Source organism: Enhydra lutris, unplaced genomic scaffold, assembly GCF_002288905.1.
Source record: "Enhydra lutris kenyoni isolate GAN:26980312 unplaced genomic scaffold, ASM228890v2 scaffoldscaffold18, whole genome shotgun sequence".
Taxonomy (NCBI): domain Eukaryota; kingdom Metazoa; phylum Chordata; class Mammalia; order Carnivora; family Mustelidae; genus Enhydra; species Enhydra lutris.
Genome location: NW_019154102.1, coordinates 23842648 through 23986074, shown reverse-complemented (window position 1 = coordinate 23986074; position 143427 = coordinate 23842648). Strand labels below are relative to the sequence as shown.

At 48.9% G+C, this 143427-nt stretch overlaps 2 protein-coding genes across 3 annotated transcripts in view; one reads left to right on the top strand and one right to left on the bottom strand.

Annotated features, from left to right (window-relative positions):
- Positions 1-1558, top strand: part of LOC111148160 (bolA family member 3) — a 10823-nt gene extending 9265 nt beyond the window's left edge. The window contains exon 4 of the mRNA XM_022504602.1: positions 1115-1558. Coding sequence (XP_022360310.1) covers positions 1115-1180 — 66 coding nt within the window. The 3' untranslated portion in view covers positions 1181-1558. The remainder of the gene's footprint in view (positions 1-1114) is intronic.
- A 26048-nt stretch (positions 1559-27606) lies between these two features.
- LOC111148027 (tet methylcytosine dioxygenase 3) lies at positions 27607-126053 on the bottom strand. 2 transcript variants are annotated; one of them, XM_022504380.1, is made up of 12 exons: positions 125990-126053; positions 124414-125135; positions 109961-110017; positions 73387-75520; positions 56377-56467; positions 50055-50148; positions 43011-43219; positions 41594-41744; positions 38659-38748; positions 38047-38184; positions 33353-33689; positions 27607-32758 (listed from the first exon to the last, which is right to left on the bottom strand). In XM_022504380.1, the coding sequence occupies exons 2-12, from the start codon at positions 124714-124716 to the stop codon at positions 30981-30983; spliced, it is 5382 nt and encodes a 1793-aa protein (XP_022360088.1). In that variant the 5' UTR covers positions 124717-125135; positions 125990-126053; the 3' UTR covers positions 27607-30980. The 2 variants fall into 2 exon arrangements, with proteins under 2 accessions (XP_022360088.1, XP_022360089.1); XM_022504381.1 differs by lacking the exon at positions 125990-126053 and having other exon boundaries at positions 124414-125340.
- Between the last annotated feature and the right edge of the window lie 17374 nt (positions 126054-143427).

Below are 143427 nucleotides of genomic sequence, written 5' to 3'. Positions count from 1 at the left end.
GTCTCTAAGGATCCTTCACCCTATAAACCTATCTACATGTGTTAGGAATTTTTTTTGTTGTTGTAAGGTAGCAAAAGTAAACAAAGGGAATTAGCTGGCCCATGTAATTAAATTACCTAGTTCTGTGGCATATCTAGATTCAGGGTCTTAAGCAAGTTCTTTTGCTTGTTCTTTTTCATGTTCTCTCTCTCCCCCTCTCTGAGCTTTTGGCTTCTGAGTGTTGGCCTCATTTTCTCCTACTGGAGATGGGCTTTCTCTGTTTGCTGGAGAACAGGGCCCCCAGCATTGTTCAAGGATAGTGACCCAACAGACAAGGCTCCACACGGAAAAATCCCAGCAGAGGTTCTCATTGGCCCAGTTTGGGTCATGTGTTACCCCTGGACCAATCAGGTCGGGCCAGAGGCACATGGCTACCCGTATCCCTGGCAAATTGTTAGGCCCACCAGCAGTACACAGTTAAGACCTCCGGTGGCTAGTGAAGAAGGGGAAGTGTAGACCAACGTGTCTGACATGCTACCATGTATGTTATTAAAAGGTAGCGGGGTGGATATGTATTCATATTAGCTTAAACATGCATTTTGCAATCATTGCAAAGACACACAAGAAACTGACACCATTTCTCTCATTTGGGGACAGAGGTGGGAATGGAAGGTGGTGGAGGGCAGGTGTCAGGGGAAACCTCACTGCATGTCTTTCTTTTTTCTTTTTTTTTTTTTTTTAAGATTTTATTTATTTATTTGACAGAGAGAGAGATCACAAGCAGGCAGAGAGGCAGGCAGAGAGAAACGGGGAAGCAGGCTCCCCGCCGAGCAGAGAGCCTGATGCAGGGCTCGATCCCAGGACCCTGAGATCATGACCTGAGCCGAAGGCAGCGGCTTAATCCACTGAGCCACCCAGGCGCTCCCTTACCTCATGCCTTTCTATAACTTTAGATTTTTGAGCCTCCTTAGACATTAATTTAAAAAAATAAACTATTTTCTAAAAAAAAAAAAAAAAGGCAAAACTGCCTAGACAAAGCACGGGCAGGGCCTCCCACGGAGACAGCTGTTTACAGATACTCATAGAGACTGCTCAGTGTCAAGTGCAAAACAGTGACGCTCTCCTCCTTGCTTAGGCGCTGAAAGAAGAAATCAAAGGGATGCACGGATTGCGGATATTTACCTCCGTCCCCAAACACTGACCGTGCCCTGGCCGCGTAGATGCTGCTGCTCAATGCCTTGGAGGAACTTGGCTGACACCATCCTTTCCTAGGCATTTGCCAAAAAGTTATCTATTTTGTTCATAGACATTTCCGTTTTATAATCATAGAAGAATATGTTCTCTATTTAGAGTTTAATTAAAGGCAACAGACAACTGAAACCTTTGAAGAGTCATTGGTGATGCGTCTTGCTCGTCTGTTTCAGAGGCATTGTCCTTTGTCCAGAGGCTTCTCGTCCTCGGACAGTCGTGTCCTGCTGCCATACCCGTGGACAGGAGTGCCAGCTCCTTTTGTCGTGTCAAGGCATTTTCTTGGTTCTTCTCCTCTAGGAAACTGCTATTAAGGTCCCTTAATCTTGCCCAAAAGAAAAGAAAAAAAGAAGAGCAAAAAAAATATCCTTGGGTTTTGCTGTTCCCTTGGTTGAATGCCTGTCTTTTCCTCCCCCTCCAAACTTCTTACAAGAATGATCTTAGACCTTCAATTTCCACTCCCTGAAGTGGACCCTGAAGAGTCTGGTATGTCAGGATCAAGGTCTTTCTCCTGTTTGAAGATCCCCCACCCTCCGCATCTCGGAGGGAGGTGCAGCCTATCTCCCACAGCAGAAGCAAGAGAGGTCTGCTTTCCCAGCTCCCTTGCCTATGGGCGCAGGTTGGTGGTCTAGACTCACCCATCAGACGGATCTGGACTTTGAATGTGGAGCGAGCGAGCCACGAGGGAGCCTCCATGGCTTGCGGGTCCAGCGTTCTGGCTACTGACAATGACGGAGTCAGCGTCACAGGCTGCGGTCTCTGCAGTCCATGGTGGCGGTCATGGTGTGTGGGTCTGCGGCATGATCTGGGGGCTCTGGTGACAGAGCCTTCCTGTTCCTGCCCAATTTCAGAAGCTGGTTCACCAATCTTCCCAGAAATTTTGTGATTGTTCCATGTGCTTTCACTAAATTCTTTATTGTTCACGTCAGTCTGGTCAGTGTCTGTTGCTTGCAACCGAGGAGCCCTGAGGGGTTCACCTGCCCCTCACAGTGGGGCTCTTGCCCCCCAACATCCACTTCCCTCTTGGACTGCTTTCTGAGGCCGTGTCCACAGCCACTCTCAGTCCTCAGTACCCCAGTCACCGTGGTGATGACAGGTTGACCATCTGCTCCTTCCTCAGATGTCTCCTTTGTCTTTCATGGAGCTGCTCTCCAAGGAAACCAGTGGTCACCATCATTTCTGGAGATCCCTAGTACCTCCCTAAGTCATGAAAGTATGTGGTTAAAACAACCTTGGGCTTGAGTTTCAGAGCAGCACAAATTTTAAATGTGCTGTTCATACACCATGCCCCCATTTTGGGGTTTAAAAATACTCTCCATCTCCATAGCATGGGGGTGGGTTTGGTGGCCTGCCAAGGCGGAGCTGCCTTTCACATGGAACAGATTCACCGAGTTGTGTAAGAGCAGAGAAGCCAGGATAAAACAGAACAGAGGATCAGAGACACCACCGAGAGAGTGCCCCAAAGGACAGCTTTTAGGTGGTGTAGTGAGGAAACACTGAAGAATGGAGTCCCAGGGGCCAGAAGAAGGTAGCAGTCAGCAAGGACAGAGAGATCACAGAATTAGACACATGTTGGTTATTCTTGTAGAGCCTACTTGTCCCGACTGTGGGCTGGACATAGTCATCTGCTTCTAAAGAACAGAATCCAGTAGAAAGGACAAAGGGCCGCTTCAGAGACCACATCATAAAAGGCACTGAGGCCTCCTCCTTGCTCTGTCTCAGGTTGCTCACTCTGGGGGGACGGTAGCTGCCATGTTGTGAGGGCACTCAAGCAGCCCGTGGAGAGGTCCATGTGGGGAACCGAGGCCTCATACCAACAGCCAACAGCACGGGCCTGCCAATAGCCAGCGGGGAACCAAACGTGCCCAAACAAGAGCAGTTTGGGTAAGCCATCTTGGAAGCGGGTCCTCCCGAGTCACAGTCACTGTGAAGCCTTCAGACAACTGTCGCCCCAGCTGACATCTTGACTGCAGCTTGCCAGAACCAGTCTGCTAAGCTACTCCCGATTCTTGCCCAAAAGAGACGGGGAGGTAATAAATATTTGTTGTTTAAAGTCACTGAGTTTCACGGTATGTTCCAGAGCAGTAGATAGCTGTGTACACTGGTCCACATGTGTAGTAAGGGCAGGACACTGGGGCATCTCACATACTGAAGGGGAGGTGGAAGGGCCAAACTGCAGAAAAGACGGGAGACGGCTAACCATCAGGAGCCCACGACACCCCTGGGTCTCTGCAGCTCCTGTCTGCTTCTCTCTGCAGATCAGCTTTATTATAGATCTATTTGTTGTGGATTGGCCTTCACCATCTACTCCCAGGGTAGGACTCACTGTCCTGCCCAGAGCTCTTTATTTTTACACTTAATGTCCAAGCCACGAGAAGGGCAGACTTTCCTTCCAAGTTTCAGTCCAAAGAATGCCAGGGAAGGCCTCAGACGGGCCCACCTGGAATCAGGAGCCACCCAGGAATCACGTGACCTGGCAGCCTCTCTTCTGACTCACTGTCAGAGAGGAGGGAAGAGCAACTGCCTCAAAAAGTGGGCGGTTCTGTTCCACAAAGAGGCTGGGGACAAACAATAGGTATTCTTGACCGGAGGGAAAGGTGATGAGGCCTTGCAGGCCTGCTGGGGGTCCAGGGACACCAGGGACACTCTGACTCCTCCTTGGCTTGACCCCAACTCCCCACCCCAGGCGACCCTTCAGGCTCAGAGAAACACGGCCACATGTCTGTTCCCAAATCTGGCAACAAGAACTTTTTCAAGTGACTCCCCTCCCCCCTCTGCAGCTGATCTCCCTCCAAGATTAAAAGGAAAGTTGGAGGAATCAGAGTTTCTTTTTAGTTGATTAAATAAGAAGAAATTGTTTAATCTGTGTGGCCAGAGTATAACACTGCAATCTACACAGCCAACTCTTAGCCTTCTGATTAAGTGCTACTTGTGGAAATTGCGGAGTGGAGATGGTGCAACTTCTGAGTCAAGTGTCTTTTTGAAAACAGTTTTCCAGTGGAAAATCCAAAGCACCTTGAGGTAAGCGCTCACTGCCTAGAGAAATCAATCTAAGGGACACTGGCCTGTGCATCCCCCACCCCCCAGGCCCGTTTGGTCCCAGGGTTTCACGTAGTGACCCTCTCTTCCCTGAGTAGACCACCCAACGAGCAGCCAGGGAACCAGCCTGCAAGGGGACCCGTGGCCACAAAACCCTACGGCCACGAAGCCCCATGCATATCCTGGCAGTGGCAAAGAGCGAAAAAAATTCTCTTTCTTGGGAATTCAAACTGTAAAGAGTGAATGACCCAAGGACCAAGGACAGCGCATGGCTGGTGGAAAGCTGGAGGCAAACAAGGGCACTCAAATCGGGAAATACGGAGAGAATCCATCCAGGAGAAATCGAAGTTAGAAAGATGGCTTGGGAGAGGCCAGGCGGGGCACTGGCAAATCTGAGCTGAGCGGAAGCCCACTCTGGGGAATAAAGGCAGTGATTCTCAATCCTGCTGCAAATGAGAACCACCTGGGGTGTCTAAAAATACACCTGGGGCGTTCCGAGGTCCACCAGGCAGAGACCAGGCAGTTAAAGGCAGACGCGAACCGCCCCGCACGCCGAGTCAGGACGGACCCCTACCTCTGCCCCCGCTTTGCTCCCCGGAAGCTGCTGCGCCTGCGTCAGTTCGCCCTGGTGGGGGGCGGGGGTGGGGTGGGGGGGCGGGGGGAAGGCCCCCACCCCCTAACTCCACGGGGTTAACTGTGGGAGAGCACCTATACCACCTGAGCTGGGGGCGGGCCCTGGGCCCCCACCTGCCCCGGGCGGAATCCGGCCGGTGGAGTTAAAAGGAGCGGCTGCCAGCTGGGAATTTCCTGAGTTTTCCGGAGCAGCACCGCGCGCGGGCGTCGCTACCCTGAGCTCCCTCCAGGCCACAAGGTAGGACGTCCCCACATGCGCCCCCGTGCGTGTCAGAAACCCTAGGCTTGAGTCAGCAGAGTTGTTTCTTACTTGCCACCTAGAGAGCCTTGGGTCGCGCGCTCGGCGTCTTACAGTTCTCCCCTTGGCGAGCGAGCCCGACTCCTGACATCGCTCCTCGCGTTTGCTCCGCTAGCGCCGGGGACGGGGGAGGCCGTCGTTAGACGCCGCCTCTCCGGAAACTGCTCCTTTCTTAGGTCGTGGTTAAGATACCTTGACACTGTGCATTTCAAAGAACACTTGAATTTTGTTTTGTTTGAGAAAAATACAATGCTGATTAAGGAGGCAGATAAAAGATGCCAGTTTCTTCAGTCACGTTGACCTTCATTCAAACACGTTGGTTCAGAACCCCGGCGTCGGTGCGGGTCTCCGGCCGCGGCCAGCCGCCGCCTCCCCGGCCGTCGTGAAAACACAGAGGTCCTCCGAGAGCCGAACAGCCGGCTGAACAATTGGATGAAAGAATAAAAAGTGAGAACAACTCAAGTTCAAGTAATAATGTTAGCTTTTTTTAAGTAAACGGTTTTTAGGACAGTTACATAACCGCGTTTAGAACTATTTTAGATTTACAGAAAAATGGGGAAGACAGTACAGAGAGCCTGTGCATCCCGTAGCGTTTCCCCTCCTCTTAACAGCCCAGATTAGTGTGGCACATTCGTTACCATTAATGAACCGATACTGATACAGTATTACAAATTAAAGCCCATAGTTTATTCGGATTTCCGTAGCTTTTCCTTAATGTCTTGGACCCGGTGTCCCCTCCGCAACTCCACATTTCATGTCGTTGTCGCGTCGCCTTTGTCTCTTCTTGGCCCCGACAGTTTCTCAGAATTTCCTTGCATTCAACGACCTTTAAGTTTTTAAATAGCAGTGCATACCAATATATTCTGTGGGGGAAACAATGGGTGTGTTTGAACAGAAAGCAATTTATTTTTTTTTAGAGATTTTATTAATTTATTTGACGGATCACAAGTAGGCAGAGAAGCAGTCAGAGAGGGGGAGGAGGAAGCAGGGTCCCTGCTGAGCAGACAGCCCGATGCGGGGCTCGATCCCAGGACTCTGGGATCATGACCCGAGCCGAAGGCAGAGGCTTTAACCCACTGAGCCACCCAGGCGCCCCAAGAAAGCAATTTATTTATTATTATTTTTATTTTTTTGTCATTAAAGACAAGCTCCTGCTTGGGGAACCTGGCTGGTTCAGTTGGAGGAACATATGACTCTTGATCCCTGGGTCGTGAGTTCAAGCCCCATGTTGGGTGTAGAGTTACTTAAATAAAATTTAAAAAGAAAAAAAAGTCTGAGCTTATTTTATATTCAAGAACTGTGCCTTAGGGGCTCCTGGGTGGCTCAGTGGGTTAAGCCTCTGCCTTCGGCTCAGGTCATAATCTCTGGGTCCTGGGATCCAGACGCACATCGGGCTCTCTGCTCAGCAGGGGGCCTGCCCCCCCTTTCTCTCTGCCTGCCTCTCTGCCTGCTTGTGATCTCTCTCTCTCTCTCTGTTAAATAAATAAATAAAATCTTAAAAAAAAAACAACCAAAAACCTGTGCCTTAGATGCCAACAACATATTCCTCAACCACATCTGGTCACAGGAAACATTTTCTTTGAGGACACCCTGGAGCTACAGCCATATTAGTAAACACCTGGGTGTTTAGGGATTTCAGATTTGCAGTGTGTTTCCTCTTCTAGGGAAAATGTTTGGAGTTGAGCCTAGTTTTTTAAGCTTAAAGCACTTTTTGCATAATATTCTCACATCCCTGATTTCATTTGATCATTAAAAAAAAATTCCAGTATAAATAACTTAGTGTTATATTGGTTCAGATGTATAATGTAGTGATTCAGTAATTCTCTACATTACTCAGTGCTCATCATAAGTGTACTCTTTAATACCTGTCACCCATTTTGTGATCTTCCCTCCCCATCCCACCCCTTGTAACCATTAGTTCTCTATAGTTAAGGGTCTGTTTTTTGATTTGTCTTTTTCCTGCTTTGTTCATGAGTTTTATTTCTTAAATTTCACATAGGAATGAAATAATATAGTATTTGTCTTTCCCTAACTTATTTCACTTAGGAATATATTCCCTAGAGTCATCAACATTGTTCCAAATGGCAAGATTTCATTCTGTTTCGTGGTTGAGTAATATTCCTCTGTGTGTGTGTGTGTGTGTGTGTGTGTGTGTGTGTGTGTATGCACGTGTGCATGTATACACACCTTCTTTAGCCATTCATCTATCCGTGAACACCTGGATTGCTTCCGTAATTTGGCTACTGTAAATAATGTTGCAATAAACATAGGGGTGCTTATTCTTTTCAAATTAGTATTTACCTCTTCTTTGGGTAAATACCCAGTAAGTGGAATTATTGCATCATATGGTAATTCTATTTTTTAATTTAGTGTGTCTTGTTTTTGTGCCAGTACCGTATTGTTTTGATCTTTATACCTTTGTAGCATATCTTAAAATCTGGATTGCGAGTCCTCCAGTTGTGCTCTTTTTCAGACTTGCTTTGGCTACTTGGGGTCTTTTGTGCTTCCATACAAATTCTAGTTCTGTGGAAGATGCTGTTGGTATTTTGATAGGGATTGCATTAAATCTATAGATTGCTTTGGCTAGTATTTTCATTTTAACAATATTTATTCTCCCAATTGATGAACATGGAATGTCTTTCCATTTCTTTGCATCCTCTTCAATTTCTTTCATTAATGTTTTACAGTTTTCAAAGTAGAGGTCTTTTTCCTCCTTGGTTGAGTTTATTCCTGGTATTTTACTATATTTGGTTTGTAAATGGGATTTTTTTAAAAAAATTCTCTTTCTCCTACTTCATTATACTGTTTGGAGATGCATCAGATTTCTATAAATTTATTTTGTATCCTGCAACCTTACTGAATTCATTTTTCATTTCTAGTGGTTTTTTAGTGAAGTCTTTCAGGTTATCTGTATTTGGAATCATGTCTACATATCTACATATCTACAAATAGTGAAATCATATCTACAAATAGTGAAAGTTTGACTTCTTCCTTGCCAAACTGGGTGCTTTATTCCTTTTTCTTGTCTGATTGCTATGGCTAGGACTTCCAGTACTATGTTGAATAAAAGTGGTGGGAGGGGACATCCTTGTCTTATTCCTGGTCTTAGGAGAAAAGCTCTCAGTTTTTCACCATTGAGTATGATATTAGCTGTGAGTTTTCATATATGGCTTTTATTATGTTGAGGTATGTTCCCTCTAAACCTACTCTGCAGAGTGTGGATTTGGTTGGTTTTTTGTTTTTTGTTTTTTTTTTTTTTTTTGATATTGTATTTATTTGAGAGAGAGCAAGCGAGAGAGCTAGAGATCAAGAAAGAGCACAAGCAGGGGGAGTGGCAGAGGGAGAGGGAGAAGCAGGCATGCTCAACATGGAACTCTATACCAGGATCCTGGGATCATGACCTGAGCTGAAGGCAGACACTTAACTGACTGAGCCACCCAGGCACCCATGTAGAGGTGTTTTTTTTTTTTTTTTCTTTTATCATGAATGGGTGTTGCACACTGTCAAATGCTTTTTCTGCATCAATTGAAATGATCATGTGGCTTTTATCCTTTCTTTTGTTGATGTGATGTATCATGTTGATTTTTTTTTAAAAAGATTTTATTTATTTTTCTGACAGAGAGAGATCACAAGTAGGCAGAGAGGCAGGCAGAGAGAGGGGGAAGCAGACTACCTGCTGAGCAGAGAGCCCGATGCAGGCCTTGATCCCAGGACCCTGAGACCATGACCTGAGCCAAAGGCAGAGGCTTAACCCACTGAGCCACCTAGGCGTCCCTCATGTTGATTGATTTGTATATATTGATCCACCTTTGCATCCCAAGAGTAAATCCCATTGATTGTGGTAAACAATTTTTTAAAAATGTATTGTTAGATTCAGTTTGCTAATATTTTGTCAAGGATTTTTGTGTGTCTGTTCACCAGAGATATTGGCCTGTCAATCTTTCTTTTGTAGTGTCTTCTCTGTTTTTGGTATCAAGGTAATGCTGGCCTCAGAGTATGAATCTGGAAGCTTTCTTTCCCTTTATGTTTTTTTGAAATCGTTTGAGAAGTATAGGTATTAACTCTTCTTTAAATGTTCAGTAGAGGAGGTGCCTGGCTGACTCAGTTGGTAGAGTGCAACTCTTGATCTCATAGGTGTAAGTTTGAGCCCCATATTGGGTGTAGAGATTACTTAAAAATAAAAGTCTTTTAAAAATGTTTGGTAGAATTTACCAGATGGCCAAGCCATCTGGTCCTTGACTTTTATTTTTTGTTGGTTCTTTGATTACCAATCCAATTTTGTATGAGTAATTGATCTGTTAAGTTTTTCTATTAATTCCTGGTTCAGTTTTGGAAGATTTATGTTTCTTGGAATTTATCCATTTCTTTTAGATTGTCCAGTTTGTTGTCATATAATTTTTCATGATATTCTTTATAATTCTTTGTATTTCTAGTGTGTTGTTATTTCTCCTCTTTCCCTCTGATTTTGTTTGAGTCCTCTCTCTCTCTCTCTTTCCCTCTCTCTTTCTCTCTCTCAACAAGACTGGTTAAAGGTTTATCAATTTTGTTGATCTTTTCAAAGAACCAGTTCCTGGTTTCATTGATCTGTTCTATTGTTTTTTTAGTTTCTATTTTATTTATTTCTGTCCCAATCTTTATTATTTCCTTCCTTCTACTGGTTTGGGGTTTTGTTTATTCTTCTTTTTCTAGCTCCTGTAGGTATAAGTTTAGGTTGTTTATTTGAGCTTTTACTTGCTATTTGAGGTAGGCATGTATTGCTATTAATTTTCCTCTTAGAACAGCTTTTGCTGCATTCCAAAGGTTTTGGACCATTGTGTTTTCATCTTCACCTCCATGTATTCTTTTTTAAATTTTTTAATTTATTTTTTATTTTTTAAAGATTTTATTTATTTATTTAACACACAGAGAGACATCACAAGTAGGCAGAGAGGCAGGCAAAGAGAGGTGGGGAAGCAGGCTCCCTGCTGAGCAGAAAGCCCAATGCGGGACTCGATCCCAGAACCCTGAGATCATGACCCGAGCCAAAGGCAGAAGCTTAACCACTGAGCCACCCAGGCGCCCCTCCATATATTCTTTTAATTTCATCTCTGATCTCTTGGTTAACCCATTCATTATTTAGTGGTACGTTATTTAACCTTTGTGTATTTGTGCTCTTTACATATTTTTTCTTGTGGTTGACTTCTAGTTTCATAGCATTGTGGTCAGAAAAGATAGTATAACTTCAGTCTTTTTGAATTTGTTGAGATTTGTTTTGTGTCCTAACATGTGATCTGTTCTGGAGAATGTTCTATGTGCACTTGAAAAGAATGTGTAATCCTCTGTTTTAGGATAGAATATTTTGAATATCTATTAGAGCCATCTGGTCCAGTGTGTCACTCAAAGACAATATTTCCTTGTTGATTTTCTGTTTGGACGAATCTGTCCATTGATGTAGTGGGGTGTCAAAATCCCCTACTATTAAAGTATTAATAAAGTATTAATATCAATATCAATACTTCCTTTATATTTGTTTTTATTTATTTATTTATTTAGTTGAGAGAGAGAGAGACAGTGAGAGAGAGCATGAGTGAGGAGAAGGTCAGAGGGAGAAGCAGACTCCTGTGGAGCCAGGAGCCCGATGTGGGACTCGATCCCAGGACTCCAGGATCATGACCCGAGCTGAAGGCAGTCACTTAACCAACTGAGCTACCCAGGTGCCCCTATATTTGTTTTTAACTGCTTTATGTATTGAGTGATCCCATGTTGGGTACATAAATATTTATGATTGCTATATCTTCTTGTTGGGTTAGGATTATGTAATGTCCTTCACCGTTCCTTGTTACAGTCTTTGTTGTACAGTCCGTTTTGTCCAAATAAGTATTTCTATCCAGGTTTTCTTTTCATTTCCATTTGCATGATAAATGCTTTTCCATCACTTCACTTTGAGTTTACCGGTGTCTTCTGGTCTGGAATGAGTCTCTGGTAGGCAGCCTACAGATGGGTCTTGCTTTTTTATCCATTCTGTCACTTTTTGTCTTTTGATTGGAGTGTTTATTCCATTTACATTCAGAGTAATTATTGATAGGGATGTATTGCCATTTTGTTGCTTGCTTTATGGTTGTTTTTGTACTTCTTCTCTGTTCCTTTCTTCTCTTGCTCTCTTACAGTTTGCTGGCTTTCTTTAGTGATACTTGGATTCCTTTCTCTTAATTGTTTGCATATCTATTACCAGTTTTTGCTACAGAAAGCACTGTTTATAACAAAGACAAAACTACAAAAGAAGTTACCATCCAGTTGGCCAATTGAAAGTTACTCTATCCTAGACATTTCAGCGAACACAAAATAGTCACATCTTAGACACCACACCAAAAAAAGTGCACTGCATTATTATTATTTTTTTAATATTTTATTTATTTATTTGACAGAGAGAGAGAGAGATCACAAGTAGTCAGAGAGGCAGACAGAGAGAAAGGGGGGAAGCAGGCTCCCCGCTGAGCAGAGAGCCCCATGCGGGGCTTGATCCCAGGACCCTGAGATCATGACCTGAGCCGAAGGCAGAGGCTTAACCCACTGAGCCACCCAGGCGCCCCTGCACTGGCATTATTAAAAATAAAATGAGTGCCCTGAGTTAGAGGCATCCAAAAGTAGCAGCTTCACCCAGGCAGGATGGGTTTAAAGGGGGGCATTGTCTTGGGTGAGTTTTGCTAGATTTGTAAACAAGGTTAGGTAGGACAGGCTTCTCCACACACATCATTAACCTGTAAGCGTGTAATTAGTAACCTGTGAGACAAAGGAAGAAAACTTTCTAAACAAGCTGAGATTGTCCTTCTTTTATTTAACAGAGAACTGTTGGAAGAAAAAGAATACTTTGTGTGGATGTAGAAAGTTCTGATGCCTTGGAAATTGTACTTTTTCTAATACCTCAGGCATCGACTAGCGGAACTGAAAATACAAAATACCTTAAACTGCTCCAGCCCTGCCCCACATCTTCCTCTGTCCTGGGAGCTGAGGCTTGCAGCGTAAACTAACACTCACACATTTATGCACACAGCCACCTGCCCCGCCCTGTTCAAACCAATGGAGCTATTTTCTGAATCAAATTTGCACAATTTTAAAGGAAAAAAAAGTTCAAAGAACAGGATGTTTTTCAAAAAGGCAGGCTTTTTAGAGGCTCATGTTGACTTGCCCTGTTTTAGGCTTTTTCAGTGTTCATTTTGCCTTCTCTGGTAGCTCACAGTTTGGAAATGAGTTCCTCATCTGGTATGGGAAGGTCCAATTTTTTACATCTTCGTTCTCCCCTTTGTTTGGCTAAATGTCTGAAGCTAGGAATCTAGTCGTGCTGCAGTGAGAAGCATTTCCAGCTCATTAAACCAAATCCTCATGGTTTGAAGATCAGCTGATTTTCTTGCTACAATGCCTGAAAAGAGACCTGGATCTGCCTGAGGAGGTCTGGGTCAAGATGAGCAGTGTTAATCAATATCATGTCAGTAAAGGCATAATGCAGTAGAGCTGTTAATTACAAAATTTAGAAGATCATATAGTTGTAAGTCAGGCTGCCATTAAGTTAAGGCCACAACATTTCACTTTGGTGGCCCTTATAAAATGTAAGCTAATTCACTGCTGGGACCTTGAAATAGGAGCCAGTCAAAGCAGCAAGCATAGCTCCCTTCCTGCCACTTTCTGATCCTCTGATTTGAGCTTATGAAATGAGCCCATAATATAGAAACAAGAAGCTAGTTTTCTTGTGTAAAAGGAGGAAGGACATGAATAAATATTTCTCAAAGAAATAAAAAGAAGAACAACTCAACCTGACACCTTTCTTCTGACCCATTTAACTTAATAGCTGGTTCTCTGTGATCTCTGGGTAGATCTCATTACGGAGCATGATGAAACCCTGGGCTTAGTAGCTATCTCTACATGTGACTAGTTTCACTCTCCATCCTCCAGCTTCAGTGCCAATTTAAGAATGCAAATCCTACGTGGGCAGGTTTTTAAAGTTCGTGAGATATTTTTATTTTATTCTGGCTAAAAGTAATCATATTATTTTCTAAAGTGAGCCTTTACATTTATTGCTTTTTAAAAATCCCAGTCAAGGGGCACCTGGGTGGCTCAGTCAGTTAAGCATCTGCCTTCAGCTCAGGTCATGATCCCGGGGTCCTGGGATCAAGTCCTGCATTGGGCTCCCTGCTCAGTGGGGAGTCTGCATCTCCTTCTCCCTCTGCCTGCCACTCCCCTCGCTAGTGCAGTCTCTCCCTGTGTGTCAAATAAATACATAAAATTAAAAAAAAAAATCCCAGGGGCGCCTGGGTGGCTCAGTGGGTTAAAGCTTCTGCCTTCGGCTCAGGTCATGATCTCAGGGTCCTAGGATTAAGCCCCACATCAGGCTTTCTGCTCAGCAGGGAGCCTAATTCCCTCTCACTCTCTCTGCCTGCCTCTCTGCTTACTTGTGATCTCTGTCAAATAAATAAATAAAATCTAAAAAAAAAAAAGAAAAATCCCAGTCAATTTGAAAGTGAAGTTTTAAGGATGCCAATGATTTTAAAAATCTGCCCTTTGAGAAACACTAAGCTGAGCGTCCCTCTGTGACAATAGTGACTGCCACACCGTATTCTAGTTTTAGGTCAGCCTAGGGAAGCATGAGCCAGATACAGTTCCTCTTGCCACAAAACTTGCTGAAACAGAACCGAGGGGGGTGAGAAGTAGATAAGCACTGTTGACATATAAACAGACATCTGATCTATTGTGTTCTGTGGAGAGAAGTCAACTGATGTCATATGTAAAAATCAACAGTTTAGCTGTCCAGACTTTTCTGGATTTCAACTGGTTGTGTGTTAGCATAGAGACATGCTAGCATAGTCATGATGAACCAAGGAAAAATACAAAGGTTTATTACCAGTTTAAGTATTTTCTCATTTACTTCTTGACTCTAAAAGGGGGAGATTTTATTTTGTTCATGACTTCCCCTAAGTAAATGATGGGGAAATTTAACACACTAGCTTAGGTCAATTTATTGAGTTACAAAATGTAACATTCTCAGGTCGTCTAATTTATAGTAGGCACTGTATATAAATAAGAGAGCTGAAGTCTTCTGCTCCCCCATGATGCTCTCCTTTGTGGTTACAAAATGACGGTTAGAAGGTAGAATCCAACTTTTTTGTTGTATATGGATGCTGGCGAAAGAAAAAAGGATTTATCAGATTTTGGATAGCACCAATGGCAGCTTTCAGTGTAAAGCTTCCTCTTAGCAGGAGAGACTGGATTAGAGTCCAGAGTAGCTGGGCTCTTTCCCGCTGGGTGAGCGCTGCTGTCAGGGGTGGCGCGCACACTGCCGGGAAATGGGTGTGATCTGGAGAGGTTCTCACGGTGTTGCACAAGTTCTTTTTGTGACGGGTAGTATGATCCTGAGAATTCTTAAGACCAAAGGACTTGCTCCTGGTGCCCCTAAGGATCTCTTACCATGGACTAAGAAAGCTGTTGCTATTTGCAAGCATGTTGAGAGGAACAGAAAGGATAAGGATGCTGAATTCGGACTGTACTCTGATCAAGAGCCATCATCACTGGATGACCCAATATTGAGACAGAACAAGTTCCCCCTCCTAATCCCTGCCCCACCTCCTCCCAAATTCAAGTCCTCCACAGCCTCTGCCCAGGTGGCATCAATGTGTCTATGTATTCCAGCAATAAAATCATTGTCTAGCTAGGCAAAAAAAGTGCCTGAGGTAAACTCAGGAGTATGATGCCTAAAAGCCTACGTGGGAGTCTGCAAAAACATACACTGTTGGGCTATCCGTTCATCTATCCTGTGTTTTGGAGAACTGCCTATGACAATCACAGGGGTGGGGAGAAACATTCCCAGTCCCCCTTTTTTTTTCTTTATTGAGTTTTAAAAGAGAGATGAAATCCACATCTGGGCACCTTTGGCATTTTTGTCCAAACAGACTCTGACAAAGAAAGCAGGACCGTAGTAACCCTGCTCACTTCATTTCTCCCAGGCGGACTCCCCTCCCATTTTCTCTGTGCCATTGGTGGTTCTGTTCCAGTGGCCGCAATGCCTCATTCCTTCTGCCCTTCACAGATGCACAGAGCTTTACACGTTCCTATGGTGGGAAGGGGTTCCTGGTCATCAAACTCACTGTTAAAATCTCTACCCAGAGCCCGCACCTCACTCTCCCAACTAGGCTCCTCTGTGCCCTCCCACCTCCCCCCACTGTAGCTTGAGCACCATTATTTGGGGCTTGGGGTTTTGTACATTTTCCTCTGTTGTCAGGTCCACATGCTTGATGCTGGGAGCCTGCTTTCCACCTCAGCCAACCAGACTTTGTCACAGTTTTTCTATATTTTGGGGCAACTTCTGTTAACCTGTGACCCAAACTAGCTGGGTCTCCTATTTGAGAATTCTTTGGAGAGCCCTCCTTCGTCTTTGTGATGCCGTCTCTTTGATCCCTCTCCATCTGGATTTCCTTATTTGATTCGTTGACTTTCTTTTATGGTTTCTTCCTTCTTTGTTGAGGTGGGAGATTACGAAAATCCTCTAGCGTCGTAGCCCCTGCACTTTAGGCTTCTGAAGCAGGGAATTTGGGGTTTGAGGATCGTGAATTCACTAGAGCGGTGAGTTCCTTTTTCTGTTCGGGAGACTTATTCTTCTGAACAGCCGTAACTGCTTTCTGGGTTTGCTCATGGATTTGACCTCTGGTTTGCCTTCTCCGGAATTAGAAAGACTGTTCTCAGACCCAGTACACCTCTTTGGCTGAGTGTCCTCCTTGGACGTCTCTGCGAGGCTCCAACTCTGACCTGATGCTTTCTGTGACCAGCTGTGGCATTTTCCCCATCACCGATCCAGCTGCCTTTCCTGTTCTCTCCAAGAACTTCTCATTGACTGCTATCTCCTGGTGACTAATGTCTGCACATCTTCATTGACTCTCCTGTTCTCACTCCCCTCCTGGCCTCCACCCTTTGTATTTTCTGCAAGATGTTGGAACAATGAGGACAATATTCGCACAGCTCATGGTAGCATTTCTTGGGGGAATTGATTCTGTTTGCTGTCCTCTGTCCCTGGCGACGCTTTTGAGCTTGGTGGTGCGCCTTTTCACCATTCACTTTTAAAACATTCCTGTCAGCATCATTTTCTCAAAACACTGCTGAGCTCTGCCAGTCTTTTTGCAATCTTGCCCAAATCATCTTTGACTTGATTTAAGTTGCTTCCGGTGAGCATCTGTTGTCCATGCGTCATGAAAGCGTGATTTCCACTCCTGCGCAGGAGGAGGCCATAGCCTGTGTGCTCTACAGTCACTGTGACGTCAAGTACTTATGGGTCAATGCAGGCTGCCCACCGTGATCACTGCTTCAGCTCACAGGTTGGAAGGGAAAGCTTTCCAGGATGTGTGTCTGTACTCTTCCTCCTTCAACTTCTGTTTAGGTTGGTATTTCTTCAAAAGGTCCCGAGTGGCTCTACGTAACTGAGTCAATGTGTTTCTCAAGAATAGCAACTCCCCACTGTGTGGTTTTCTGAGTCAAACTGGTCCCTCCGTGCCCCAGGCCAGGTGCAGGGGTGCAAAGGGGTTCTTTCCAGGGGGCATAGTTCCTTTAAGGGTCCCTCCCTGGCCACCCACCATCCCATCCCCTTGTCACATGTCATGCAGCCACTGCCTCCTGGGTCTCCTCCAATCTCCCGCCCCCCATCCCTCCTCACCTACACACCTGCCCTGCACCCTGTGTACGTTCCTTTGTAAGTAACCAGGAAGTAGACTTGGACAAGTGGAAAATGCAACCTTGTTCTTTTTTTTTTTTAAAGATTTTATTTATTTATTTGACACAGAGAGAGAGATCACAAGTAGGCAGAGAGGCAGACAGAGAGAGGGAAGCAGGCTCTCCGCAGAGCAGAGAGCCTGATGTGGGGCTTGATCCCAGGACCCTGGGACCATGACCTGAGCCGAAGGCAGAGGCTTTAACCCACTGAGCCACCCAGGCGCCCCAACCTTGTTCTTATATAGAAGGACCCAACCACATAAAAAGTCAGTTCTAAGTAACTTATAAATTTAATGTGAGTCATATAATATATTTATAATAATAATATTATTATATATGTGTATATATATATATATGTGTGTGTGTGTGTGTGTGTCAAAAAGTATTTTTTTTCCTGGCAGTAGGCAGGTTCATTCCAAAGTTCAGATAGAAGATAAACATGGAAGGACAGCTGGGAAACTCCTGAAACAGAAGAGCAGCGAGGGTACACGAGCTGTCAACCAGTGGTAACTAGATGTTAAAAATACAGTACACATTAATATTAAAATCTATATGTAACTGCATGGTCGTGTGGGCCTGGCCCCATGTGCCCGGCACCCAGCCCGGCAGCTGCAAGGGCAAGGTGCTCCGTGCCAGCTGTGGAGCGAGGGCATCTGGGACGTGGGGCAGCGGCTTTGCCCCGGGTTCCCAATGCGAACGTGCTGAAGAGTCAAAACATCTTTGCAGAAATGTGTCATCAGGTGATCCGGAGGAAGCTAATTTCCCGGACTCTCACTTGTCAGTGGCATGAGCCGCAGCCTGTGGGGCCTTGGTGGTGCCCGTTCTCATCTGACCTCATTCAGAATATTGCTGTTCCCACTGACCTTGGATTACTAATTCAGACCATTTAGCCTGCGTCCTTTATGGGGACTCTCCGTATTCTCAGGAGGCCCTTCAGCAACTCTGTTCTTGTGGTCTTTTTTTTTTTTTAATGGAGACATTTTTTTTTAAAGATTTTATTTATTTATTTGACAGAGATCACAAGTAGGCTGAGAGGCAGGCAGAGAGAGGAAGGGAAGCAGGCTCCCCGCTGAGCAGAGACACCCCCCACCCACCCCCACCCACCCCCGATGCGGGGGCTGGATCCCAGGACCCTGGGATCATGACCTGAGCCGAAGGCAGAGGCTTAACCCACTGAGCGACCCAGGCACCCCTGTTCTCGTGGTCTCTTATGGCCTCCGGGCTCGTCCTGTATATTCCTTCTCATTCAGTAGCTGTTTGCTCGTCTGCTTTGGTTATTCTGTTCTCTGAGCTTCGGTTATGCTTTCAGCTCAGACACTGGTTGGTCCATTCTCTAGTAATGTTAATTTTGTTGAGTAGGTAAGACATTCCTTTTAATCTTTTTGAAAACGGATTACAGTCACTGTCTAACCTTGTGTCTTGCTTGCAAGGGACTCCGTGTTGTCATTGAATTCCTAATGTTTGTTCTTTGTGCAGTAAAAGGTTTTTTTGTTTATTTTTGGTTTTTTGGTTTCACATAACTTGTCTTTCTATTGATTCAGACTTCTCTAAGTAAAATCTTGTTGATCTTTTCTTATTGACAAATTATTTGGAGTAATTTTATAGTTGATGTAAATATGTTATTTTTTATTTTTTAAAAAAGATTTATTTATTTATTTATTTATTTATTTGACAGAGATCACAAGTAGGCAGAGAGGGAGGCAGAGAGAGAGGGGGAAGCAAGCTCCCTGCGGAGCAGAGAGCCTGATGTGGGGCTCGATCCCAGGACCCTGGGATCATGACCTGAGCAGAAGGCAGTGGCTCAACCCACTGAGCCACCCAGGAGCTCTGATATTTTATTTTTAAAATTTTCTTTCATTTTATTTTATTTCTTTTCAGCATTCCAAAATTCATTGTTTATGCAACACACCCAGTGCTCCATGCAATACATGCCCTCCTTAATACCCACCACGAAGCTCACCCAACCCCCCACTCCCCTCCCCTCCAAAACCCTCAGTTTGTAAATATTTTAAATAGGTTCTAAATTAGGGAATGAATTCTCGGTGGTATTACTTGCAGTGCCGTCAGCCTGAAAGCCCCTTGGTATTTGAGAAGCCACGGGGAAGGGGAGGCGCCGAGGTGATAATCCGATGACAAGAAGACCCCGCCTGGCCCACCGTGGTACTGCAGGAGCAAGCTCGGCGGGGTCCCGCAGGGCTCCGTGACAAAGCCAGGAACCTGGTGCACCTCATGCTGAGACCTATACCAAATGGGGAGCAGTGAAGATGTTACAGGGAAATCATGTCATCAGATTTGCTTTTTATGAGGATTATCTGGGGAAGATTGATTTTGGTGGGTTGGGCAGAGAGATCAAATAGAGGCTGGACAGTAGGCTTTCAACTACTGACACTTGTTGAAAAAGTGCCAGAGCATGTCTTCCTGCAGAACCCCCTTGTTGCAACCTGTGCCTCTTGTGCTCCCAGACCCCTGGGCTGCCTGCCATGCCTTAAGCTCTGCTTAGGAGTAGGTTCCTGCCAGTGAGAGCAATGGGTATCCTTTGAGTACGCAGCTCCTAAGGTGCAGAAGAAGCAGGGGGTATATAGTTGGATGGGCACAGGCTTTTGTGTCAGACACACCTGGGTTTGAGTCTGGGTTCCTAGCTGGATGGTGTTTCGTGAGTCACTTAATCATCTGAAAGTTCTCAGTTTTAGACCAAGTTATGAGAGAGGCCGCTGCTCTGGGCCAACAGCTTTAGAAGTGCCTGCTCTGGTCCTCTTCCAGCAGCCCCCTGCCCATGGTGGGAGGACTCTATGCCAATGATCAAGGCCCACGTGGCAGTCCATATGAAGGGTGCCCGTTCCCCACCCTGCCCAGACTTGTGCAGTACACACCCTGTGCAACTGCAAGGTGTGAGCTCCTAATAATATTGGCAAGGAGGAACTTGCCAATTAGGATACTGAAGGGGTAAAATCCAGACTTGGTAAGGGTCAGGATATGACCAGGAGAAGGATGGGGCCATCAACAGCCAAAGGAAAATATGGCAGGGAGTTGAGAGGTCAGTTTCTGGTGTGTTAAGGCTTTGGCCCTGCAAAACAGCTATCCAGCAGCCTGAACTCATGAGGGAGGTCAGACCTAGATATGATTTTGGAAATCATCATATTGGGTAATAGCTGAGGCCAGGTGGCTATATGAGGCCTTGGTAGGAAAGCCTATAGGCCATAGGGAAGACTAAGACTGCCCCTCTTGGGAACATCTGTATTTATCTCATTTTTAGTTTATTTTGCTTTACTTTATTTTTTTAAGGGCTTATTTATTTTTATTTTTTTAAAAAGATACTATTTATTTGAGAGGGAGAGAGAGTGAGTGAGATCACGAGGTCGGGGAGAGGCCGAGGGACAAGCAGACCCCCAGCTGAGGAGGGAGCTCCATGCGGGGCTCTATCCCAGGACCCTGAGATCATGACCTGAGCCAAAGGCAGATGCTTAACCGACAGAGCCACCCAGGGGCCCCAAGATTAATTTATTTTTAGAGAGAGAGCATTAGTAGGGGGGAAGGGCAGAGGAAGAGAATCTCAGGCAGGCATCCCCCTGCTCACAGATCCGAAGGCAGGGCTCAATCTCATGACCCTAAGATCATACACTGAGCCAAAACCAAGAGTGGGACATGCAACCAACTGAGCCATCGAGATGCCCCTGGCTTTTTAAATTCCAATGAACATACAGTGTTAAATGAGTTTCAGGTGTACAGTGTAGTGATGCAGCAATTTTTTTTTTTAAGATTTTATTTATTTATTTGACAGAGAGAGATCACAAGTAGACAGAGAGGCAGGCAGAGAGAGAGAGAGAGAGAGAGGGAAGCAGGCTCCCTGCAGAGCAGAGAGCCCGATGCGGGACTCGATCCCAGGACCCCGAGATCATGACCTGAGCCGAAGGCAGCGGCTTAACCCACTGAGCCACCCAGGCGCCCCTGATGCAGCAATTCTATGCATCACTCAGGCTCATCAAGATAAGTGTACTCTTAATCCCCTCCACCTATTTTAGCCATTCCTCCCCATCCTGCCCCCTCCCACCCCCCCCCCCGTAAACATCTCTTTGTTCTCTGTGGTTAAGAGTCTTTTTTGGGGGGGGGGGGTTGTTTCTTTTTTATTCCTTTGTTTGTTTCTTAAATTCCACATATGAATGAAATGATAAATTATATTTGTCTTTTTCTGACTTAATTTGTGTAGTCTAATACTCTATAGATCTATCCCTATTGTTGCAAATGACAAGATTTCATTTTTTTTATGGCTGAATAATATTCTGTGTGTGTGTGGGTGTGTGTGTGTGGGTGTGTGTGTATGTAAAGATCTGAGATCTACATCAGATATATTGTATATCAGATATAAAGCTCACATCTTCTTTATCCATTCTTATACTGATAGACAATCTACTTCTGTAATGTGGCTATTGTAAAAAATGCTGCAGTAAACGTTGGGGTGCATGTATCCCTTCAGATTAGTGTTCTCCTCTTTTTTGGGTAAATACCCAGTCGTATGATTACTGGATTATAAGGTAATTCTATTTTTAAGTTTTTGAGGAACCTCCGTACTCTTTTCTACAGTGGCTGTACCTGTTTGCATGCCCACCAACAGTGTTGCACAAAGGTTCCTTTTTCTCCACATTTTTGTTAACACTTGTTGTTTCTTGTGTGAGGTGATAGCTCACTGTGGTTTTGATGCGCGTTTCCCTGATGCCGAGTGATGGTGAGCATCCTTTCATGTGTGTGCTGGCCATCTGGATGCCTTCTTTGGAGAAATGTCTGTTCATGTCCTCTGCCCATTCTTAATTGGAGTATTTGTTTTCTTGGTGTTGTGTCAGGTCTTTATATATTTTGGATACTGACCGTTACTTCATGGGATATGTTGTTTGCAGATACATTCTCCTATTCAGTAGTTTGTCTTTTTGTTTTGTCAATTGTTTCTTTTGTTGTCCAGAAGCTATTTTGAAGTAGTTTCAATAGTCTATTTTTGCTTTTATTTCCCTTGTCTCAGGAAACCTATCTAGAAAAATGTTGCTATGCTCAATGTCATAGGAATTAGCACCCGTGCTTCCTAGGAATTTTTTGTTTGTTTTTGTTTCAGGTCTTGCATTTAGGTCCTTAATCCAGTTTATTTTTTAATATGGTGTAAGAAAGTGGTCCAGTTTCATTCTTTTGCATGTAGCTGTCTAGTTTTCACAACACGTTTGTTAGAGAGAGTTCTTCCCATGACATATTCATTTCTTCTTTGTCAAAGATCATTTAACCAATAATTGTGGGTTTATTTCCGGGTTTTCTATCCTGTCACATAGATCCATATGTGCCAGTACCATACTGCTTTGATTACTGCTACTTTGTAATGTAGTATAACTTGAAATCTGGGATTGTGATTCCTCCTGTTCCATTTTTTCAAGACTGGCCATTCAGTGTTTTTTGTGGTTCCATACAAATTTTAGGATCATTTATTCTAGATCTATTAAAAATGCTGTTGGTATTTTGATAGGGTTTGCATTAAATATGAAAATTGATTTGGATAATACAGACATTTTAACATTACTTGTTCTCCCAATTCATGAGCATGGAATATCTACTTTTTGCATTGTCTTGTATTTCTTTCATCAGAGTTTTATAGTTCTCAGAGTACAAATGTTTTATCTCTTTGGCTAAGTTTATTCCTGGGTATTCTATTGGTTTTGGTGCAATTAAAAGTGGGATTGTTTTTCTTAATTTCTCTTTGCTGCTTCATTATTAGTATATAGGAATGTAACAGATTTCTGTACATGGATTTTGTATCCTGTGACTTTACTGAATTCATTTATCAGTTCTATAGCTTTTTGGTGGCGTCTTTAGGGTTTGCTCTATAAAGCATCATGTCATCTGTAAACAGTGAAAGTTTTATCTCTTTCTTACCAGTCTGGATGTCTTTTATTTCTTTATGTTGTCTGTTTTATTTCTTTATGTTCATTGCTTGGGGCTAGGACTTCCAGTACCATGCTGAATAAAAATGGTGAGGGTGGACATCCTTGTCTTGTTTCTGACTTTAGGGGGAGAAGCTCTCAGTTTTTCACCACTGAGCATGATGTTTGCTGTGGGTTTTCATATATGGCCTTTATTATGTTGAGGCATTTTCCCTCTAGACCTACTTTGCAGAGGGTTTTTATCATGAATGGGTGTTGTACTTTGTTAAATGCTTTTTCAGGATCAACTGAACTGATTATATGGTTTTTATCCTTTTTTAAAAAAGATTTTATTTGTTTGAGAGAGAGCACAAAGGGAGAGTGGGAGGGAGAAGCAGACTCCCTGCTGAGCAGAGAGTCCAATGCAGGACTCGATCCCAGGACCCTGAGATCATGACCTGAGCAGAAGGCAGAGGCTTAACCCACTGAGCCACCCAGGGTCTTTGTCCTATCTTTAAATGATGTGATGTATCCTATTGATAGTTTTGTAAATACTGAACAAACCTTGTATTCTGGGGTAAATCCCACCCGATTGTGGTGTATGATTTTTCAAATGTATTGTTGGATTTGATTGCCTAGTACTTGGTGATGATTTTTACATCTGTATTCATGAGATATTGGCTTGTATGTTTTTGTTTTTTTTTTTTTTTGGTAATATCTTTATCTGGTGTTGGTATCAGGGTATGCTGGCCTCATGGAATGAATTTGGAAGTTTTCTTTTGTCTTTTGTTTTCTTTCTTTTTTTAAAGATTCCATTTATTTATTTGACAGAGATCACAAGTAGGCAGAGAGGCAGGCAGAGAGAGAGAGAGGGAAGCAGGCTCCCTGCCGAGCAGAGAGCCCGATGCGGGGCTCGATCCCAGGACCCTGAGACCATGACCCGAGCCGAAGGCAGAGGCCCCAACCCACTGAGCCACCCAGGCGCCCCTGTCTTTTGTTTTCTTAGACTAGTTTGAGGAGGAATAGGTATTAACTCTTCGTTAAATGTTTGGTAGAATTCTATGAAGCTATCGGGTCGTGGACTTTTGTTTGTTGGGAGTTTTTTGACTACTGATTCAGTTTCATTTTTGGTAATTGCTCTATTCAAATCTTCTATTTCTCCTTTAGTTTTGGTAGGTTATATGTTTCTAGGAATTTACCCATTTCTTCTACGTTGTCCAAATTGTTGGCATGTAAGTTTTCATATTCTGTTACAGTTGTACTTGGGTGATGTTGGTTGTTATTTCTCCTCTTTCATTAGTGATTTTGAGTCTTTTCTTAAATGAGTCTGGCTAGAGCTTTATCAATTTTATCGGTCATTTCAAAAAATCATCTCCTAGTTTCATTGATCTGTTCCTTTTGCTTCCGCATAATTTCTTTCTGCTCTAATCTTATTATTTCCTTCCTCCTGCTGGTTTTGGGTTTTGTTTGTTCTTTTTCTAGCTTCTTTAGTTGTAAGGTTTGAGATTTTTCTTGCTTCTTGAGTAGGTCTGTATTGCTTTCAACTTCCTTCTTAGAACCACGTTTGCTGTAGCAGGCCTGGCAATCTGAATTAAAATGGGGCCTTATGGGAATGCTCCTTTCTCCAAGGACAGCAAAATCTAGGGCTCCATATTTGGCCCTTCTTACTAGACCCGGTGTTCAGGTCATCAGAATGAAGCTGGAATCAGCTGTTTTTTTTAGCAAATATTACATCAGAGGTAAACAATCTTAACTGGGGGGAGAGGGAGGGAGTCTCCAACTAGAATGAAAAAAGGGGATAAAAAGATAAAAGGAAAAAAAAAACACCCCAAAACAGAAAAACATAGATGAGAAAAAGGCCATCTTTGTTTTGTTCCCACATATGCCTCAATTACATCAAAAGCTGATGGCCTTTGGAAGTTATGCAGGTGGCAGGAGGAGACCAGGCCAGGCTCTACTGTTGCTATTAGTGAGGGCTTCAGGGGTGCACTTACAACACACGGTGGGAGGGCAGGGTTAGAGTGAGCCTTAAATACCAGTCTGGGCCTGGCTCAAGGGAGTGGGGATGGATAGGGGGGAAAAAAGAACCCACTCTGAATTTGAGTGCAAAAAATAAATATAAAATTTATTAAAACACCCACAATATTTTAAAGATACCAGGAGTAATACAGTTCACAAACCCAGTTGTTTGTGTAAATTATAATAAAATACAAATCAAAAAAGGATACATACTTGCAATTTCTAGGCACCCTAAATTAAATTTACTGAAACACTGGGGGAGAAGGGAGGGTAAGGAGGGGTAGCTCAGGAGGCAAACCAATAAAGTGGGAGGAAAAAATATTAACAAAAAGGTAAAAATTATACAAAATAAAATTATCAGCATAAATTTACTGTACTAAGAATATCTACAGTTTAATAATACACATCCTATTGCCTTGAGACATTGCAAAAATCTACCATTCATCCATCAACCCCAGATAAACTTCATTTCAAGTAGCCACAGTTACAAAGTCAAGACGGAATATTCAAGTATGGTTGTTAAGTTCACCTCCATTGGAAGCCAAGTAACCAAACAGGAATTCAAAGAGAGAAGAAATAAAACACATCAAAAAGCTATAGGGGTTCTAGATTAAGTCTAATGCATTAATATGCCACAATATGACCTGCCCTTATTTTTTTTTATAATCAGAATATGCGAAAAAGAAATGACATCACTCCTGTTTTTCTCCTCCTTTTTCCCCTCAAAAGAAAAAAAACAAAAACAAAAAAGGTACTAGAATCAAGAAAATTTTGGATGTTCAAATGAGCCAAATAGTATTTTTTCAATCCCCATGTGAATAGTGATGAATGTTCCCTGAATGACGGGTAGTCAAAATGAGAAGAGCGCAAATGACACCACTACGAAAAGCATCCCTGATATCAGAAGAGAAGCAAACGAGGAAGTCGGCCAAACCACGCACTGACCCTTAGGCCAAAAGCAACTTTAGACCTTGCATTTCTGTGCTGCAGCCTCTGCTCAGGGGAGAAGCCTATTGCTCTGCTCTGCGGGAGGAAGGGCTGGGAGCGCCAAGACAGGGTCGCACGCAGAAACTCTCTACGCACACATGGGGTGGGGCCGTACATAACCTATGCTGGGATACGCACCTCAAAAAATTTTGGTCCAGGGTATGTCCAAGTTGGCCGCATGCTCCAGCCGATGCAGCTGGCTGATAAAGTAGGTTTCGAGGAAGTCCTGTCAAATGACAGCAACAACGCCTGCCAAAGCTCAGTGAGATGGGCACGGGGGATTCACATTGTATCCGAAAGCAAAACTGACCAAGAAAATGAAAGAAAGTCAACCACACTCATTCCTTTCGATGTTCTGCCATGATTAACTGCCGAAGAGTGAAAAATAAAATGACCCCAGATGCTTCAAGGTCAAGTCAGTCAGCGGATGGACAACCTGCAGGTGTCAGACCCTCGCGGAATCTACTTTACTGAAGTTGTCACAATGTCCTGTTTTTGAGGTATTTAAAAAAATTACTGTGACAGTGGATGACACAAAATGGAGCTTCCTGTTACGTTTCTCCAACATCAACTTTTGTGGACCCAAGAGGAAATGGAGAGTAGCACCAACTAAAAAGCAGCCTCAGTGGCATCAAGTGAGCAAAGAAAGCTCCTTCCTTTAGTTGGAACACGAGGAGGGACAGGCAGGAGCAAGGCTGGGGCCAGGGTTGCGGGGAGCAGAGGAACGAGCCTGCCGCGCACCAGGGCCCTGGCCAGTGCCAGGGGAGGAAGGAGGTCCCTGTGGAACGCCTTAGTAGGCGAGGGCCTTTGAGACCCTCAGCGGTGCCTACTTAGCACCCTAGGCTGCAGGGGAAAGTGTGTGTCCTTGGCTACGAGAATGCCTGCCATGGTAGAAGGGGCAGGAGTACCAGACTCCCCTTCCTCAAAAGAAGCCCTTCACCCTTCCTTATCAGGCGTGAAGGGACACACGTGTCACCAGAGCCCCTGCCAAGCCAGGCAGGCCCACTCCCGTCACTGTTAGGGAGCCAGCTGCCTTCAGAACTTGCCTTTCTGTGTTCGGCCACCAAGGGAAGAAGAATTAAACGAAACAAAAACTGCTCAGAGCAGGTTTTAGCACGGTAAACAGAGGTCTAGGAGACAGCACCAAAAGGGGAGGGGGGAAGCCAAGAGAGACTGGAGCCCACCTTGTTTTTGGTTGGTTGTGGTTTCAGAACCTTGATAGCACCTCAGCAGGACAGGATCAGGGACAGTCACATTAAAACACCATAGCACCATTTTATTTAGACTATTTCAATTCATAAAAATGCTTCCTAGTCCATAAAACACACTTCCGTAACAAAAGGAAAGAGATTGGTTGAGGCACGTCAGGGATATTACTTAAATTTTCCGCCAGCATCGCCTTGGTTTTGAGATCTGGCGGTGGTTCAACTTCACAAAGTCTAGCTGGATTTCTCTCCATGAAATCAGGTTACCATCTACTCATCAACCGTCTTCACACATCTAGGGCTGTTTGGTACAAAGCCCTTGAGCTCTGCTCCTTTCTTGGCTTTAGCACTTAAAAAACCCCTTGCTCTATAAACTACCGTTTCCACAAGAGGCTGGTGGAAGGACCAAGAGGGGCAGGGTATGATCTCTTTCCATGCACACCACGGTCACCCTGGCGAGAGGGCAAGCAGTACCCACGAAGCCAGCATGTGGGAAACTTAGGCCCTAGAAAAAAAAAAAAAAAAACACCTCCAAAACAAAAACAAAACTCCCCAAAACCAACAAAACAAAACAAAAACCCAAACGACGACAAAAGAAACAATGAAACCTCAAAATCCACGCAACAACTTTAGTCAAGATTTCTGATAATGGGTTCTTGAGCTAGCACCAGTTATTTTGTGAGAACCTGCCGCAAAGCGATTTATTATTTTAAAAATCTCTTAGCACAGAACTTTGCAAGCACTTCCCTTGCATGCAGAAGGCAGGGGAAGCCAAACACAGGGGGACCCAGATATCCGCACTGCATGTGGCTGGCGTCTGTGGACAGGGCACACTGGGGAGAGGACTCTAGGACTCCATCACTTCTCATTGCTATAATATTACTCTACAACTTGGTCATGCTGTTAGGTTCTTTAGTTGCAATGGCTTTATTTTTCTTCTCATGATAAAAATGTCTGTTAATCATCTTTAGGACTTAAAAAATGATAGTGCCAGTAAAAAATAAAAATTTGATTTTTCTCTTTAAGAAACCTTCAGCAGCAAGGGGGGGAATAAGGAGCTGTGCATAGTTACTTTTTAAATATACGTCTAAAGCATGCTAATTTTAATGACTGAGATTTGAGGTAGGTTATACATGTAGTGTGTAAAAATCAGCATGGACTCGAGCATGGCAACAGCACCACCTAATCTGTGAAACACCATTGTCAGGGGAACGGGAACATCCAATGGAGACCGCCTCTTGACTCAGCTCTCAGCAGCCTTGGTGCTAGTCTAGAAAGTTACCAAAGGCTGTTGGGGCTGCGGGGACAGACATCACATGCTTTGAGCCTGTATCGGTTTCTCCTTTCATCTAATGGCTTTGCTACCAAAGGGTGACGAGGGGAAGAGAATATTTAACAGACATCAGGAAGATTCACACATGCCAAGTATCCGAATCACCTGGGTTACACTCGGGACCTTCCAAACCAACAGCCAACCTGGGGTTTTCCCGGGTCATACAGACGGTCACATTCTCCAAATGGTTCGTAAAATATTGTATTTCTTGCTTAAGATCATTTAAAATGAAGTTTTCAAGGCACCCCCGCATCTACCTAAGCACGGAGTCAAATGAGACCTGCATAAAAGTACTGATGCGATAAGCAAAATAGCATTTAAAGGACCCAACTTTTCCTCAAAACTAGAAAATTAGCATGCTTATTAAAGACTCTGCTTCCTTTAGCTTGTCAAACTGAAGGTCAGAGGTTTTCCTATAAATCTGAGTTCTGAATAATTCTAAATCCTGATAAGCTCTTGGGTATTTATTTCAAAAGCAATAATATTTCATTTTTGTCCTGTAAAATAAATGCAACTTTACAGAATATGGTAAAAGTGAAGGATAGACAAAGCACGTTAAATATTCAGCTACTATTTACAATTTCTCCCACAATTACATGTTAAAACATACTTTTTTTTTTCAAGTTGCTGTTTAAATCTAGGCAAAAGTGCTTAAAAAAATCTTTCACTATGTACAGTTAAAACCAGACCACATAAATGCTCAGGACATCTGACAGCGACTCCCCGCCCGTGCGTCTGACTAGTTACAGCAAACACCCAGCGGGTCGGTTCTCAGCTCTTACACAAGGCACCTGGAAGCTCAGGAACTTGCCTTCAGTATCGTCATCTGATTGTTAAACTCGTTTTACAAAGACCCACGTCTGAATAAAACTGCTCAATAAATATCTGACCTGTATCTCAGGGCTTGGTTGTCATTCACCGTGTGGCCACGGTCCCCTCCGTGTGTCCTGCTGAAGCCTTCCACTCACCACGCACATCCACACGGGCAGCCTGATGGAAACGTCGCTCACACCACAGGAAAAACACACATGCCAGGGAGTCTGACTTGCTGTCCACGGAAGTTGCTTCCACCAGCCACGCCCAACCTCTCTGACAAAGTTGCAAAAATGAAGCACCACATTCTCATTTCAAAGAACCAAACGAATGCACCAGAATTTTAGAAGGGGCCCGTTGAGGAGGGGGGTGGGGAAGGAAGGAAAGAAGATGATCAAATTGAGAAATGGCACCAATTAGGGAGGAAAATCATAGCTACCTGCTGAAAACGTTGGACTCCTACATTTTAAAATTGCTGAGGGTAAGCCCACCCCCGCCCGGGAGAGCATGGAGAGGGTGGGCCCGGGTGGGGAGGCCTGCACCATTGTCTGATGTGGAGATCCAGGAACAGAGAGATGCGCTAACTGCTGTCACGCAGCGGGGCCGGGCTCCCGCAGGACGCCACCCGCCCCGGAGTCCCAGCTCGGTCCTACAGCACCAGGCTCTGCACAGCGCCGCGCCGTGGGCCGACGCCGGCTTTTCACAGCTTGGGTTCAGCTTCTTGCGTTTAGAGATACAGTAGCCCTTTTTAAGTATCAGCATAGACTTTGGGGCATTTTTTTTTTTTTTTAAACAAACAAAAAAAAAAACCTGCCACTACGACAAATTCCTTCAGCCCAGCATTCATTGGCTTGTCAACCCGGGGGAAGAGGCTCCAAAGAGCCTCTCAACTCCAGCTCCTGCAAGGAGGTGCTGCCTGGGGAACGGTGACATCATGGGACTTGATCGACAATGGACAGAGGATTCAGTGTGGAGACTAGCAAGCTCAAAGCTGTCTACTTCCAACCTGGTTTACCGGGGGAAATCGACGCCGGCATCTCCGGTGCCTGGCCTGGGGGTGCGCCTGCCTCCCGGTCCCCGACTCCAAGCCGGTGACTGGAAAAGGGACCCCGGATATTTCTTTACAGATTCTCCCATCCCGCTGGAGAGGACGGAAGCTGTCCTGAGGGCTCCCTCCCCTGAAGGGAAGGCGTAGCGGTCAGGAGGGATGGACCGGGCGGCTACAGTCTGCACTTGGCTCGTGAGGGGCAGATGGCTGAGAGAACCTTGCCAGCTCCCAAGAGGGCGAGGCTCACAGGGCCCAGCAAGACTGGGCAGGAATGTGCGCTCTTGGCCTTTCCTGCCGCTCCTTTACCATTACTATTGTCGCTTTTTAAAAAATCCAATAAATACACATTTTAAATGGAATTTAAAACTACTCCTTTGTGAAAGGACACTATAAACTTTCTTTCCATTATTGTGATATACAAGGATAGAGTTTTAAAAACAAGAGGAAATAAAAGCCCCCCCAACAAGGGGGGGGGAAGGGAGAAAAAAACCAACATGGAGATATAAATAGTAAGATCACGAAAAAAATCACCCGACAGCCGTAGTTTCTTCTTCAAAGTGCTGGGGAAGTTGGGGAAGGGAGGGGCGGGTCAGTTCTGAGGTTTGGACCATAAATACATATATATGCGTATCTATATATGTATATATAGATAAAAAGACTTCTGCACCCCCAACCCGCCCCCAGGTGTGAGGGCAAAAGCACCACAGAGGCAGCTCGGGCCGGGCCCGACGCTGAGGTACACTGGCTCCCTGGCACTGGGCACCTAGATCCAGCGGCTGTAGGGGCCAGTGACCTTCGTGTAGGCGTAGGAGGACACGGTGACTGCGGAGTCTGTGGGCATGGCCAGCGCCTGCCGTGTGGGGACAAGCCCCTTTTTCTCCTTATGCTGGGGCTCGGCCACCATGGCACCCCCCCATTTGCGCTTCTTTCCGTAGAGCTTGGCCTCCTGCTGGCCCAGACCCAGCCGGGCGGCCTCCTCCTGTCGCGCCCGGGCCCTCTCCGCCAGCTGCTTCATCTTGGCCTCCCAGAGGGCCAGCCCATGGTTGGGCTGGTTGAGGTTCTTGTGCTGGTAGAAGACCAGCGATATGCGGGTGGGGTGGCAGCGGTTGGGTTTCTTGAGGGGCGTGGTGGCGTGCAGCTCCCGCCGGGCACACTCGATGAGGATCGAGCCGTGAGCAGGGGCCACGGCCACACCGCCGATGTTCTCGTCTAGGAAATTGTGTTCACTGTCGGACCAGAGCTCTTCCTCCTCCTCCGCGCCCCCACTCTTCTCCTCCTTCACCACCGCCTTGTTGGGGGGGTCCTCGGCTGTCCCCTCCTCCAGGCTGAAGGGATCCCACAGCTTTTCCTCCGACTTCAGGGCCCCGAACAGTTTCTCACTGGAGCCCAGGGGCACGCCAAAGGACGGCCAGGCTTTGTCCAGCTGGCTTGCCCCCGGGGTTGGAATCCTTCCCTCCTCTCCTTTCAGGGGGCTCCACAACTTGTCTTGGAACCCAGGACCGCTTTTCAGGGCAGAGTTGAAATCCCCGGCCCCAACCCCCCAAGGCTTCTCAGTCAGGCTGGGACCGGCCAAGGCCGAGGTGTTGTTCCCAAACTTGCAGGGGCTCCACGGTTTGCCTCGAAGCCGTCCTCCAGGTTGGGGCGCTGGCTGCTGCCCCTCCCCAGGGAACAGCCCCCACTGGCCATCTGGGAAGTGCGAAGGGGTCAGGCAGCCGGTCCCATAAGAACTGAGCTTGTCGGGGATGATGGCAGGGCTCTCCCCAGGATGGAACACACCCCAGCTGCCGCCCACACTGTTAGTCCTCTTGGGGGACATGCTTGGGCCTCCTGAGTACTGTCCCCAGAGGTGATTGGGCCCCCCATTCTGAGAAGCCTCGGGCAAAGGTGTTTTGCCCATCTTACCAGGGTCTCTGGGTATAGACTCAGCCTGGACCAGGGGGTCCACTGGCTCTTGCTTGATGGATCTGTTGTAGCAGTTGGAGCTCTGTGCAAAGGGAGAGGGGTCCCTGGATGCTGGGTGGATCTGGGGAGCCTTGGGAAGCAGATACTCCTTGGGGCCTGGGTAAGCAGGCTGCTGGTGGTGAGGAGTGGGGTGGTGGGTGTCCGTGGGAACAGCCTGGCCAGGCAGCTCGGCAAACTCAGCACCACCGTAGGCCGGGCTCAGGCTGTTGTGCAGAGCGTGGAGGTCTGGCTTCTTCTCAAAGCTGCTGCTGCTGCCACCGTGTCCCCAGGTGCCAGGACCCAGGAACTGTGAGGGAAAGACAGGGTTGCTGGATGGGAAGCCATAGTAGCTGAACGACGGAAGAGCGTACTTGGAGTGAAAGCCATTGACGGAGGTCAGGCCGGGCTGTGCATAGTAGGAGTGGTAGGAGTACACGCTGTTCACGCTGTAGGGGTCGGAGGGCCGGCAGCTGCCCAGCACCGAGTAACTCTCCACCACCGCATTGCCGCTGTACTTGAAGGAGCTGAAGTGGTTCTGAGGCTCCACTTTGAGGGAGGGCTTCAGGCCTTGCTGGGGAAGTCCACCCTTCAGGCCCAGGCCTGGGGAAGACAGGAGGCAAGACAAAGAAGGAGCAGAGAGAACCACAGCCCACAATGGGCCCGCGGCCTGAGGACTGGGGATGGAAGCTCCCTCTTCCCCTGAGGGGTTCCCAGCCCACGAGAGCCCCAGGGAAACCGGCTGCCAGAGCCCACAGGCCCCCTGCAGCACTCCTCCTCCCTGCTTCCCTGGTGCAGGGAGCTCCGGAGCACAGAAGCTCCAGCCACACCCGTGCTGGCCTCTGGCAGGACCAGGATCCGCAGACGTGAGAGCGGCCCCTCACCCCACTGTGGACCATGCGCCTGGGGCCCCGGCACACTCTGCAGACACTACGGCAAGCTGGAGAAACCCAGCTCCTCTGGAAGATGGGACTCCCCGCCCCATTCCGGTGTCCTGGGGCTGCCACGGATACTGCGCTGACTGAAAGTTAAGATACTGCGGGGTCCAGATGGCCGAAAGAGGCCCTGGGACTCCGGTCTGGAGTCCCCTCGTCAGGCAGGAAGAAGGGCAGGGAGGGAGCTGTCCAGGGCCACCCCCCATCCATCTACCCCCGCCCCAACGGTGCCACCTCTGGCGGGCACCCTCTCCCCACACACCTGGGTCAGTGGTGACACCGGCCAGCTCAAGGGCCTCCTGTTTGATCTTCTCGGGAGTACTCAGCTTCTCCTTCTGCATCTTCTTCTTCTCGGCCGCCGCCTTCCTGGCTTCCAGCTGCCGCTGGCGGCACGACTTGGCAGGCTCAGGCAGGCGCCGGACCTCGCGGGGGAAGGCGGTGAGCACCTGGATGGCCCCGCTGCCCACCTTGGCGTTCTGGTTCTCCTCACTGCCGAACTCGTCCGTGTTGGCCATTTTGTACAGCGGGAGCACATGCAGCTGCTCATCCTCGGGGATCTTGCCCACGCAGCGATTGTCTTCCTTGGTCAGAGTGCAGACCTGGCCAAGCAGAGAGAGGAAGTGAGGGTGTGTGGGCTGGGGGTGCTGAGCGCATGCAGGGAGGAAGGGGCTGAGCGTTGGCATGCAAGACCTCCCCCTTCCCCGTGCCGTCCCGACACCGGCCATCCGCTCTAGAAAGAGTGTCTAAAAGCACGTTCCGCTGGTTCTCAGAGTAACACTATCACCAGCATTAGAATCTGCCCTACAGCTTTCAAAGGGCACCCAATCACTGTCTTCTGTGACCCTCGGGCGAGGGAGAGGGGAAGAGACGACTGGCCCAAGGTCCCACGGCTGGGAAAGGGCCCGTCAGGACGGCAGCCGAGCTCTGCCTCCAGTGAGATACTTGTCCCGACGCCTCGTCACCTCGCTGAGCCTCAGACCTCACCCCGTTCTCCTCTGTGCCCCGAACACGCAGCATCCTTTGGCTCTTTAAAATACTTCATAATAAAAACTACCTGTACTGCGTGTAGAAAATTTAGGCCAGCAAAAAGGAAATAATTATCTCCATAATCCCACCATCCAGAAATAATCACTATAAACATGTTGATCATATTTGCATACACACAAACCCACACTCACTCTTTGGTAATGAAATTGAATCGCATTATGCATACAACCTTATAGTAACTTCTTCTTAAACCCAGTATGAAGATTTCCTTATGTGTTATTCTCCCCCAATGTGATTTCAGAACTTGCATCATATTATTCTGTTATCAATGTGTTCATGTGAACCTTCATCACAATTAAAACTTGTTTCCATCTTTTCCCTACCATAAACAATACTTCTACACTTTTAGCTAAATCTCCTAAAATACATAATTCCTTGGAATAAACTCTATGAAGTCAAGGGCCACATGTTGCCAAACTGCCCTGTGCAACGATCTCCTCAGTGCTCCCCTTATACTGGAAGAAGGGGAGTTTCCGTCTTCCTACACTTTTGCTTATAATTTTGCCATTCACTTCTGAAAAACATTTTGTTCATTATGGAAATGTGTCTCATTGCTGGTCTGCATTTCTCTGATTACTAACGAGGTTTGATTTTTTTTTTTTCTCTCTCAAGTTTACTCTTTACTGTTGTGTTGACTATATTTTATTTTCTGTGTACTTGATGTTTTGCCATTTGGGGCCTTGACCCTGGAAGGGCTTTCCTTCCCCCAAGACTAGCTAATGCCTAGAGATAGCAAATCACCTCCTTTGGGTGCACGCTGATACACAAACCAACCAATCCAGAGCCCACAGCCAGCTCTCTCTCTTTATCAAACTCTCACACCCTGAGCCAATATTCTCGATGCCCTACATCACCCAGGGCCAGGGAAGACAACTGGGGACCACCCCTTTGGCCCAGAGCGGCAAGAAACTCTCCAAACTCTCCAATCCCCAGCTTACTCAGCTTTCTACTCTGCCTTGCCCACTCCTTCCCATAAAATCTCCAATAAAGGCTCGGGCCACGCTCTCCCCTCTCACCCCCTGCCTCATCCTGCGGCTTCCGCGAGGCCAAGCAGGTGCTTCTGAATGCTGAGGATGAACTTCTGCCCTCCTGATGCTCACATCTGTGTCTTCAGGTCATACTCGAGTCAAACCTTGGGTGTATTTTAATACCACTGTCTTTTCTCATGAGTTTTATGCCTTTTGCCCATTTTTATATTAGACTATTCATTTTAATCATTTATGTAATCTTTGCATATGAAGATTATCCTGCTCTTTGTCACTGTTATACTGTTTTCCAGTTTGGATTGGCCTTTCAATTTTGCTCGTAGGGTTTTATTACTGAACAGAAACAGTTCATTTTTGCGAAATTAGCTGTAGTTCTTCCTCCCATCTACAACTTCTCCTCTGCTGTCATGCTCTACCATGTAGGTTTCTTCCCCGCATACATGGGGCCCATGTGACTTAATCTGCTCTGACCAGACCCCCGCGTATCTTCTGCGTTGGACTGACCACCGCCCTGCTTCCAATCATTCCCTGAAACCCAGTTTAATAAAAGAGCAAAAGTAAAGGCAAAGGAGGAGTGATGACAGGAGCAGTATTTCTCTCCCTAACATACACACCTTATCCACATCAACAGCTAAGGCTATCCTTTTTTTTTTTTTTAAAGGACATAAAGGATAGTCACAAAGATAAAATTTAAATGGTTGAGAAATACAGAAGATGCTCAACCTCTCTAGTCCTAAAACAAACACAAAGTCCCATGAGATACATTTGCCACTCAGGCAGGCAAAAACTCAAGAAACTGAGAAAGGTCTGTGTTGCCAGTAAGCACCCCTCTCAGCCTAGAAATGTCCTGGCCCCAGGACCTTGAGGTTATCCCAGCACTGCACCAAGATTTGGTAAGCCTGGAGCCCCCCTCTGCTTTCTGGAGGGGGCATGTGGAAGCACTCACTGTCCATCCAGAGGCGGACGGTCAAATAAACGATGGCAAAGCCATCCATCCAGCCCGAGCACAGACTGAAGCGGATCTACACCCAGCGACACAGAAGTTGTCCATCGTGTACTCCTGAGTTGAGAAGAGCAGGTCATGGAGCAGCACATACGTATCATGTGATCACGTCTGTATAAAACGTGTAGAGCTGTCCGCACGCACGCAAACACACGTTCAGGTGCCTGAAAGGATGGTCACCCGAATGCTCACATTGGTCATGTCCATGAGATTTCAGGCAATTTTCACTTTATACCTTCTTAAACAATGAATAGTTTTTTTAATCAGAAAAAATACTGCTCATTTTGAAAAAAGTTTTTTTTTTTTTTACTCTAAACTCTACAAGCTCTGGGATTGAAATAACCTCGCCGTGCTCCAATCTCCCAGTGTCTCCTCCTCCTCCCCTAACCCTCTCCTAAATCCTGCAGGTCCCTCCCTTTCTCTCTGTCTCAGCTGGAAACCCTCCCTGTACAATGTAGACAGATGCCTGCCCCACCTCGCTTTGAACCTTGGACATAAGGAAGGAGGACAAAGCAAAGAAATACGATCTCAGGGCTGTGCCATCAATCCTGGTGTCAGACCCAAGTCACACCCAAATTCTGGGATCCCCCTTTCAGATGACCTGCCAGGGCCTCCGCCTCTGCTACAGTTCCCCGGGGAGCCCTGCCTGCCAGGACCCAGTAAAAAGCAAAGCAGAAAGCCGGCATCATCCCTTCAAGGAGGTCCACTCAAGCCCAAACCTCCCCTCTTCTCCAACTGTACTCATTCCCCTGGTGACCACACCTGGTCTTATGGCTGTAAGTGTGAGCTACGTGCTCTCCAGACGCCCCCTCCCCTGCATACTCAGCACGTCCATGTGGGCAGACAGCAGGCCTCTCAGGATAGTTTCCCTCCAAACTGGCTTCTCCTGCTAGTCTACAGCTCGGTGTGTCACCCCAACACATGTCCTGGCGCTCAAGCAAAAAGTCTTGGGTGGTTCTCTTGTCCTTCCCTCTCCTATCCTGCGTCTGTCCATCAGCAACACTCCCTTGACTGGACCTTCAAAATCACCCAGAATCATCCCATTACCCTCCTCCCCACCCTCCCTCCTGCCCCAGCCCTGTCACCTCTAGCCTAGACATTGTCCCAGCCTTCTAACTGGCCTCCTCCTCCGGCTCCCCCCCACATCCACCACCTCCACATACTTCTATTTGCCAATTGCAGGAGGAAGCTTCTAACTTCATAAATGAGATCCTACCGTTCTTGGCTGGTGAGCCCTCCAGGGCTTCCCATCACACTTTGAGCATAGCCCGCAGCTCTGCCTACCTTCCGGGCTCCCTGTGTCTTGATCCCATCCTGCCTCCGAACCTTTGCCTGTGCTGGTCCTCCTGCCTGGAGCACTCCACCCCCAGACACTCATTCCCTCACTCTCCCTCTTCATTCACGTCTCAGCTCAGCCGCCCCTTCTCAGAAAGTCCTCTCTGCCCACAGCATTTCAAACAGCATCTACTCTTTCCCCTTCCTCTACTCCATCTTCATTGGTACCAGACATGAACTGTATCACATACTTGGGCAGGGCTTAGTCCATTTTATTCCCCAGCATCTAGACCAGCACCTGGGGCTCAATAAACATTTGCTCAATGGGTGCATCAGGAGATTGTCTGGACTTAAATCCAAGTGTTCAGGGAGACCTGGAGCCATCTGTAGATAACGGAAGGCCTACAGGTGTCCAAGAGCCTGCACCCTGCAGCACCCACATGAGACACAGAGCCAAGGCCGGCCTGGTCCAAGCATTCCGGTCCATGCGTTTCTCAGAGAAGTGAGCACGAGCAGTCTGGCAGGGCACACCTCCTGCAGATCTGAGACTCTTGTCTCCAGGTTCCTCCCTACTCTGAGCTCACAGGTCTGCACAAACCAGTCCCCCTCCCAGAATCATCCCGCAGGGGGCCCAGGGTTCCTTACCACAGTGCACCCATTGTAGAGGTTATGCTGGTCCTTGTGGGCGTGGGCACAGAAGTCCATGCAGGCTGTGACCCCCGAGAAGGGCCGCCCTTCCTTCAGCCCCAGACGGCAGTCAATCGCTATTTCCTCATTGGTCACCTGTGTGGACAGCCAAGGAGAACTGCTTGTGTGACCTGAGGTCAGTGGCCTGGACTCTGCATCAGGGAGGCTAGGTCTTGGAGGGAGGGAGGTTAAGCACCGTGGCTGCCTTGCGCATGGGCTGCAGAAGGTAGGCTTTCTGGCTGAAGACCCTGTAGAAATGACTTCCTTCTGAGTTACCTCAAGTCCCACTCCCATCATCTGGGAGATGCAGGGGCAAGAGGACAGAGAAACCTGAGCCTCCCTGGGAAAAGCCAGACCAGAGGAGGTGAGAGATGAATAGGCGAAGAGGCATGAAAGCAAGGGATAGAGGAGAGATGGTCTGGGATGCCGTTAGCTCATGTAAAGAAAGGATCTCATTCAAGACCTCCACTGTCGCTGTCTCTCTAGCCGAGCTTTCCCGTATGGAACACCATGGGAGGAGGACAGAGATGTGGATGACACGTGGGCAGAGAAAGGCCCAGGACCCCATACCTGGTTCTGATAGGCCTGGGGGGCCAGCCTTTTGTACAGGGGAGCGACTTCGGTGGCCAGGTCCTGGAAGCTCTTCCGGAGTACTTCCTCCTGTGGGAAGAAGAGCCGTCACACACACCCACAGCAGCCCCACCTGACAAGCTCTGTACGCTGGAAATTGACCTCCATTCTGGACCACCACTAGGCTGCTGGGAAGGTAGAAGTTAGGTGCCATCAGGGGTCTTGACAGAGTTCCCTCGGGAAGGGGCACAGTGCCATGCCCGTTTTAAAGCTGGAGACATGGAAGCTCAGGAAAAGTCTCGGCCTGAAGGTCCATCCCCGGACTGCCCAGCTACTGCTCTTCCAGGCTCTTGCTCAGGGCAGCTCACAACCCATGAAACAGGCTGTTGGTTTTGAGTTCTGAGCATCCCGGGCCAGAGGTGTGGTGGGGCAGGCATGTAAAAGCGGGAGCAACAAATGTGGCGGCTTTCTCTTCCGGTGTTACAGGCAGGGAGGTGAAGGCGAGAGGGGTGCTCAAGGTCTGTGCGGGGGAGCCCCCCAGCCAGCCAGGCCCAGAGCCCGCGGCACACCCTTCAGAGCCCTGCCCTGCAGACCTGTGCCATCGTGTGCCTTTGTCTCCAGCCAGGTGCGGCTACCAAAATAAATGTGAATTTTAATTAAAGTGAAGAATCCAGTCCCCCTGTTTTACTAGTCACATTTCCAAATGCTCAGCGGTTCCACGCAGCTCCCGTGCTGTTTTTACAGAGAACGTTTCCCTCCTCACGGGCATTCCGCTGGCCAGTGCCGCCCCACACAGGGCAGCAGCATCCCCGCTGCGTTTGGTCAAGGCTTCAGGTGTCCCCGGCCTGGCCCTCCAAGGGGGCCAAGCAGAGCCAGCGGGGGTGGGGCCAGGGGCCTCCTAGAAGGCCTTGAGCACAGGCATGCAGAGGAAGACGATGGAAGAGAGAAAACCAAGTTTAGAGAAGTGGAAATGTGAGCGCGGGACCCATGGCTCAGCGTCTGTCCAGCCGGGCGGCCCGAGCAGCCAGCCACCGCCAGCCTCTGGCTGCGGTCCAGACACTGCCACCAGCACAGCGGGCCCAGGGCCAGCACAGTGCAGGGGTGAGGCTCATGAGCTCCGGGAAAATCCATGCCCAACTTCACCATTACTGCCACAGGGCCTTGGGCAAGCCATGTGCTTCCTCCACGAAGTGAGGAGCAGTAGCGCCCAGACCCTGGGGTGCCGTGAGCCTGGCTGAGACGCACACCTGGGAGGCGCCAGCCCGAGCGCAGCGGGACGGAAGCCCACGGGAATGCTAGCTGACAGAACAGGGCGCGTGAGAGAGAAAAATGAAGGCGGCGCATTTCCTCTCCTGGTGATTCTTACTTCCCACGGCCCCCGGGCTCCTCTCTTCATTGAAACAACTGCATTCACTGCTTCCAGGGGAGGGCGGATGCCGCCAGGAATACAAGTCTAGTGTCAAACCAGACTGGTAGACTAGCTTGTGCAACAGTCTAAAAGCCGGGCTTCGGGGACGCCGGGGTGGCTCAGTTGGATGGGCATCCAACTCTTGGGTCATGATCTGGGGGTTGTAGGATTGAGCCTGGTGGCATCAGGCTCCGAGCTCAGTGGGGAGTCTACTTCTCCCTCTGTTGCTCCCCCTGTTCTCGTTCTTTCTTACACTCCCACTCTCTCTCTCTCTCTCTCTCTCAAATGAATAAATAAAATCTTAAAAAAAAAAAAAAAAAAAAGCCAGGCTTTGAGGGAAAAAAGTTCCGCTTTGAAAATGCTTCCTTTTGTTTCTGAAAAGCAGGGCTGAGAACTCTGAGCATAAAAGTTTCTTACATGCATAGTAGAAAAACACACGCCTGGGGCACCTGGGTGGATCAGTCGGTTAAGCGTCTGCTTGCGGCTCAGGTCATGATCCCAGGGTTCTGGAGTCAAGTCCCACATTAGGTTCCTTGCTCAACAGGAAGCCTGCTTCTCCTTCTGCCTGCCACTCTCCCTGCTTGTGCTCCCTCTCTCCCTGACAACATCCTAAAAAAAATCCTAAAAAATCCTAAAAAACAAAATCCTAAAAAAACAATACACACACACTCAAGGGGAATCCCCATACCCATGGAAAAGGGGGAAACCCTCTGGTACAAGGAGCTTAGGGATATATGGAAGGTAGAACCAGGGATCAAGATGTTGCCTTGACCCCCACTGAAGGGCCCAGTACCCTACCTCACAGGTGTTCAGGCAGGAGGGAGGGGGGAGGCTGAAAGGGAAAAGACAGGGAGCCCAGACAGGTCTGCACCTTCTCTGCACTTGGAACTCAGAGGGGAGCCCACCTCTTGGAATGGCCTTCACAAGCAGGGCAACAGAGGGGAAGGGGCAGGGCGGAGGGCAGCCTGACCTGACAAGGCAGCTACCGAGAGGCTGTACCGTGTGGACACCAGGCCAGGGCCTAAGGGCCAGGCCAGGCTCTCAGGAAGAGACAGCAAGGGCCCGGACAGGTGAACAACCGCAGAGAGGTCACTGGCTGCCAAGCAGGATGAAGGTCACTCTGGGAAATCCAACACTGGCCCCAGAAAATGGCCCATGGCCTTGCGGCTCCCCTTCCTGCTAATCATCCTACCCTCTGAAAGACATCTTGGCAAGAACGAAGAGAAGAAATGACCCAGGAAGCGGGTCCCATTCAGATGTAGAATTTGAACATCTGCCATAAAGAGATGGTTTTAAAGCTGGAAGAGTCTGGGGTACCCAGTTGTCAGTTAAGTCTAATCTCTCACTCCCCCTGCCCTCACACCACACCCCACACCCCTTACCTCAGGGCAAGATAAGGTCAGTTCAAAAAAAACAAAGCAAGTTGCATTCTGTCCCCGTCTGAGTCCCACCTGCTGACCCACCCTCCCCCCAGGGCACGAAGGCCGGCAGGTAGAGGGGGGCTGGCAGGAGGGTCTCCCCGCTCACCTCCTTGGGGTTGTCCCCCGCGAGGCGGAACTTGCGCGGCGTCTTGCTGCGAGCGTATTTGCAGCCGTTGAAGTACATGCTCCAGGAACAGCCGAAGGAGAAGGAGGCGCCACAGGTGCTGGGGTCTTTGCCTTGGCAAGCGCAGGTCCGGCTGCAACAGACGTCTCACGTTAGGCACGTGGACACAGGCTTTGTTCAGAAACCTTCCTCCCTGCCAGGGGGGAGGTCCTGCGGAGGCCTGGCATCCGTGGCCTCCCAGTGACTGGGACCACATCCTTCCCCACCTCCGACTCCTCTCCCAAGTGTCCTGGGGTGGACGGTCCGCTCTGAGCAGCCCGTTCTTCTCCTACCCCCGAACCTCCTGCTGTTGGGAGAAGCTCGTGGGTTGTCTGAGGTAAGTAGGAAGAATCCAGCCAAAACCCCAATAAGGTTTGTCCTTTGCCTTAACTCTAATATCATTCAGCTTTCGACGCATTCAACACAGAGTCGTAACACGAACTATGGGGTTTGAACACTCCCATGTCCTTCAGGCCCGGGTGCTGACAGGCCTTTAAACAAATTAACACTGACATTGTCACTCAACAACTAATTTGGAAACAACCCAGATGCCCCTCAACTGGGGAACAGATAAATGAAGGTGCCACCGCCGGCAGTGGCATAACGAGCTGACACGAGCACAGATGAGGCTCGGGGAAAGAAGCCACACCCAAAAGGCTATGCGCGGTCTGGTTCCATTTATAGAACATTCTTGCAAAGGCAAACCTATGGGGACAAGAAGCATGATAGGCCATTGGCTGCCAAGGGCAGAAGAAAGGACTTTCTTGTAAAGGGGCACAGGGGAATTGGGGGGAATGAGAGAACTGTTCCATTATCTGGATGGTGGCAGTGTTGGCTACGGCGCTGTAAACATTAGTCCCTATTACATTGTCGGTTAATTAACTGCAATTTAAATAAAAACTTAAAAAAAAACAAAAAAAAAACCCTCTTCAAACTGTATACCTAAAAGGATGAATTTTTACTCTACTTTTTTAAAGCAAAAATACCTTAATTTTAAAAATGGGAAGAGACTCTAGGAGGGCAGGTTTCGTGATGACTACTGATGCCTTACACTTGGGGGGGGGGGTCGCTCACACACTTTTTCACGGTTGTTCCAGCATTAGAGTCCCAAAGTCCGTGTGAGGTTCAGCAGCAAAGCTGAGCCCAGGGAAGAGACCCTTTGCCACTGGCACCAGAAGAACCCAGGCTGGGATCGTGGGGGAGCTGCTCTCATCACAGCCGACTGCAGGGCGGGCAGGGCCCGGGGCGGGCGGACAGAGTCCCCTGCATCTGCTGTCCAGCACCCTGCCAATGGCCACCTGGCCCAGCCGCCCCCAGCCCTGCATGTAGGGACCCCCTCCCTGCCCTGCTCCCCACGTACTCATCATTGAGGCCACATCTCCGGCTGGTGGGGTTCCCATACTTCCGGAGGGTGTCGGTGAGCTCCTGGTAGAGGGTGTCTCCGAGGCTGCGGGGGATGCCCTCCCAGGCCAGGATAAGGATGACAATCACAGCATTCTGGCAGTGGTGACCTGCCCGGTGCCGCACCAGGCACAGCAACTTCTCCTCCAGCGTGTGCCTACGGATCACCTGCAGATATTGTGGGCAGGTGCACACTGTTCACTGTCGGAAACTGGCCCCCTCGCTCCTCTGCCTGGGACATGATACCCCCTGACCTCTGCCCACCAGACCAGGGCGGTGGGTCTTTAGGGCAGTGTCGACAGCAACCACGCAGGCTGAGAGACCGCTATCATTAGGGAATAATAAACACAAACATTTTCTTAAGAGCAAAATAAAAAATAATTACTACAATAAGTTATTGATGAGTTGCATAGGCTTAGAACTAAAATTATAGAGATAAAATTGTGAGCCAAGATATATTCAGAGATTTCTTTTTATGTTGTCCTAAAATATTTGCAGAGAAAATGTTGCCTATCTGTATGATTTTAGTTACAAAACAAGGGCTTTGGCACTATGGGAAAGTTTTGGGCAGTTTCTCGAAATGCGTACCATGTCATTACCACATGACCAGGCAGGGCCACTCCTAGGAATTTACCCAAGAGGACTGAGAGCGGGGACTGCGACAAGCGTTTCCAGGCTCCTGTTCAGAGCAGCACCAGTCACAGCAGCCAGATAGCGGAAGAAACCCAGATGTCCATCAACAGACACGGATAAACAAAATGTGGTCTCTGCGCACGTGAAATAGTTGTCAACAAGGAAAAAACATCAGACACACACGATGACAGGGATGGGCCCGAAGAGCACTGTGTTAAGTAAAATAAGCCAGATGCTGAAGAACAAATACTGTACAGGATTCCACTTACAAAGGGTACCTGGGACAGTCGGATTCACAGGGACAGCAAGTAGAATGGCGGCTGTCGGGGGCTCGGGGAGCAGAGAATGGGGACTTAGTTAACAGGTATAGGGTTTCTGTATTCTAAGTTTTGGAAATACAGAGTGTGGTGATGGTTGCATAAGAATGTGAATGTAGGGGCGCCTGGGTGGCTCAGTGGGTTAAAGCCTCTGCCTTCGGCTCAGGTCATGATCTCAGGGTCCTAGGATCGAGCCCTACATCGGGCTCTCTGCTTGGTGGGGAGCCTGCTTCCCCCTCTCTCTGCCTGCTTCTCTGCCTACTTGTAATCTCTGTCTGTCAAATAAATAAGATCTAAAAAAAAAAAAAAAAATAGAGAATGTGAATGTAGGGGTGCCTGGGTGGCTCAGTGGGTTAAGCCTCTGCCTTTGGCTCAGGTCATGATATCAGGGTCCTGGGATCGAGCCCCACATCGGGCTCTCTGCTCAGCAGGGAGCCTGTTTCCCCCACCCCACCCCTGCCAGCCTCTCTGCCACTTGTGATCTCTGTCAAATAAATAAAATCTTTTTTTAAAAAAAGTGAATGTAGCTGGTACCACTGTACACTTAAAAATGGTTAAAAGGGTCAATTTTACGTTATGTATAATTTAACATAATTTTTAAAGATTAGTAATGTCCCCCAAACCAATGACCTGTATACTCTGAATGGACAAATTGTATGGTATATGTACTGTGTCTCAATAAGGCTCTTAACATGACGAGCAAGGGCCTAGGGCTCTACACCCCATGGCTCCTCAGCCAGGCTTCCCCCCACCCCAACTGCCAGAACCCCCACCTGGCTCCCATGGCAAAGGGCCCGGGAGCCAAGGCATGAGGTGGCTGACTCTCCTAAGAACCCCAGCTAATTCCAGGAGCCAATGAGGGCCTGTGAGGAGGGTAGACTGGGAAGGGCTTCGAGGGAACAAGGACTCGAGGTGGCATTCCACAGAAAAGTCAACATAGGGGGCTCTCCTGAGGAGCTTCTTGCTCTAGAAGGGGAGCAGGTGGTAGGGGCGAGGGAGAGGCACAGCGAGGCCACTAACAGACCTAACACAAGCAGAAGTGGATCACGTGCTGAAGCAGGGCCATGGGAGATGACATGGGAAAAGGAACGCATTCAGACACACTGAGGAGAAAGGGGACTTTGGGACCCTCTGACTCAAGGGGCTGACGGACAGGAGAAAGTTTTAAATGCATTTTCACTTTTGTGGCAGGGGACAGTGGGTGGGTTGTGGGCTGCTTCTTGGCGAGTTAACTGGGAACATGACCGGGCTGAGAGCAGCCAGTCCTCAGAGGCCCCAGGAGATGGGTCTGCGGTCAGGAGATGCCTGTGCTGGACACACACTTGGTCATGAGTGTGTCAGTGCAGGAGACGTCTGAAGAGGCAGCCAGACAGGATAAATAAGGAGAGTGAGTCAAGACGGACAACGGGGGAGCAGTGCAGACAGACCACGGCCACTTGAAAAAGCAGCACTTGCCCTTCAAAAGGAATAAGCCCGGCCTTCTCTCCATTGACCAGTGCCTGAGGAGAATCTCAGCCTAGGACACCCACCTCTTCCAATTTTAATAAGACAACAGAGATCCAGACTTTTACACAAGATCTCTGCTTTAAAAATGTGAGCATTTGGGGGCACCTGGGTGGCTCAGTGGGTTAAAGCCTTCGGCTTGGGTCAAGCCCCGCATCAGGCTCTCTGCTCAGCGGGGAGCCTGCTTCTTCCTCTCCCTGCCTGCCTCTCTGCCTACTTGTGATCTCTCTCTCTCTGTCAAATAAATAAAATCTTAATAAATAAATAAATAACAATGTGAGCATTTATTCCAATCTTTTAAATCATGGTAAGACACCCAGGACATAAAACTGACCACTTCTGTGTGTGGTTCGGTGGCGTCCGTAAGCTGCCTTTGAGGGGCACCTGTCGCCAGAACTCCCTCACCCCAAACAGAAATTCTGTAGCCTCATAACACTCTCTCCTCTCGCCTCCTTCCCCAGCCCGTGGCAACAAGCACTCGATCTGCTGACCCTCTGAGGAGGGCAACTGTGTGCAGAAACTCATAACCGTGCAGTCGTCCGGGACTTGTCCTCTGGTGACTGGCTTATTCCACTCCATGTAACAGCCTCAAGGCTCATGTCGGCTGCAGCAGGGATCAGAATTTCCTTCTAAATTTTAAGGGGCACCTTGCAGGCTAAACAAAACACATCCCTGGCCCACGAGTTCCTGCTTTGAGCCATCCCAGGGGAGCATCAGTTACATCATTATTTTTTAAACTGTTTTTCTGGGAAAAGGAACCTATGAACGTGCCACTAAGTCTGCTGTGAGAGGACTCGCTGTGTGACTGTCCAGGCGTGTTGTGAGCAGCTGTGCACATCCCAGGGACTGATAAGACAGCAGTCCCTGGGCCGCCAGGGTGGCTCAGTCGGGTAAGCGTCTGCCTTGGCTTGGGTCATGATCCTGGGGTCCTGGGATCAAGTCCTGCACCAGGCTCCCTGCTCAACGGACAGCCTGCCTCTCCTTCTGCCTGCCATTCTCCCTGCTTGTGTGTGTGTGTGCACGCGCATACTCTCTGACAAATAAAAATCTTTTTAAAAAATTGCATATATTAAAAAAAAAAAAAAAAGACAGCAGTCCTATCACCAGGGTTCCTGAGGCACCACCGTCCACCTCTTGCTCAGTGCGCAGGGCAGGGCACTGGCTCATGGCGCCCATGTGTGACAGTGTGATCCGAGCGCACAGGGAAACACCTTACCTGTCTAAGCGGAGATTGAGGCCATATCCTTTTGGTTTCCCAAGTGGCAAGCACATAAACATGACTAGCACAAGCAGACAGCTCTCTGTGGCCATACCCTCACAGGCCTATGGCTACACTCAAAAAAACCGTAAGAAAACTGAGTAAAGTGGAGCGCCCTACGCACACTAGGAAGGAAGCCAGCAGGACTGAATGCACGAAGCGCACGATTGAAAGACCCACAGAAGGGCAGGAGGACACCAACACCTGAGCTCGGCAACACCAATGGCTCATAAGCCACCACAGAACCACAGACAGCCCACTCAGATTCTGGGCAGGATTTCCCTGAGCACTGCACCCAACAGAAGCCTAAATCTGTCTTCTCACAGCTCCCACTCCTGGTACTCCGTTTCAACCCCCGGGGTTCCCCAGGAGGCCCGTTCCACTGTGCCCTCTACGGGCCTTCAAATACCAGCCTTCTTTCCCCGGTCATCGGTACGGACTGGCCCATGCAGCAGCTCCGCGGTTCTTCTACCGAAAGCCCACTTCTGCTGTCAGTGGCATTTGCTTCCGGTGTGTCCCTGTTTATACTGAGCCCTAGGAATGTGACCTGGGTCACTCCCCTACTCCCACGCTTGGCGACTTCCATATTCTGTATGGGTCACCTTACAACTGGTGGTTACCAGTGGGCTCCCTGGGCCATCCCACTGCTTTCTTAGATCCTTCCCCCAACACACATTTACTGGGTACCCATGATGAGCCTCAGCTCTGTCCCTGAGATCCTGGCCAGTCAAGTCCCGAATTTGTCAGGCATACTACTTTTATTTTTTTTTTATTTTTTTTTTTTTTTTGCAGGCTCCCTGCTGAGCAAGGAGCCCGATAGGCATACTACTTTTAGATGAACATACTGGCTGGGGGCTTGGACGGTGAACAAAGACATGCAGCTGTTTGGAAAGGGAAACCCGGGCTCTAGATGGGAGACCGGAGGAAGCTGTGGGCAGGGAGAACCACGGGAGGTGTCGTCCACCATGGGCAGCCAGGCACTGCTCTGTATGTAGCCACAGACCACCGCCTGGGCTCCTGAAGCTATGCTGCCGCCAAAGATAATCTGCCCTTCTTGGCACTGATAAGTCCCCTCCCCGTGAGGGGGTACCTGTCCCTTCTCCAACTTCCAGGGAGGTAGAACTCTGTAGATGAGCTCTACCACCAGAACAGATCGGGTATTTGGTGGCTGTGTAGGCAAACCAGAGAAGCCCACCGCACCGAGGGAGATGGCTACATAAGACCACCACACGACTCAGCACCACCCCTTTCTTACCACTGTCATCATCTATGACCTGCCACTATTTGCTCTTCCTATAAAAAAATTCTTTCCTCTCTCATTTTATGTTCCCTCACCAGATACTGGAATTTCCCCATCTCTGGGACCACTGTCACCATGCATTCCCTTCTATCTGGCCTTTTCTTTCAAAGCCAGCATCCCCCACCGGGATTTGGTGACACCCCCGAGTTGTTCCATCCTTGGACAAAACATCAGGTGTCCTGCGTGCTCTGCTCTGGGCATCTGTCCATAGACCCTGCAGGATCAATGTGTGAGGATCAAGATCCTCCCGCTCTCTCATTCTGCTTTCCGCTCACTGCCCCAGGGACTGAGCTCACTCTTCACCCAGGCACCTCCTTCCTCAGGCCTGGCAGAGACCCACAGGAGCTGCTCCTCGGGGGTACTGGGAACTGGAAATGCATATTCTCTTCACCACCACTACCCACAGAGCCAGCTCTTTTCTTCCCGACTATTCCAAAGATGGAAAAGTCTCTACCTGGGTGGGTGAGGACCTTCAGTTTTCCATCCAAGACTCTGGAATTCCTCAAGGGCTACCTGAATGAGCAGGAATAAGGGGCAGATGCCAGGTCACTGATGGCTTCTGAGGGGGATAACACCACCCCCTCATCAGCCACAGACACACACCGTCTACCCGCCACTGTAACGCCCAACTTTCTGGAGGACAGGACACTGTGCTGCTTCATACTTGTGAAACATCTATGTAGTTCCAGGTTTTGTTTTTTTTTTTTCTTTTAGAAGTTCTTATTTATCTGAGAGAGAGAACGCGCGAGCGAGCGCGCACATGTGCACGAGTGGGGGGAGGGGCAGAGGGAGAAGCAGTCTCCCCGCTGAGAAGGGACCCTGGGATCATGATGACCTGAGCCGAAGACAGACACTTCACCTACTGAGGCCCCCAGGCGACCCCACCCCCAGATTCTTTTATTGTATATAATTCAGCAACATTGACTGAAAATTGCTAAAAACAGATATGTGGTAGTTCAGGTTCAGACACCTTTCATGTCCATTAAAAACAGACCAACATACGAAGGCATGGCGGACAGACCATGTGCACAGATGGACAGATGGACCGCCTTCCCTCACTCCAAGGGAGCTGTGTGTTCATGCAGCCTTTTGCCTTTGCTCCCATGACTCTCCTTGCCAGAAATGCTTCTGCTCTTCCCTCAGGCCATTTATATGGCCCTGCACTCACGGCCCCACAGTCGTGGCTCCATGCATACCCCCTCCTCCAAGAACCTGAGCCTCACGCTCCCCCCACCATGCACATCCCTGCACTCTGGACTTCACAGCACTGTCTCAAAGTCAGACCTTGATGCTTCGGGTCTCTGATTTTATTTCCCGTGTCTCTACATCAGAAGCCGCTTGGGCACAGGCCCAGAGCTCTCTTATTCCGGGCGCATCTCTCCACCGAGCACCCGGCACAGAGCCAAGCTCACGGCTACCTAACGACCCCATGGCTGCTCTGGAGCACAGACTCTGCAGGGACGCTAAAGGGCTCCTGCAGGACTGGAAGGACAAGGTCAGAAAACTGTGTGTGGGCACGGGGGTCTCAGTCACCGCCATTGCCCCTGCAGACACTTAGGCTGCCTCGAAGGCAAGAGTGGCTCAGAAGTCACACAGATGCATGCGCCTACCCCCACCCCCCGCCCCCGGAGGCCAAGCTCTTCTGCCACGCGTGGGGCCCGGGGGTCACATGGTCCACAGGGGGACCCGCTTTGAGGGAAGCACCGTCTCTGTGCCTCCCTTCAACCACGTCTCCGAACCATGGGGAGAGTTTGAACTGAACGTAATGACTAGAGCATTTCTGAGGCCAGCCCAGGATGCCAGGGGCTGGCGTTGAAACAAGAGCAGAGAGCGCAGCCTGGGGGAAAGTGACCTTAACCGAGCACAGATGCCGACTCTGACTCTGCTGGACAGGAAGTGTCTATAGGCTCTACACACCCCTGGCCTGGCCTGTGGGAGGGAAGTGAGGCACAGCCCTGGCTGGGGCCGTGGGCGGGGGGGCTTGACACTCACCCACTTGGCGATGGGGCAGCCTCGAGAGCTCTTCCCCTCCTTCCCAGTGTAGATGACCTTCTCGATCCGGATGGCTTTCCCCTTCTCTCCGTACCTGGAGACGGAGACAGAAGCCGCCATCAGCACAGTGGAGCCCCAGAGGAGAGCTGCTTATGGTAAGAAGGCAAGCCTCAGTGTGCTTAGGCGTGGGTTTCATTACCATGGGGTCAACAGAGAAGGAGAAGAGTTTAAGTGTTTGTTCTGTGCCGAGAACCTCTGGAGACATAGTGGCCACTTATGGCTCCCAGGGCCTCTGGTCCATCTCGCCCAGGGTCGAGGGGATCGTCAAGCACAACATCCCTGGTTATTATCTCCAAGCCTTGGGGAAGGGTGCTCAAGCCAGTGGCTAAACATGGCCCTTTGTATCCAGCCTTGGTAGCTGAGTCACCCTGAGAGTTTGTTATGTATAAATTCAACAGGCAGAACGAGGTAAACGGGGAAAGCCTTCTTGTTTTCCTTCCACAATCCCCAGCTGACACCTGAGCATGAGGAGGACCGACAGCTGAGGCCAGGGGAAGGGACCCTACCAAGCACCAACTGGTCCATGCCCCGCCGCGGACAGCACACACATTCCGCACACGCACTTGCCCTGGCCTGCACATGCACATGCACGTGCAAGGGGGCCCGAGGCCATCTCACGCAGAGGGGAGGAAACTATGGCCGCAGAGCTGGCTGCCCTGCCCAAGGCCACACGACCACAGTGCTGTGGGCAACGGGAGCTGCAGTGCCAGCCCCCCGACTTTCCGCCTACAGGACTGCAGCCACGTGACTGAATTTCTCGAGGCCTCAGTCTCCTAACCTGCAAAATGGACATAAAAAGGGCTCCCACTTCTTAGACTTGGAAAGAGAACAAAGGACATTGTCGCCAGGGGCTACATGGTTTCAGGTGCTTTGAAGTTCCTGGCACGAGGTAGGAGCTCACGAACTATTAATTCTTAACAACGCAAGTAGCCACCGGACTGAACTGTCTTATTTTTAATAGCTTTTTAGTTTCTGGAACCAAGTCCTAGCATCTGCAAGCAGGGTCAGCCGTCCCTTCCTCCTGTCCACTCCTCATGCCCCACTTCAGGCTCCTGTCTTTCTGCCCCAGTCAGGGCTCCCCAGATGCTAGGGGGCACCTTTGCTTATTCCCTCCCTTGACTAAAATGCTGCTGACTCCATCTCTGCGCGTGAAGCCAGTGACCCAGGGAAGAGACAGAGACTCCCTTACTTGGCCGCCACTTCCTAGGGGTCTCCTGTTCGAAAGATTTTTGATCAAGAATTATTACTTTTATCAAAAGCACTTTTCACATCAAAGGACATTGATGCCTGAATGGTTCTTTTTTTCCTTTGGTCAATTAACGCAGTGTGCTACTTTAACGGACTGTCTAAATCAAACTATCCTTGTATTTTTGTAATGAATCCGAGTCGGCCACGGCCTATTATCTTTAACACACAGTTTAATAGACAGAAATGATAACATTTCACACCTGTCCCCGTTTACCTATGCTCTCGTACGCACTCCCTCACTTCTCAACATGTTATACCACGGTGCTCTTATGAAACACCGACCTCAGCCCGTTTTTTGGTAACTGAAACTAATCCAAAGAGAATTTCTGCTTTTAAGAACAAAGGCAGAAAGCGAACATCGTGTTCAGCGTCTATTTTGCAATGAGCCATTGTGGAGGCAGTGCACGCCTGGAATAATGGGGCAAGAGTGGCCCCACTAAGCATCTTCCCCAGGAATTCCACTCAGCATCTCCACATCCAGCTGCCAGAGCTCTGAACTGTGTCCGTGAACATCTGGGCTTTGTCTTGATTTATTTTGTGCATCCATTAGCCAGATGTATCTTAAGGTATGGGAGAAGCCTAAAAGAGGTAATTGGAGGGAGGGAGGGTCCAGGAATGCGCAAACGTTTCTCCCTGTAAGTCAAATGTAACTGCTGCTTCACTTTACTGCCATTTTCGGTTTAGGAAAATTTTCAAAGGGACACTCCACTTCTAGATAGTGCAAGAGACCTGCATTCTTTCTCATGTCTGCTCTGCTTCCAGGAATCTCTAGGCCTCTGAGCTCACTGCACAGACACACCAAGACTTAGAAACAAGATATTGTTGCATCGACAACTGAGAAATTAGAAACAACTTAAATATCCAGCATAGGACTGGCTAAATACAATATAATCAATATAATAAATTTCCATATAATGGAAAACCATGCAGCCATCAAAAAGGATTCGACATAATTGTATGCACTAACATGGAGGAAATTAACAAGGGGGGAGGCAGCTGCAAACAGTGGGTATGTTATGATTGATCCCCTTTGGTGTAAAATTTATTTATATATGTGTAGCTATAAACGCTTAGAAAAAACTGAAGGGTAAGGATGAAACTTTCTTTTTAAAGTTTCTTCTGGATAATTGCTGGAGAGCTTTATTCATTCTTAGCTTTTTTAAAGTAAGACTTTTACAGACAGGTTTTATTTTTGTAATTGGGAAAGAAAAATTATTTTTTAAAATACTGATATATGGTTTCTTTGAGTTCCCAGAGATCTTGAGTGAAACTGAGAATACTGAAGAGGTGAAAAGCATTTCTGAGAATTAGCACATGAAAATTCTACGGCTATGTGAGTCCCTTATAGAATGTGTTTGGGGACAGGACCCTGGGGAGTTGACATGGTGTGGCCTGGTTCCAGAGGAAAAGACCAGATACTGCCACTTTTGTTCGGTTCCTGGAAAACTTTCACAAACATTTATCAGGAAGTGGTCCCCAAGTGCAAAGCCTGGATACTTGATGTGTCCTGGGGTCCCTGGGAAAGAACAGTGCAAGGTGTCCACGCTGCTCTCACCAAAACAGACAGGATATCATGTTCCCCACAGGAGGGTGAGCTGAGGACACTGACGTGAGCTTTCTGACCAGTACCTTCCCCGCCATCCCACCCGTATGAGAAACACTTCCTGCACTGACCTGCATATTCAAGAGCAAATAAGAGCCAAGCACTGTCTGATCAGCTAGACCTTCTCTCTCTGTGCTTAAAGACAACCAATCAACTCTGGATTTGGGTTTTTTTTTTGTTTTTTTTTCTTAAATGTCTCACTCGCTGGCCTATCATTAAGATGATATTCTAGAACGTCTAGATGATGTTCATCCCCATAGACGAACTCCTAGACCCTAAGCAAAGTCTGAAAGGACAGGCTGAAACCTTACTCTGAGGGATAACTCGATCATCTTAGCAAGTAATTCTCAAAGGGTGGTGGCGAGACCAGCACCACCTGGGAACTCGGGAGGAATGCAGACTCTCAGGTCCCATCCCAGACCTGCTGCGGGGTCAGGAACTCTGGGGTGGGGCCAGGGATCTGTGCTTTCACGAGTCCTCTGGGAAACTCTGAAGCCTGCTCAAGTTTGAGAACCACTGACCTAAAGTTGGACTTCTTTGAGGTTCCCTTTATCACACAGTAATGAGACCAGTTCCCCCTAAACTCAGAGGCTTTTTTGCCAGCACGGTGCTGGTTCTCTGTTTTTCGAATAAACACTGAATGAACTCCTAGGCTGCACAGAATCCCCTTCCCAGTTGGAGGACAAGGGACTCTGCAGCACAACCTTCTCGGACGCGGGTTTGAACAACTGACTACAATTACCTATGTCAGTGGGGACCCGGGTTCCCACAGGTGGAACCCATAAATAAGTTGGGAGAATATTTTAGGATTTGCTTTTGACCTCCCCCTCCTTTTTCCAAATCTTTACAGAGAAGCTAAAAGCACCAACGTCTCCTTGATTTCAGTTCACTTCCCCTTCCTGACTTTGGCCAACTTCTGGCGGTAGAGTGGTCCTGCAGAGAGAGGGTTGGCGGGGAGAGGTCTAGGGAAAGAGACAGCCTGGACCATTCACAGACTAGACCCCCAGCCTGGTGATATTCACTAATCATTCATTCCTCTCCTTCTTCCACAAGAAAACTTTTTTTTTTAAAAAGGTCTATAAGATAACAGGTGATGAAATCAGAATAAAGGGGGAAAAGACGGATGTAATGTTGGTGTGCAAAAATGCAAGCAGTAGGGTCTTGTGTGTATTTCTGAGAGATGGGCCTAGAAAATTTCATTGTATGAGAAATCCAGCAAATTCATGAAGACTCCTTTGGGTCATGTCAAAAGGACTCAGGAGTGAACCTGACTAGGTTCCCATGGGCCAAAGATGAGAAATTACATTCCTCCTAATAGGGGTACACAAATCTGGCTCTAAGCTTACCAGCAGCTAACGAAGATGGAAACGCAATCTGTTACATAATTTACAAGGTCCTTAAGATAAAAATAAACCAGCTGCTGAGGAAAAACACAAGTATTCCTGGTCTTGACAGGAATTCCTCCCTTGGATCAGTTTCTGAAGAATCTACAGTTTGCTGTTATTTTTAAAGCAATGAGGGGGGAAAAAAAAAAGGACAAATCTCAACTTTATCACTATCTCCTAATCCTTGTTTCAAAACATACTCTTCCATAACTAAAAGTTATTTAGCGAGCTGTCTAGAAATTCTGTAAAATTGTTACCAAGAAACAAACACAAACAAAAACTGTCCCAGATCAATGTGCACATTGGAATCCCCTGTAGCCCTCAACCTGCAAACCACAGTATCAAGATTTCCTTGGAAAAAAAAAAAAAATCATCACTGGCCAACTTGCTGGCTGCCCCAGCCTTGGCACTGTGACGCATACGCGTGTCCGCACACGTGGGTGTGCATATGTAATGCATACCCTGTCATAAATGTTCTGTTCTCATGGACTCAGAGGTACCCTTGCAATCAGGCTCGAATGTGCAGATTGGGTCTTTGATCAAATGCTTTTCTGATGGGCTACTTCGAATCTAAATGTTTGCAGATGGTGCAGGACGATTAGGAGTCATTACAAGAGATCACAGTCCTCCAACCATCTTACCACTTATTTACTCAGGGATGCCAGTACAGCTTTCCAGGTCAAAATCATGTTCCCTGCTACATTAATGACAGGATTCATCTGGCTCCCTGATCGGACGAAATTTGGTTCCCAAATCTGTGGGAACGCTGAGCCACTCAGCCTTCCACACATCTGTCTGTATATGTACACACAAACATGTTTGTCTACATAATCTTTGCCTTTACTATTAAAATGCTAATGCTTGTTATAAAATTTCTACCAGTACATATATGTATGAGACAGAACCCCTTGTGCGTGGTCATTCCCTATAAGCACAAAGTGCTCTCCAGACATGGATTCAGCTTCTCTTTGTAACTCTCCTACAGTGTATGTGTACTTCTATCAGCTCCATTTTGCAGATAGAAAAACTGAGTCACAGAGTGGAACAACTTACGCAAGGACTCAGCAGGAAGGGCAGGGCCAAGATTAGATTGTGACATCTAGCTCCAGTATCCACATGTTCTCAATCATCAAGCTATTTTACCCTTCTGTACACTGGAATTCATGGCATTTCATATCTGCTTTGGACACGTATATAGATTTTAAAGTCTCTATCTACACAAATTGCTTAAAAAAACAAAACAGGGTTGTTAAGGAAAAACCCTATAGTCCTGAGTTTGCATTCTAAATGTTAATGTAAACTGCGATGTATCTGGTCAGTAATCAATAACCAAAAATAAAAACTCGACACATATCTCTTAGCTCTTTCTACTGAAATGGCCTAGAAGCAATGGGCACGTCTAGTACCAGAGTTTGTTTTCTAAGTACTTTTCCCCCAGTAAAAGGGACCGGGACTTCTTGGGTAAGTGCGGAATGCGAGCCCCGAGCATAATACCACATGAGGAATGGAGAAAGCTATCAGACTCCCGGGACAGCGTCGCAACGACTCAGGGTATAACCTGAATAGACACCCACTGGCCAACGAGGAAGCATTCTATTCCTCCTAGTGGAGGCACAAAAAACCACATATGAAGTTGTTTTGAAAAAAAGAAAGAAAAAATGATCTGATTCCCATGACATCTTAGCTCCAGCTGCGAATTTACAGGCCATAGCGAGGGCAGAAGGACACAGTGAACGATACTTCAAAAAAGCCAGCAGCAAAATTCAGACCTCGAGAAACACTACGGGACAGGGTCATTTCACCAAATTTCTTCAATAAAAAGTAGTTCAAGAGAGAGAGAGAAGAGCCGGGGAGGGGAAGAGAGAGGGCAGACCTATGAAGAGAGCCCCGTAGTCAACCTTCCAGTCTGGGTATCGCGACCTCCTTCCTGTTCGTCGTCCGGTATGAGGCAATGACAATGAGAGGCGCCTCAATGCCGCGCTCTCTTAACTGCCCACCTCTGCGTGGACACCTGGGCGTCACTCACCGCTCCTCCATGAGCTCCCGGATAGAGGCTACCGTGGGGCCAGATCCCAGGTGAGTATAATACGGACCTTCATCTTTCTCCACTATTTGTTCTGCAGAGACACAGAGTAAACATTATTTGGAGGCATCGGTTCATAACATCAATTCAGAAAGGCAAACCACCAATAGGAACGTTAACGGGCACATTACAAAACAAGAAATTCAAATGGCTTATAAACATGTGAAAATGTGTTCAACTAACTCCTTTAGGAATCAGGATATGCACATTAAGATCACAGTGTAACACTGCGGCACACCGGGCAGACTGGCAAAAGCTGAAGAATCTGGTAAAATCAAGTCAACATTGTCAAGACTGTGGTAGAACCACTTCAGAATTCAGTCTGCCGCGCTGTCCGCGTTCTACACCGGGGTCGGCAAACCACTCTACTCCTAGGGCTATACACACAGGAATAAAAAATAACGACTCACTCCAATACTTGTAGGCTAATTGATGAGAGCCAAAAGGTGAAAACAACACAAATGTCCATCCACAGTTGGACAAAATGTGGGGTCGCCGCCCATGGAGTATCATCCAAACCTAAAAAGGAACGAGCTTCCGAAACCTGCTACAACATGGATAAGCCTGGAAAACTTGATGCTGGGTGAGAGAAGCCAGACGCAAGAAGACGGCTACTATGTGACTCCACTTAGAGATGCCTAGAACAGGCAAATTCCTAGAGAGAGAGATTAGACTAGAAGGTACCAGGCCCGTCAGGGGCAGAGAAAGGGGACTTACTGAGCACTGCCTTTCTGCGTGGGGGGATGAAAAGGTTTTGGGAACCGCGGGGACTGGCCGTATGGTGTTGTGAGTGTAGTTAATGCCATTAAACCATACATTTGAAAATGGTGAAAATGGCAAGTGTTCTGTTATATATATTTTACCACAATTTAAACCAAAAAAAAAAAAAAAAGAGGGAAGTACTGACATGCGGTACAAGGCAGATGAACCTGAAAAACAGGACATGTGGAAGAAGCTGGACCCAAACCACTGCACGCTGCGCAGCCCTGCCCACGGGAAATAGCCAGAACGGTGAGGCTGCGGAAGCAGAACGCAGACTGACGGCGGCTGGAGGCTGGGAGGAGGGACAGAGCGCACAGGAACTGCGGGGCAAGTACAGGGCTTTGTGCTGGGGTGATGGACGTGTTCTGGAACTGGACAGACGTGGTGGTTGTGCCCTGTACATGTACTAAACACCACGGAAGTGCTTACTTGCCAACGGTTAAATTTTATGTTGTAGGACATTTGCTGCATTCATTCATTCATTCACAAAAGGAACAAATTATTGAGGCACGGAGCCTGGATGAATTTTAAATGGATTTTTCTCAATGAAAGAAAGGAGACCCAAATGACTATGTCATAGTAAGGAGCTTTTGGCTACTATATGTGGCTAAAAACAGAAAGAACTTTACACGAATACTATACTGTAGTTGGTAAGTTTGTTTTATGTCTAAAGAAATGGGACAACTAAGTGCAATGTGGTATCCCACACTGGTCCTAGAACAGAAAAAGGATGTTAGTGGAAACAATGACAAAATCCAAAGTCTGTAGTTCATAATATTGTAACAACATTAATGTCTGATTTTTAAGTGCACCATAACTATGTAAGATGCTTACATTAGGGGTAGATGGATAAAAGGTATACACAAACTCTCTGTTCCAACTCTGCAACTCTTCTATACATATAAAATCACTAAAGGCTTGAAAAAAATAAAAAACTAGGGAGCGGGCCCTACTTCGTGGATTCTGTCCTAGAAGAAATCTTAGTTACATGCATCAAAACACATGTACAAAGATTTTCATTAGCAACCTTGTTTTCAATAGTCAAAACTGGAAACCTATAATCCCGCCACAGTGGGATGGATAAATAGAGTGCGGTACATCGTACGATGGGCTCTCTCTAGCAATGAGAACTGACAACCTTCGACAACATGGTTGAGCACCACAAGGTCACAGTAATGGAAAGAAGCATGGCAGAAAACAAATACAGTAAGATTACACTTAAATAATATTCAAAAGTAGGCTCCACTAAACTATACTGTTCAAAGACACATGCAGAGGTGGTAAAATTATTAGGCTGAAATATGAAATGGCAGACATTCAATGGCTTTTTACCTACAAACAATGGTGATTTTATATGGTCCAATCTTATTATAAAGTAAAACAAGAAAATCCTTGTCACAAGTCAAGAGAGTGGTTGCCTCTGGAGGATGGAAGAGGAATGTGAATGGGACAGGGGTGCCGGGGACTTCTGAGGAGGAGGAAATGGCCTATTTTTGACCTAGGTTGTGGCTACCCAGGCATTCACTTTATAAATTTTCACTGAGTTGTATGTGAATGTTTTGCGTACTTTCCTATACATGTAAGTCACAATTCTTTGTATATAAAAACACTGTCATACCTCTTTTATGCAGGACGTTATGCTCAGCTTTATGGAGGATTCAAGATAGGATGATATCTAATTGTTGCCTTTTAAAAGTTTATGGTCTGTCTGGGTAGATAATATCCACGAATAAGAAGATACCTAATGGCATTCCAAATCAATGGGGAGATTCATTTTTCAATGCAGTGTTGAGACAATGGGGGAAAAGTCTTATCCACACTCAATACCTTACCCTCAAATATATTCCAAAGAGCTGGAAGATTTAAATACAAAAAAAAAAAAAAAAAAAAAAATTGAAACTATGCAAGTTCTGAAAGAAAAACAATGGGAGAGTTTCAAAAATATTCATAGAAAAGGGAAATCTTCTCTAAGTGTAACACAAAATTCTAAAGCCCCCCGGCACATATATACAAATCCCGATAAATTTAACTAAAAAAAAGTTTATAGTAATAACTACCAAAAGTCAAGCTAAAAGACAAATAACACGCTGGGGACAAATATCTGGAATTCATACCAGACAAAAGGGTAATTTCCTTAAAATATCAAGAACTTCTATAGCTAAATAAGGTCAATAATTCAAGAGAAAAATTTAAAAAGGATAAAAGGGAAATGCAAATGGCTCAAACATCTGTAAAACACAAGAAGGTACCAGGTTTACCTTCCCAAGGAGTTGCCATCAGGGTCCTGTGTTGGTGAGAGTACAGGAAAACAGGCAGTATGCAAAGTAATTTAGCAATATGTTGAAATCACAAATGCACACGAGTCCATCTGACTCCGCAATTTCACAAAGAATTTCAAATCTTCTAAGAACTCATTTCTGGAAATTCAGATATGTGCACAATAGTATTTGTATACACGAATACTCACTACCTCATTTGTAATGGCAAAGTAACAGAAACCTCAATGTCCATCACGATGCATTATATATTCCAAAGACACTGGGGCATGTCCGTATAATGAAATGCTAAGCAATATCAAAAGGAATGAGGCAGCTCCAGATTAACGGACAAAACACGACCTCCAAGATATTTTAAATGGGGAGGAAAAAAGAAAATTTCAATACTGCGTGTATAACACACTACAGTCAGTGTACACACGCAATCACACATACATGAGTGTGCACACATCACACATACACACTACGTGCAAGCCAAACGGTGTGTGGGTCGCCACCCACACTAAAAATAAGTGTAAGAGCAAGTTTGTGAAAATGAGTTTAGTTGTGTTTCTGGCTTTAAAAACAAACAAGAAGGGGCGCTTGGGTGGCTCAGTTGGTTAAGCATCTGGCTCTTGATTCTGGCTCAGGTCACGATCTCAGAGTCGTGAGACTGAACCCCGCATTGGACTCCACGTGGGGTGTAGAGCCTGCTTAAGATTCCCTCTCCCCCTCTCCCTCTGCACCCCTCCCCTTTCTCTTAAAATAAAATAAAGTAAAATAAAAAAACAAACAAACAAGGAAAGGTCTGCAGAGCCTTCAGGCCACTGTGAAGCTGGGCAGGTCCCGGCCAGGCTGAGTATGTTGATCTCACTGAACTCCCAGCCCTTTGACATTTCCCTGAAGCCCCTCAATAAAATGGTTTGATCCCCCAAAAAAGATAGCAACGGTGTATCCAGCCAATGAACTGACTAGACGTGTCTGCCTCTTATGGCTTCTGCTCCTGGAGGCTCTTCATCCCCCACTAATGTCCTGGGTCAGGCTTTTGTCTGAATTATGGGTATGGTCTAACTGATCTCAACCCTCCTAGGTTATCCTTCCCAATTCCGCCAGTTTATACACCCCCCAACAAAAAAATCTGATCACACTGCTTCCCCCGAATGACCCCATATTAGACAAGAGAAAGAACCCAAATTCCAGAGCACAGTCCACAAGGGCCCCATGGAGCCATCTGTGCACACGTCCCACCCCACGTTCGGCAGCGACCAGCACAGCTCCTGCCACCCAACTGTGCGATCCCTCCATGTCTTCAAGAGGGTTTCCTCACTGACAACAGTGCCCTCCCTTATTTCTGTCTTTGGAAAAGCTCCTCTTTTAAGGTCTAGTTCAAATGCCACCTCTTCTCTGAAATGCCAGGGCACCTGTCAGGGTCCACTTCACCTCTGGATTCCCAGATCACCTTGCAGACAACAGAAACATCAAGGCATGTATCACCACCGGTGTCTGTCATTAGTATGGCACAGCAGAAAGAACGTGGATTCTGCAGAGACCTGGGGACCTGCGATGTGACCGATTACCCTCCCGACCTGTAATCCTCATGCCTTCCTGTGCACACTGCACAGAGGGCTCCATGCAGTCTTTGGCGCATGAGACGAACTCAGAGCCTGCTGTCCAGGCTCTGCCAAACAAATTTTGTGACTGTGGCCAAGTGACACAACCCTTATGAGCCTTAAGAGCAGTTAAAATAACGTTCCTGCATTACAGAATCGTTGATGATGAGATGAGAGTTAGTCACCTAGCACTGTTCTCAACCTATCGGTGCCTAAATGTTTCATGAATGAATGAATGTTTTCAACTAAAGGATTAAAAATGACTTGCTCCAAATATACACTATTCTGAACATAACACAGAGAGGATTGCAGAAGGAAGCATATGGAATGGGGGCGGGAGGGAGGGGAGACCAGAGAAGGCTGGGGAAAGGAAATATAAGAATGTGGGTGTTGGAAGTAGTGGTCTGAAGCTCTTTATAGGCGCTAGGAGACTACATGGTATATAGAAAACAGAATATAAGAAGATGCCAGAACTTCTGGGCTCTATTCCAGCTCCTATTGTCTGGAGAAAAGTTAAAATAATGGATTGACTGCAGAATCTTCCACTGGAACTAGAACATAATGTAGCTTTTAGTGACTACCTTCTGCCCCCCAGTCAGAAAAGCTCAAAACTTACTGGCTTAAAGGCAGAGAAAGGAGATTTTCAAGGAGAAGATGCAAACCAAATCTTGGCCACTCCAGCCGCTGGGAAAAAAGATACAGATCCGAAACCAAGCCAGCCTCCACACTGGATGGTCAGGTTTCTCGGGGAAGGCCTCGAAAATGCAAAGGCAGACACAGCTCCGAGTGCCAAGCAAAAGCAGTCATTCTTTCCCATCTGTCAGTTTACAAGGCAGCCCAGGGAGTCCTTCGGAAGCACTGTTCCCTTTAACTGTATCCCTTTTCCTGACCTACATCTATAAAAACATATAAGATAGATATATTTAAACATAAAGATAGATTGGGGCGCCTGGATGGCTCAGTGGGTTAAAGCCTCTGCCTTTGGCTCAGGTCATGATCCCAGGGTCCTGGGATCCAGCCCCGCATCGGGCTCTCTGCTCAGCAGGGAGCCTGCTTCCTCCTTTCTCTCTCTCTGCCTGCCTCTCTGCCTACTTGTGATCACTGTCAAATAAATAAATAAAATCTTAAAAAAAAAAAAAAACATAAAGATAGATCTCCTTCCTTGATTATATGTTGATTATATGTCTGTATCAGGGAGAAGATATTCTGTGGAAAAAAATTAAACTTAAAACCAAGTATGCTTAGTTATAAAACTAGTATACATTTGCAAATGTAATTATTCACAGGTATATGTTTATACATCCACAAGGCTGTATATTTCATTATATATATTTATATAGGCAAGAGAATATACGTCTCATTATATATACACATATACACACATACACGTATTTATATACATATATACATGCATATATACACATTCGTGTGTGTGTGTGTGTGTGTGTGTGTGTATCTTTTCTATAGCAATGGGCTTGTACTTGGTTATGGTGCCAGACAAGTGACAATAATTTGCAAGGTTGGGATAATGTTCTAAAGAATGCAGTACACATTCTCAATCAGTAAGCAATATATGCCTCTGTTTTTTCATAGGAAAATAAGCTTTATTAACCTTTTTTGGTGCTGTTTAATGCTATTCATCTTAAATTCAATACATGAGTTTACCCTATTTACATTTACTATCATAATATATGTTTGCTCTTCTGTCAGTTTATATTATGTTTTCCATGCTGTGTCCTTGTTTTTTTTTCTTTCCTGTATTTGTTCTAGGTTTTATATTTTCTTTTACTCCCTACCCTCGACCCTGGTAATTTAGAAAAATCTGTAGTATGTCTTTAGTAATGTTCATTGTACTTTTGCTGAGAAAGAAGTTATTAGCATCCTTATAATTTCTCCCACCTCCTCCTTCACTTTGTCTCCTGCTTTTTATGGGTATCCTTATGAACATAGTTTTTCCTCTCTGTTATCAAAGAGATACTTGATATAAAACAATTTCAAATATAAGTAAATAAATTACCCCTGTTTTAGAAAAACAATGATCACAGTTATTTAAATGTAGACTTCACATTTGAGTATATTTAGTGTCCCATCATATATATAAATTCCCTGATCCATTACTTATCTGATTCATCTATAGAAAATTTGAGTTCTTATATATTTGGAAGTATTTTAATGAAATTTTTACATGTGGAGGGCAACATAAGTGGGTATAGAATTCCCAGGTCAAACTTTTAATATTCCGAGAACAGCAATACACATCTCCAACAACATAAATCGGATCCACCATAAATAAAGAACCCGTGCCAATCAATAAGAAAAAAATAGAAACACAACAGAGAAATGGGCAAATGGCTTGCATGGGCACTCTATAGAAAAGTATGAACAGGTATGAAAAGGTGCTCAACCTCATCAGTCATGAGGGAAATGCAAATTAAAGCCATGATGGGATACACCTGCCACAACGGCAGGAAGACTGCTGATACCATTTGCTGGTGAGGATGTGGAGCATGGCTGGCAGGAGTTTAAAGGGTCACAAGCACTTTGGAAAACGAATAGTAGCAACCTAAGCTGAACACAGACAATTTCAGTCTTGGGTATATGACCAATGGAAATATGTAAGCGTATACCTCCGTGTTCCAAAAGACCTATAGAAGATATCTTATATCAGCATGATTCATAATAACCTTCAAATTGGAAACGATCCAAATGATCATCAATGGTCAAACGGATACACTGTGGTATATTCACAAAACAGAACACTATGTAGCAACGAGAATGAAGGAACAACAGGAACCGCTACACACACATAGATGAACCTCACAAACAGACACAACACGAACAGAAAAAGTCAGAATGTGAAGGAATACATATAGATTTATGATAGGATACGTATGCAATTCAGGAACAGGCAAACTGGTCAGTGTGGTTACAAGTTAGAAAAGTAGTTACATCAACAGAGGGGTTGGCAAACCTATGTGAAGGGCCAGATGGCATGTCAGGCTTCACAGGGCATTGCTGTCTGTGGCGAGTACTCATCTTTGCTGATGTAGTGAAAAAGCAGCCACAGATAACACATAAACAAACGAGCATGGCTATGTTCCATTAAAGCTTATGGACACTGGAATTTGGACCTCATCTAATTTCCATGAGTCATGAAATCTTATTCTTCTTCTGATTTTTTGGGGGGCACCATTTAAAAACATAAAAATTGTCTTCGGCTCAGAGATGAGAGCCAGATTTGGTCTGCAGGCTACAGTGTGCTTTAGTGAATCAGGTGTAGGGGACTGGGCACGGGGCTCCTGAGGGGCTGGAAAAGCTGTTTCTTGATCTAGTTATGGTTACATAAGTACATGCCTTTTGTAAAACTTACTGAGTGTATACACTTAAGGTTTCTATACCTTCCTATATGTCTTTTGATGAAAACAGTGTTTTTTAAAAAGCATTTTTTAAGCTTAAAAAAAAAAAAAGAGTACATGTGACTTAATTTTTCAGTTAATTTATCTGTAGGTGATTGTTCATCCTTGAAATTCAGTAAGTTGGTCAGGATCATGATTTGTCCATTTTTAGTCATTTTCTTTCGCTTCAGGAAAGTTTTCTATCCTTTGACTCTTGCCTTTGCTCAGTTTGTTCCAGGCTCTTCCCCGGTGAATGTTGCTAGCATTCCTGACAGGGAGTCGGCACACAGGACCCCTCCTCTGGCCTTTGGGTCCCCTTATCTCCCCACTCTGGCTAGGACCCTTTCTGTTTTCTTTTCCTGTTTTGTCATGACCTCCAAGTCCCTCTTCCTCACTGATTGGCTCTTCCTGTAACTCTGATTCCGCTTTTTCCAGCTTCTGGTGCAGCTGTGTGGGCTGTGTGCAATGGCCTGCTTCTGGAATTTAATCTGTACCTCGTGCAGCTTCTCTGTAATTTCATTCTAGCCCCTCATCTTTCACTTCCTGTTTCAAAGGGAACTTTTCTGGTTCAACTTCCTTGACGGCATATATCAGTTCTTCAAATTTTTGTTTTCTCTAACATAAACTTTCATTCTAAATGTTATATATCAATCCCTCTACTTTCCCCACAGAATCTGAATGGATTGCATGTGGGACTGTTTGTTTGCTTATTAATTAATCTTTCCACGGCAAAGTTTATCTCCAGGGTTTCTCCCCTTTGGTACTACATTTTGGACTGGACAGCCCTGTGTTGTCATGTTCTGTGTATCAATCACTGGGGAATACTTAGCAGCATCTCTGCCCTCCACCCACTAAATGCCAGTTGTACCGCACCGGTTGTTACAACCAAAACTGTCCTCACACATTGCCAAAAGTCTCCTGGGGAGAAGAAGTGCAAAAGAGCCCATCGTTGAAAACCACTGGGCTACGCACCTGCCCCATGGAGGATGGGTGGAAGGTCCTGACTCCTCTCTATTTACCTGCACCATGTTCAAATCCTTCCCTTAGAAATTAAGCTCAAGAACTGGATGGGGGAGAGGTTTCGACTATTAGTTCAAAAGCTCAGCAGCCTGAGGGGGGATGGGAGGAACTGGGGCTGGCTGTGGACTGTCGTTACAAGTAGGAAATTTCATCTTTGGGCACTGTGTCTGTTGGGGCCAACACCTCTGAATAAGGACAGATGTATGTTTGTATGTTGGGGGTTGGGTTATGCTCTGTCCTAATGCTATGATACTGGTTTATTTCCTCATTTGGGAGTGAGCGGGTCACTATGATAAGTTAATATCAAGTTAAAATAAAGCCCCACAGATTGCAGGATTTTTGTTCGGTGGTTCAGCAAATACTTCTCTGTGCACAATGGCCTTTGTTCGGTGCTGCTGGCCCTCAGCTACAAAGCAGGCTCCTAGGATATGGTTTCCAGGCCTCCAACCAACTGAACTCACCCTATACCTCACTCCCATCAGAAGCTGGAATAGGGAGAGGAAGGGGGCCTGTCTACATTCCCCACTTTCCAGAGAGCATGCTTTCCAGAAGGGTGGTCCCCAGCCCATCTCTCCAAGCTTCAGTGTCCAAGAGTCCACTACTGTTTCTCCCCACACTGTGAGCTGTATACCCTGCATCATCCTTTGTTTTCATACAACTTCTCTTAAGCTAGTAGACAGCCTCTAGAATTCATGGTTTAAGATTGGGGCTACTTCCAAACTTCAGCAGATGAATTTTTACTTCTGTTTTGGTTGTTGTTCATTTCACCAGGCTTCTAGAAAGGGTTCTTTGGCTATCTTGCTGTTAAGTCACCGATTCTCCTGCTAGTCCCCAGTGGGGTGTGTCTTCCTCCTCTACAGAGGGAAAGAGCAAGGGAATTGCTCAACTCTCCTTGAAGAAAAATCTGGTTTATGTCTCACTTCGAGCTGCTGGAGCAGAAAGAAGTGATTTTCCACCCCCCCCAAAATACATAGTAGGAAGCTCTGGGGCAGAGCTCAGGAGAGAAAAATCCAATTTTTGAGAAAAGTGCTGGTTATGTGGCTCTAGATGCTTTTCTTCGCCCTGTGCACTTAATTTTATGCTCATTAAGACAGAAAAATATGCTCTGCTCTACTTCTGCACTAGGCGAGGGAGAGAATGAAATGTATCCTTTCTGCTATCAGCAAGAGATACCAAACACAAGAAACTACTCATGACTGCCTAACAGCAAGAAGGATCCTTAATTTCTAAGTGAACCTCCCATCTTCCCCCTGCCTCCACCCGGTCTACACAGAGACTAAGGCACCCAAACTTTCCCAGTGGGAAAGATGACAGCCACGGAAAGACATGGGAGCACAGGCCAAGGCACTTTTCCTCTTTATGACATTAATAGAGACAACTGATAACTGGTATAATTAATGCATAGGAGTCAAGATCACACTAGGGTTTTATGTACCGGTCTTCTTTTTCCAAACAATCCTATATAAAATGCTCAGTTTCCTAGTCCCATTTCAGTGGACTTCAAGCTGAACAGCTCAGGCTTATATTAACTATTTAGACTCTATTTCCATGACAGTCAATCACCAGCTGCTAGCTCATTGCCTCCTGGCAGGCATAAAGCCACACAGTGGGTAGGTAGATGGTTGGGCCCTACCCTGGATTAGGTGTGCTAGATGAGTTTTTTAAAAACTAAAATCACAGGTCAGCTGCCTGTGAGTCCATGGGCAGAGTGCCAGGCCTGCTGGTAGTGGACACAAATACTTTTATAATAGGAGCACACTCACTGATGACAAAGGTTAAAGGGAAGGAGATCGTGCCTAAACTCATCTGACATCTCTGCAGAGTTTAAATGGGGAGGCAGAATAAGGTTGACCAGTTAACCAAAAAATAGGAAGCACACCTACCAGAATGCTTAGCACCAGTCTAAACGTTCTAGAAATACAATATTCAGTCCCCGTTCCTAAGGAACCTGGGATTCAATTGACAAGACAACCGCATGTGTAATAACAAATCGTGTGAGACAAAGAAGAACCCAGCATTGAATCCTGACGCTTCTCCAGAACTGGGCTCTCAGCCCTCCCAACCTCCCAGCTCTCTGCTGATTCTTTAGCCTTCCCCAACCTCAATGTCTTCCCACGTCTCTTCCACACCCTCCTTCACAGTCTCCTGTTTGAGACCCTCTAAATGCTAGTGTGCTCCCTTCCTGGGCCTCTTCTCGATCTACACATTCAGCCTGGTGGAATGATCATAATTGAAACATCGACTACCATCACTTTGTTCTAGAACCTCTAACGCACAGACCCACCTCGATGCATAACCTTTAGGTCCCACAGATATCTCAAAGGCTGGATGTCCAAACCTGATTCCTTCCAAGGATTCTGAATCTAGGTAAATGGCACTACTGTCCACCCCAGTCACCCAACCTGGAGCCCCAGGAGCCACCTGACATGCTGCTTCTTCCTTTACCCCTACAGCCAGCAGTTACTTTTTCCTAATCTTTCTCTTATCCATCCACCTCTCTCCTCCCTCCCACTCAATGTCATTCTCTGAGTTCAGGCACCCATTATTTCTCTCCTGAACCACACCTCAGCTTGCAAACTGGTTTCTCTGCCTTCAGTATCATCTCTGGATCCCCTGAAACTCTCCTGTCCGGCTACTCCCAACCTTTCGTCCAATACACCAGTCACACCAGAATTACTTGCATTTCCCCATGTTTTCTCACCACTACAGCTCCGGCTTCGTGAGGTTTTTCATCTCCACAATCTTCATGTTCCTTTGCCTGGAACACTCTCCCTTCTTCGTATTAATCTATTAAACGTCTCACCTCAAACATCACCTCCTCCAGGAACTTCTTTCTGATACCCTCCCCAGAGTCAGATTCCCCATCTTTATGCTGGGATCCAAATAGTCTCTTGTCCAAAAAAATATTTAGAACACATGAAGTTCCTCTTCATCTCAAACTGAATGAGAGGCAGGGGTGGGGGGGAGGTACCTTCTCCTAAAAACTATATGAAATAGACTTTCCCTGATTGTAAACAGAGGTAAGTCTCTGTGTCCCCCCATTCAGATCCCATGGCACTGGGGGTATAGCTCAGTGGTAGAGCATTTGACTGCAGATCCCATGGCACTGTTACCAGCCATATCTGCTGGACAACAGCTCCCTCTCACTCAGAATTTCACCATGCTCCAGGCAAAAGGACTTTTTTTTTTGTATTGGCCTCTGGCTATTTCTTTAAGGTAGATGATCAACTGAATGAAAATGTCATTCCTATGAAGGTGCCTCCAAAGATCTGTCTCCCAATGGTCTAATGTCTAAAGCTATCTGTGGGATGTTCCTCAGAGACAGGGGGACAAGACTCAAAAGTTAATCAAACTTGTTTCCTCAACTGTAAAAGGATGAGCAGATGACTTCCAAGGATGCCTTCCCACTAAAAAGCCACCTGAAGTCATTCTCTGTCCTAAGCTGGCTCATCTTGTGAACCTCCCCATCTAGGAGTAGTATTTTATCTCTTCCTAGTCATTGCTGCTCACCGTCCCGCCTCTGACAATGGTATTACAGGACGGTTAAGGGGATCTCTATTGTGTGCCACAAAGTATTAGAAATACATCAATACTCTCTTCCTCCAATAATCTAAAATAAAACTTCAACTTGTAAGTTTTCCCAAACCTGGATACCATTCTACCTTTTGGAGAAGGACACTTCCTTTCACGTCTTCTAAATTTATTTCTTTGAAGCTTCAAGAGATGCCTCTAATTCTAGTATTTCAAGATTTGGAGAATAAGTCCAAATGAATGCTACCCATTCCTTCAGAAACTCATAGTCTTTATACAAGGGGAAAACAGTGCTCTTCGTGTATGGGTTTTTGGTTCGTCAGTGAAGCCCATGTCTGCCAAAATCACCAATTTGGCAGAAGTCACCATATTGAATATTAAGTTTCTTTTGCTATGCTATAAAACCTTTTTATGCCTTTATAAAGTTGTTCATTATTAATGCATGATGGCATCTCCGAATCTCACTGTCACTTCTATGGAAAATTCTTCCTCAAACTGACCTGCAATCCGCACCTCTCTACCTACCACTGTTGAGAGGATGAGTTTCTGGAACATGAGACGGTTCCCATCTGACATTAATGCCAGAGTGAGCAGCCTTTACTCCTAACCCTTGTCCTGAGCCCGAGTTCACAGAGACAAATTCTGCCATACTGACTGATGGAAGCAACAGTCCAAAAGCGGGCTCTCTAGATACTTCTGGAAAACAGGATGGCTTTCCCTAACACGAACTCCAGCACCTCAAGAAGCTGGCTCCAAATGAATCCCATCTTTCTCACCCTCTTCACTCTTAATCCCACCATTTTACATAATAGGACTCCTTTCTCAACTAAATTTTTTTTAAAGATTTTATTTACTTATTTATTTGACAGAGATCACAAGTAGGCAGAGAGGCAGGCAGAGAGAGGAGGAAGCAGGCTCCCTGCTGAGCAGAGAGCCTGATGCAGGGCTCCATCCCAGGACCCTCGGACCATGACCTGAGCCGAAGGCAGAGGCTTTAACCCACTGAGCCACCCAGGTGCCCCTCAACTAAATTTCAATCACAGTATGGTGTGCTGGTTAAGAGTCCCACTGCCTAGATTCGAATCTCGCCTCTCCCGTGTGCTAGACATGGGACCTGGGTAAACTACCGAATCTAAGTTCGCTTCCTTCCTCATTACGATGGCACTACTGACAGTACGCCCCTCATACAGGTGTTATGAGGATTAAACGAGGTAACTGTAGAGTCCTTGGCACAGTGCCTGGAACAGAGCAGGTGTTTCATAAATATTATTATTACTACTATTACAATTCTTCTTCTTCTCAATAGCTCCCAACCAGTCTTCTACTGCAAGGTCATCACCCTTCACTGATCTGTCTTCCAGGCCATTTCCAGGATATGCTTTCAAAACAATTCTTGATTGTAAAATACATATTTCATTACAGAAAGCTCAGAAAACATATAAAAGTCACCCACCGACCACAGAGACAGCCACTTTTGATGTATTTCTTTCCAGTGTTTTCCCTCCTTCCCTTCTTTCCCTCCTTACTGCCTTTCCTTCCCTCCCTCCCTCCCTCCTTCCCTCCCTTCCTTCCTTCCCCTCCCCGCCTCTTTCTTTCTTTCCTTTCCTCTCCCTCCTTTCCTTCCTTCCTTTCCTTTTTTTTTTTTAAAGATTTTATTTATTTATTTGACAGAGAGATCACAAGTAGGGAGAGAGGCAGGCAGAGAGAGAGGAGGAAGCAGGCTCCCTGCCGAGCAGAGAGCCCGATGCGGGGCTCGATCCCAGGACTCTGAGGTCATGACCTGAGCCGAAGGCAGCGGCTTAACCCACTGAGCCACCCAGGCACCCCCTTTCCTTTTTTAACATAGGTGGGATGATCATTTATGTACTGCTTGTGTCTATTGGCTCCCACCAAGCATGTCCCCATAAGCTAATATTTAACAACACGAGCTAGGCTCGGTTCGAGCTCTCTGCTCAGGATTGCATACAGAGAAACACAAACTGGAACACTAAAGGATTGGCCATGGCAGGTGCTGCCCACTGACCTGCCCTTCCCTGGTGGAGGGGCATTGGCGGCCGGCATCGCTGCTGCCAGGTTTGTGGGACGCTGACCTTCTCCTGCCAATCCTCTGCTCACTAGCTTCGAGCGGACACCCATCCTCTGTAGGGGGACGCAGACCGCCAAGGGTCTGGGAGCACCCCTGTGCCGCTGGCCCTCCATGCCCTCCCCCGGCTCCTGCTGCCCCGAAGCTGAGGCTCATACGTTCCTGGGGCTGCAGCGGCTGCCCTCTTGCCTCTCCCCGTCTGGGTTCACTGCCTGTTTCAAACCCCATTTCAGAACAAGAAAACATCACCCTCAGTAATGACAACCAAGCCTGCAGGTTCAGAGCACTCCTACCGTCCAGCCACACCCGTGCGACCGCATGGGCACCTGGCAAATGCCTGCTGAAGGGGCAACTGAGTATCTTGTGGTTTCAGCGGTTGCCTCGAGCACACGACAGAATCCTTCAGAGACAAACCATGTCTCCTAACTTTGATCCTTTACAGTAGTTAATACAGAGTTAGTAATCAATAAATGACTGATGAATAAAGTAATAGCCAACACCGGGCTTCCTTTTTAATACATATGTTTTCACTTCTTTCTCTTGCCTTATTGCACTCGATACACCCCGTGACGGCTAACACCCGGAGGGCTCGCTCCACGCCAGACACCATCTAAGTGCTGTGTACATATTAGCTAATCTAATCCTTCCAACAGCCCTGGCAAGGGGATGTTATCATCATTTCCATTTTAGGCACGAGGAAGTGATGGAATTAGAATTCAAATTTTAAAAACTAATTTGATCAAACATCATATCCAAATAATTGAATTCAATACCTGAAATATTTAGCAAGGACCAGCTATGGCCTACGCACAATGTAAGGTTATGTCTTACACTGCAGGGGGAGGAATTTCTAACAACGAACTAAACACAAGGCAGAGCGGGCAGATACACACCAACGCGGAGAGAGAAGAGGGCAAAGGGAAGGGCCCAATTCCTATGATCAGAACAAGCTTCTCCAAAACGCTGAGAAATAAGGAGGCCCTCAAAGGCATCTCATTATGAAGATCCAGGAATGAACAGGGTTAGCCCTCTAAGGGAACCACAATCCCAGAACACATCTGGGAGCATCTGGCAGGACCCTGCACTTCTGTCACCCCCACAACAGAAACCCTGGGGCCAATGTCTCCTTTTTCCCCCAAGTGAGTCCTTGTCAGGAGTACAGGAGTCTGGGGTAGCTGGAGTGGGCTGGACAGCCCAGCTCCTCCTTACTGACAAGGACACAGCACCCCAACAGATCACACCATTGCCCGATATTTATTTATTTTGACAAGCAGAGAATATAGACCTCGCTTGTATATCCTAAAATCGCAAGCATTTCAACACGCTCCTCACTAGCATCGATGTGCTTTTCCGGCAACACGTGAAAACACATCTTCTAGGGAACACACCATACACAGCAGAGAGCCATAGCCCTAGAGGAGACCTGGGGGTTCCCAGTGCATCCATGCCTGCCTAAGACAGAAGCCCCCAGGGAGCAGTCGTCACAGCCTTGGCCCTGATTACTTACAGGAGGGCAGGGCTCCTCAGCGCTTTTACCTGGACCACAGCCTCAGCCACAGCCTGGATGCCAAATGCGTCCAAACCCACGACTCAGAGGTCCAGGCTCTTGGCCTGCTCTCAGGGACCGGCACCACCCAGGTAGAACCCACAGGCCATCCGTACCGCACATGCCCTCCCCCACGAGAGGCCCTCTGCCTGCCCACTCTCTCCATCAGGCCCGCTTTCCTCCTTGCCTGGTTCATGACAGCATTCTTACAGGTTTCAGAAGAGTCTTTTGGAAGCACAAAGTGACAGATCATTCCTTGATTTACAACCCTCAGAAGCTGGCTTATACCTATGAGATCAGGTCAAACTCCTCACCTTAGCCTGCCAGGCCCCTGTCAGATTTGGTCCTTCGCTGCAACCCAGGCCACCTCTGGTTCAGACCCACATGTACTCCACCCCTCCTGCTCCCGCCAGACCCAGAGCAGTCCAAATAAGCCTCACCCTCTCACAGCCACCCAGCTCAGGCCTCAACACAAGTACCATCTTACACAGGAAGGCCTCCAGGATGCCTTTGCCTCCCTCTGTGCACAAAGCACCCACGCTCGCCTCCGCTAACATTCTACCTACCACACAGCATCACCGGCCGCTTCCTTCACGGTCGCTTCCACTAGTCTCTGCACTCTTTTCAGTGTCCCCAGGCCCCAGTGGCAGGGGGGTGGTCAGCACACAGCAAATGTTTGCCACGTGACAGACGGAGCCTAGACACCCAAGCCCACCAGGCCTCTCCTGTCCCTGACACCCAACGGACTTACCAACACAGTCGCAGGTGGGGAACTCGGCCTGGGCTCTCTTTGCAGGTGTGTCCAGCAGACTCTTGGTGGGCGTGTCCAGGTACTTAAGAGGTGACTCCAGGAAGCCACTGAGGGTGGGTGTGAGGGGGTTCTCGGCCTTGGTGGGTGTCGCCTCCTGGCCTCCCTCCTCCGAATGGAAGCAGGTAGTTGAGAGCACAGTCACAGCCCCCGAAGACTCAATCTTGATTTGCTTGGGGGAGCGGGTAGAAAAAGGGCTCTCGGGGGCTGGGAGACATGTTGACTGGTTCTCGGCGTCCTGAATGGGCACAGACGGGGGGCCAGGAAGCCCAAAGCTATCCCCAAATTCAGCTTCAAACTGCCGGATGAGCTCTTCCAGCTTGTCATCAGCAGGGGGAAGAGGGCCGGTGGAGCCCGGCTGCAGGGTCGCCATGGGGCTAGGGGATCTCATTTCCTGAGTAGGGGGCAGCAGGCTGTCCCCAGAGGGACTAGGTGCAAATAGCGCAAGAGAAGGTTCTGGGGGCGGGGGGGCAGCAGAGCCCTGGGAAGTGGGGACAGGGGCCGGTGGCTGTGCCTGCACATCCTCAGAGGCCGGGGGCCTCAGCCCTTCTAGGACGATTTGCCGCAGTGGCAGGAAGAGAGGCTGCGCTTCCCGCGGCCTGGACTTCTTGATCTGAATGGGCTTCCGGACACTGGGCTTGATCCCAGGGGCCGCCTTCTCGGTTCCCGGGGGACCTCCAGCTGGTGCCAGTGGCTTCTTCTTCTTCTCCTTGGGTGGTCTGTCCAGAGGCCGTGGGGCAGGTGAGCTTGCTGGGGCCCACCAGCCTGGAGCAGGAGGCTCGGCGGGCGGGGGGAAGGAGGCATCATGGGCCTGGTCCAGGAAGAGACTGCGCTTATGGTGAAGGTGCTGCTGCAGGGCGGTCTGGGCCTTCTGGTGGGTGTCAGGCTCTGTGGAGGGTGCTGGAGCCTCCCTCTGGAGCATGGGGGATGGGGACGGGGCTGGGGAGGAAGAGGGCGCCTCCACCTTGACCTTGGGCTTGGAGGGCAGGGCCTCAGGCCGCTTGAATACTGACTGGATGTAATCACTGGCGCTGCCCAGCAGCTGCTCCAGTTCGGCCATGGGGTCAGGGCTTGGGCGGGGCAGGGGCCAAGAGCTCCTCGGAGTTGCTGGTGGGGTGTCGGTGCCCCAGGCTTCAGGAAACTCGGGTCTAGGAGTTGCTGGAGGGAAGGCGGGGCTGTCAGGAACGAAGGGTGCATGCTCTTCAGCAGGGACCACAGGCCACGAGGGGGCCCGGAGGTAGGACTGGGGGGACCGGAAAGGGGCAGGAGGGGACAAGGCCTCAGGGAGGGGGCAGGAAGCCTGGGAGGTGGAGTGGGAAGGCTGAGGGAGGGCAGAGGAGAGCTGGGTGAGGGCCTCGATGGCGATGGCCGTCTGCAGGCTGATGTTCTTCTCCTTGGCGATGCTCAGGGCGCTCTGGGACAGGGGAAGGCCCTCAGGGGGAGGTATGTGGGGGACCTCGGAGCTGAGCACTGGCCTGGGGCTTGGCGCTGGGAGGCCAGCCTCAGCAGAAGGCAGAGTCCCTGGGAGCCCGGGCCGCCCCTCCGCGCCGTCCACGACCACAGACTTGATCTTGCCCTCCAGCCACTCGAGGTAGTCCGGGCACTCCGGGCCATCGCAGTTGCAGCTGGGCGGCTTCATGCCGTGCCGCGCGAGGGCCAGGGCCGCCTGCAGCGTGTCCAGGTCTTCGCTGCCAGCAGAGCAGCCCTCGGGCCCCGGCCGGGCTCCCCTGCTGTTGTTCCCAGCCTCGCGACTCATCTCACGGTTGAAGGTTTCGTAGAGCCGGGTGCTAAGGGCCCCATAAGAGGACACCGCTTCGGCCACAGCCGAAAAGGCCACCAGATCGTGGGCATCTTCCAGGCGAGCAGTGTGAGCTGGGCCCGGGGCAGCGTCCCAGTCGGGCTTCTGGTCTACTCGCCAAGGACCCCCAGCCCCTAGCAGACTGGGCCCGGCGGGTTCTCTAGCACCATTGACAGGCGCCCCTGAGGCGCTTAGCTGCCGTGAGTCCCCATGGTACACTGGCCCTGAGTCCATCTGACCTGGAACAGGTCCATCAACTGGGCTGAGCTCTGAGCCTGTCTGAAGAAAGAAAGAGAGAAAAAAGGGAAAAAGATGAGCCATAATATTAGAAAAGCACTGTTCTGCTTCACACCACTCAGAGGCATACCTAAACCCCACGTTTCTTGCAAACTCTGCCCCTGACACAGCTTGAACCTGAGCTCATCTTTGTCTTCGTGTCTCCTTGCCCAGCCAACCACACCAACAGAAATGGAAGGCAGATCTTTAAGAGGTCCTAATCCAGAATTCTGCTCCTTTTAGAGCCTAAGATCGATGGTACAGACGAGGCTCCCCAGACACCAAGCATTTATTCAGGACTCACAAAAAGACCTCTAACTTCCAGGGGCCAAAATGACCCCGGGGCCATGCCGACTTCGGTGTTTGTCAGGAGAAAGCTAACCAAACACCCCAAGAAGCCACAGGCCATAGATGTGTGGTGTGTGTGTGTACAGGAAGGGGACGAGCAGCTCTGAGGAACAACTGCAGCCTGGACCAGAGGTCAGCCAGAGCTTTTCAGTGGGAGGAACCCACAGTTTTTTCCTTGCCTGCTCACGTCTGCACGTAAGCCCTGGCTGAGCGCCGAGCGCTGGCGACAAGATGACATTCCCGCCCCCAGCCCCAGGCCGGCCAGAGGGAAACACTGATCGGACACCACGTGCGTTCAGCACCCTGACGAGCCGGTCACGCCAGTGACAAGCAAGCCGCCGGTCGGCCCGAGATCCAGGCCTCTTCCCAAGCCCAAGAACCACCACTATGCACTTGATGTCCAATGAAACACACAGACGGGGGAGGGCATAAAAAAGGAGGAGCCAGGGGTCCAGCCCAGCAAGTTAAAAGCTAATACAAAGATGTGAAATTCAGTTTGCAGAATTCGTCCCTCTAGAAAGGAAAGCTCTTCCCCACAGTAGAAAGCAGGGCCAATAGATTGGGAAAGTCATCAGTGAGTGCTACAACTAGCAGGTGAAAGCTTGATGGGGCTCAGGATATAGACGTGATCTCAAGATAGCTCCACAAAAACCACCAAGTTACAACTGTAAAGAGAAATCTGGCAGACGCCACCTTAACCAAACGATCAGAGTTCTCATCATCACCAGTACTGCGACAAACCTACATCCCGAGAGTCTCGATGTGATACACTGAGAAGGACACAACATCACTCACACAGAACTCCAGCCAAAACATACAACCCGCCTCCCATTATGAGGAAACATCAGATAAACCCAAACTGGAAGGCATGCGAGAAAGCACCTGGATTGTTGTCTTCAAAAATTTCAAAGACAAGAAAGACAAACATCTCCGCAAACATCTTCAGCTTACTGAAGAGACAAGACAGAGAAAGACATGGTCATGAGTTAGATCACAGACTGGGGAAAAGAGCTAGAAGGCACACCGCAGGACATCTGATGCAACTGGAGTACGGACGTGGATAAGATCACACTGCGTCTGTCTCAGTCTTCTTGGCTCGAATCATTTTCCTCTGATTATGTAAAAGAATGTCTTTGTCCTTAGGGGACATACACACACACACACACACACACACACACACACTGAAGTATTCAGGACAAAGGAACATAGTATCTCTAACTTAATCTCAAGTTGTTCACAAAAATGTGATATACATATAAGAAATATACACACATAGAGAAAATGATAAAGCAAAATGTAAATAATTTTACTATGTGGGAGTCCCAGGTACTCTTCTTGCAACTTTTCTGTAAGTCGTAACATCAAGCGGATTAAACAGATGTTTACGCTGCTACTAGTCCCCAGACTGGGGAAGGTGGCCATCACGCATGGGCTCCAAAGCAGCAGTGGGAAGGTGGGCTTTGGGATCAGCCCCGTGGGAGGGGAGAAGAGACCCCAGCCTGGGGTTCCCACCTCATCCTCATCACTGCCCAACTCTGGCCCTAAAGGACCCTTATGCTTTTCCAAGTTTTGCACGTGCAGGGCTCACTGCCTGGAATGCCCTTCGCAGCCTCTATGGGGCCACCTTGGCTTATCCTTGAAGCACCAGCTCAGAGGAACCCCCTCCCTAACCTGGCCAGCAGACCGCCCTGTGGCTCCTGCCCCCTGGTCTCCCGTGGCACCCCGTATAGGTCTTAGCAGCACTTTTCACTGGCCCCCGCTATCATTCCAGCAGCTGCCTCCCCGACCCGATTCGAGCTCCTTCAAGACAAGGTCCGCATCTTAGCCGCTTCCGTGCCTGCTGCCCGCAGCTGCTACTCACACTCTCTCCTGGGGTAAAAGGGCTCCCATGCCCCCAGACACAAGTGCCACCTTTCCCTGACCGTCTCTCCCAACCTGGAACTAGGAACGAGACCTTCCCTCTAGGAATGTGGCCGATCACCTAGTCATCCCTTCCTTCCTTCTCAGAAACCTAAAACTACCATGACGACAAGGGCAATGAAGTCTGAAGTGGCCAAATTTTACCTGCTTATGTGTAAAAGACAGCAGGAGCACGCATAATCCCGAAGAAACTTGAGGGAGTAGCATGGACTTACAAAAATAGTGTCAGGAAGACTGATGCTGAGGGAGCTGAGGCTTCCCCAAAATGGTCAAGACAACTAAAAGGATTTAAAAAGTTATTTTTGGTTTGTGAACAAGAACAAGGAAGGGCTAGGCTGGCGCTTGGGCCTCTGACTTCCCTGGGAAAGAAAATGCTCTTTTGACCAAAAAGAGAAGGAAGGTAAGAGTGGACACAAAAATGAGGGAAGGGAAGCCAGGACAGGTGGAGGGATTTTTTAAGAAATGCTACATTCCAGCTTCTCAGCCAGGGGATTCCACTAACACATTCCTAGGCACGGGCTGGGGATCCTAGAGGAAAGACACCGTCAGGAGAAGGGGCCACCGGCAAGAAGAGAGCAAGCATCGTTCCAGACTCTGGTGCCCGGAGCAAGACCAGCCCCAGGAGGGTTCCTGAGAGGGTAACTAGAGGAACCACAAGGAGCCAGGTTCAACACACACCATCAACCCATCAACACCCAATGAACCTTACTGTTTTGTGTCGTAGGGTCACTGGACCAGAAGACAGGGAGACATCCTATCTGACAGATCACAAACTCAAGGGCTTTTGGCCAAATCAGCCATAGATCTGGTTTGTTTGGCCTACACAGTGTTAGATTCTTGTTTATCTTGTCAATATTAAAATGTCAAATTTGACATGAAACCCAGATCGTCTTGAAGGTCTGCATTTCCACCTAGCAGACAAGCCATGGCTTCTGCTCTGGCCATCCCTGGCCTCGCAGTTCCATGCTTCTTTCTTGACACCAAGGCCAGGGGTCAGAGATTACTTGAATTGCCTGTATTAGTTATCACTTCATTCGTGTTACTTGCCAAGCCTTTGCACACATTTGCATTTGCGACTTGGGCTACAGACGTTTAAGTCTACTAAGGCCTGCTGTGATCCCCTCGAGGGCCAGCGGTAGAGAACGACAGGCCGGACGGGCTGGCTCACCACAGGCAGAATGACCATGCTCAAACTCAAATGGGGTAGCAACTTGGGTGGGAGGTAGCGGGGAGGTCCCTAGTGGTCTGTGGTCTGCCACGGGGCTCTGTCCTCAGCTAGTCTTTCCTCTCTCCTGATACATGCAACAGGAGGATGTGGCAGCTTCAAAGGGTCCTATAACCCAGGGTTTCCCCCCAATTTCTTTACTACAATCCTCAGTAACAAATACATCCTGTAACATGATCCATTACATGCTTAAACTTATGACAAGGCTGCAAAATACTATTTCCCCTTACCAGATACACAAATCCCTCCCTCCATTTCTTGTAGGCTGCAACCTTGTAAGGCGATTTCACAGCCCACTAAGGAGTCCCAAGCCATAGCTGGACACACACGCAGGCATGACCTGATTGAAGAGGACCCATAGCACAGGCAGCGATGGCCCCACTCTGCCCAGACAGTCCGTGAGGGGACACAGAGCAAGCTAGACAGTACAAAAGTATAGAGGTACGGGTCCCTTTAGGTTCTGAAGACAAAACTCGTAAAAGTCTTTACACATCTGAAGTCTGTCAGTCAGGCACAGAATTAGACTCGTTTCGAGTGACTCTGAGGGATGGAATTAGAAAATGAGTAAAGCTTTAGAGAGGTGAACGTAGGCTCAATTTAGGGAAGACTGTGAACACTTAGAGATGCTGACGCGTTGGCCCGCGTCCCCCTAACAAGCAGGAGGCAGCAAGTTCTTATCAATGGAGACTGAGAAGGGAACAAGGTGGGTTATCAGGTGATTAGTGGCAATGCCAGACGATGGAGGCTAGTTGAGAAAAGCCCTTTCAAATTCTCAGTTCAGAAATGCCCCAGCTCTAAGACCCTCCATGATGTCTCCCTCCCACTCCAAAGATCTTCCCCAATGTTTGCTTTTTGTCTGGACCTCTCAGCTGACCTCCAGCTAGCTCCAACCCCGGGGACATATTACAAGCCCACTGAGAGGCAGCTTGTCTCAAACAGAGTGTAACTCCCCTCCCCACCTGCAACAATTTCCTATTCTGGACAGTGTTCTTACACTCGCCAATGTTCCTGACCCCAGCATCACCTGTGTTCTTCCAGTGTGCCTCATCACCAGACCCCAAACAATTCTTAAACAAGAACACCTCTCGGTTCTATCTCCTCCCCCTCCATGCCTGCTCCCTAATTTGAGCCTTGCTGTGTATGCACGCTTTCTATCAATCTGCCACCGGCTCCTTTAAGCGACTCCATGTGCCCCCCTCAGCCCCAGCCCACTGATTATCTCTGTTGATGATGCCTCACCTTCCCTCAAGGCTCCCAGCACCACTTCATAACTCCTCCTCCCACTCCACCTTTGCTCACCCTCCAGAATTTGAGAATGTCATTTGTATGCACAAAGTGCTTGGGGCGTGTAGCCCATTATATTTTCCAAAATGGCCATTATATCCCTCCATCCCAAATGTACTTCCCCTACGGAGAGGTGGGAATCTATATGCTCCCTCCTCGTGAATTTGGCTGGGCTCGCGGCAGCGGTGGAAGTGACCCTACATGGCTTTCACAGCTGGACTGCAAAAGAGAACACAGCTTCTGCCTGATTCTCTGGGGACACACACTCTTGGGGCTCAGCCACCATGGGGTGAGGGAGCCCAGACCACATACAAAAGGCACATGCAGGTGTCTGAGTGGACATTCCCAGCAGAAGTCCCAGCCAACAGCTGGCATCACCTGCCAAACGTGTGTGTGAAGGGGCCCTTCAAGGATTCAAGCCCAGGGGTCGAGTTACCTCCAGGTTTTGACCTCCCCAACCAAGGCCCTAAACGTCAAGGACCAGAGACAAGCTTCCCCTGCATGTCCTTCCTGACTTCTGAATCCAAAGGCTCCAAGAGCATAATAAAATGACTGCTTTGTGCCACTAAATTTTGGGGTGGCATAAAGACCAGACAATTTCAGGAACACCAAGACGTTAATGAGTGAAAAGAGAGACTATAAACAAACACCATAAAGCCTGTCAGTGCTGTGAAAGTCGTCTACATGGAGGGCACAGGCCAAGTGCACATGTATGTCAAGAATGATCTCACCTGGGGCTGCTGGGGGTGCTCAGTGGGTTAAGCCTCTGCCTTTGGCTCAGGTCATGATCTCAGGGTCCTGGGATCAAGCCCCGCATCGGGCTCTCTGCTCAGCAAGGAGCCTGCTTCTCCCCCTCTCTCTCTGCCTGCCTCTCTGCCTACTTGTGATCTCTCTCTCTGTTAAATATAATAAAATCTTTTTTTTTTAAGATTTTATTTATTTATTTATTTGACAGAGAGAAATCACAAGTAGGCAGAGAGGCAGGTAGACAGAGGGGGAAGCAGGCTCCCCGCTGAGCAGAGAGCCCGATGCGGGGCTCGATCCCAAGACCCTGAGATCATGACCTGAGCCGAAGGCAGAGGCCCAACCCACTGAGCCACCCAGGCGCCCTATAATAAAATCTTTTAAAAATTTTTAAAAAATTAAAAAAAAAAAAAAAAAGAAGAAGGATCTCAATTTGAGGTGCCCGGCGTTGGTCATAGTTTACTTTAAAAAAAAAAAAAAAAAAGATCTCACTTCAAAGTAACCTTGGGGATGAAGCTGGAAAGCTGGGCAGGTATTTGGGAGGGGGGGAGGGGGGGAGGAATTCCAGATGGAGGGAGGAGCAGATGCGAAGGCACACAATCCTGGGGTGGGGGTGGGGGGCAGGGAAAGATAACTGCTGAGCACGGGGAAGACAGGTGTGTGGCTCACAGTGTGAACAAAACAGAGCAGATGTACCTTTTAGGAGGGGCAATCAGGTGACCCTGTAGAATTCAGACTGCAGACTGCAAGGCTGGTGGCCTAAAGAACAGTTGGGACACTGAGGTCCCCATCAGTGATAAGGGCCTGCAAGAGCAAAGAGGTGAGACTGGGCCATGCTTACTGGAGCAGACAACTCGGTGCAGGGGCTGAGCCAGGAAACGGAATCAATCACCTCCCGATTGAGCCCTCCCTCCCCAGACTTGCTGACCTCGGGGTCTGAGCCAGATCCTACAGTCCCCGAACACAGCCTCCATCTGGTGGGGGATCTCTCTCTCTTCCTGTGAATCTGACCAACTGCACCGTAAGCGCCCACACTGGAGCTTCCACCACACCCTCAGAACCGAGCAGTACTCGGTATATGTCCCAAAGGACATGCTGCTTCTTCCTCCCAACACCAGGCTGGGACCTGCCCCTTCAGCCCCATACCTGGAGAGGAGGGCCCGTGAAATCCTGGGCAGACCTGGAGGCTGCTTCCCCACTACAGCCCCACCACGGAGCACAGCTGGCAGAGGTCTGCAAGGCAGCCGGCACCGGGAACACCTTCACCACGAGTGACTGGGGAATCTGACATCGGATCCGGGAATGGCCTGCCCCTAACCCGCCCGCCACGGGAAGGCCCAGCCAAAGTGGGTCCCTATTTACGGCCACCTTCCAGGTACAGAACCACACCCTGGCCTCACTGGGATGCACATACCCAACCTTACCCAGTCCATTCCCTGCCTCACAGTGCCACCCATCCCAGGCTGTGCCTTGTCCAAGCTGGGGGTGCTCTCCCCTCAATGCGGGGCAACAGGGGCTTGTTCCTGGAAGACAGGCAGAGTAGATGCCCTTCTCAGATCCAAGCAGAGACTTAATGCCACACCTTGCTCTACGAAGAGTGGACGTGTGCATACATCACACCGATCCCAGGATTGCACCCTGAGGGGACTCCAGATCCTCCTCTGAGGGTCCACGAACCTCTCCTGGGATTGGTCCCTGCACCCTGCCCGCTCAAGACTCGGAAGGGCCCACCCATCTCTTCTACAACCAACTCCCTTCTTCCACTCCCAATCCCCCACAGCTGGTCCGCCGACATCTGCAGGTATCCAACAACAGCAGCCCACCCTCCCCACCTGAGGGGCTCCAGACAAGTATGGAACTCCGCCACCAAATGCCAAATATCTCGTTTTTCCTATAACACAGGGAGCGGGGCCGAAAAGACACGGGATTTTCCAAGTCCTTCCTGGCTCTCAGAGTATCAGCCCCCTGAAACCAAATCAGCAATCCCCTATCAAAGGGAAACAGAAGGAAGGAGGTTAAAGACTGCTATCTTGAGAGATCAGAGTCCGTATCGGCCACAACATCCTAGGGCCTCTAGGGAAGGGGAAGCCAGAAGAGGCACGGGGTCCAGGGGGCTGCTCCGTGGGTGGGCAGCACTTACACACCATGTTGGAAGAAGTGTGTCTGGGAAGGTGTTTCCAGCCAGGATGGAGAAGTCTGCAGTCCACCTCCACCAAAGGCCAGTGGCTGGGGGGCAGGGCTGGTCTTGGGTGCATCCTCTATGGCGGAATCTCCAAGAATAAATTCCTCTGGGATTCCAAGATAATAGTGGCTGCTCCCCATCCAGCTGGCCAACAGACCCCACCCAGCGCTTTCCCAACAGCCTGCACCAGCAGCTCCACTCCTCTGCCCTCCAGCAGCTGTTCAAGGAGCTGGACCTCCCAGCTCCGCCCTCTCCCCCAGTCCTAGAGAGCAGCAGCCAAATCCTTCCTACTCCCCTCCCCCAACTAACTGATGGCCCCACCGCCGCTCAGCACACGGGCTGTATTTAAGGCGCATTCTGTCTAGAGGTGATCAATTATTCATCTCTTAAGAGGATTCTCCCCTCCTGGGATTTTACTGATGAAACAAATCCATGAGTGGGGAAAGAGACTTTTAGGGGAGCCCTTTCAGAGGATGTGTTCATGTGTCTGTGTGGGGGGGGGTGTGTATGCTGGCTAGCCCTGTCCCATGTCTACACTCTCCACACCCAAGCTCTCTGCAGACAGCAAATCCTGCGGGGTTAGGTCTAACTTTAGAGATTGTCATGTAATGGCGAAGGGTGTTCTTGTGTGAGGTGGGGGGAGATAGTGGGCTTTTGTGGTTAGTAATGTATGTATCAATAAAACACTTTAAAATCTAATTTTTTTCCTACTACAAATTGGATGCAGATGTAGCAGATCTCTCAATGGCTGGGGTGATGCTTGGGAAAAAGCTGAATTAGACCCAATGACCTCAGGCCTAATTCCCTGAGGTCACCATATCTGGCAGAAGCACAGGGCTGTGACCATTCATGCCTTCTGACCCAACAGTAACCAATACGGTTTCAGGGAAGAAAGAAAAAGAAGAGGAACTAGGAAAAGTCTAGTAACTTTGATGAAGCACTCTTCGAGTATCAACCTAATCACTGCACACTCACTTGTCTCCTACAATCATCACAGACTCCTACAGGGTGGAGATGTACCTCCACAGATGAGGACCCTGAACACAGAAAGGCTAAGTTCACTTCACCAGCATCACACAGCAACCCAGAAGAGCACAGCAATTTTTCATCATTAAGTGCTCCTAATCTCACTTCAGGAAATGTAAACAAAATAAATAAGACAACAGAAGAAATTAAAAAGTTACATGTGCCAAAGACTTCCCCTGAAGCATTAATAGCCAAGAATTATAAATAACCTAAGTGCTCCAAAGATAGGGGAATGGTTTTAAGATGTTATGTTTTAATGGTTTTAAAATGTTATGTTGGTTTTTCTTCATGAAAAGAAAATGGGAATAAACATAAAAAAGTACTCAACTTGGGATGCCTGGGTGGCTCAGTTGGTAAAGCAACTGCCTTCCGGCTCAGGTCATGATCCCAGAGTCGTGGGATGGACTCTGCTCAGTAGGGAGCCTGCGTCCTCCTCTCTCTCTCTCTGCCTGCCTCTCTGCCTACTTGTGTTCTCTGTCAAATAAATAAAATCTTTAAAAATAATAAAAATAAAATAAAATAAGTACTGGTATGATGTCCATAGCATATGTTGTTGCTACTCTTATGAATACTTGTCTCAGGCCTTTTCTTCCATGGGCAACCTTTCCTTGAAAAATAAAGCATATAAATATGCATTCTTTCATCCTGTTATTTTGTACATGTATTAACATACCTCTTTATTTTACTCATGGTACAGCAGGCTGCTAAGATATCTCGGTTAAGTGGATTCTAGCTTACTCTATTATTTTAATAACTAATTTTTATAAAATAAACAAGATCTCGAAATAAAACAAAATTTTAGTTCATATCCTGCCTGCTCTTACCACTTAACTAGCTGTGTGACCTTGCACAAGTTGGTTAACTTCTCTGTGTCTCATTTCTTTATGTGTAAATCTGGGGTTAATCATTAACCTCTCTGTGCCTCTGTTTCCTCATCTGTATATCCGGGGTTCATAATAGTACCTAACCTCACACCGTTGTCATGATTAAACGAATTAACATATGACGAGCACTTTCAACAGTACCAGGTACATAGGAAGGGGTGAAAACTTTAGTTTCACACCAAGTGCTGGTGGGGTTTAGCAGGAATGTTTTTCTCATATACCACTGGTAGAAGGCAAAATAGAAAAACCATTCTGGAAAGGTCTGTGGTTCTTTCTTTTAATGTTAAACATACACCTACCCTAGTCTTGCAATTCCACTCCCAGAGAAACTTTGCAAATGTGCATCAGAGATATGGACACAAATGTTTACTGTAGCATTACTCATAAAACTCAAATCCTGGAAATATTCTAAGCACCACCAACCATAGAGGGACTATGGAATATTATATAGTAGTGCAAACAAATGAACCACAGGAACACAAATCTCAGAAACTAGACTAAGCTAAATTTAAAAAAAAAAAAAAAAGGCAAGGCTTAAAGGCTATATATAGCCTACCAATTCAAAAAAGTTCAAACAAAAAATAAAATTAAATGTGCTGTAAGAAATTTAATTAAAGTTATGTAATTAAAACTTTTTTTTTTTAAAGCAAGGGAATGATAAACACAAAATTCAAGGGAGTGGTAACCTCTGGAGGTAAAGAAAGACTACAAGGTTAGGGGAAACAACTCAATTTTTGTTTTTTGGTTTTTTTAATTTTTTTAATTCAATTTTTATCTTGGGTAGGTACTTCATGTGTGCATTATCATGCTTTATCTGTTTAATGTACATAAAACACTAGGTCAAATATACATTTCAAATAATACACAAAAAAATTACAATACACACTACTTTACCAGTAGATGTATAACTGCTTAAAATGATTTTTTAAAAAAAAGGACATTTTTATAAAAACACAGGGAAATGTCTTCAACAAAAAAAAGGAACTCAAGAATGTACTCATAAATAAATGCTTTCTGAGGGGTTTTATGACAGGGGAAGTGTCTGAAATGGAGAAAAGAAACAAGATCCAAAATATTACCTAGTTTAAGAATTCCATCCACAACACACATTTGTGCACACAAACAAAACACCAAAGGAAAATGTGCAGAAACGGTAACAGTGCTCATCTCGGGGTGGTACCGAACGCGAATATTCCCTTGTTCATAATCTCCAGACTTTATTGTAGGTATTGTAGGCAGAAAGTGTAAGAACAGAGTATGGACAACACACCTGAAACGGCATACGGGAGCTTCCTCGAAAGGAATGTGTGGGGTGAAGTTTCTTCTTGCTATTTCTCTTGGTAGAGAGTTTGTGCTACCCATCCCCCAACACACACACACACACACACACACACACACACACACACACACGGACAGAGCAGGGAAAGTCCTACGAGATGAGCTGCACTGGGGGAGGGGAAGACAGGGTTTGGTTGAAGTGGGGTGCAGAGGCTGAAGTTCCCCACGCGTTAAAAGTTCTCTGAGGCTCGAAGTGCTCCCACCCCAAGTCCAAGGTAAAGCCCTGCAACGTGCACCGCTGCGGAAGCCACCTCCCTGGGCAGCAGCGCAATCCTCCCCCACCTCTCCAGAAGCGACCCCCGCAGGCAGCAGGAGCGGGTGCGCGCTGGGTGGGGGCGGGGAGCCCAGGCCGGGCGCCGTCTCCTGATCTTGGGCCAAGGCGGCCAGCTCTCCCGACGGAAGCCCCTGCCTCAAGCAGCCAGTGGCGGCCAGGCCGGGGGCCAGCCGGTAGGAAATCGAGCCGACCACATCTGAGGCCTGGCGAAAGGCGCAGCAGCTGCCTCGGGAGCCGCCAGCGCACGAGAACCAGGTCAGGACGCAGAGGCGGCTCCTTGGCCAGACAGCAAGACACACACACACACACATACACAGACACACGCACTCACGCACGCACACACGCGCCCCTCCAGCAGCCGCTGGGGCCATTGCCCGCGCCACGCAGTGCACGTCCGGAAGAGCCCCCACCGGCCCCCCGTGAGGCCGGCCGCTCCCACAGCTCCACCCACCCGACTGCCCGCACCGCTCCTCACCACCCACTCCCACCCCGAAACGCGAAGCAAAGGAGAAAGCAAACGCGCCGCCACCACAGCCCGCGGAGCGCCAGCCCCGAACAGAACAGCAGCCCCACGCACGTTGCCTAAAGGGGTCCAAAGCCCGCGAAACCTCCTGGCCCCTCGGGAGGGCTGGAGGACAACACTGAGGAGGAGAGCAGCAAATAGTTTTGGAAAGGCCGGTGGAAATCCCGGATGAAACAAGCACTCTCATGTTCAAATGTAACCTCTGAAAGTCTTCCAACATCCATTTTAGTGGATGGGCAGATAAACGGGGGACAGTCAACCAACAGACTCCAAGGCTCAACACTGGTGAGTGGCAAAAGCCAATGGAACTCGGGAGGGGAGCGTGGATGCCCATGGCCTCCCAGCTGCCAAGCTTCTCCACTTTTGGAGAATGAGCTCCCACACACTAGGGATTTCTGCCTCTCCCTTGCACCCCTGACAGGTGAGTTTGCCCCAGGCCCTTCCTTTCTCAAAGACTCAAGAGGACTTACACCTTTTTTCATTCGAAGAAATGAATCTTTAAGCCAGCACCCAAAAATCTGGAGAAGTAATTTGTGACAGAGGGGCCTCCAGCCATCAGTCATTAAGACCGACTTCACAAAGTGGGCTAAGAACTGGAAATGGGGGAGAAATGCCATTTAGGGAAGCCTGATGACAGGAAATTAGGGAATGCAAACAAATCAAATACATTCTATTTGTCCTAAACTCCTAGGGAAAAAAAAAAATCACACAACACATCTCAGTATAAAGTCTCATTATCCACAGGCACTACAGTCTGTTAGCCCAGATAACTGAAAGATGCCCGTAATCTAGATTCTTGTACATGTTCATCTGGAAGTCCCATCTGCAATGTTAGAGAAAAGGGCAGAGAAACCCTGGCCCTCCCCCTCCCAGAAATGCTCTCTGAGGGTCAGGGGTGATGAGGAAGACTGTGGGAGTCCTCCCTCTGGCCTTCCTATGGCACACACCCCCCTCACCTCCCTCCCCGTTTCTGGGACGCTGCTACATCTTGGTCCCCCATTCTCTATTTCTTCCTTCATCCCCTCAGCAGAGCTACTCTCCACCCTTCTACCTTCTGGTCTTCTGGAAACTTCCCCTTCACCCAAGGCTTCCCCTTCACCAAAGCTCAGCCTGCACCAATAACCCTAAAACTTCCTTTTTCCTAGACTGTTCCTCAAGCTGGAGCCTGCTTTCCAGCTCCAAGAAACATTTCTACCGATGCAATGTAGGCCCAAAGCACTTAAAACCTAACTCAGTGGGCAGGTTGGGGTGGGGGGAGGGCACCCAGATGACTCAGTCAGAAAAGTATGTGACTCTCGATCTTGGGGTCTTGTGTGTGAGCTCCACACTGGATGTAGAGATGACTTAAAGTCTTAAAAATATGGGGCGCCTGGATGGCTCAGTGGGTTAAGTCTCTGCCTTTGGCTCGGGTGGCGATCTCAGGGTCCTGGGATCAAGCCCTGCTTCGGGCTCTCTGCTCGGCGGGGGGCCTGCTTCCCTCCCTCTCTCTGCCTGCCTCTCTGCCTACTTGGGATCTTTTTCTCTCTGTCAAATAAATAAATAAATAAAATCTTTAAAAAAAAAACAAAACACACTAGAAACTGTTAAAAAAAAAAAAAGTCTTCAAAACAAAGCAAAAAACAAAAACAACTCACTCAGCACCTGTCCCCTTTTCCCCAGCAACTCCTCCTCTGAACATTGTTTTTTAAAAATTCCTATGAAAAGTTATTCATCAATGAAGTTATTCATCAATGAAGGTTGGATGTCGTCCCCTTTATGCTTCCATATGCAAGCAGACCCCAGTCCTGCCAACGGCTCTCCTCAACAGTAGTTCAGACCTGTCTTCTTCCCATTTTCTCCTCACTTCTCTCTCAGGGGATAACTGCAGTACAAGTCTCCTTGACTGGCCAGCTGACCTCTGCCTTCACCTCAGCTCACACTGTCAGTCATATTCAATCCACTGAGCCCCCAATCCACGGGTTCAACTCCCAGACTAGTGTGCCTAATTCACTGCTTCAATCTTTTCTTTTGGTTCAAATGGTAAAAATAAGCAAGTAGGCAAGTAGGTACACACGTAAGTAGGTAGGTAGACAGATACATGTATCAAGGGCAATAAAGATCCTGCCACCTTGCTCTTATGAACTTGGGTTTAGAATTTTGTGTTTTTTCAAAACATCTTTTCTACACATTAGTGAAAACTGAAAACTCCAGATGAGGGCAACAGTTGGGTAAATTAGAATACAACTCAATGGAATATTAGAGAATCCTCAAAAACTATAAACCATGAACGCTAAGGGAATATGTTGGATAAACCAGACTGTACGAAGGTCATGACTGTAACCACGTAAAACCATGCAGGCAAGGGGCACAAGCCGGAAAGTAGTTTTTAAAAAAAAAAAAGCAGAAAGAAAGAAGAAAAAGCAGAAAGAGCTAGAGTGGCCCCACAGAATACTAAAATTTCACCTAATGATGCTAGCAACGCATCCTAACCGTCAGGCCTTTCATGTAGAGCGTACATGTATGTTATGTCAGGCACGCTTCCAGCAAGCACGTGTTGAAAACTTACTCGGTGAGTGTTACTTGCGGGAACCGGGGAGGCAGGACTGGGTGAGCAGTCTCCGCCTCATGAACAAAGATGTTAGGGATGTTTGGACTCATCTTAGATCTCATTCAAGGGAAGGTTTCTCTAGGACAGACCCAGACCAATACCTCTGAAGTGTGTATGGCAGCATAAATCTAGGCTACAGACTCTGTGGCTTTGAGTCTGTGATGAAAGCAATGAAAACTGATATTATTAATTATGAGTTTATCTCTGAGTGAAGCTGCCCTTTGTGCAGCTACTGACAGAATTATCACAGGCACACTAAAACTCATTACAGAGCCAAGGAAAACTCTGGTGGATGACCCAAAGGAATCAAGCAGGGTCCTAAGAATAGAATGACAAGAAAGGTAAAGAAGAGTTTCAGTAGAAGATGCTGAGAGGGACAGAAGAACAGGAGACTCCCTCCCTGCGAAGTAGAAAACAAAGAAGTAAAAACAAGGAGTTGCCACTTCCCGGGGAGGACTATAGTTTACATTTGGTGCCCTCCCCCCATGCAATTGGCATATAGTTTATAAAATTGGGGTCACTGAGTATACTCAGGATTTTTAAATACTTAGCTCTTCCCTGACTGTATCCTAGGTATTTTCCCATAGCATTTCCCATACCCTGGCGTGGGTGAATTGCATGTGATATGAATTATTATCGAAATGAAATTGTAATTTAGGAAAATCCTTTAGAGGAAACCTGTATCTCCCTCCCTGTAAGAAGCCTTAGGACAAAAGCAGAAACAACACGTGCTCACAAGGAGAGGGCTGAGCTGGAGAGCCCACCCCGACACTGAAGGGTAAGGGACAGAGGAACGGCAGGAACCTCAGTAGAAACTCCCCTTTTAATTTCCTCACAAGGGTTTGACATTTCCATTTCCCCACTGGGTCACAAGTGAAAGTGAGAATAAGAGGGGTCTTATTTCAGGGACGCCTGGGTGGCTCAGTTGGTTAAGCCACTGCCTTCAGCTCAGGTCATGATCCCGGTGTCCTGGGATCGAGTCCCGCATCGGGCCCTCCGCTTAGTGGGAGCCTGCTTCTCTCTCTGCCTCTGCCTGCTTGCGTGCTTGTGCTCTCTCTCTATGACAAATAAATAAATAAAAATCTTAAAAAAAAAAAAAAAAGAGGGGTCTTATTTCAGGGTGAGTGCTGGTGGTGGTCAGGATAAGGAGACCCCCTCCCACTCCATCGCTACACTTGGAAGGGAAGAGCCTCCCCAGGACAGTAGGAGTATGGTACCTCCTGTGAGGAGGGGAAAACAAGCTGGTGTGGCCATAAGCTGTGGGTTGAGAAAGAAAGAGCTGCTTCTGAAGATGCATAAGCAAGGGTCCCCCAACCCAAGAATCACTGCCACAAACTCCAGTGATCAGCTATGCAGTCACAGGTAACAGTCACGAAATGCAGGTGGGTTCAAAAGGCCCTTACTGAAGAAGGAGAACAAGAAGGAAAAGAAAAATGGGGGAGGGGAGTCTGCCAGAGATTCAGTAAAATAAAAGCAAAATAAAACAAAGAATATGCATTAAGCAATTAGCATGTCCTTTAAAAAGTTAAATGCAAACCATTTTGTTGAAAACTGGAGTAGTGTTTTTAATACCCACAATACAGGCCCTTTGTTATGAAAAGACCATTCTAGAACCTCTGGGAGAGCACACAGGCAGGTGAGCTGGTGACTTGCACACTCAGGCCCAGCCTCCAGACATATCCCAGGCTCCCACTTTGGGCTGGAGATGAACAAGTCCTAGCCACTAACTCCAAAACTAATGGGGGAGGGAGATTTGAAAACCACATACCCAACCTGGGGGTGTCAGTCCTCAGAAAGCAGCAGCTGTGCCCCACCCAAGGCCATGATCCTTGCTCCTCAGCCTTCATCTCAAGGGAAAGGCTGGACCAGTTTTAAAGTCCCTCTCTCTCCCCAGCTATGGCCTTGATCTCTGGCCAAACCCAGATCAGCTAGGAAAGGGGTGGGGGGGGGGGTGCTGTGGCCTGGCATTGCCAAAACAGAGGGGGAAAGGCAAGGGCAGAAGAGGACAGGTAGCTGATGATACAAAGACCTAGCAGCAAGATGTTCACCTGGAGCTGGAGGGGCATGTGACCAGCAGAGACATCAGCTTGCCAGGTGGGACCCTCACATCTTCTAAGGTTGTCTTCTTATAAGCCCTGGATAACATTTTATCTCGCTGGGCCTCAAATTCCTCATCCACTCTTAAAAAATTCTTTACATGTGTTAGAGAAAACTGAGGATCCACTCCAGGTTAAAGGAGACTAAGAAACCTGAGCATTGAATATGTGTGACTTGGTGGTTTTTTTTTCCTTATAAAACAGACTGTGACAATGGGCAAAATCTAAATAATGCCTGTAGGTTCGTTTATGTTAATAATGTTAATAATGCTAGTGTTCATAAAGTCTGTAGATCAGGTCTGTAGTAGTACTGTATGTACGTTCATTTCCTGGTTTATCGTGGCACTGTATTAATTTATGTGATTATAGAAAATCCACACTCAGGGTGCCTGGCTGGCTCAGTTGGTGGAACATGCGACTCTTGATGTCGGGGTTATAAGTTCGAGCCCCAGGTTGGGTACAGAGATTACTTATAAGACAAAATCTTTAAAATATTAAAAAATTACTTCCTACTTATAAGATAAAATCTTTAAAATATAAAAAAAAAAGAAAATCCACACTCAAGTGATTAGAAGTAAAAGGAATCATGTCTGCTACTTACTTTCAAATGGTTCAAATAAAAAATAGAAAAAGAAAGCAAAGTGCATGTAGTAAAATGTTAACATTTGGAAATCTGAGTGAAGAGAATTCCTTGTACTAGTCTTGCAACTTTTCTGAAACTCTGAAAGTATGCCAAAAATAAAATAGTTTTTAAAAGAATTACGTTATTAGATGATTGATAAGACTCTCTTAGTCTCTGTAAGAAGGTAACATTCTCCACATTTTAGGAAACAGGAAGAGGAGCTCCTTGACAGCACCAGGAGGGCTCTGGAACTCAGGGTCTCTGACTCAAGTCCTCCCTCCACCCAGACTCCAGCTCCCGAACAGCAAAGGATGGTGAGCCCCAGACACCACTCCAGATACCCGACAAGAACCTCAGCGCAGAAAGCAAGTAAGTGCCCAGAAGACTGTCAGGAGAAGCAAAAAGCTTTGGAAAACAGACCACCCTGTTCTCCTCCAGAGACCCCTTCCCTCCACATGCACGGGGCACAGACGGTTCCTCTGGTGCACACCCCAGAGGCTAACCAGAAGTAACCAGAAGCTTCAGCCAGCATGCATGCACTACCTCCACCAGAACACGCAGCCCCACAACACAGAACACAGCCTGGACACGCAGTTTGGCCCTGGAAGGGCAGCCTTCAGCCGTCTCTGACCATGGAACACGACATCTGGAAATCCTAAGTCAGTCTCCTAAATAACTCTAGGATCAAGGGAGAAAAAAGAAACCAAATCACAACTACATTTATTTCTAATTTATGTGTGCTACTTGTCTGTGTCATGGTAAGGATGTACTTTAAATATCATTAATATGTAAACTGATTTGAGTATAAAAATAAGAGCTATTTCTGGGGAAAAAAGTCACACTTACAGATCTGAAGATTAATGTCCATGAAAATAATAGCTATTCACAGAGGAAAAGTTCTTCTATTTCTTCTAAAGCTGCTTCTATAAATACTTTTTACGAAACATGAAGGAAAATAAATTAAGGCTCCATCCAAGAAGATAGAAAATAGAATCCTTTAAAAACGTAGGAAAGGAGCCTCTGGCTGGCTCAGCCAGAGGAGCATGCAACTCTTAACCTTGGGGTCGTGAGTTCAAGCCCCATGTGGGGTGTAGAGAAGAATTAAATAAAACTTAAAAAAAAAAGTAAAAATAAATAAAAATGTAGGAAAAAGGAATCCGTAAAGACAGAAATAGTTGATTAGAAAACAAAATGTAGTGGGATTTATAAATGGAATCTAAGAGATGGCTCTCCAAAAGACCAATGGAATAAAGAAACTTCTGGCAAGGCTGCATTACTTGAAAAAGAAAAACATATAAACAATATTAGAAATATGAACAGGAATATAACTATTATCAGTGAATAAGGCATGAAGTGCATTACTAAAAACTTTGAAAATATTAATGAAAGGATGATTTTCTAGGAAGAGGTAGAAATATTAAAACTATCAATCACCGGAAAAGTAGAAACATATCAGAGAACAACCCTCCCCCAAAAAAGGGCACCAGGACCAAAAGTTATTACATTATTTTTCTAGGTCATAAAAATGATTTGTTTTATTCTTTCATTTAATTTTCCCAGATCCATATAAGGTAAGCACACTCTCTCACAGTCAAGGAATCCAAGGGTTCAGAGGGGCTCAAGCAGTGTCTGCAAGTCACCCAGCCACACGTGGCCAACATGGGACTCAGTCCCACAGCCTGACATTTCCGGGGTAAGGCTCAGAGAATTTTGTGTTCCAAAGTGTTCAAGTACTTCTGTGATCAGCCAGGGTTAGAAACTTCTGGGCCCTTGCTACTTAAAGTCTGGTCCCATAAACAGAAGCAGCATCACCTGTGAGCATGTGAGAAATGCAGAATCTCAGGCCCCACCCCAGACAGACCTGCTGAATCAGAAAATGCATCATAAAGAGATTCCCAGATGATGTGGATGAACATTAAAATATGAGAAGCACTGGTCTATCCTATATCTATCTGCCCAGTCTACTTCAATTCCCTTGAAAATTTGTAAAAGCAGCACCTGTTCCATCTAGCACAACCCAAAAAAATGAACTGATGTACAGCTGGAGGAAGATTTGATCCTATAACCACGCACCAAAAAAGTGTAGCAAAATAAAACATTAAAAAAATTAAAAGAAATTTGTAATATTTATCAAGGTCTGAGAGAATACCACTAATAAATGAAACTCTTACTAATTCATAAAAACACACACAAAGAGGCAAAGGAAATAAAAATATATTCACGCAGTAGTACAGAGACCCAATAAACAGAGCAATAAGAGATCTGCGAATCAAATGTTATGCCAATTTTTATGCCAATTAAAAAAATAAAGATTTTATAATAAATATGCATTATTTTGTTGACAATCAGGGGAAAATCAATAGACATTTAAAATAAAATATATATATATATATGATTGTTCTAGAAATACCCAAATATTAACAGGAATTCTAAGTGGTGAAATTACAATGTTTTATTTTATGTGCTTATGTGAACTTCCTAGTTTTTCTGCGATAAATTTGCAATCTTTGTAACAGACAACAACCAAGAAGTTCTTAACTATTTCTTAGTTTGACCTGATCTGTAATTTAACAGCTTTGACACTTAGTCTCTCTTGGATTTTCCTAAGTCCTCACACATTATTTCCTTTTCACAAATCAACAGTCTTTTTTTTTTATTTTATTTTTTATAAACATATATTTTTATCCCCAGGGGTACAGGTCTGTGAATCGCCAGGTTTACACACTTCACAGCACCCACCATAGCACATACCCTCCCCAATGTCCACAACTCCACCCCCCCCCCCCCCCCCCCCCCCCCCCTTTTTTTTTTGGGTTTAAAAGTCACTTATGTTTTGTCTCCCTCCCAATCCCATCTTGCTTCATCTACTCTTCTCCTACCCCCTTAACCCCCCATGTTGCATCTCCTCTCCCTCATATCAGGGAGATCATATGATAGTTGTCTTTCTCCGACAAATCAACAGTCTTAAAGGCACGTCCTTTCCGTCCTCATCAAGTACCAAGCCCAGATAAACAGAGCCCTTTTACCTTACTCTGCAGCCTGCAGTTCTCAAACTCCAGTGCACACAGGAATCACCCACAGGACCTCCAGGTCCTACCCTCAGTGATCAACCCTGTGTGTCCACGGAGGGGATGAGGAATCAGATGGTCCCCTAAATATCTTTAGAGAAGCCCCCCGCCTGGCCGATAACCCTATGGGAGTGAGGGTAAGTATAGAAAAAGGGAAGTCTTGACTGGTTTAGAAATTGGGTGAACTGAGGGTCTTACAGGTTGGCAGGGGGACAGTGGTCTCTTTCCACCCACCCCCTACTCTGTGCACGTGCAGGGTTGACCAGGGCTTCTGCTGCTGAAAGAGGGCAACAGGCGGGTGGGAGGCAGGGGTACAAAAAGGTTTTCTCCCAAAAGGTGAGCTGAAGTCCAGCACAGCCCTGTGTCTTAGCCTCCCTGCCAGAATGCACTCTGCTCCGGGAGAAGGCACTTGGAACAGCTCTACGGGTTCACGGAGGTCCATCTGCCAGGGTTTCTGCGCGGCGCCCTGAGAAGGCAGCTCCTCCCTGGCTGGCAGAGAAGCAGCGCAGCTGCCACGAGGGGCCCGAGGACTTGGCCTGGTGTTGGTGGGCCCCACGGGGACCTCCTTCAGCCCTGGAACAGAGCTTCCCCTCCCTCCTCGACCTTGTGGGTACCCCCTTGATTCCAAGGTTTCCTGGAGGACTTAAAAAAACCAGCAGAGGAGCCAGAGAAAGGGCTCGGTCTGCTACGCCACCTGAACATGAAAGGGGAGGAGGAGCAGAGACCACCACTAGATGAGAACTGCTCACTGCTGCTGCAGATGCAACCTGGTGACACGCGGAACCCGACACGTGACGACCCTTCCGGCAACTGGGAGGCGGCTCACAGACCACGTCTAACTGGCGTTTCTTTTTCACTTTTCTCTTTTCAAGCCAAGTTGACCCCTCTCCCCACCTTCTTTTTAGGGAGGGCAAGAGACAGGAATCTGGCCCCTGCTTAACAGCAGCAGGGGTTCCCACGGCTCCCAGGGAAGTGGGGGGGTCCCTTGTTCATGGCTCCCAGCAGACGCAACCTTCCTAGGCAGGCAGACAGCTCCATCTCCAATGTAGTTCTTGGGGCAGCAGAGCCCGAGAACGTGCAGTTATGGGGCGGGGGGCCGGGGGGCGGGGCAGGACAGAGGGGCTGACCCTGGACAGCTCCACGGAGAACTAGTGCCTCCCATTCCCCAATTATAAGTTTAAAGTGCAGGGCGCCTGGGTGGCTCAATCGGGTAAGGGACCAACTCTTGATCTCAGCTCAGGCCTTGATCTCAGGGTCATGAGTTCAAGCCCCGAGCTGGGCTCCACGCTGGGCGTGGAACCTACTTAGAAAATAAATAAATAAATAAATATAAAAGGCAAACACAACGGGGAAGATTAGCGCCTTGACAGGCTCTATCTAGAACACGCTTGCGGGAGTCTTGGACTCTGAAGAGCCGGACAAAGATGCTGCCTCAAGAAAGGAGACCGGGCACACAGAAGTGGAGCCCATTTCTACTTCCAGCTTCCACGAACCCTCATCCCCACAGAGCAGCTGCAGGTAAGTCTGTGTTTTAGGCTTCCTTCAGGTGTCTGGGAACTGAGAAGGCAGCTCCCCCTCCTAGTAGTTAGTACTAATGAGAGTTAATGACAAGTGGGCTGTTAGTCCCCAGGTAATTATAAGGTGTGGGTTCACAGGGCTCCTCCCTGATGCATGTTTGTGGGAAAACAGCCTAGGACCTTCTTTCTACGTTGGGGAACAGGCCGGTGCCCCATCTATTATCCGGCTCACAGCCTCCAGGCTCGCAGCCAAGCCTGCGTTAGATTCTGCTCCTCAGAACGGCCTAGGCTGTCACACTTTGAGGAGGTGAAGCTCATTGTCTCTCCCATCAATTTGATTCTACAGCATTTATTAAAAGGACTTACTGCATGCCAGGCCTTGTGCCAGCTCCTGGGAAATGGAATTGAGGGAGAGGAGCGAGCACCTCACCACAGGAAGTCATCCCAGGCCCTAAAGTACTCCTAGGGAAGTACAGACTTCCTGTGCGGCAATGAGGGAAGGGTGGGTGCTGGGGCCCAGGCAGTGGGAGCACTGGAGACAGGCAGCACAGCTGCAGGGACAAAGCCCAGAACTTTTCCAATATACCTGCAGGAACAGGTTAAAAAGTGTAACACAGGCATGCCTGGCTGGCTCAGTCAGAGGAGCACATGACTCTTGATTTTGGGGGCTGTGAGTTCGAGCCCCATGCTGGGGGTCGAGATTACTTAAATAAATAAAACTTTTAAAGAAGTGTAACAGAAAAAGATCCCACTCACTGCAGTAATAACCTACAACATCTTAGATCTGAACCTACTGAGAAATGTGTCAGAGCCAAATCTTTAAAACTCTGGTGGACATACAAAGAAGACTAGAAGAGACCAATATACTTTCCATTTCCTGGATAGGAAGACTCATTGTAAAGCATTCCACTCTCCCCTAAATAATCTATAAGTTCCATGTAATTCCAATTGAGAAATCACAACATTTTTCACAGAATCTGACAAGTTGTTTATAAGCTTATTTGGAAAAGGAAATACAGAAGAAAAGCCAAAAAAAAAAAAAATGGAAAAAATGAGTTCTGGGTTTTTGTTTTTTTTTTAAAACTCAACTGTTATATAAAAACTGCTGTAATTAAAACAATAAAATACTGGGGCGCCTGGGTGGCTCGCTCAGTTAAGCGTCTGCCTTCAGCTCAGGTCATGATCCCAAAGTCCCGGGATCAAGCCCCATGTAAGGCTCCCTGCTCATCAGGAGCTTGCTTCTCTCTCTGTCCCTCCCCCCAGCTCGTGCTGAGCACACGCTCTCTCTCAAATAAATAAAATATTAAAAAATAAAATAAAATACCGACATAGAATCAGACAAATAATTCAATGGAACTGAAGACAGGCTCTAGAATGCCCATGAATATGTATTTATAAAATGCTTAAGGTAGAATTATAAACCATTTGGGAAACTATAATAGTCAATAAACAGACTGGCTTTCTATTCAGGAAAAATTCAATCCCTATCTAATCATACACAAAAATAAATCTTGAACAAATAGCCAAAAAAATGTATGTATATATGTGTCAATTACCACATTTGTAATTACAAAAAACTGGAACTGTACAAGTCCATCGATGGGAATCAATTTAATTACAATAACTCTATAAAATGCAAGACTCAAAAAAAAAAAATAAAATGCAAGACTCTACAGCCTTTATAAGGCTAAGATAGATGTGCTGACATGGAAAGATACCCTCAACGTATTAATGAGCAAATAAAAGAACACCAAAATATAAAGGATGGTACAAACACATTACTGCAGGAAAAGTAGTGAGTTCACTTACTCATTTTAAAGTCTGCAAGATATGTATAAATTGACAATAGAGATTACACCAGGATGGAGAGAAAGAGCAATTTTCAGTTTCAGTCAGCTTCAAACTGATTTTGTATAGGTTAAAAAAATTTTTTTTCTCCTACAGGTCTGGCTGCTAAGCTGCTAAGCTGTTACTAGGTGCCTGCCCGGCGGTTTGGAGACAAAGCTCCTAAAAGTAATCAAGCTCATTCTCTGGCCTTGCCATTGATCCACAGCCAGTGATTCTCCCTTGTTGGGAGCAAAGGGAGCCAGGATGCATCAGGATTTGGTCTTCTCACATTGACTATGCCATCAGCATCTCCCCAAGAGCACTAGCAGACATGAAATAGCAAAACCTGCAAAAGAGGCCACAGTAGAACTTAGAAAAAAAGTCATATTTTTAAATGTGTCTGTGACCAAAAAAAAAAAAAAAAAAGTGGGAAAAAAAAATAGAGCATCTTACAGATCCAACGGAGAATCTAGAAAAAGCACATACCAAATAAACCTGAGGAAAAGAAGAAAATAAAGACTGAAGCAGAAATTCATGCTTTAGAAGACAGAAAGCTGGGGCGCCTGCCTGGCTCAGTCAGTATAGAGCATGTGACTCTTGATCTCAGGGTCGTGAGTTCAAGCCCCACGATGGCATGGAGCCTACTGAAAGAAAGAAGGAGAGAAAGAAAGAAAGGAAGGAAACAAAACAGAAAGCACAACTGACAAATCCATGTGCTTTTAAGTTACATAAAAAAAGAAATTAATGTAAGATGTTGGAAATTAACAAAGTGAAAAGAAATCACAGCTACCGAGGGAACTGAAGGGCAATAACTATATACCCATGGTTCTATTAAATTTGAAAAGAGATCACTTTCAGAGAAAACACAAAGTAAATGTTTTGTAACAATAGCCACAGAAATTATAGGTCAATCTCCTTCACAAAAATAAATGCAAAACTCCCATGCTGATAAATCAAACAGCATGCTAGAAAAAAAAAAAAAAAAAAAAAAAATACCCCATTACCAAATATGGAATATTAAGGAATGTAAAGATAGTGCAACACTAAGAAAGGCATTAACGGGGGAGGCTATGTGCTATGGTGAGTGCTGGGAAGTACGTAAGCCTGACGATTCACAGACCTGTACCCTTGGGGCTAATAATACATTGTATGTTAATAAAAAATAAAAAAGTAAAAAAATAAATTATAAGATTTTTTAAAAGAGCATATTTATTTTTAAAAATTAACAATGCAAAACATCACAGTGGTTTCAGTAGTTTCATGTTTACTACTTTCTGCATGATTTCTGCTAAAACAGTTCATCTTTCTTTGATATGAGGTGTTCTTTTACGTTTAAATGTTAATTCTAAAAAAAGAAAAAGAAATGCATTAACACAATTCATCCTATTAACAGAGAAGAAATATTTCACCTTCAAACCATGTTAAATAGATATGACAAAATGAGGCATCCACTGTTAATAGGGAAAAACTCCTTAATAAAATGGAGCAAGAGGCGAATTCCCTAACATGACATAAAGACCTCAAACAATCAGCAATACCATGCTTATGGGTAAAACACTAGCCACATTCATATTAGAGTGAAGGGGGGGGTGGGAATCACTAAGGAGAACAATGGCCTCTGCTCACTAAATATTTGTCAAATGAATTTAACATGGAAGGATAGTCCTAGGAGAGAGGTGGTAGACAAGGGGAGACAAGGGGATTGGCTCTGAAGTCAGCTCCACCTCCTGGAGAAACAGCAGCCCTTGCTCACACTACTGGCCTGAATCTGTTTGTTTTTGTTTTTGTTTTAAAAGATTTTACTTAATTATTTGACAGAGAGGATCACAAGAAGGCAGAGAGGCAGGCTGAAAAAGAGGAGGAAGCAGGCTCCCGGCCGGTAAGAGAGCCCAATGCGAGGCTCGATCCCAGGACCCCAGGATCATGACCTGAGCCGAAGGCAGAGGCTTTAACCCACTGAGCCACCCAGGTGCCCCTGAATCTGTTTTCTTATCCAAAAGGTGGGGCTACTACCACCTGCCTCCAAGTTGTCACAAGAACCATGAAAACTTGGCCCCACACATCACACACACATGGGGAGTGATCAGTAAGCAAAACTACAGCTAGTAATATGTAGGATAAAGCAGGCTGTAACAAAGCATGACTCCATTTTTATAAACAACAGAAAATGAGGAGTTCACTCTGGAACAACTTGAAGTTAGGGGCACTGACCCCCATGCCGCTGAAAATCTGCATATAGCTTCTGACTTCCCAAAAAGTGAACTGCAGAGAGCCTACTGTTGGCAAGAAGCCCTACCATAACATAAACAGCTGATGACCATATATTTGACGTTTTATGTATGATCTACTGTATTCTTATAAGAACGCTGAGGAAATGTTAAGAAAATCACAAGGAGGGGCACCTGGGTGGCTCAGTGGGTTAAAGCCTCTGCCTTTGGCTCAGGTCATGATCCCAGGGTCCTGGGATGGAGCCCTGCATCAGGCTCTCTGCTCAGCAGGGAGCCTGCTTCCTCCTCTCTCTCTGCCTGCCTCTGTGACTACTTGTGATCTCTGTCAAATAATAAATAAAATCTTTAAGAAAAAAAATCACAAGGAAAACACATGGACGGTACCATAGTATATTTACTGAAAAAAAAAAAAAAAAAAAGTCCACGTATAAGTGGACCCACACAGTTCAAATCCACGTTATTCAAGTGCATAGAGTCAAGTCTGGGAAATACTAGTGAACAGTGGTTAATCAGGTTGTGAAATTATAGGCAAATTCTTCCCCTCTATTTTTATTTTCTCATTTTTCCAACGAACATGTATTATCTGTAAAATACAAAAAGAGACTAACCCCCCCCCCCCCAAAAAATGGTAACAGTTTTGGATTCAGCCAAGATAGAGGCCTGGGCAAGGCTCCCAGGGAAGGTGGCGGAGTAACGACAGGTTGGGGGGTGGGGGCCTGGTTACCGAGGGGAGGGGCTTGCGGGCCTCCTGGGCGCCTGTCTTGCGGTGAAACCCACCCAGTTTCAGGCACACCCACGCAGCGCGGCACAGCGCAAAGCCCTGCTCCCCGCAGAGGACGAGATGAAGCCCTCCGGGCCCGCAGCCAGCACACAGTGCCGTACAACCACGGCGCCTGACCTGACTTTGTGCAAATGGCACAGAAAGCCTGGATGATGGGAATGGGGTGAGAGCACTCATTTCTCGAGCCAGGGGCTTGTTATGCAGGTGTGTTTGCTCTGTGAAAACTCAACAGCTGCACAGAGTATGTACCCTTTTGTGTGTATGCTGTACGTCAATAAAGTGTTTTTTTTTCTTTAATCAGAGAAGAACACTCAGTTTCTGTCCTCTGCCACAGGGCTTCCCTCTTAAATTCTGGTTTTGATAAATATGAACTCATGGGCCAGTTTCATGGAACAGAATATTCAATACGGTATTTTGCCTGACATGTCTTGCTCTCTTCATTTTTCCAGACTCTTTATTGATTACTACTAAAATTATCAATGGACAAGAAAAAAATTCTGGGGCAGTCAGGGAGACACAGGAAAGCCAAACCAGATGAAGGCCAGTGGCTCTCCGCCCCTGAGCATACATCTGAAACCCCTGAGGAGTCCTGAGAAATGCTGGCACCCAGGCTCTACTTTAGACTAATTACATCAGCTTCTCAGTGCCTGGGGCCCCAGCACTGATATTTTCTTTTTTAAAAGCTCCCCGGATGATTCCAGGATGCAGTGGCACCGAGAACCACTGAACTAGCTGAACTGAACTAGCTGAACCGGAGGGACTGGCCCCCAGGCGCTCTCCGGAGCAAGCTTAAGCATGCTCCCTGCTCGTCCAGGCAAAGGCTGTGGGGGTGGGAGCTAGCATTTAGGGCCCAAGTGCCCTGGCACCCTCCCAGGCCCTCCTCCATGTCCCACGACCCCCAGACCTCAGGCAGAGACAGGGGGATACCATGCCCCCACATAAAGGAGGCATCCTCTGGAAGGCTAGGGGGTGCAGGGAGCTTCCCAAGGGCTGGACACAGAGCCCTGGGCTCTGGCTTCCAGCCAGGTGTTCAGAATGCTCTGGACCACTTGCCAGTCCAGCCCCAAGACATGTACCACTCCAACCACACAACCCCAGAGCTAAGCCCTAACTACTACCCAGGGTCCAAATGACACCACTGGGAACCCACAACTGGAAAACAGGAAACCGAGGAAAAATAACAGCGAAAAGAAAGGCCACGGGGCAGAGGTCAGTGTATAGCTCAACCATTACATAGGACCTGGCTCAGGGACAAGGGGCAGGGCCAGTGTAGAAGGGATGCCACACGGACCACCTGCCCAGAGTCTCCAAAACTCATCTCTGGGACCCCCATACCACCCTCATCTTGCAACCACTCTGACTAAATGTGTAAGAGAGGAAGCCACAGGTCTGAGCCAAGCAGTAGCTATCGTGGCCCAGCAGCCCCACAGCATCTTATAAGCACCTAGATAACTGACAGGAGTCATCCCTGGCTTATAGCCCACAAAGCAGTCCCCTCAAAGGCCCCCTCTGCTCAGCCCAGAACTTAGGGCTGGGCTCAAAGCACAAGGGGTGAGAGTGGGGATGGACTGAAGCCATGAACAGTGTTCTAGGATGGAGAACACAGCAGGAGAAGACACAGGGATGTGTTGCACCAGGAAAAACAGAATGGGCATCTCTGGGGCACAGCCTGCCCCAACCCACTGCAAATCCATTTCTGTGTACCCTCCACACAGCTCAGGGTGGAAGGCAACAATGGTCCCACTTGGGAAGGCAGCCTCCCCTTCTCTGGGTCCAGCAGAGCCTGGGGTCAGAGCTCCCTGCACCCAGTGTGAACTTATTCAAGTCAGTAGAGAAATGACTTGGCCCAGGCGGCTTGGGCCTTGGCCCACTCTCAAGGGAGAAGGTGGTGGAGAGAGAATCTGTCTGGGGATGCAAACAGGACTGTCAGCCCGGACCCCTTCCAGGGTCTGTTTCTGCCTCTGCTGGAGTTACTGGTCTCCCTAGTTCCTCCACTTATGCAGAGAAGCCGGCGGGAATCAGGGACAGAAACTTCCTAAGGTATAGGATGAAGGACGGGCAGAAACCGCTCCTTCAGTAAACTCCATCTGTGTAGCAGGGCTGGGAACCAAGGCCCACAGGCTGGGAGGGGGGGGGGGTTGAGGGGGGGGGGACGTGGGTGCGTGCTGCAGAAGGGGCAGAGCAGGAAAACTCAGTCAATAGGGCAGGGAGTTTAGGAGCTCACTGTCAGAGACAAGTTGCAAACCCTTTCAATGTCTTTGTTTCCCTTGCAAAGCCCATGAGGTTAGGATTACATGTGAAAAATGCTTGGAGGCGGGGTTGAGAAATCCAATTACTTAAGCACCAAGGGCACAAGAGTTCCAGGCCACAGAAGTAACCAGGATTTGCTCAGACCCTAATCTTACTGTCCTTGGGATGTCTGCCTTTTAAGGAATATTTCTGTGGCAGGACAATGTCATCTGTGCCTTAGCCCCGACCCCATTCTCCTCTAGGTTAAGGGAGCTGGGGTAGTAGAAAATGGCTATTTTTTTTTTTTTGTCTAGTCTTTAGCATCCTAAATGAAAACACCAAGGAGCCTCAGCAGAAAAAAACAAAAAGCTTTGCAGAGTGTGTAGGGGGGAAAGTGGGATAAAGTAGGAAGGAAATGTCCAAACTTCAGCAATCAAAAATATTGGGACGTCTGTCCTTACAGAAACCAGCGCAGAGTTTGTGATCAGCCCCAAGACGAAAAGAGCTATACCTCTAAAGGAACGAGAGCCGCCAAAGCGGAAAAGCTTGAAAGTCAAGGTGCCCTGAATGACGCCATGGAGCTTTAGTGTCCTACAGGGTCCAGGTCCGCTCCGGCATCTATAGGAGACCTGGCCTCTCCGTAACTGTTCCCTTCTTCTAAAGCACACAGTAAAAACACACACACACACACACACACACACACACACTCACTCACTCACTCCTGCCCGTTCAGGGGCCTCTGCAGGTTCTCCTCCTCTCCGTCAGAATCTGAGACTCGCAGAGAAGTAAGGGCAAACAGGAGGCATCCTTATCTACAGAAGCCGAGAGGCGGGTAAATCTTTGGAGGTACTTAGAAAGAATCTCTGTGATACTAAGATCTCTACTCTTCCACGTGTCCTCCAGAAGGACCGTACAGAAGAGAGGAGAGGTCCTGTCCAGAAAAGGGCAGGGGAGGGGGGGTCAAAACAGAGACCCTCTGCTCTCCCAGGAGCAAAGTTCAGAAGTAATGCAGTCCACGACCTGGCCCGTAAGCTGTGGCTCACCAGTCCACCACGACTTGTAAAACCATCGCAGCTACGTGCACCTGCTGTGACAAGCCGGAGCGAGCTCGCTGACATGCCTCACCCGGGAGCTCCCGGACCGGTCTGGATGGTGCTGAGCTCCCAAGGGGAGCCATGCCCACCAGAATCCTCAAACTCCTTGCACAAACAAGGCTGGGCTATGTTTCCATCTGCAACATTTTGGTCATGAAGAAAAAAAGAAAACTGTTGCTTCGCCACCTTTAGTTGGAGAAAAACTAACTTTGGGTAACCCCTTCATTTCACAAAGATGACTAAAGTCCAGGAACATTAAGCGTCCCCACACCTACCACATAGGAGAAGAGCGGGGAACAGAGAGGAGAAGAAACCAGACAACTGCCCTTCCCAGCTTCCTCCTTTCAGCTGGTGGTCTCCATGGGAACCCCCCTGGCAGGAAGGGCTGCAGGACCCACACACTCCCACTGAGGAGAAGGCAATTCAGGATTCAAGGTGGAACACCCAGACACAGTATTTCCGTCTCGCTTTACCTGAATCTCAGACACAGCACATCTATGACCAGCACTTTCCTTTCGAAACTAAGCTGTCTTCCCACCTCTTTCATTCCTGACCCCATTACCCTAATCTGCAAGCACCAGCTTCCAGAAACACTGACTTACTCAAAACAAGGCTGGCATATGGATTCTTCCTGCAAAGTCCCTTGAGGTCCACTGAGCCAGTGATAAAAGCAAACATAAAGAGCTAGGAGCTAGGCACAGCTGGGGGCCAAGGGTTTGGTCGGGGGCACGTGCAGGTTCACAGCCCTAAACAGAAAGATCAAAAGCCTTCACTGCATAAAAAACAAAACTTGCCAGTGCTAGTTTTCTCACTCCGATTTAAGATTTTTGGTAATACTGTCAGTGTCTCTTGGGTCCAGTGGTACTGTGAAGAACAAATAATGACTTATTTTTCAGGATTTGCTACTGTACCAGGAACATGGTAAATGCTCATAAATGTTGAAAGACAAAGGGGGGGCGTGGAAAGGGAGATAAAACAAGTAGGATCACAGTCCCAGATAGCACCATAATCAACAGATTTTCACCGTCTGAGCCATTGCTGTCCCCTACTTGTCCCAGGGCTTCCTAAACTAACCCCTAAGGAAGCTACCTCCTTCTCAGAAGCTGCACACATGCTGGGAACAAGGGGGAGTCCTCAGCTGACTGCCAGATGCACGAGTGTGAGAGGAAATGAGGCCAAAAGCCCAAGAGGTCAGGGTGGGAAAGAGAGCTGGGAAACTTGGAAGCTGAGCCAAACCAAAGCCTCTCCCCATGCTCCCTGCCCCCACTCCCAAGGAGCCAAACCTCTTGCTACAGCCTCAAGGGTATGGGAAGGGACTTGGCAGGACCACAAAGCCCATTTCTAGCATCTGCAGGGAGCCCAGAGCCCAGACCCCCCGCAGCAAACCCAGCAAGTGGGACACCGGAGCCCTCACCATGATCCCTGTGGGCAGCTCCAGGGGCCCCTCACTGTGGCAGGCAGGAAGGCTCTCCCTTCCACTCACGTATCTATCCTGCAGTGTCCTCTCAATGGTTCAAACGTGGCTGGGGTCACTAAGGAGGTGGGGCTGAGCTCTGGGACTCTAACTGCGGTCCTTATCAGGTATGCGGGCATTCCCAAAGGCAACTCTGTGTTTGGTTCCCTTCCTGCTCTAGCCTGACACGCTCACCTGAGCCCCTATCTCCCCAAGTTCACTGCTGCCTGAAAACTTACCTCAGAGAAAAAGTTTCTGCTAGATCCCACAAAGGGGCTGGAGAGTAGGAAGAGCAGGCAAGAAAGAACTAGGAGTCACCCATGGTGTATGGACCACAGATCCTTGACAAAGGGGGCATTTCTGCAGTGGTCCAAAGGAGAGACAGGAGGCAGAGATCCCGGGCACAGTCCCAAAATAGTTTCCAGACATCCTCAGCCAGTCAAGGATTCCCATGGGGCTGAGCGTGGGAGCAGCGTGGGAGCCCGAAAGCAGGGGTGGCCTGGAGCTCTCGGCACTGGGCACTCACTCTTGTCCAGGCTGCCAAGAAGGAGGCGGTGGCAACAGTGTGTGCTATGGCATGTTCCTCGGGATATCATGGGTAGACACATAACACACCAGCCAGTACAACGACAAACTGCGTTTAGCAAGCTCAGCTCTGTGCCCCTGCTAGGCATTACGCAAACCCTACCTCATGGATATGCCTGAAACTCTGGCTGGACTCCGCACACGGCAGCGAGCCGATCCCCCCCTGCCTGCTGCACATCACTCACCCATGAGCTTTATCCATCTTGCACCCATCCTGTGGGAACACATACTATGACAAGTGACGCCCCCTTGTCCCGTGTCCCAGTCTTGGCCTGATCTCAGAATGAGCTCACGCACCAGACCCATCTTCCTACACCAAGACCTGCTGAGGGAAGAGGATCTTGTCACACTGCGTCATCGGGTATGTGGGACACAGCACCTGACTGGCCACCTAAGGGAACTCCATGTGAGGGAAGGGTAGCACCAGGAATGGTGGGGGGGGGGGTGTCGTATCCTGGTGCTTGTTGGCAATGCCCAAGCCGGGCCAAGAGGAGGCTACGATTCTCAGACAGACAACTCAACAATAAAAACAAGCACAGACACAGTCTCAGAACTTCAAAAACACAGCCAGCTCAGGCTCTACGCGGAGAAGGGGGAAGGAAGAAGACGTGTTTGGAAGGCTTCCTCTGCTTTTTCAAGGAGCCTCTGCCGCATGCCCACACTACTAAAGGTTGAGGTATGAAGCTGAGAGCTTCCAGCAGCACTGCAGGGCCAAGAGAATGCAGGCAGGGAGAAATGGAGAACATACTTGGAAAGAACAGAAGAGAATCCATGACTAGGCAGGAGGGGGGTGCTTTGGGGAGTAAACAAACCTGCCAGCAGTCCTTCCTCCAGCACAGAGGGAAGCTCTGGCTGACAAGGCCGGAGACACAGAGGAGGGAGGGAGCTGCCTCCTCCCTGAGCCCATCTGTCCTCATCCCCTTGTCCTGTTTTCCCCAGGGTGGGGGGCAGAACAGGTGCACCACATGATCTCAGCGCCCACAGCCCTCAACAGCACGCACAGTGATTACAGCTCCCCCAGTCAGCAGTGGGAGGCCAGGGAAGGAAGTGGAGGTGGAACCCGGGGTTCTGCTCTGGAGAAGTGAACGAGTGAGCTCACAGATCTCTCCTCTCCACCCACAGCACGGCCAGTATCAACCACCCCCTGCTTGCCTTGGGGGCCACCCACTGCTCCCAGCCCCACAGAGGCATACCCAGCTCCCCACAGGAGCTAAGGCCCCCTGGTTCTTCTTCCCCCAGAATACGGCTTCAGGAGCAAAATCCGTGCCCTCCCCCCAAGCACTTCCTTGCCTCAAGTTCCTTGGGAGGAGGCCAGGGAACCACCCTGGCTCCCAATCCACCCAGCAGCCGCCTCACCCTGGAGCCCCCATCCCACGTGGGGAGCAGAGCCCCTCCCTAGCAGCGTCCCCACCCAGGCAGTGAGGCGGCAGGGTGCCACTTCCAGCACCTCTACAGAGCTTCCCACAGCTTTCCCAGGAAGCGGGAGGAGGATTTCCAGGGACCAAAGTCTAAGAGCGTCTGGGGACTCAAACAGCTTGCCCACCTGCTACCCAAGCAACCTGACTCCCACAGGCTCCGTGGGCCAAAGAGGAAACAAGGGCTGAGACAGGCACAGGGACGGGCTCCCTCCCCGCATTCTGCCCCTGCCCGACAGTCCTCACGCTCCTTCCCCAGCCCCTCTGCCCAGCAACTTGAGAGGCAGGCACACGAAGCTGCCTCCCGCTCTGTTTTCTCCACCCGGGGCCAGCAGAGGATACTGCTGAGTAATCCCAAACACTCGGCGGGTCCCCAGACCTGAAAAGAGGGGCAAAGCCCAAGGAAACCTACCGATCCCGGTCCTTGCCGATGCGAGAGGAGCATCTGTATTCCCCAGCAATAGGTGATACCCCAACAGATTCTGCCCTGCCCTGCCCCAAATACCCCAGTCTCAGCACTCAGACGATCACAGTGCCCCCTTCTCTGCTGCCCACGCACCTGGTAACATTCCCTTCCCAGTCCCCCAGACACCCAGCCGCACAGAGTAACAACAGCCGCGCCGGATTCCCAGTCATGATGTTGCATCAGCCCCCACCCTACCCAAAATATCCTCACCCCCACCACCTCCTCTCCTCTCCAGCCATCTCCATGGTGACAGCAGCATGACTAATGACACCCTATCAGCTTCAGACTCAGGAGCACAACCCCCCCTCCCCCCTTACACCCCCCCACCCCAGCGCCCCGGGATTTCTGCAGGTTGGACACAAACCAACAGCACCAGGGACATTCTCTAGAGATTTCCAGAGGCAAGAGTGGGGAGTGGGTTGCATGTCTTAAAAACACATACACACACACACACACACACAACACACAGTTCAACAAACCCAATCCCAACTGAACCCAAACCATCCAGCTGAGAAAGCAAAAAGAATCCAAACAAAACCCACACAGGCCTGAGAATTCATTGGTCGCCCACACCCCCGCCACCCCTCCCCCTCGGCTGCTGCTACACACACAGTGGGAGATTAAGGGATCACCAGAGGAGACCCTTTATTTTTATCCAATCCAGTCAAACACTTCACCCCCACCACACACGCGCACACACACACACATGCGCGCGCGCACAAGGTACCTTGACAGCAGCCCCTTGTCCCCACGGCCCGGCTCCTTCACCAGCCTTTATTTCCACCTGCAAAAGAAGCCAGAGAGACTGATGAGCCCGGCAGACACCAGGAAAGAAGCAAAGTCCTTCTGCTGCACACCCCCAGCACCGCTGCAGAGGAAGGACGAGAATGGGAGGGAGGGGGCCTCGGAAAGAAAGGATAGCTGGGACCATCTTCCTGCCTCCAGCTGCCGCCCAGACTCTTGGTGGATGGGCTCCTTCGCCTTCCTGTGTTTTTGTTTTCATTTCTCCTTTTTCCACCCTCCCGAGATCCAGGAGGGCACTGCCCCTCCTCCCGCGTCCTGTCTGGCCTCGTCTCTCCCCGCCCTGCCCGCTCTACCTCCGCCGGCCTCCTCTGGTGCATCGGCCGGCGGGCCTCCCATTATCCCCGCCGGAGCACACGGAGGGAGGCACTGCAGAGGAGGCGGCGGCCAGCTGCCGGCTTGGCTCCCCTCCCCGCCGCCGGCGAGGCTGGTGTGGAGGGGGCGGCGCGCTCGCCAGCCAATCCCCGTGGCCCGCCGGGCGGGGGCAGGGCCGCCGGGGGCTGGACCTGCCCAGCCGGGAGGCGGGGGGGGGCGCAGCCAAGGGTGCTGCGGAGCTGCGCTGGCTGCTGCCCAGGTCTGCCGCCGCCGCTCCCTGGCAGGCGGGGGATCCCAGGGCACCTCGCTTCCTCCCAAGCAGGGGACCCTGAAGGTAATACCCAGGGCGTCCTCTGCATCTCCGGGGTCAGAGAGGACATATCGCGCCCAGCCAAGCTGGGGTGGACTGGTGGGATTCCCCCCGCTCGTAGCAGCTCTCTAACCCGAGGACACCAGCATACTACCTCATCCTAGCAGCAGCCAGGACAGTGTGGGTGCCGGGTGCTGGGATAAGAGCAGAAGGGGTGACAGCCCCCTTCATCTTCCAAGAAAAAGAAACAGAAAAAAAGTCTTGGCAGTGTGAACCTTTACCCCATTTTTGCAGATGAGGAAACAAGGCAAGACAAGCAAAGGAACTTACCCAAGGTGACAACAGCTAGAACAGGGCAGAGCTGGGATTCGGAGCCAGACCCATCTGGCTCTAAAGCGAGATTCTGAACCATTACACAGTCCTGCTCCTCCCTCCCTCTAGCGCCCACCTCAGAGAAGAGACTACCTGAAGCCCACACTGCCTGTGGCTCAAAGCCTCACCAAGTCAGCCCTGCCCTCCTCATACACACAAACACCCACACCTTACCCTGGATCACTCATCCCTCATGCCTGAACATACCCCACCCCAGCCAGACTGCCTCCGCTGCCACCACCACTATGATGTTTCCTCTTCTCTCAGAAAGGCCACAGAAGGTGGCTCTCCAGGTCCTAGGCGGCCCCCAGACCTCAGGGCTTCCCAGCCCTGGGAAAGGCTGAGGAGAGGAGGTGATCAGGACCCCAAGAGGTCTGGCCTCCACTTCCTAGACTCTGAGCCTTTGAACACTATAACACCCAGGAGACTAAAAGAACAGCAGGAGGAGAAAGAACAGGATGGGGATTTCATTTCCTTTCATTTCCTGGGCATCCCGGGCACATCCTGCTGCACCCTAACCCTCCCTGGAGCTGAACACCCCAAAATCTCCACCTCTGTGGGAAAGGGCCAGCCACAGAATCTGGCGCTCATGTGGCTGGCCCAGTTCCTGGCTCCATCATATCCAGCCACAGCACCGCGTGTGACTTTACCTCTCAGCCTCACTTGGCTCCTCTGTAGAATGGAACTACAAATACCAGCGAAGCCCTGCACAGTCTGGAAGATTCTACAGAGAAAGGTAGCATGGCGCCCACCGCATGACTGAGCAGAGCGAGCCACCAGCACTCTGAATTTCGGGGGGGAGCTCACCGTGGGCCACTTCTCATCTCACAGATGAAGACGCTGAGCAGCAGGGGAGAGGCGGCTGATAGAACTGGTTAGGACTTGTGGGAGCCTCTGTTTCAGAGGAGCTCTGCTACCTGCCCGATCGCTGCCCCCTCCGGGGTGTCCTGCGCTGATACTCAGAGTGGGACGAGCCGTCTCGGGCTCTGGTGAGGAGACTCCAAGAAGCACCAGGGCCCACACCTGCCTCACCCCTGGGGACAAAGGGCAGCCCTGCTGGCTCCTCTCCAGTGTAGGTAACAAGGCGAGGCAAGGAGCAATGTCCCGAACCATGGCTCAAGATGGGAAACGGCTTCTGCACCCCCAAAGCTCTTACTTTGGCCAGGCCAAGAGAAGTGCCCTCTTTATCCTGGTCCCCACCACCCCTGGCCCTCCACCCCCGCCCCACACACCGTCTGCTGCCCATTCAGAGTGACTAACACTGCCTGGACAGTGACAATTAATAGCTGTTGTGGCTGCCACAGTTTCTCGAGCCCCTGCTCTGTCCCAGGCCCCGAGCCAGTGACGCCATAGGAGCATCTGACTGGGCATCTGACTTACTCAACACACAGCCCTGCCTCTAATGGGGAAGTGGACTGAGAGATGGTAAGTCACTTGCCTAGCAACACACAGCTGGTGAGAAGGGAGCTAGAATTCCAATCTAGGCCTTTCTCGTTCCAGTTCTTTAACTGCCCCCTTCTCTGCCAACCCCAGGGAAATGCAAAAAGGGACAGGGTCATTCGAACCTAACCAATTCCCTTCCAGCTATGGGTCTGGGAATCGTAACATTTTTCATGCCTCAGAGACTTCGTGAAGCTGCTCCTTGACTCGGTTCCTCTCCCCTTTCCCCTCCCGCGCCTGGTGCTGGGCTTCCTCTGCCTGTTTCCTCCCTGGGCGGCCTTCCCAGCTCCTCTAGCCCCCGCGAGCATCCCCCACTCCTCTGGGGCCTCACAGCGCAGCTCACAGCCTCTCCTAGAGCACCACTCACAACCAAGCACAGTTATTTATTTACACGGCGTCTTCCCCACGTGGGCGGGGGCCCTGTCTTCCCCACTTTACTAGGCTCTGCACAGAGCTGGAATGTGCTAAGTTTCTAGGCAAGGAGGGTGGGGAGGGAGGGGGTTGGGCACTGAAATGTGGAGGCCGCTCTCCTGGTTGACCTTCTTTTTGAGGTCCCCAAGGATCAAAGGGACACCTGCTCTCCTGGGAGGGCAGACCTGCTCGGACTGAGCTAGAGCTGAGCCTCAGCCTCATTCAGCCCGCACAAGTCTTCCTCCCCAGCCTGCAGGAGCCACCCTGTCTGACCACCCCCCCAAAACTCCAGTGCCAGCTCAGTCCTACCCCACCCACCAGTCCTGGCTCCCCACCCCCAGCAGCCTGCGGATACCCAAGAAGAGCCTGTAGTAGTCCACCTGCCCCCACCTCTGTCCCACACGGGCCCTCTACCCTTTCCTGAGGCACTTGGAATGCCAGGGCTCCATGCTCCTAGCAGAGACACTCTTCACACCCCATGGCCAACCCTCTCCTATCTCTACTGGCCTCTCTTTCTGCATTTTGGACTTTTCAGTGACTGACCCAGATGTCCTTGGGCCCCCTGGGGGCTGCCATGACCGCAGTCCCACTATACTCCCAACAAGAGGAATAGGGCCACAGCCATCCCCACTGAGGAGAGGCAGATGGATTTGCTCACTCTCAGAACACACAAATGACCCCAACACTGAGAACCGCAGTGACACGGGTACCCCCAGGCCAGAAACCACACAGATACACCAAGACTAGGGGATGGGGACACATGCAGACACAGATTCAGGAGCACGCGCGGGAACATCAACCAAATGTCAACCCCACGCAGGGCCCCATACTCGGAGCATGGTGTAGCAATTTTATTTAATCCTCAAAATCAACCAGTGAAACAGGAATTATTCACACCCATTCTACCGATAGAGAAATCCATTGACAGGGAGACTAAACACCTTGCCTAAGGTCACACAACTAGAAAATGACTGAGCAGGGCTCTTGCCATCCCCTCACTTGCACTGATACAGTCGGGGCTGCTCTGGGTAGTTCTAGGATTTTACTATCAACCTACCTCTTTTAGTGTTGGCAGAGAATAGACAAAGTTCTCTTCTCCGGCACAGCTGTGTCCTGAATGAGGTCACTCCCCACAGGCTTTACTTTAAAGCTCAGTTCAAGACCTACTTCCTCCAGGAAGCCTTCTAGGGTTACCCCAGTCCTCTGCCAGCCGACAGCACTTGTAACGTTTCTCATTTGACACTTGGTACTACTATTTGTCAGTCTGGGGGTCCTGCTTCCCCCCACCAGAATGGCTGGAGTCATGCCTTTCCAAAGCCCCTGAGGGGTTTTGCCCAACATACCACACCCGGAAGGCACCTGAAATCAACTGTGGGGGAAGTTGTACCCTCCTCTCCTTCCCTTTCTACCACACAAAGGATCCTGCCAAAGAAACCCAATACCCCCTCCACCTTCAGAGCCTATGTTTGAAGTCCCCGGTGTCCATGCATCAATTTCCACCCAAGTAATTGCAGCCCATCACACACATCATCCCCTATATTTGAAACTCTTTGCGGTTGTCATGGGAACTGCCTTTGCCTTCATTCACTGATCAGGGCTCACAATTAGCTTTGGCAGCGGAAGTCTGTGTCAACAGCAATCACACAGAGGAGGAGGAAGAGGAGGAGGAGAAGGAGGAGGAGGAGAAAAGGTGCTTCTCCTGGAGACTAGAGACGCAGCAGAGATAGATTGAACCAATGTGCCCAGCAGCGTCTGAGGGAACACAGTCAGAGGTAGCCAAAAACTCCGCCCGCCCACAGACTTCCCTACTCACAAACAGAACGTACCTGGGCCCCCCAGGCCAGCAGACGGAGGCTGTAGCTCTGCCCAGACCCCGCAGGCCTCCTCGAAGCTTGGGAGAAAGTCTTAGAGTCTATTTCCCCACCCCAAATTCAACAGCTTTGGGCCACCAAATGTTCCAGGATCCAAGCAAACAACATGAGACCTTAAGAGGTTGTAGAGAAGTGGGACAGGAATGCTGAGTAGTTTAGAAACCCAGGGACAGCACCCACCCCTGGAAGACTTCCAAGAGGTATTCACACAAAGCTCTTACCTACCACCTGGAGGACCCAGGAATACCCTCAGGGGTCCCTTGCAGTCAGTCCAGTCCTTCCACACCCTGCCACCAGTCCTGAGCATTCAAGAAGCATCTCCACACACCTCAGACTCAGGCAAGATGCCCCCTTCCTCCTGGAGGCCTCTCACCCTTCACCTATGGCTACACTGAGACTCTCAGAACATATCTCCTCCCTTCCCCACTGGGCCCAAAGGTGAGTAAGGCTGGTCTCTGCCCTCCAGGCGTCCCTCCTCCCTCACAGCCCTGGCAGCCTGTCCTGTAATTATTTGTTTCCACGCTTGTCTCCCTCCCCAGACTGTGAGCTCATTAAGGACGGAGCAAGCACTGCCTCCTCCTTCCCGCAGCTGAGGCTCCACTGCCTGGACAGTCCCAGGCGAGACTCACGCTGAATGAGGCTGGGAAGGCAACTCGAGGCGAGTCAAAGCAGATGCCTTCCTGCTTGGGAAACTGAAGCCAGTGCCGGAGGGAGTGACAGCCCTCCCCCAGCACAGGGGACACTGCCAGTCCCGCCGCCGGTCCCGCTGCCCATCCCGGGACCCGAGGAACATTCCGGGGAGGTACCTCTCCTCCTTGTCCCAGCACCAGGGCTTCCCGACGCCCCACACCGTACTAGGGCATGAACGCTTACCCTTAAGAGCAGAGCAATCCGTGAAGAGAGGAAAAGAGGAGACCCGAGTGAGCCAGTCCGTGTTCTTCTAGCGTGAATGGCTCTGGAGCAGAACAGACTCGATCTAGCCCAGTGCCTGGGTATTTGTTATTGACCCAACATCCCCACGCCCCTTCCTGAGGCTTCCTCCAGCCTTGTGGAGGAGGGGTGGGGGCCAAGGGGGCACATGCCCTCTGGTAAACGCCCCCAAAGGACTTCACCCAATGCAGCTCCCCTTCCGTTTGGAAGGTCCCGAACTGCTGCTCTCCCAGCAGCGTCTCTGTTTGCAGTCTCCCCAGCTAGGGGGTGGGGGGTGGTCACTGGACTTGGCACTTACACGGCTCAGAGCCGGCAGTGGAGGAAGAACTTGTACAACCTGATGCAAGCCAGCAAGCCCCAGGCCTGGGGTCACCTGCAGGCCAGCCAGTCACCCCACAAGTCAGGTGCCAGCTTTCTCTTCTCCCTCAAAAACTAATTAAAAACTTGGGCAATGGGATTTCTTAGGCAAATGATGGGAGATGAGGCCCCATAGGGTGTGTCCATGGCAAGCACGGCAGCAGCCTCTGCCCTGCACGGGCCACACTCAGGTAGAGACCCACCTCAGCCCTCAACACCACCACCACCCCCGCCACCCCCGCCCAGCTGCTGGCCAGGTCGAAAGAGGACTCAAGGGAGATGAAGGGGTGCCCTTCCTTTCTAACACCTCTCTTCCTGAGCGTCCTACCTTCGATCCACAAGGGAGCTATGAAGAAGTGATGGGGAGGGGGATGAGGAATTAGTGACAACTCCTGAGACCCCTGAGGTGGTCTTTCAACCAGTCGGAGGCCCAAGGCAAAAAGGAGACAACAGGGCTAGATGTAAACACAGGCTCCTGGTGGTCAAGACTAGGGGTGGGAAAGGCCACTTCCCCCTAGGGAGCTTCAGAGACAGCCTTTGGGTGGGGAGCCACGCCTCATTCCTATTGTTCTTTCCCCATAAAACTCAGCCCATGCCTTCCAGGAGAAGTGATGATGAACTTCAGGGTGTGTTAGAGCCTAGGAAAGCACCAGCCCCTTCCACACCCCTCCCCGCTTACCTTGGAGGTGGGGTGGGGACAGGGTTCCCAATCCAAAATATTCTTCTGAGAGCCGCCAGCACAAACAACTATGTCCCCAACCCAGTTACAGGTTTCAGTGAGGGTCCAGAGATCACACAGGGAAACTCCATATTCAACAGAACTTTTCAGAGTAATGGAAACATTCGCTATCTGTGCTGTCCTGGGCACAAGGCATGGCCACATGTGCATACTGAGCAACTGAAGGGTTGCTAGTACAGCTGAGTTACCGAATTTGGTTTTATTCCATTTTAATTAATTTAAATTTAAATAGCCACACAGGGCTAATGGCTACCATACTGGACAGCTCAGAAAGAGTGCATTTCTTAAATCTGGGGAGTCCATGAGTATTACTGAGAATCTGCTGAAAACCACAGGCCCTCTCCCCTGAGAAAACACACCCAGTACCTTCACACATCATTTGGCAGAAATTTTCAGAAAGTTCACAGACTTTATTCCAACACAGGTCTGAGATTAGGTCTAGGTCTAAGATTGTCTATAACTTGACCAAAAACTTTTACTAAGAGCAATGTTTCTTCTGCAAAGTAATTGTCTAAGTAATGTGAAAACAGACCTGATATTATACTTCACAGTCTCAACAGGAGACACCAAGCGTGGAAGCCCCCACCTGACAGAGGATGTCCTCGTGACATCCCTCCCATTCAACACCCAGCCTCTCCCCAGACGTGTGCAGGCACAGGAGAGGCACTCCCTCTTAGGGCTGGCTCTTCATTTTTGGAACAGCTGTAAATGTTAGACATTTATTTTTTCTCTTCTTTTTTTAAAGTAAGCTTTACACCCAAAGTGGGGCTGAACTCACGACCCTGAGATCAGGAGTCGCATGTTCACTGACTAAGCCAGCCAGGCGCCCCTAGACAATTCTTTTTTCTAACACAAGTTCAATCTCCCTGCTTATAATTTCCACCCACTACTAAAAGTTCTGCACACTCCTCTACACATAGAAATTCCCTCTTTCACAGAAGACTCACCTTGGCGTCCTTCACTGCCAAGCTGAACAGCCCTATTTCCTTCAGTCATCCTATATGTGACCATTCTGACAGACCTCAAGAGAGGCTGTCAACAATGCTTTCAGAGTTTCAGCTCTTCCTACTTGCTAAGAAGTAGGAAACCAGGGTTCCTTACCTGTGTATTAGTTTTTCTTTTTTTCAACAAGTACAAGATTCTGGATTCACTGATTAGATTCCATCAGCTCTGGCTGGGGCCCATTGCTCCAGACTGCCCCCACTTAACCCCTTGTTCTATCATTCAACTTAATACCTGCACCACAGCCCTCACCACTCCACCCCACTCCCAGAGCTGACACACCTACTCCCCACCAACATCTCGGGCATCTTAGGAATATGGTACACATGCCTTCTCCTCCATAAATCTCCAAACCCTCCCATAAGATCCAAGGTTCTATAAACACACCCCTCTTTCACAACCACCACCATCTACTACTCTCATGGGCTCCAAGATCCTGCCAGGCTGCTTACCAGCAGACATCTTCCGAGAACCCTCTCCTGACTATTCTCAAAACACACACGCACAAGTTCCACAAGTTCTTAAGGGGTTTTATTGCTAACTCACTATACTAGAAGGTAATGGGTTCCAGAAGAACAAGAATAAACCTGAAGTAAATCTCACGAGGTTCCTGTCTCCCTGACCTGCAGGGCAAAGAAATGGGTTGGGTTGGGGCTACCTGGGTGGCTCAATTGGTTAAGCATCCGACTCTTGGTTTCCACTCAGGTTGTGATCTCAAGGTCATGAGATCGAGCCCCATGTCTGTGGAGCCCCACACTCATCTCCGAGTCTGCTTAAGTTTCTCTCTCCTCCTTCTGCCCCTTCCCACACGCTGTGTATGTGTACCCACATGCACACTCTCTGAAATAAATAAATCTTAAAAAGAAAGAGAGAGAAAAGGAAAGAAAAACGGGTGGGTCATCTTCCTTACTCTTGTTGGCAACTAGAGTTGTCTACCTGTTCATCCAGACTTACTTCTGGCCCCTTCTCCAAGCTCCACCCCCTTTTTCCAGTCACACAAGTGCTGAAGATCGGCTCCTCACACCGCATGCACATACAAATCACCTGGGAATCTGGTTAAAGCACAGATTCTGATTCAGTACATCCTAGGTGGGGCCCGAGATTCTGCAGCTCTAACAAGCTCCCAGGTAACGCCAGTGCTGCTGGTCCACTGATGGGCACAGAGGACACCTGGTCACGAAGCATTCAGATTCTCCAAGACTCAGGGTAAGCAAGCAACCAGTGCTAGAAGAGCCCAGGCGGGCGCCCATCGCCTCGGTCTCTCATCTGCATCAGCGAATTTCCACCCTAACGACACATTAGATGTACCTGGGGAGCCCCAGCCTGACTAGGTTCACCACAGACCAATTAAATCAGAATCCCTGAAAGTAGAACCCAGGGGATGGCAAAAGTGGAATCCCTGGGCCACACGGTTGATAAAGAGACTGAATGAGGCGGTTATGCCAGTGGCCTCTCTTCAGGATGACTTTAAATAAAAAGCTGGCCTTCTCATCTGTCCAAGAAGCTGCAGGAGATGCCATCATTTATTTGCAGAAAACCAGATCTATTAATTTGGCTGGGCAGCTTTATAAAGAGCCACAGGGACCAACCCCACTCCCCAGAGCTCACCACCTGCCTTTCTAGTCTCACAAACCACCTTTTGAACAATCTGCTCTAGAATGGGCCAAAACAGAAGTCAAGCTTATGTGTTCATAATTTCCCAAATCTCTGCAAAATTGGGACTTTTTGCCTGTCTCCAGTCTTTCAGCCCTCTTTCAGCCACCGTGACTGCATAAAGATTGTCACTCTGCAAGCGCCGGTGACTGTTCCACAGGGAGCCAATGGCTCACACTCAGGCTGAGGCAGCGGACAGGCCCTCCCTCCCCAAGCACACAAGCACACCCCACACCCGCAGTCTTCCCCAAGCTCACTCCTCCCCACACAGCAGGGCCCCTGGTAGCTGTTCTCTGTCCCCAGCTATGCAGCGAAGTTGTAAGCCTACTCTTCCTTCTCGTTCTTGCCGGAGGAGTATATACAAGATGTTTATTGTCTTGGGTATTTTCCACCAGCCTCAGCACATTCTGGCCACTGGACTTCCTGACACTCCTCTTAAGGGGTCAGACCACTCCTGAATCTGCCCTCAGCGACACGCACCCCCTTTCCACATATGGAGCGTGGCCTTCCACCATCCACGCTCACTCAACAGCAGCCTGCGCAGCCACCCAGATGGCTCAGTTCTCCCTGAGTCCCACCACCTTACTCCTTGGGGCACCATTCAGGGCTGTACTGTCAGCATTTCCTTTTGAGGGGGCAATCCTATCCCTCCTGCTAAGTTCCCTTTTAGAGCCTGTGGCCATGGGGTTAAAAACTGTTTGCATTTGTAAAAAAAATTTCTAAACTCTGTGGCCAATGCCTGTCCTTGCCCAGCCTTCACTCCGGCTTCGCAGACGCTAAGCTGGGGTTCCTTTCTCAACAATGGATCTGATCGCCTCTGTTTTACCAGTCAATTCTCCTCCCCTTGCTGGTGGGAACTGGCGCCAGCCCGAGAGCACCCCTCCTCCCAGCCTCTGTCTTCAGAAACAGAGTGACAGGCAAGGCAAGAATTCACAGGTATTCTGATACTGTGGAGGGGTCCCCAACGCTGAGGTATCTTGTCTCAAAACTGGCAGAGAGAGCCAATGAAGCCATGTGGCCGAGGGCCACACGGTGTTTTCACACTATATATATCTTCCCATTTCTCTTCGTTTTCACCCACAATGTTCTCAGTCAAGCTTCCCACCTCATACACATGTTTTTCTAAGGAGGGTTTGGATTTTTTTTCCATTAATAGTTATTCTCCGACCCTTCCTATCAGGTGTTTAGTGCCTTCACCCATGAGCAACTTCTCAGTCAGGCCCAAGACCACAGCAGGTCCCGGCCCCCGGGTGTCCAGCCTCCTCCCCCAGAACGGAGGCTGGCAAACTCCTCCCTCCTTCAGCCCGGCTCCAGGGTTCTTCTGTGAGCAAGCTACAAGATGTCTAGAGATAAACACTTAATTTGTATTATATCTCTACAATTACCACTCAGAAACTAACTAATACAGAATTGTTTATGCATAAAGACACCACACTGTCTCCGTTTCTTTCATCCATCACCACCCCTCAGAGTTCAGGTTCACTCCCAACCATCTTCTCTAGATGTTCTAGGAATGTTTTGTCCCCGTCTATTGATTACCTACTATGTGCCAGACATTATGCATATTTTAATTTCCATTAATCCTCACAACAACCCCACAGAGAAGGGTCACGTCATCCGACAACTAAAAAACCGATGCTCAAGGGGAGCCTGTGTGGCTCAGTCAGTTAAGTGTCAGCTCTTGAGCTCAACTCAGGTCTTGAACTCTGAGTCATGAGTTCAAGCCCTGCGTTGGGCTCCATGCTGGGCATGGAGCCTACTTAAAAAAAAGAAAGAGAGAGAGAGAGAGAGAGAGAGACAGCAGTGCTCAAGACAGTAAGCAGTATAGTGCTTACTTTGGGGTCTGAGATGTACTTTGTCTCCACACCCACCAAACCCTACTTTTCTAATTAAGCATCTTCATTGTGCTACAAGTCACCACTCAGGTAAAAAGAACGTGAAGACTATCAGCCTCAGACATCAGCCTAGGACCTAAATCCTTCCTGCCATTAGGAAGAAAGACCTCAGTCCAGGAATGAACCACGTCAAGGCAGACAACCTCGCTTTCAGTCCCAGAGAGCAGTCACCTGGCTCTGGTGGGAGGGCCTGTCCCTGGGAGCGTTCTCTAGTCTTAAAATGATGAACTTCTTTTCTGAGAGAAGGGGCTCCACAGGACCTCCCCCTACACACACATACACACACACTACAAAAAAAGAGTGAGGAGAAGGGAAGAAAGACAGGAAGCCCAAGATAATGTTCCCCCTTTACAGAATGATACAAGGAAGCTGTTAGTAGACAGCTCAAAGGAGGCAGGGGGAGGTGGAGGCGGGATGGAAGTAAAAGGGGCCTAGAAGAAGGAATGCCAGGGAGCAGGGAGGCAAGGAGATGGACTGGTTCTCAAGAGACTCCTGGATGCTGTGTCTTACCCCACCTGAAGAATCAGGGCCAAACTCTAAAGGTCCATTCCTGAGCCAAAACCAAAAACCATCCCCAGATGTCAGTGATACGTCTTCCCCTTTCCCAACCTCCCCAATCCCAGGACGCATTCCCTCTGCTACAAGGTTGCTCAGGTCTAATGCTTAAGGTCCCGGCAGTCCCCCTGGGGCTGGTAAATGCGGGGCTGATTCCCGGGCTTAGTCATGCAAGCAGAGCCTCTCGGGGTGTTTCTCAGCTCCGTGACTATGCCAGAGATACGCTCATTAAAGGCAGCATGGTCTGGACAGTGGTCCCACGCTTTCAGCTTTCACAGACCCATTTAAAAAAAAAATCATAGATCTAAAGCTACTAGTTACCATCTTGTATTTTACCAAGTAAAGACTTTTTAAAAAAAACAGACCCACTTTCCATCAGCACCTTTTATAAAAGGCATCATTTTATAAAAGAAAACACATTTTGAACGTCAAATTGAAAGGATCTATGCTTAAAACAAAAAAAAAGCTCACTCCAATTGTCCCCTTTCCATTACTTCTCTAGAAACTGGGAGAACTTTGTGGTGGGCCAGCACTGGTCTACATGCCCGTATGCGGACCTTCTGTCCTGGGACACCTCGGGCCACCAGTCCCAGATGCTGGGGGCCTACAGGGACAGCCAGCCATGGAGAGGTCCACAGGGATACAGATCTCTCAGCAGAGCTGTCTCTAAGCCTCAGCGAAGCCAGATCCCTGTATTTGAACCATGATCACCGGGCTGCCCAGGGCAGCAGCTTAGGCACAAGGATGACAGGACCCTGGCCCCACTCCCCGCACCCTTCACTCGGCTATGCCGCACTGGTGCTGCCCTAAGAAAAGCTCAGACACGGTTCGACAGTGCCACTGGTTCCAGGAACATCCAACTTGGAAAGATCAGTGCCCCTGCTCCTCGGGTTTGATCACAAGAGAAGTAGAGTGAAACATAAGTGGGGGGAGGGTGAACGCTTGAAGGAAGCAACCAAGGGAACCAAGCTTTCAAAATAGACTGAGCAGGTCTTCCTTACACCAGAACAGCAGATCTCTTGCCAAGCAGTGAAGCCTACCGCTGCTCTTCTCCCCGCTTTCAGAAATGACCCACAGGGCCCCACACCAGCAGGATGCCAACTCCCCACGGCACCAGCAACATACAGGGGATGGACGTGGTCTCCCAGGCTGGGGTGGGGAGCTGCCTGCTTTAACCAGAGACCGGGGAAGTCAAGCCCAGAGCCTGTGGTCCTGGGCCGTGACAGGCAGCTTCCACAGGGAGTGGACAGAAGGTGAAAAGAGCAAAAAACATCCCAGCGACACCCACTTCCCTGCCCCCGACACTTGGAGCTTCCTATCCAGCCACGGGACCACAGCCCCATCAAGCTCACGGCACAGCTGGGCGCTCAGCGGTCAGGGAAATCCCAAGCACCAGCCGCCAGCCCGTGGAAGCCACAGGTACCCTAGCCCTCAGAAGCGCGGCGGCTCCCAGCCCAGCTGGAAAGGGCTTCAAAGGCCATCAAGCGCAACCCCTCCATTTCCCCAGGGAGAAGACAGGCCCAGAGAAGGGGCCCAAGTCGTCTGAGCCCTCGGACAAATCAGTAGCAAAGCGGAGGAGCCCCGCAGACAGCGCAGGCCGCCGGCTCTGTCCAGCACCAGTTCCGCTGCCTAGAGCGACCTCAGCCGCTCCACCGCTCCTCCCAAGCTGCTCAACTTTGCTCATCACTACTCCTGCCAACTCTCCGCTATCGAGGCTGCCACCAACCTCGTGCTGGCAGCCCGCCACCCAACTAGAAGGAAAAGATGGCCAGTGTAGGGTCACTACCTCTCCACTTTCCCCTTTCATCTCGTCCCCGCTCCTCCTTTCCTCCATCCCCCTATTCCAAATAAAGGGAGTACTCTTTCCTGGGCTTGACAGGGTCTCAAAAGCACATCATTTATTCATTCACTCATTCATTCCATTAGTCTCCGAGTGCCGACTACATGTCAAGGAACTGGGCCGGGTCCTGAGAACACAAGAGATAAAGAAAAGTCTTTGACCTCCAGAAGTACTTCAGTCCAGCAGGGGAACCCAAATCATGGGTTGTCATTAAATTTCCAGTTCCAGCTGGCGCTCTTGCTGTCTCTCTGAGAATGATGGGGCCATCCCATTCCGTCAGGGCAGCATAAAACCACCCTGTCACCCCAAATCTTTCTTTCCAAATCCCTCAGTCTCTACCCCTTACCTGACACCACCACTCCCCATGTCACTCAAGTATTGGTGTGACCCTGAAGTACACCTGAGGCTTCAAGCAGGACAAAAAAACTTCTAGAAATAAGGCTGGATGTGTCCTGCATCAAATGCAAACATCAGAGACCAGAGTGCTGGCTGGAGCCCCCACTCCCTGGTTCCTCGCTTACAAACCATCAGCCCGGCAAAGAAGCACAAGCCCGCTTGGGCCCAAGGCCCCATCCAGAGTTAGACCAAAAGGATAAGAACGGAAGCACAGGCTGAACGGTGTCCGACAAGCCCCTGGGAGGACAGCGGTTGGTGGTAAGGTCAGGGCGGCCGAGCAAGGGCCCGCTTACCTCCTTGAGAAGCCCCACCTTCTTCTTCAGCACCTCACACTTGCGCAGTTTGCAGATCTGGTGCGTGCGGCGGTTGGTGCAGCTGGTGCAGGCCCCGCAGTTCTCCAGCCGCCGGCAAGGCTCACAGGTACCACACCGTTTTCGTTTCTTTCGCCCATCTCCACCCCCTCGGAGCTGGGGCTCGCTCCCAGCCATGGGGAGCCCAGGCCCCTGGAAACCCCCTACCATCACCTGGCCCTGAGGGAAGTCATAAAGGCCTGGCAGTTCCGGCTGGACCGCCAGGGGCACCTGAAATTGGCTCATAGTGCTGCCAGGGGCAGGGGCATAGGTGCCAGAGAAGGGCCGCGGTCCAGTGTCCTGCCTGCCCGCCAAGGCCCTCCACCAGGTCCTTCTCTCCTAAGACAGTCAAGAGTGCACAAGGGTGAAGGCAAGTAACTCCAGTATCCAGGATGGGCGCCTCTTCACCTCCTCTGCAGCACTCTGGCCGGGCTCAGCCGGGGGCCACTCTCCCATCTGCTGGAGCCCGGGATCTGGGGCAGGACACCAGCAGCGGTCCCCAGAGAAGGGATCATCTTGGCTGGGTGGGTTCTTCACCCTCACCCACCCTGGACCCAGGCATGAGGTGAGCAGGTGGGTGTGTGGTGGGGGCTGGGCAGGTTGAGGAGGTTCTCTTGGTACTTGTCCTCCCGGGGGCAGGATGATGGAGAAGAAGGCAGCGTTGCCTAAAAAAGAGACAGAAAGGGGAAGCGCATCACTCGAGGCTCAGGGACAACTTTCACATGTTACCTCTTCCTGCTTCTGGAAGAAGAGAAAATGGGGGAAGAGAAAGGACTTGCTCACATGAAGTCCTGCCTAGAACCTCTGGCAGGGCGCACCGGCACCCGCTCCCCGCCTGCGGGAGGAGGCCTTGCGCCCGATGGGGGTGCTGAGGGAACCTGCCCGACAAATGTAAGGGGGTAATCAAGGTGAGATTTCTAAGAAAGTTGTCCACTCCCCCCCCCCACCCCCGGGCTTCAGAGAGTTTCACCAAAATTCCCACACACACACCCCTCACTGGAGGTCGCTGGGCCCTCCCCGAGGGAGCAGGGCTTTCAAAATAAAGTTTGCTGAGAGCTTCACTCGGCTGGGCTGCCCGAGCGCCCCCGGCACGGAAGCGGCCTGGACGGGGGCGCGCCCGGGGTAGCCCGCGCCGGCAGCCCCGCCGCGTCCCCCTCCCCCGCCGGTCTGCCAGACCGGGGAGGGAGGCCCGCTCCGCCGAGGGGGCGCGGGGAGGGGGGCGCGCTCCAGCTCGGGCCGGGCCGCGCGCGCGCCGCCGCTCGGGCTCCTTTGTTCTGGGGCCTCGGCCGCTCGGCTTCGGCGGCTCCGCAGCCCCCGCCCCGCCCCGCCGCCCCCGCCCGGCTCCGCTACACTGTGACCCGTAGCACCGCCGCCCCGTCCCCCGCAACAAAGTAGCGGCCCCCCCCCGCCGCGGCCGGCCCCCGGGCCGTCCCCTCCCCCCCTCCCCGGGCCGGGCCCCCCACGCCTCCCCGCCGCCCCTCCCCCACCCCGGAGCCGGAAAGGCACCGACTGCACCGACCTGCCCGCCGCCTCCGGGGCGGAGCGCACAAAGGGGCAAAGTTTCCCGGCCCGCGCTGCCGCCGCCACCACCGTCGCGGCCGCCGCCGCCGCCTGGGGCGCCCGCCTCTCGGAGCGCCTGGCCGGGCAGAGCTCGGCGCGCGGAGCCCCTCGCCCGGGCCGAGGAGGGGACGGCGCAGGAGGAAGGAAGAGGCAGCGGCGGCCGCGGCGGCAGCAGCAGCAGCAATGAAGGCGTCCGCGGGACTCCCCGCCCCCCGCGCGCTGCGGCACGTGCTCGCCCGGGGACTCCCCCGCCCGGGAGGGCGCGCACGTGCGGCCCGGCCAAGCCCCTCCGGCCCCGCCGCCCCCTCCGCCGGGCCCGGGGCTGAGCGAGGGCTGGGGGTGGGGGGTTCCCTCGGAGGGGGGGAGGGGACGGAGCGGGGAGCCGGTGGCCGCAGGGCCCGGCTCCGCCGCCGAGCCTTTGCACCTGCAGCACCTCCCCACCCCCGCGTCGGCCCTCCCAGGACCCGGCTGCCACCTTGGGGCTGGCGGCCCCCGCCCTCCGGCGCTTCTGCAGCCCGGGCAGGCGAGGCGGGCCGCGCGGGGTGGGGCACGCGGACCTCCCAGCCTAGGCCCTCGGCCGAGCCGGCCCCGTGTCCCCACTTCCTGCCGCTCCCTGTGGGCCCGAGCGGTCCGGGACGGCCCCGGAGCCCCCGGGAGCCCTGAGCTCCGGGCCTGACTGACCCCCCTCTCCCGGCTGCCGCTCGCTCATTCCGAGACAGGACAATGGGGGACATCGCGCGTTTGCGTACCGAGTCAGCCTGGCCGGCAAGGAGGGGGTACCGGGGGGCAGAGGCTGCGGGACGGCCGCGGGGCACCCTCGCAGGGGTCACGGCCGAGCGCCGTACTCAGGCGGACCCCAGGGCCCTGCCATCGCGAGCCTCCCCCGCGCCGCACTCGGCTCTTTCGCGTCGAAAACAAAGACTAACCCGATACCCCCGCCCTGCCTCCCAGAGGAGGGGGAACGGGCGCGTCGCGGAGGGTAACGGGGGAGGACAGCGTTCAGGAGGGGCTCGGAGAGCCTCCGCAGGGGCCGTGGCGCAACCAAGCCCCATTAGCCGGTGCACACACTTTGAAAAGTCACCCTGGGCTGTTTTCCAGGCAGAGGACAAGGAGCACGACACAAGAATATTTCCAAGTTGCCAAACTGCCCGTTCTCTCTGCTGCTTTTTTTCCCTCACCTGTTGTGCAGGCCAAGTTGAAATTCCAGGTTAAATTAATTCTGCTCCACCCATCTGGCCTGACTGCTAGGCGAGTGCCCGCAGCTGCCTTCCACCTACCTGGGTTGCTGGGGAGAAGGGTGGGTCTCTAACACACACACACACACACACACACACACACACACACACACACAAACACACGCACACGCTCGCGCGCGGGCAAGTCCTGGCAGAAACAACCACGGGGCGGACTGGCCTGACCAGTTTGGGCGGTGCTCAGGGAGCCAGGTACCTGGCAGGCATCCCCGCCCGGCTGAAGCTAACAACTCAGCCAGAACTGGAAAAAGAGCATTCGGCTGGCTATTTAGAAGAAACAAAAAAAGTAACTGATCTCAAGTAGCGCTGTCCAGAAAGCCCTAGGCGGTAGGAGAAGCCGGGATTCTGCCTGGAACTTCCCTCCTCGCAGGCCTTTTTTTGACAGCCTGTTGCAGCGGCCGGGGTTGTCAGCTGTGGGTGGGTAGGAACTTGGTGGCTGCGGTACTTACTTCCTACCCGGGTGCTTGAGAGGGCTAAAGAGTTTCTGTTCAGGGAAGTAAGTCTAGAGCTGAGAAGAGATACTTTGAGAGTGTAATTTTCAATCAAACATGAGAACAGGTTGTGGACTTGAAATTGTTGTCAGTGTAATAAATGTTTAATGTTTTCAATAATTTCATTTTAATGAAAATTATGTAAAAGAAAATGTAGAATATACAGAGAATTTGAAGACAAACATCACCCAAATACAACCCCATTTAACTATGTGCTACATTTCCTTCTAGCCTTTTCTATTTGTAGATTAGTTCCTTTTTTTTAAATAACGTGGTTGTATTCGCTCTGATTACGCAATTTGCTGCCTTCTTTTCACTTAACTTTATACCATAAGCATTTCCCTATTTGTTTCACAATCTCCAGATAGTGTGACAATGGGGTGAAGCAGGTGGCTTAGGGACAGCGAATTCTGGGTTCCAGACCCAGCTGTGTCATTTGCTAGCAGAGTGACCTTGGACAAGGTACTCACCAACTCTGAGAGAATCCAAGTAGTTGGCCTAGGACATTCTAGACAGCATTACTTGAAATCAGTTACTTCTTTTTTTCTTCATAGGGCATAATAAATGAGAATAGTTATTGTCTCACCTGTAGAACAACCTTTAAACTAGGTACTATCATGAAACTCATTTTACAGATAAAGAAACAGAGAGATTAAGGAACTTGCCTAAGGTCACTCAGCTAGCAAATGGTAGGTTCAGAATTTGAGCCTGGCATCTTTCCTCCCATATTCTGAGCAATTTAGTGTGCTAAAGTACTCTCCACCAGCCATCTATGGGAGCAGAGGTTGTTTCACAAAACCCTGGGGCTTAGCTAGCTAGGTGGATGCCGGTGCCATTCACCAAGCAGAGTGTGGCAGGAGACATGCATGGAGCCATCCATGTGGAGCTGGAAACACACACATGAGCTTCATTGTTGAGCACAATGTGAGGCCTCAGGTGTGGAGGGGCTCATGGTAGCGGACATGGAGAGTGAAAGGAAAGGGCTCCAGAGAAACAGCCCTGACAAGGGACCAGCCACAGAAACTAACAAGGAGCAGCCAGGGAGGTGGGAGGGGAACCAGGCCCAGCCGGACACCTGCCTGTGTTTTCCCAACTGCTTCTCCCTCTGGAACCCTGCCCTTCTCATTTGCTCATTTCCTGTGCCTAGGGAAACCCCTTCCCACTTCACCCCCCCCCCCCCCTCCCCAGCTACTCCTTCTACCTGCCAAATTCCCACTCGTCCTGCAAGTCTCAGCATAAATGCCAGTTCTTCTATGAAACTTTCCAGCTCCCTGGATTCCAGAGCCCCACCTACCCCCCCCCAAGAAGTTTGATGCTCCCTCCCTTTGCAACACTTATCTTATCAGCATTGTAATTGTTGGTACATTTCCCTCCCAGTTACTCTGGGCTCCTAGAGGGCTGGGACCTTGTCTTTTCACCTTTGTAACTGTACACCTAGCACTGGATCAATATGTGTTGAATGAAGAAATGAGGTCAGTAGAACCTGATCAATGACATATCCCAGTGACATCGAAGACCCACAGGCTTCGGAGCGTTTGCTTTGTCTTTTTTCTAGCAGGCCTCCTGTGCTGCCGGGTTACTCCTTCCTGGCACTCAGGGCGGTAGAGCAGCCCGAGGTGCCATTAAGCCCGAGGGGGCATTAAGCTAGAGGCAGTGGTTTGCTAACTGTGGTCCCCAGACGCAGCATCACCCACACCTGGGAACTTGTTAGAAATGCAAGCTATCGGGCCGCACCTAAACCTACTGAAGCAGAAACTGCAGGTGCGGGCCCAGCGCTGTGTTTTAACAAGCCTTCGGGTGATGCACGCTGGAGTTGGAGGAGCACTGGACTCGCGGAAGCCGGCGGTTGGGAAGCCAGATCAGCACCCAGGCGGCGGCCAGGATCCGGCCCCAGGCGCTTAGAGGAAGTAGACTGGGAGAGGCTCCTTTTAATTAAGCAGGGTGGTTAGCCCCACCCCCCAGCGACCGAAGACGGAGCCTTTTTTAGGCCAGGGCTCCGGTGAGGTCAGGACCTGGCTGCCGCAGCTGCCCCAAGGGTTAGAAAGGGAAATCCCGTCGCGAAGGAAACAAGCCCAGTGGACTGCGAGCTCTGCAGGGTTGGCAGGGGGCGTTTCCCTGGCTGGGGACGGAGGTGGGGCTGGGAAATCATGAGGACTTCCCGCTCCACTGAGGAACGGCAGTGGATTCAGCACCCGGCGAAGAGCACAGGGAGTTGGGTCGGATGTGCCGCGTGGTTCTTCTGGAAGTCACTTCGTGGAATGAACGCTGCCGCTTGCTTGTGGAACCTGTGAATGATCTCGTGCGACTAACCTCTGAGATGCTTGCTTGGCCCTGCTCCTTCTCTTTCGCTAAGACGCAATTTGTCCTGTCTGAAGGAGCTTTGCACTATGGAACCTTTTGCAGAAAAGTAAACATACAGCCAGGTCCCCACCTGGGCTTTAAAGATTGAAGGCAAGGGGGGGGGGGTATTTGGTTGGGGACGTGTTTCTTCTTTGGTCCTGTACTGGTTAAAAATATTATCAGCTAATGTTTTTGTAGAGCTTTCCTGTTTCAAAGTACTTCCACATATATTATCATTCTGTCTACAGAGTGGCGAATACACCAAGTGCGAGTGTTACTTTCCTTTCCTTTCTGTGACATAGCTTTTATTCTTATTATCGCCATCTCACAGATAAAGGAACAGGGACTCAGAGAGGTAATTTGTCCAAGGTCATTCACTACCAGGTGGCACAACTGGGCCTACAATCCAGGACCTCTGTAATTCACCTATCAGGGCCAGAGCTGATATGGGGCAGAAGCCGGCATTTTGCTCCTAGGAAGAGAGAGATGTGTCCGTAGATTCCTTTTGGTCATGCATGGGTTAGTGTGATGTGTGTAGCATATCTAGACTATGTTTTCTGAGTAACTCAGCAAATGCTTTCCTGTTTTATTTTTGAATTTAGGCTGAATCAAATAGACTGCATAACTAGCGAGAAGAATGCGAGGTCCCCACCATAAATAGGAAAAGATGAAATAACCTGGAAATCTTCCAGCCTAAGGGGGCTGGGCAGGAGGGTGGGAACTTTGATGGACTCCGAGACACAGGCTGCTGAGCATCAAACAGGTATAAAGGCCTTGGTAACCCCACACCCAAGCCTTGGTTTGACCCGATGTAACAGTCAGGATCCATTAGGTTTCATGATAATAACAAGCCCCATGTGTCAATCATGAAATATGTCCATTGGGGGCCAATAGGAGCTCTGTTTCCCATAGCCACTCGGGGACTCAGGCAGCTGCAACTGGACATGTTGCCCCCTTGACCCTGAAGGCAGGAAATGTGGATGGGGCAGATCAAGCACTAATTTCCCAAGTGTTTACCTGGAAGCAATTCACATCATTTCTGCTCTCATTTTAGTGGCCAAAGCAAGTCGCAAGGTGGCCAGGAAGCACCGTGCCTGGAAGGAGAAGCAAACATTTGGTTATAACAGCACTAATAACACACAGGGAATAGCGGATGTGGATATTCGAGGGGTGTGTAAGCGCAATCAGTTCCACCCATTTCATGAGTGCTTCTGCCTCCTGGGGATGAGAATCTGAGATTCCCATTCTATTGGCTTGTCATTTCTCCCACTAGAGAGGATTCTGAGACTTAGACCAGGGACAAGGAAATCTGAGCAGAGGGAAGCATAGTGGAAGAGATGAGTGGCAGTGGGGCAAACTCAGTAGAAATTAATGTTAAATTGAGAAAGTATCCAGCAGTGGAAAGGACTCAGGGTATCTCAATCACCAGGGGCCCACCTGCTAAAGGAAAGTTCTAAAACAGCAGAGTGATGGCAGAAGCATTTTCCTGCCTTCTCACCATTCACTCCCATTCATCCTTCCTGCCTAACTTGGGTGACACTCCAGGAAGCCTTTGATGGTCTCTCGAAACTGAACCTTCCCAGCACATTGTTAGAGTGCCTGGGTCCTTCCTGTGAACTGTGCTGTGGGAAGAGAGCACATCTCACTCAGGGTTGCCCTACGGGGGATGTGGTAGAATCTCAGCATGAAGGCAGAGCACCCAGCAGGAAGGCTGCTGCAGGAACCCAGGTGAGAACAAAATGATGGTGGCCTCCAGGTGGGTTGTGAGGTGGGGGTGGAGAAAAGTACTGGAGAGAGATTTACAGAGTCACGTAAACAGGGTAGGGACTGATGACATGAGGACGTATGGAGGAAGTTTTCAGAAGAGCAAGGTCAGCCTTTCTAAAAGGAATTTGTTAAAAAAAAAAAAAAGTGGAGAGTTGGGGAGAGGAAAGCACAGAACATACGTGCACTATGAAATCATGAAATTCCTGAGCTACACATCTTAAGAATCCAGCCAGAGCGCTGCAAAGCCTTCTTAGGAAGAGTTGAGCATCCCTACGAGATGGCTTCAACTTCAACCTGCTTGTCCCATTGCCTTGTTTCTATATGCTGCTCCCGTTCCATCTCCGCAGAGCAGGAGCCTGTCCCATCTGAGACCTGAACTTGATATCAACCCCTTTCATTCTCAAGGTTCCCCTGCCCCATATCCTTTATGCATGAGGGTCAAGCCCCATTTGCAGAAACTGTGCAATGCTGGCAAACCCATCCTCAGAGCCCCTACCAATCCACTTGGCCATTGTGCACCCTTCCCCCCACACCTCCCGTTTCCCCAAACACTGACATGCTCCCTCTGGGTGCCTGGGCTCCATTTCCAGCTCCGCTGTGCATTGGCTTGTGACTGTGGGTGAGGTAATTCCTCTCCCCCAGCCTCCTTCCCATCTGTCCAAATGCTACTTATACCACCTCCTTTGCAGAGGATCAAAGGATCCATGCTATGACAATGTCCTGTCTCGGACCTTGGTGTATAGTAGGCACTCAGGTGGTCTCCTCCTTTCATCCCGTCCCATCCCCTGTTTCCTCTTCCCCATTCACAGAGAAAGGGACTTACAATATTTTAACCACATGTAGCCATGACAACCAGAGTTAAAATGTATACAATCTTTAGGGAGGATATTATGTATTACCTAGGAGAAGGGAGGTAATGATGTCCAGGTGCCCAGGATGGGACTTGCCTCTGATTAGAAGCCCCCCAGCAGCCTCCCCAGCTAAGACGAGCATCCTCCAAACGCATCCTTCCCTACATATTCAAGCAGCCCTAGCGCCTGCCACCTCCACTCTAAACTGTCCTGAAGTTGTCCCTTCTCTCGGCCACCAGGTAGCTAACCAGCTCTCACTCCTGCTCCCCTCCTTGCCCTCACCCTGAGGCCTCCTTTCTCACAGATATGGATCCCACCTCCGTGGATTCAGACCTCCTGGGCCTGGCAGTATCACCAGAGCCCTCGACTTGAAAAGACGGGGTGCCTGGACCATCCTGCAGCCTATCAGAAGAAGAAGTTCCAAAGTCTAGGCTCTCCAGGTGTGACAGGTGGGCCCACAGCAGCTGCAGCCCTGACGGTGTGCAGGAGAGCAGACTCTCAGGAGGCCCCGGAGCTTCTGAATCAGGCTCTGCATTCCAACGAGCCTTCCAGGTGATTCCTGGGCACCCTACAAATGGAGAAGCTCTGCTTGCAAAGTCTTCAGGGATAAACGGGCTAGAGATGAAAAAGCTGCAGTGCTTCCCCATGGAGCAGGAGAGGCGCTCTTGGGAACACCTGCACTGATGGACGGAGTCATTCGAGGTCACTCTGGCAGCGTTCCTGGGGAGGGAGTCTGTATTGCCAACATGGCAGTATTTATCTGCTAAGCCAGGGAAGGGGTGGGTATGAGCTGATGCCTCCCTCTCCTTGCCATTCTTTAGGTTGTCCTCCTGAAGACAGGACTAGGCCAATGACCCACATCCGCCTGTCACTGGCCATTCCAAACCACAATAAAGCACGAATTTGAACATCCAACTTTTGGAAAACAATATAATTATTTATGCTGAACCAAAGCCTTTCAGACAGAAAAGGGGTGTGAAGGCAGAAAGAGCCACAGTGAACATACAGATTAGTGCCTCAAACAGGAAGGTGCAGCGGGCAAAGGACACGCAAGTGAGGCAGTGATAGAAGCCCCAGAAGAACCTCACAGCTGCTAGAAAAAGGAGGGAGAAGAACAACGACACACAGAAAGCTGAAAGTAACCCACAGGGCCCGATGGGTGTAGAAAAGTCGAAGCTGTGGGATTTTTGGAAAATATCCCCAGGGCCCAGGGAGGAGGCTGCCCCTTGGCCATAAGAGCCTCCTTGGAGGCAGGCAGGCAAATTCCTTACATGATATACCTGATATGCAGGGTCTGTGCACAGGACATCCAGTTAAATTTGAATGTCAGAGAAACAACATATCATTTCTTAGCATATGTATATACCAAATGCTACATTCTGAAGCAGCCCTGCGGCAGGGTTAGAGTCTGTTCCCAAGGCCTGCGACCAAGGGAGTTTGGGGCTGAAAGTCAGTCTCCACCTAAGGCCCAATGGTACCTTCCTACGACCTACCCTATTTCTGAAATCAGAGAGAAAATGGGCTTTGTTAATTTTAGGGTGGGGCAGTCTTTTATGAGAGAGGCTATGCCATATTGTTTGCTTTTTTTTTTTAAGATTTTATTTATTTGATAGAGATCACAAGTAGTCAGAGAGGCAGGCAGAGAGAGAGAGAGAGAGAGAGAGAGAGAGGAGGAAGCAGGCTCCCTGCTGAGCAGAGAGCCCGATGCGGGGCTCGATCCCAGGACCCTGAGATCATGACCTGAGCTGAAGACAGAGGCTTTAACCCATTGAGCCACGCAGGCGCCCCTATACTTAGTATTCTTAATGTGTAAGAAAAAACACGAATATCCAAAGTGAAGGGGGGGAGGCCAACGATGTGAACATTCACAAAAGAAGGAATACAAATGACCAATAAAAATATAAAAAGCCCAACCTCATTAATAATCATAGCAAACTGGTAGATTATAAAATGAAAATATTCAATTTTGCAAAGACTGTAACAATTCTCTTTCCCAACATATGGGAATACAAATGGGCAAAAAGAAAAATCTGAAAAAAATATGCAGTCCAATGTTAATCACTATTAATGTTGTAGACCATATCTTTAAAAATCTATGTTTTAGGATGCCTGGGTGACACAGTTGGTTAAGTGACACTCTTGGTTTCAGCTCAGGTCCTGATCTCAGAGTCTGCTTAAGACTCTTGCTCCCTTTGTCCCTGCCTCCCCTAAAATAAATAAATCTTAAAAATATCTTTTCTGTTTTAATATTAAAATAGTATTTTTGAAAAATATTTGGCAACATTGGAAAACATTTATGAAATATATGAAATCATATACATTTGTAAGTAGATACGCACAAAGATAGGAAGAGAATAGATCGCAATAATAACAATGGATCTCTTGACGATTTTTTTCTCTTCATACCTGTCTTCTAGGGGGTCCTGGCTGGCTCAGTCAGTTAGCGTCTGCCTTCAGCTGAGGTCATGATTCCAGGGTCCTGGGATCGAGCCCCACATCAGGCTCCCTGCTCAGCGGGAAGCCTGCTTCTCCATCTCCCACTACCCCTGCTTGTGTTCCCTCTCTCCCTGTGTCTCTCTCTGTCAAATAAATAAAATCTCTTAAAAAAATACCTTTCTTCTAAAACTTTAACAAATAATATTATTCCTATAATGGAGAAATAAAAAATTATTTTTGAAAAAAGACAAATGGGGGGCGCCTGGGTGGCTCCGTGGGTTAAAGCCTCTGCCTTCGGCTCAGGTCATGATCCCAGGGTCCTGGGATCAAGCCCCACGTCGGGCTCTCTGCTCAGCAGGGAGCCTGCTTCCTCCTCTCTTCTCTGCCTGCCTCTCTGCCTACTTGTGATCTCTCTCTGTCATATAAATAAATAAAATCTTAAAAAAAAAAAAAGAAAAGAAAAAAGACAAATGGAAAGCAGTTCCTTGAGAAAGAAGGAAGCCAATCCTCGTTACTAACAGAATGACTGTGGCTTTGCACATTGCAGCCACCTGGAGAATTCCAGGAATCCTGGTGCCCAAGCCCCACACCCAGAGATTCTGGTTGAATGGATCTGGGTGGGGGCCCCAAGCCTCATGTGCTTGGCAACATCTAACCACACTTGGGTGTGGTCTACCATGCAGCCAGGCTGGGAACCTCTGCTTGCCGAAGCCGTCTCACGTTTTGGCAGAAGTTTAGGCCTCTGGTGCTGGGCGAACGGCAAGACCTGGTTTCAAGCCCCAGCAGTGGCCCTCTGTAGCTGTGTGCTTTAGGCAAGCTGTCTAACCGAACCTCAGTTTGTCTGTCCATAAAATGGGGATATTTGGTGCCTATCGCAAGAGTTGGGGGCATGGCTTCCAGGAGAGAGTAAATAAGAAAGGTCTGCATGAAATAGAAAGCCTATAGAATGAGCTCTTTGTTAGAACCTGGAAGCTCAGATGATAACAATTATCTTTGATCAGTGAAATATCCTTGGCAACATGGGAACCCATGCAAATAAGCCAGTTTGTTTCTAAGTTCTGTCAGTCTTGTAATTTGACTTGATTTGGAGATATGGTAGGCAGGTGCTTTCAGATGTGGATGCCAGGACGGTCTTAGCCTAAGGGCTCATGGCCAGTGGACAGCAGCCAATAGATCTGAGTTGGTTCAGACCATTTGGTCATCTTGCTTTGAGAGGTGGCTGCCTTCCAGAAGCCCAAACCTTGTTCTCATGAAAATGTGCCTTTGCATTTTAAATACCTACTGTTTCCAAATACGTGTTCTTATTTAACCGTCTCCTTGGGAGGCTGTGTGGCCACTGCTTAAAATGTCTTGGGAATTCCTCTTTTGAGATTGCCTTTGTCTCAGCTACATTTTTTTTCTTTTCTGGGTAGTTTCAATCAGTGAATTCATTCTCTATCCTTTGAAGAGGAGCTTAATTTTAGAAAACAGTCAAAAATATCTTTCAGAACCAAACCTGATGATTAAGATGGTATTCAAGCCTGGATAAGACTGTCTTTTTTTAAGCAAAGAGGTCACTCGTGAAGAACACGCGTGTGCCTGTCTCCCTACCCCGCTCATTCCCAGTACCCTGCACACAGCCTGGGACCCAGATGTTCAACATACTCCTGTTGAATGGTGACCACAGCTTGGCTCTCTACTGGGACCCATAAACTGGCTCCAAAGGTAAGTCTGAAAAGGCTTTGGGCCAAAGCAGCCTACTCGGAATTAACAAATTCTAGTTTGTATGCTGATTAGAAATTAGTCCCTTTCTTTGTTAAGTATGCTCTCTCTCTGTCTCCTATATACTTTATGTATTTGACTGAAGAGAAAATGTTGCAGTTCCTTCCCCTTACCGGGGCTAATACTGGATTTAGTTTCCTAAGGCAACACTAATCAGCAACACTGGACAAATCCAAGCATTTTTGGAATTATTTTTTGGGCTGACCCAGTCCACAAGACAACCAATTAGGTGTTGTTAACAAGAACAATGCTTGAAACAAGACTCACTTTTTCACCCAAGAGTTTCGAGACACTGACATTAATCTGGATTTGCATACCACCCGCCTTCATGAATTTGAGGAGTGTAGAGTTATGCAGCTCCCAGCCTGGAAGAGAGCACTGGCCTGAGCCAGGCTCCTGGGCTGTCCCGGCTCCGCCCGTAGTAACTGTAGTAACTAGACATTCGCTGTGCAGCCTGGGGAAACATTCTACACTTCCCCCTTGGTCTTTCTGTCCTTATCTATGCGGTGATCTCACACTCTTAAAGTCGCGGATACAAAACTGAGAACCGTGCAGGCTGACAAGAGGCAGGGAGGGCAGTTGGGAGCCACAGACACGTGCTGGCAGGTGACGGAGAGGAAAGCAAGGTCCCGCTCAGGCAGCAGGGAGACTTCCCCAGCAGAGCCAGTCTCAGCGGCGGCAAAGTCTCTGCTCTGAAGGAGAAAGAAAGCCAAAGCCAAAGCTCAACGGCTTCTGGCCATGGAACCGTTTCCAGGAAGGGAACACGCAGGTCATCTGAGGTCAAGTTCAGGGCACGCAGCCAGCCGCCAGGCGGGAAGCAAGCTGCAGAGAATGCCTGTTTGCTTGCACTCCGAGCCCTTCACCTTCTGAACACAAGTCCTGTATCAGCCCCTTTGCCAGGGCTCCCGGGGGACCTCAGAGGCTCTTTCCAGACCCAGGCATCCTGGCTCTGGCCTCAGACTCAGCCCACGCCGAGGTGCTAAGGGGAAGCTGCTAGGACACAGGGTGAACACTGGAGCCTGGCTGGCCTGTCATTGCCTTGCAGAGCAGAGGACCCCAAGGGCTCTATTTAAAGCCTTTGAGCATTCCTCATCTGCCTCGTTGCCCTCCCCGCCCCCAGGATGCGCAGGACACGTTCCTAGCCCCGCCTTTGTCCATGGCGCTAACTCCACAACCACTTATCCCAGCTTCTGCTCTACAGACCCTCTTCCCGTGTGGTGTCCGGCTCACAGGCCACGAGACCTGTGCAGCTGCCTTCGCCAGAAGCAGCAATGGCTCTCGTCTGTCTTGCATCACACTTAGGCACACGTCCTCTCTCCCCATTTGGGACCACACGGTACCCCCACTTCACTATCATGTCCTGCATCTTCCTTCCTTTGCCCACACCCCTTACCTTCCTGGTCTGTCCTTACTTTCTGCCTCCCGTCCTGTTCCGCACCTCATCCCCGAGGCTCAGCTCAGCTAGGCTCTCTGAAAGATTTTCCACCCAAAAACCTACCGGCTCCACTTACTGAGCGGCTACTCTGTGCCCAGAATTTTGTCTACAGTATTTCTAATCCTGGAACTGCCCTGCAAAGTGGGAGCAAAGACAGTTTCACTTTCAGACTTGGGGAACACAGAGGCTCAGAGAGGTTCTGGAACTGGTAAGTTGCATAGCTCGTTCGTGGCCCGGCTGGGATTGGAGCCCAGGTGTGATACCTAAACCCAAGCCCTCCATCTCTTCCATGCTACTTTTTCATTCGTAAGGCAAATACTTTGAGCTTGAAGCTATAAGAACTTTGAGGATCATCTTTCTTGTTTTCAGAGCAAGGAACCTAAGGAGTATCTAGGCCTAACGACTGGCCCAGGGCGGCACGGCTTCTCTCCACCCCCTTACCTCGTTCTTCCCCTGTGCTGGTCCCGGGGACCCAGGAGCCGTCTATCCACTACAGGGGGGTCTCCAGTGCCGGTAACATTCTCCGGGGTTTCTGGCTGCAAGGTTTCTGGCACACACCTGTCCTGCAAGCAGGGCCCCAGAGGAGGCGAGATAGAATGTCACGGCAGGTTTAGAGCCACTGGGTTACTAGTTGAGCTGTATACAATGATATATGTATACAATGTATATAATGTATACAATGATACAAACAGCAGTGACTTAAGCTTATATCTTTCTTGGGTAGAAGAAGCCTGAGGAGGGCAATCTGGGGCTAATGTTGCAATATTACCCAGCTAGGGCCTGGGGCCTCTTCTGTCTCTTGCAATTCCCTCCTCATGAGGCCCTGCCTGGTCCCCGGGGGCCCCGGGATCACCTAGGGCAGGGAGCCTACAAGTGGACTCAGAGGGCTCCCTGACTGTCTTCTGCTTGTACTGTTCACGCCAGAGAGGATGCTCAGCGCCCAGCTGGGAGCTGGTCTGGGACCTGGCGAGCATGGGGCATGTTGCTAGCAGCAAAAAGGGTAGGAGTAAGGCGGGGCACATTTCATTGCTTAGTCCAGGGACCCTTCTCAAGCTCAGCCTACTCTTCTCCCCTTTGTCCTTCTTTCCATTTGTCTAATAGTTACTGAGCAGCATATCCCATGTGCCAGGCACCAGAGATAAAAAGACTCATAAGACATAGTCAGTGATCTACTGAAGACACGAGGAAATAGACCATTCTGACGCTCCGGTGGCAAAGGCAGCCAGAAGAGACACGCAAAGGGCACTCGGCAAGAGCACAAAGGCGCCTGGCCCCGCTGGGGAGGTCAGCCACTGAAGACGATGCTTGCTGGGGACAAGAGCTGGGAAACAGCAGGGGGCAACTGCTAGCCCCAGAGGATCAGCCAGCTGCTGGGGATGAGTGAGAGGGAGGAGTCCAATGCCCCCCATTTCTAGTTGCGATGGCCGGAGGGGGGACAGGCCACCACAGATAAGAGAACACGGGTGTTCTCTTGCCTTGGGGAACGTCCCCAGCTTCTGAGGAGGCTGCCGCTCCCCAGTACTACTCTTTTCCATTGCCGCTCCCAAAGATGTGCACAGGGTTTTAATTCAAGTGCTCTTGGGAGATGAAGTGCCCTTGGCCCTGGCCTGATGAATCAAATGCAGGAGCATAGTGTGGACCAGGCAGGCTCTGGGCCAAACTAAGCTGGTTTTGCTTTTGCAAGTGTCACCTGGGCCTGCTGTCCCGAGTGTGAGCTTTGGTTCTAGAAAGCCCACCTGTAGTGAACATGTGCCACTTTGTGGAGAAGCAGTGAATGAATCCTCTTCCTGTGTTGGGGGACCTGCCCACTGTGCTTGGAGGGAGAGCCAGCCTCACACGGTGAAGAGGAAAACTCAGATACCACCTTTCTCAGATTTCCTTGCAGCTACCTGGCATGCCAAGGGCCTGTGGCTGAGACTGCAACTAAGATACACCTACCAGAGGCTCCAGTCCAGGAGGAAGTTTGTGTGGCAGGAGCCGTTACTAGGGATCACGTTCTCATAACAGCCACGCCGGACACTCTGGGACCTTGCAAATGACAGCCTTGAAGTTGAGCTTCACTAGGTCCATCGTAACCGGCTTCCGTTTGCAATCAAGGACCATGACGACTCCTTGGTAGTTTATCCGCCCAGCAGGGTGTGTGGCTAGGGCCAACGCAGCGGGGAGGGGAGCACAAACTTTGTGCAGAGGACAGTGAGTAAAACCATTCAGCTAGACCAGAGGATTATTCCACAGTGTAGGGGAAGATTAAGGTGGGTGGATCCCAAAAGCCCAGTTCAGGAGCTTGGTCATTACCTTGTAAGAGGCACCAACATTCTTTTTTATTTTTTATTTTTTATTTTACGATTTTATTTATTTATTTGACAGAGAGAGATCACAAGTAGGCGGAGAGACAGGCAGAGAGAGAGGAAAAAGCAGGCTCCCCGCCGAGCAGAGAGCCCGATGTGGGGCTCAATTCCAGGACCCTGAGATCATGACCTGAGCTGAAGGCAGAGGCTTAACCCACTGAGCCACCCAGGCGCCCCTAACATTTTTTTTTTAAATAAACTTTTATTTTGGAATAATTTTTTTTAAGTAAGCTCTATGCCCAACGTGGGGCTTGACCCCACAGTCCTGAGATCAAGAGTCACATGCTCTACTGACTGAGCCAGCCCAGTGCCCGTTTTAGAATAATTTTAGATTGACTGAAAAGTTGCAAAGGTAGCACAGAGTTTCCATATACCCCTCACCCAGTTTCCCTTGATGCTGACGTCTTGCATTGTATGCTACATTTGCCAAAACTAAGAAGCCCGACACTTGTATATTACTATTTACTCAACTCCAGGCTTTGGAGTTTCAATTTGGATTCCACTAGTTTTCCACCAACGTCCTTTCTCTATTTTGGGTTCCAATCCAGGATACCACTTTGCATTTAGATGCCAATCTTTTTAAAAGAGAAGACTGAATATGATTAAGTCTGTTTTAGGAGAATTGTCTGATAGCAACATCCACGTTGGACCAGGAAGTTGGATAGAAAGGTATTTGTAAACGCATTCCAGAATCTTCACCGAATTTCCAAATGCACCATAATGCCTGATGCCTGGAGGGACTCAGCACCTTGTGGTTGCCAGAAAGAAGAGCTCTGGGCCACTGGAAGCATGGCTGCCTGTTCAGGGCCAACCAGGCCAAAGGCATATTCAGAACGCACGTGGGGGCCTCCACGTCGCAGCGCTAGCAGGCCAGAAGGTCTGCCTGCCTGGGCAACCCAAGTGGACTGATAAATCTAAAGAGGGAGCCAAAGAAATGCATGCTGGCCTTCTTCTCTGAAAGCGTAGTCTTGTCTCCCTTAACAAGCAGTGTGTTGTGGGAAGAGAGCAGACGCTGGAGTCAGGTTTGAGCCCTAGCTCCACCACTTAGTGCAGGAGGAGCCTGGGGGAGTCCCTAACTTCCCTGAGCTTCTCTTTCCTCACTGGTAAAAACTGGGACCTTAAACCTCCTTCATAAGATTACCGAGAGGATGAAATCACATTTAAAAAGTGTTCAGCAGGGCACCTGGGGGGTTCAGTTGGTTAAGCGTCTGCCTTCAGCTCAGGTCATGATCCCAGGGTCCTGGGATCAAGCCCCGCATCGGGCTACCTGCTCGACCGGGAGCCTGCTTCTTCCTCTCTGTCTGCTGCTCTCCCTGCCTGTGCTCCCTCTGTCTCTCTCTGTCAAATAAATAAATAAAATCTTTAAAATAAAAAAATAAATAAAAGTGTTCCACAGGGTATCTGGCACACAGTAGGCATTCAATAATCATCGGCTCCCTTGACAACTTGAGGGTGGGGTCTGGCCTTGTAATTTTTTTGCATATCCTTGTAGTACTTAGCACACAGAAGGCACTTCATACTTTGGTGATTATAACATGGAGCTCCCAAACCCGATGACCCCAGAAAGGGCAGACCATGTCTCCAGTTACCTCATTCATTTATTTAGCAAGTGTATATTAGGCATTCACCAAAGAGCAGTAAATAGATAAAAGCCAGGCACTGTGCTAAGCCACCAAGACATGGTCTGTGTCAAAAATGGCAAAGCCCAAGAGGGGAGAGAGGTCTCCAGTCAACTTTCATTCAGGTCTGATACAGAGTCGGACTAGTTTAATAAGCACTGTGTCCAAGAGCACAAACACTGGCTCCTTCTGTGTGAGGCAAGGGTAGAGCCTCACAGAGAGAGTAGACTGGGGACTGGCAGAATCAGTAGTTCTTTTCAGTAAAAAGAAAGAGTGGGAGAAGATGAGAGAGAAGTATTTCACTATGTGGGAAACACAAGCTGTCTTTTGGAAGCACAGGTAGTCTTGTGGGGTTTATGGTAGGAGTGGAGGCTGGTGAGGTTGTATAAACATGGCAGCTCTAATACTTCTCCACAGAAAGGACTGAGGGGACTGAGGGGCAGTCATGGTGGGAGGCAGCAGGAGTGGGAAGGGGCAGGGGCTGGCCAAAGACCTGACTGGAAGCTGTGCTTTTAGAGCGTAACCACAGTTCTCTTTGTACAGTAGTCTCCCCTTTTCTGAGGGTGGTACGTTCCAAGACCCCAGCTGGAAACCTGAAACCACAGGTAGTCCCAATCCCTAAATATACTATTTTTACTCCTACACGTACATACCTATGATAAAGTTTAAGTTTGATTTATAAATTAGGCACTATAGATTAACAGCGAATTCATCACTGATGACAAAATAGAACAATTATGACACTCTTAAGTTTTGTGACTGTGCTCTCTCCCAAAATCTTACTGTGCTGTGCTCACCCTTCTCCTGGTGATGCCGCGAGATTCGACGACCCATGTGATGAGATGAAGTGAGGGGAATGACGTAGGCGGTGTGACGCAGCATGGGGCGGCTTGGGACTTTCCCACAACCTGTCAGGAGGACCATCTGCTTCCAGTACATGGCTGACTGCTGGTAACCGAGACTGCAGGGAAGTGAAACCGCGGATAAAGGGGGACGCCGGCCCACGGGTGAGCTGAGGTGGCTTGCTGTAGAAGTACGGGGCGGGCAGGGAGTGGGCATTGTGGCCGCTCCTGACAGGGCCATGCTGGGAAGGGAG

What these genes read in the sequence shown, in the direction of transcription:
- LOC111148027 (XM_022504380.1), bottom strand. Translation starts at nt 124,716, where the DNA reads ATGAGCCAATTTCAGGTGCCCCTGGCGGTCCAGCCGGAACTGCCAGGC. An exon ending in CGGGGGACAACCCCAAGGAG is followed by an intron (nt 38,749 to 41,593) that starts GTGAGCGGGGAG and finishes TTCTTCCCACAG; the next exon opens with GAGGAAGTACTCCGGAAGAG. An exon ending in CGGTGTCACCACTGACCCAG is followed by an intron (nt 32,759 to 33,352) that starts GTGTGTGGGGAG and finishes TGTCTTCCCCAG; the next exon opens with GCCTGGGCCTGAAGGGTGGA.